The following is a 126,549-nucleotide window of genomic DNA, read 5'->3' as shown; positions in this document are numbered from 1 at the left end:
CATTAGAATAGAATGAGTATTCTTGGTTCTGGGGTGTAGTGTTCTATATATATCTAAGAGGTCCAACTCACGAGTATGGCATTCAAAGCCTTTGATTCTTTGCTTAGTTTTTGCCAGGGTGTTCTGTCTATTTCTGAGAGTGGAGTGTTGAGGTCCCCTACTATTAATGTATTTTTATTTATATGTCTCTTTATTCTGGTTAAGAGTTGGCTTGTGTATCTTGTTGCTCCTGTTGGGCATATATATTTATAATTGTCATATCCACTTGTTGAAATACTTCCTTTAAGAATAATATAGTGCCCTTCTGTGTCTCTAACTATAGTCTGTAGTTTAAAATCCAGTTTATCTGATATGAGAATTGCTACCCCAGCTTTCTTTTGAGGTCCATTTGCGTGAAAGGTGGTACTCCATCCCCTTACTCTCAGTCTGAATGTATCTTTGGGTTCAAATGAGTCTCTTGTGTAACAGCAAATGGATGGGTCATTTCTTTTATCCAATCTGCAACCCTGTGGTTTAAGGAAGAATTTAAACCATTAATGTTAAGACTGAGTACTGAGAGATATGCTTTAATGCTGCCGTGTTGTCAGTAAAGTCTTTGTTTGTATTATTGGCTGTGACTTTCTGTTCTGTATCACTCTTGGGGCCTTTTTACTTTATAGAACCCCGTAATATCTCCTGAGGGCTGGTTTCTGGTTACAAAATTGGTTAGTGACTGTCGATTCTGAAATGTCTTTTATTTCTCCATCAATTCTGAATGACAGCCTTGCTGGATAAAGGATCCTTGGCTGCATGTTTTCTCTGAAAGAGCTTTAAAAATGCTCCCCCAACCCTTTCTCTCATTCCACGTCTGTGTAGACAGGTCCGACGTAATTTGATGCCTTTGCCTTGGTACGTGAGGAATTTCTTTGCCCTGGCCGCTTTCAATACTGTATCCTTGCATCTAATATTTGCGAAATGCACTATGACGTGGCGTAGGTTTGTCGTGGTTGAGCTAGGAGGTCCTCTCTGCCTCTTGACACGAATTTGTTTCCTTGCTAGATTAGGGAAGTTTTCAGCTGCAATTTGTTCAAATATCTCTTTCTAGACCTCTGTTTTTCTCCACCCCCTCGGGATGCCGATGATTCTAACATTGGATCTGCATTCAAGTCAGTAATCTCCCATAACCTACATTTGTGGCTTGGATTTTTTAAGAGCAGCTTCTATTTTCTTTTTTCCTCTATTAACCCATCCTCCAATTCACTAACCCGTTCCTCTGCTTCTGTGACCCTGGCCGCTGAGCCTCTAGTTTTGCCTGCATTTGGCTCATAGAATTTTTAATTTCTGTCAGATTCGCTCTCTCATTCTGTCCTTAGGGATTCTATATTCTCAGTAACCTTTTCGTTAATACTTTTTTCAATTCTACTCATCATTTTGACCATCGATTTCCTTGACCATTTCGTAATCTTGTTACATCCATCCATTATTTCTGTGGCAGAGGCCACAGACTCACTGTCTTTTCTTTGCTGGGGCTTCTCCTTCTTGTCATTTTGATGAGGAGAGGTCTGCGGGTTGTCCAGAGCCCAAATTATTGACTGGGTCCCAGGCGTGCTCCCTTGTTTTATAGGGATCTTAGGGATGTGGGCTTCTTTAAAGATTTTATTTATTTATTTATCTGAGAGAGAGAGACAGACAGTCAGCAAGAACGGAACAGAAGCAGGGAGTGGGAGAGGAAGAAGCAGGCTCCAGCGAGGAGCCCGATGAGGGACTCCTTTCTTCCGAACGCCGGATCACGCCCTGAAGCTGAAGACAGGCGCTCACGACTGCGCCACTCCAGGCGCCCGGGTGGGCTTGATTTTTCAGCCTGCCTTCTGTGTTCTGGGGGGAGGCCTGCGCGCAGATACTCAGGCAGCCCTGTTTGGGTAGAGTCTCCGTGTCCCCTCGAGGGGATGGGGATGGGCATGCTGTAGCCGGTATTTCCAGGCTTTTGTTCTCTTGGCGGCTATCCCTGGCGGTCTGCTGTGCCTCTTCTGAGCAGTCAGAGCAGCAGAGGCGAATTGTCACAGAACAGAGGGATTGCGGCCCGCTCTCACTGATGTTCTGGCCACTTTAACTCCGTTACTGTGGTGCTGCTCAACCCTGCAGCGGCTCGGGATGCGCCCCACACCCGCGGCGTCCCAGCCCTCACTTCTAGGGCCAACGAGTCTCTGTCCTTGTGCCTTTGCCGCCAGCGCTCGCGCCTCCCAGATCTCCAGGTCTCAGTCTATGCCCAGTGAGCACATCGGGATTCCGGAGTTCCGTGAGAAGCCTGGTGGTGCGCACACCCGGTTCAGGGTCTCAGTCCGCTCTCTGGCGGTCTCAGTCTGCTCTCTCCGGGTGCCGTCCATGAGTCCGCCTCTCCCGTGCAGGTGGCTGCCGCTCCCAGCGCTAGAAATCAGAAGTACAGTAGAGCAGATCAACAGGACTAGAAGCTGGTTCTTGGAGAGAATCAATAAAATTGACAGACCACTGGCAAGACTTATCCAAAAGAAAAGAGAAAGGACCCAGATTATTAAAATTATGAATGAAAAAGGAGAGGTCACGACGAACACCATTGAAATTGGAAGGATTATTAGAAATTTTTATCAACAGCTATATGCCAATAAACTAAGCAATCTGGAAGAGATGGAATCCTTCCTGGAAACCTATAAACTACCAAGATTGAAACAGGAAGAAATTGATTTCTTAAACAGGCCGATTAATTATGAAGAAATTGAGTCAGTGATAAACAACCTTCCAAATAACAAAACTCCAGGCCCGGACGGTTTTCCTGGGGAATTCTACCAAACATTCAAAGAAGAAATAATACCTATTCTCCTAAAGCTATTTCAAAAAATTGGACAGCTACATGCAAAAGAATGAAACTTGACCACTATCTCACACCATACACAAAAATAAACTCCAAATGGATGAAAGACCTCGATGTGAGACAGGAATCCATCAAAATCCTAGAGGAGAACATAGGCAGCAACCTCTACGACATCGGCCAAAGCAACCTTTTTCATGACACATCCCCAAAGGCAAAAGAAACAAAAGATAAAATGAATTTATGGGACTTCATCAAGATTAAAAGTTTCTGCACAGCCAAGGAAACAGTCAGAAAAACTAAGAGGCAGCCCACGGAATGGGAGAAGATATTTGCAAATGACACTACAGATAAAGGACTGGTATCCAAGATCTACAAAGAACTTCTCAAACTCAATACACGAGAAACAAATAAACAAATCAAAAAATGGGCAGAAGATATGAACAGACACTTTTCCAATGAAGACATACAAATGGCTAACAGACACATGAAAAAATGTTCAAAATCGATTTTATTTTTTTACTTCTTTCTGACACAGCTTAGAAATTTGATGGTGGTGGTGTGTTGGTGCCGTCTTGTGACAGAAACCTGAACTGCAGTTTGAACACCACAGAGCAGGAAAATGGGAGAGGCTCTGACCCAAACCCACCAGAGCCTCCTGGAAGTAAGGGTGGAAAGGAGACATCATGGAACACTACATCAAAGACTAATGATGTACTGTATGGTGACTAACATAACATAATAAAAAGGGAAAGGAGACATTCTCAGCCTAATGGGATACTAACAGCTTTCTCAAAGTCTTGGTGGAAAGGGAGAATTCCTTCGGTTCAGCTATACTGATTGGCCTCTTTCTGGACATTTCATATAAATGGAATCATACAATATGTGGTATTTTTGCATATTCAGCTTCTTTCATTTGGCATCATGTTTTCAAGTTTCATCCATATTGTACCTTGTATCAATACTTCATTCCTTTCTACTGACAAATAATATATCACATTTTATTCATTCATTCATTGGTGGACATTTGGACTGTTTCCGCTTTTGGCTATCATGAATAATAATGCTCCATACATTCATGTACAAGTTTTTATGTAGACACATGTTGTCATTTCTCCTAGGAATGGCTTTGCTGGGTCATTTGGTAACTCTCTCTTGAACCACTTGAGGAACTGTCAGACTGTTTTCATGCCTTTGACAGTGTTGAGGAGTGCAGGTATAGTCTGTTATTCTTCTCCTCATGAGACTATGGTTATTGGTTTTGAGAAAGAAAACCAGAGTTGAAGTACTTCTCATCACATATTTAGGAGGCTGTAACATTCATGTAACATCACTGGGTCATTGGAGATGTTGACCTTCATCACTGGGCTAAGATGATATTTGTCCAGTTTCCCCAGTGTACAGTAAGTATTTTCATTCCCCTACTCTGTTCCTTAGAAGCGAATCACTAAGTCTTCCCTGCCTTCAAGTGTGGGAGGCAGAATGTTTCAACTCATGGAGGGAAGGTATTTATACGTATTATTTTGAATTGTCTGATAAAGAAAATGCATCTCCAGCAGCAAAAGGGAGTAACAATCTGATTAAAAGTGGACAGACGACCTAAAAGACTATTTTTCCAAAGACGACAACCAGATGGCCAACAGACACATGAAAAGATGTTCAACATCATCAATCATCAGGGAAATGCAAATCGAAACCACAATGAGTGGTTGAACCACCAGAATAGCTGGTTCAAAAAGACAAGGAACAGTAAGTGTGGATAAGGATATGGAAAAAAAGAAAACTTTTGCACTTTTGGTGGGAATGTAAATTGGTGCAGCTACTGTGGAAGAGTATAGAGGTTCCTCAAAAAATTAAAGATAGAAATACCACACAATCCAGTTATTCCACTTCTCAGTAATTACCTGAAGAAAATGAAAACACTAATTTGAAAAGACACATGTACCCCTCTTTATTGCAGAATTATTTACAATAGCCAAGATTTGAAAGCAACCCAGGTGTCCATCAATAGATGGATGAATAAAGTTATGGTGTGTGTGCATATAATGGAATATTACTCAGCCATAAAAAAGGACTAAATCTTGCCATTTGCTACAACAGGAATGGACCAAGAGGGTATTATGCTAAGTGAAATAAGTCAGACAGAGAAAGACAAATATTATATGATTTCATGTGTATGTGGAATCTAAAAAATGAACAAACAAGCAAAAAAACAGTAATAGACACAAATACAGAAAACAAACAGGTGATTGCCCAGAGTGTGTGGTGGGGGAGAGGTATGGGCAAAATAGATGAAGGGGATAAAGAGGCACAAACTTCCAGTTGTAAAATAAATAAGGCCCAGGGTTGAAAAGTACAGTACAGGAAAATAGTCAATATCATAATAACTTTGTATGGGAACAGATGGTAACTACACTTCCTGTGGGGAGCATTTCATAATGTACAGAATTGTCAAATCACTGCTGTACACCTGAAACTAATATGTCAACTATACTTCAATAAAAAAGAAAATTTTTTACATCTCTCCCACTTATTAATTCATTTATATTAATATGGATTCATGTACATTTTTATTATAAAGGTGTTATTTTACTGAAAGGATATATGCCAAAAAAGTGATCTCTGTGGTGAAGTGAAGTGTAAGTATTTTAGAGTCAGGAACCTACAAAAGTGTTGTCACCACTATTATATTTCAGAACCATTATATTGTCTAATTGTGGTATATTAGACAATGTTTTTATTTTTTTATTTTCTTTTAAAGATTTTATTTATTTATTTATTTGACAGAGAGAGAGACAGCCAGCGAGAGAGGGAACACAAGCAGGGGGAGTGGGAAAGGAAGAAGTAGGCTCATAGCGGAGGAGCCCGATGTGGGGCTTGATCCCATAACGCCGGGATCACGCCCTGAGCCGAAGGCAGATGCTTAACGACTGCGCCACCCAGGCGCCCCATAGACAATGTTTTTAGACAATACATTTAACCATGGCAGAGTCTGAGACATAATTTTAGATTATTTTATTGCATACTTGGAAATCAGTTGAGAAAGAAAGAATAGATAAGACAGTTTAATAAATGACCATAAAAATTATTGGGACATGTACTAAATTTATTAAAATCTATTTTAATGAAACAAAAATATGGGATGTGAGGAGTAGTTTGAAAAGCTTTTATTTAAAAGCCCACTGTCTAAAGCACAGCCTTCACATTATCTGACACTATGGAAGGTATTTTCCAACTTTTTTTGGTAACTGGTAGCCCTGCAATCCTGGTCTATACACAAGCAAATGAATTCTGTCCTTAGAACAGAAATACCTCCTGGAGAAGTACCTACTTGTCTCCTCTGAATCTTCATTTCAACAACCTTGATCTATAAATGTGACAAAGAGGTGGTTGTTGACCTTGCCAAGGTAATCTCTGTGGAAGCATGGTGGAACACAGCTCTGTTAGATGAGGGATAAAGATTGAATTGGAGGAGAAGTGTAGGGGCATGTAAATTGAGTATCAAGAATTCTTTGTAGAGGGGGCACCTGGGTAGCTCAATCCGTTAAGCATCCAACTCTTGATTTCAGCTCAGGACATTACCTCATGGGTTATAGGACCAAGCTCCGAGTCGGGTTCCGTGCTCAGCATGGAGTCTGCTTGAGATTCTCTCCATCTCCTTCTTCCCCTCCCCACCACGCCTGCACACGCACTCTCTCTCTTTCTCTAAAATCTTTAAAAAAAAAAAAGAATTCTCTACAGAACTTTGTGGAAAAGGGGAGAATATATGTAAAGAGGACAGTAACTAGAGATATAGAGAGGGGTTCAAGGCATTAATTTGCATTTTGAAATCATCAATTATAGGAGACTTGAGCAGATTGAAAGCTTACTGGGAAGGAGCCATCTTTTCTTAAATTTACCATCTGAAGGGGTTCCTGGGTGGCTCAGTTGGTTAAGCGTCTGCCTTCAGCTCAGGTCATGATCCCAGGGTCCTGGGATTGAGCCCCACATAGGGCTCCTTACTCAATGGGGAGCCTGCTTCTCCCTCTCCCTCTGCTGCTCCCCCTGCTTGTGCTTTCTCTCGCTCTCTAATAAATAAATTTTTTTTAAAAAAATTACCATCTGAATTTACCACTCAACGCTTTCCACATTTTACTTCCTTGTTTCTATTTTGGAGAAGCCTGAAACCAACCAAAGGAAAGATGTAGAGTTTAGTGTTAATGCCTGTTGACTGGATGCATGGATGGATGCAGGAGATGTTAAACATACGCTGGGAAGTTAGAGATTTTTGTCTCAGGATAGAACTCTTCATTCAACTGATGAACTGGTAGTGTTAGGTGCTGAGAGGATACAGCTTCTCATGACTCTACAAGTGATGGCTGCAAGATGGGAGCCCTCAGCTTCAGTGTTCTGGAGCAGATTTAGGCATACTGCCACACAAGTCCTGGAGGGATCCTATCCCAAGCAAGAAGACAGGCTTGCTTTCCATCAAGGGTATGGGATTACAGTCTGCTCAGAAACATGTTGTGGCTCAGCTCTTGTGCCATTCAGAAGGTCTCAAGGAAGAGCAGATCCAGCTCCTCCCCAAACTTGAACTCAATATGCACCACAGAGAGATTTTCTCGATCTCCTTCTAGGCACACATACTGTAATTAGGAGCCCCCAGAGGCTACACAAACACTCACACACACATCCTTGGGTCTACAAACCAGCAGTAGTACTAGGAGAACCTGCAGGCTTATGTGGCTGTCACTCGTTGTTAGGCTGCATATGTAATTGGACCTGTTTGCATTAAAAAATAATGACAATAATGGTTAAGAGTCTTTTGTATAGTAGGAAAGCTTTTTAAATAACCTTAATGTTTGGGTAAACATGATGATGATAGATTTTCCATTTATTATGTCAGCAAAGTATAACAAACCGTTGAGGACTCCCAGTGTGGGTACGCATGTGGGGAAGCCTACAGTCCTGGTACTGCTTTGGGGATGTCAATAACTACAACCTCTTTTTGATTGAGTTGTCAATGTCCACTAAAAGTCTGTGTACTCCCAGGCTGTATGTATTTGGGGCTTGCTCCTTCAAGTATTCATCCTCAGCATGACACCTGTCCCTCTATTAGAGAATGCATATTCCTTACCATATAGGTTGCCCGAGGACTCTACCTTCAAAAAATGTCTTAAACATATTCCCTTGGGGTTTTTTAGCTTTATTAAGGTATAAATGATACATAAAAAATTATACACATTCAATGTGTACATTTTCATGAGCTTGGACCTATGCATATACCCACAGCACAATCACCACAACCAAGGTCCTAAAAATATCTAGCACTTCCAAAAATTTCCTTATGTTCCTTTCACACTCCCTTGTTTTTACTGAACAGGAAATTGAGGTTGAAACAGCTTCGCTGACTTGCAGAAATACAGACAGGACTAGCATCTTGCAATCAGAAATAAAAATACAGGTTTCAGAAGTGAAACAGATTAACAGGAAACCAAGATTTTCTTGATTGTGTGATGTGCAGCTGGGCATCACGTAGTCTGCATTTGGGCATATAAGGTGGCAATCTCTGCTTTTAGTCTCAGTAGCAGTGTGACCTCCAACCAGGTTACTTAACCTCTGTACAGTGTCATTTTACTACATCCAAAATGGTGTGGAAATCATATCCTCTGCCTCCTCAGAGTGCTGTGGGGAATACATGAGACAAAATGGTAGCTTGCATTCAAGAACACTGAGTCCTCCATGGTTTCCTGAGGTCAGGAGTCCTGCTTTTTGTGAGAGTTTTAAGTTTCAACCACTCTGTGACCATGCACAAATGATCATTCAATTATAAAACACTACGAGAACTTTCTGAGTTCATCCAATACAGAGTATGATATTTAATAGCTGCTGTGAAGACTGGAAAGTACCTGGAAATCACTGTTCCTTCCTTCCCAACTAAGGTCTCAAAAGTGCTTTCCTTTTAAAAAAAAAAGATTGTATTTATTTGACAGAGAGAGAGAGAGAGAAAACGAGCACGGGTAGCGGCAGGCAGAGGGAGAAGCAGACTCCCCACTGAGCAGGGAGCCCAATGCAGGACTTGATCCCAGGACCCCAGGATCATGACCTCAGCTGAAGACAGGTGCTTAACCGACTGAGCCACCCAGGTGCCCCAAAAGGGCTTTCCTAAATGGAATTCCATTTACCTCTATTCCTATCTGGAAGGTTTTATCCAAAAAAACAGCCAGCACAGGGGAAACGATTTACCTAGAGCTCCCACTGTTCTACTACAGGGTCCCTTTGCAGAGCCTCTTCTTTCAGGGTTATGCTGTACATACTATCCTTGAGAAACTAACACAGAAGATAAAAAGTGGGATGGGAGGGGCACCTGGGTGGCTCAGTTGGTTAAGCACCCAACTCTTGATTTCCGTTCAGGTCATGATCTCAGGGTTGTGAGATCGAGCCCTACATTGGGCTCCGCACTGGGTGTGGAGTCTGCTTAAGATTCTCTTTCTCTCCCTCTGTCCTTCCCCCAGCTTCCCTCTCTAAAAAAAAAAAAAAAAAGTGGGATGGGAAAGTATATGAAATGAAGTGAAATGGGGTGATAGCTTTGATTTTGCTCTTCTGCTCCTCAACAATGATCTCATATCAGCTATAAAGGCTTTCCATTTTATAAGTAAGAAAAGGCAAACTCGGAAACATTACGTAATTTCTAAAAATCTTGCCATAAGTGTAAAGATCACAGAAATCCTAATCCTGAGGTGGTATTTTCCTCATATAACACAATGCATCCTTTTTACTTTGTAGCCATGCAAAGCTTAGAGATAAGCGTTTCTGGATTGTCTGCAGGTGCTCTCCTTGACAAGTTGTGCATGTATGGATGGGCACGAATACTTTCTCCAACTGGACATTTTTCAGTAAATATATACATTTAGATTTCAGATGAGGGATCTGGGACAAGGATTTTCACTTGAATTTCTGGCAAACAGTATTCACCCAATAAAAATTTATTGAAATCGTAAATCCATGAATCAGTACAGTAGTACCCTTAATGTATGGAGAGCTACTATAGCAAAATAGAAAATGGACAAAATGTATAAATAGTTCACAGATGAAATGCAAATGGTCAAAAATCACAAGAAAATATGTTCTAAATCACTAATAATTTAAAGAATGCAAATGAAATCATCTAAATATCCTTTTATTACCTACCATCTGAAATATATTAAATACAGGAAAAAAAAATTGTACCTCTTAATCCCCTTCATCTATTTTGCCCATCTCCCCATTCAGTTATAAAACTTCCAGTTATAAAATAACCTAAATGTGAGACAGGAACTCATTAAAAATTCTAGAGGAGAACACAGGCAGTAACCTCTTTGACACTGGCTGTAGCAACTTCTTGCAAGACACATCTCTAAAAGCAAGGGAAACAAAAGCAAAAATAAACTATTGGGACTTCATCAAGATAAAAAGCTTCTGGGGCACCTGGGTGGCACAGCGGTTGGGCGTCTGCCTTCGGCTCAGGGCGTGATCCCGGGGATCCGGGATCGAGCCCCACATCGGGCTCCTCCGCTGTGAGCCTGCTTCTTCCTCTCCCACTCCCTGTGCTTGTGTTCCCTCTCTCGCTGGCTGTCTCTATCTCTGTCGAATAAATAAATAAATAAAAAAATCTAAAAAAAAAAAAAAAAAAGATAAAAAGCTTCTGCATAGTGAAGGAAACAACTAACAAAACTAAAAGGCAGTCTACTGACTGGGAGAAGACATTTGCAAATGACATATCTGATAAGGGTTAGTATCCAAAATATATAAAGAATTTATAATACTCAACAACCAAAAAACAAATAATCCAGTTTAAAAAAATGGGCAGAAGACATGAACAGACATTTCTCCAAAGAAAACTTACAAATGGCCAAAAGACACATGAAAAGATGCTCAATATCACTCATCATCAGGGAAACACAAATCAAAACTACAATGACATATCACCTTATACCAGTCAGAATGGCTGAAATTAACAACACAGGAAATAACAGGTGTTGGCGAGGATGTGGAGAAAGGGGAGCCCTCCTACACTGTTGGTGACAGTACAAACTGGTGTAGCCACTCTGGAAAACAGTATGGCGTTTCCTTAAAAAGTTAAAAATAGAACTACCCTACAATCCAGCAATTGCACTAGTAGGTATTTACCCAAAGGACATAAAAATACAGATTGGAAGGGACACATGCACCCTGATGTTTATATCAGCATTATCAACACTAGCCTAACTTTGGAAAGAGCCCAGATGTTCGCTGACTGATGAATTGATAAAGAAGGTGAGGTGTATATATATACAATGGAATATTAATCAGCCATCAAAAAGAACAAAATCTTGCCATTTACAATAATGTGGACGGAGCTAAAGGCTATTTTGCTAAGTGAAATAAGTCAGTCAGAGAAAGACAAATACCATATGATTTCACTCATATGTGGAATTTAAGAAACAAAACAAATGAACATGGGGGAAAGAGAGGCAAACCAAGAAACAGACTTTTAACACAGAGGACAAACATGGTTGCTGGATGGGGGGATGAGTTAAATAGGTGATGGGGATTAAGGAGTGCATTTGCAATAAGCACTGGGTGTTGTATGTAAGTGATGAATCACTAAATTCTATACCTGAAACTAATATTATAGTGCATTGGAACTTAAATAAAAATTTGGAGAAAAAAACATAAAAACATTAAATAAAAGTCACAGAGATGAAAAGTACAGTATAGGGAATATAATCAATAATATTGCAATAATATTGTATGGTGACAGATGGTGACCACATTTAATGTAGTGAGCACTGCGTAATGTATAGAATTGTGGAATCAATGTGTTGTATACCTGAAACTAATATAACATTGTGTGTCAATTATACTTCAATAATAAATAAAAAATAAAAGTAAAAATATATAGAGAAAAAAATGAACAAAAATTTAAAATTCACAAGTAAAATTTTGAAAACTGGCTGTGTGTGTGCGTGTGTATGCCTCTGACTCTTGGTTTCAGCTCAGGTTGTGATCTCAGGGTAGTGAGATGGAGTTCTGCCTCGGGCTCCGTGCAGGTCTGTTTGAGATTCTCTCTCCCTCTCCCTCTGCCCCTTCACCCTGAATGTGCTCTCTCTCTTAAATAAGTCTTCTAAAAAAAATAAGAAATGAGAACACTCAGACACTTTTTGAAGGAGTTTAAACTACTGAAATCAAATCCCAGGGAAGATCATTAAGCATGTAATGCAGAGAAATTTTTTCATATGGCAAAAGTAAGCAGGTAAGAGATTATTTGCTACAGCATTACATGAAATAGAAAAGAAAAAAAACTATAAGCAATCCAACTGTCCACCAATACAGAAAACCTATGCGAGTAAAGTTAACAAACCATTTATACTTCCCTATGGGCTAGGCAAAATGGAAAACTATTTTAATTCCAGAGTGAGCTGCTGATCAAGAGATAACAAAGTTATCTCCCTGACTAATGAGACTCCCCAAAATCAGTACCCTGATCTGAATAGTGGTCATAATGATAAGTAACTCGAATAGCTGTTAGGATTAAAGGAAATGAACTATAACGTGTATTTGCTTAATGCAGTTCCACACATATCACTTTCCTTCCCTCTAGATCGCCTGTCCCATCTATGCTTCTGCCCCAGCCTGATTCAGCACTTCACGGATTAGCCAATGTATGTAGCCTGACACCCAGATCTGTGGGCACAAGGGATGGGATTTCAACTCCTCCGTCATCTTCATTACCCAAAGGGGATGCTAATTGGGTTCCCCAGGGGTCACAATAGCAGGAAATTGTGACCAACCATTTCTCCAGCCCTAAAAGCCCATCTCCTAAGAGGGAGGCTGCTGTGTGTCCTTTAGGGAGGGTGAGGGATGGAACTTCATTCCCACCCTGCCACTGATCTGGGGTGATGACTTAGGCTCTGTCAGCCCGAGCTTGGTCATCTGTGAAATAAACTCATGATACCTGATTCCTTTGTCACAGAGCAGTCCCAAGGGGTGAGAAAATCTGCCCAGAGAATACAACATGTAGTGGGATTTCTCAACCCTTTAAATGTTGTGATTTGGCAACAGGAGTTGGCTGAGCCTCAGGGCTAAGGCAGGCTTCATGAAAAGTTGTTTCTCATGTTTCCCCTAATGAGGTTACAGACATGCAGAGGAGAGGAGCAAGTATGTCTCTGACATGGCTTGAGTTCAAAGGTTTGGGGACAGAAGGTGCTCTACTTTCCTGGATGTTTCTGAAGCTCATACCAGCTGCTCACCATCATGCTTGCGAGCAGACCCTACTGCAGCAGTTCCCCATGCTGGGAAGACAGGCTTGTCTGACTCACCTGGTGAGCTCAGTGGGCGATGGCACCAGCACAGCACGCTGCAGTGTTTGCCTAACTGCTGCTCCTGGACCACTCCATATCCTGATACATTGTGCAAAAATTCTGGACCCATCTTGAAGTCACCAGTGCATTATGCAGCCACACTACACCAAGATATCAGCCATTTACTGTTTTCCTAGGAGACAAAAATCCAAGAATTATTAGCATTTCTTTGACACACAGTTATCCTTTCCTCCATTCACTAATAACTAATAAATATATATTGAGCTTATGAGTATATGGGCAAACTCAAGGGTTAAATCTGAGATGAGATAGCTCCTTCACATTAACTTGCTCAAATTTCAGGGAATTGAAGATTTTTAAAAATCCCTCTTTGGACTCCTCATCAAATTTCCAGAAAGAGTTTCCTACATTTCTTGTTAACATCCTTTATTTCCCACTAACGCCTCCTTCCACGGCACTATGGCTCTGTCCCCATGATTGCAATGAACATGGTCTCACCGAGGTCGCAAGCCACTTTTGTCACTAGATCCACTAATTTTGTATAAAAATATAAATACATGCATATCACTTTTAATGACCACCTAAAACTCATGCTTGTGCAAACTGCTTCTGTCACTTCATAACAAATCTGACAGTTTCCAGGCTCTAGATAATGAGGTACTGTACGAATCCAAGCTGTACTACTCCCTAACTGTGCAGTCCTGGGCCGAATCCTTACTCTCTCTGTACCTCAGCTTTTCAACTGTAAAATGGGGATTAACACCGTATCTAACTCACAATAGTTCTGTGAGCACAAGTGACTCAATACATATAAAGTACTTGCTACATAATACCTTTCAGTCATTTTAATGTCTTTTGTCTCTATCTTTATTGGCCATTAGTATCTCTACTATCCCTATGATATACACTAATGTTTATTCACAATCAATGACCTTGGGGGTACATTGTTAGAAGATAAGCAGGTCACAAAACTAAATGCAGGATGCGACCTTATCTTTTGCACATAAATACATGCATATGTGCATAAATGTGTAAGTACCAGCATAAGAAAATTTCAGAAAGGATACAATACAGATTAAAACCTTAGCAGGGCTTTTCTTCTGGTGGTTATGTTTGAGGGTAAAATTATTCCCTTTTTATGCTAATTAATTTTTAGTATTTTTTATGTTATTTTTTACTATACTAAACACCTTGCAATAAATACTCTTGCAACAATGAAACAGCAGTAAAATTTAAGCATTCCCAGGCCACCTACAGGAAAGCCATCAGCTTTACAACAGGGACATCCCCAAGGCACAGGGCAGGAAAGAAGATACTGGGGGAGCCCCTTCCACAGTAAAACAGGACACAGTTCCCCAAATTCCAAACTACGATAATTATTATCAATACTTTAGATCTCTGCTTAGTTAACTGGGGAAAAACACGGTGCCCTAATTTGTTTCATTTTTCTTTACCCTGATTAAAGGGTTGATCAGCTTATCATCAGAGGCAGTATCATACACTGGTTAGATGAAGTGACTCAGGAGCCACAAGCCTGTGTTCTAATATAAGCCTAATGACTTACTAGCCCTGTCCCTGCTGTGCCTCAGTTCCCTGATTTCAAAGTCCAGCAAAAATAGCTCCTCTTCACAGGCTGTGGTGAGGATGAAATAAGTGAAAGCTTAGCACTGACACCAGGGTGGGGCACTGAGGGAGTCAGAAATATTAACCTTTCTTATCATTATTATCATACCAGAATGTATTAGAGATTCTACTGCCATTTTTATTACTATATGGATGTACACTGATTGACATGGATTGATCTTCATAATATATTTGTTGTAAAAAAGCAGTTTATAAAACTGTTAAGTAGGATATTATTTCATTTCTGTTCTTAAATATACAGTGACATATAAAATTTCTGAAAAAAAACATATATTCAAATGATAACAGTGGTTATTCATGAGTAGGAGACATTTAAGGTTTCTCAGCAATCTTTATCTCCTGCATTTTGCATTTTAATCTACAACAAAAATGTCTTGAAGGGCGCCTGGGTGACTCAGTCGGTTAAGCATCCAACTCTTGATTTCGGCTCAGGTCATGATCTCAGGGTCGTGAAATCAAGCCCCAGGTTGGGCTCCACGCTCAGCAAGGAGTCTGCTTCTTTCTCTCTCTCTCTTTCTCTCCCTCCCTCCCTCTCCCTCTGCCCTGCCCCCCACTCACACTCTCCGTCTCTGTCTTTCTTTCTAAAATAAATAAATAAATCTTTTTTTTAAGTCTTGATTTTGGAAGTAAAAGAAATATATATCCTTAGCTCTTCCCATAAGAAAGTGGTTCAGGATCAGAATGGGTAATATCAGGGTGCCTGGGTGGCTCAGATGGTTAAGTGTCTGCCTTTGGCTCAGGTCATGATCCCAGGGTCCTGGGATTGAGCCCTGCATCGGGCTCCCTGCTCAGCGGGGAGCCTGCCTCTCCCTCTCCCTCTCCCTCTCCCTCTACTGTTCCCCCTGCTGTGCTCTCCCGCTCTCTCTGTCAAATAAATAAAAATCTTTAATAAAAAAAAAAGAATGGGTAATATCACTAAGCCAAGGGAATTAGGTAATAGGATGGTCTTAGAACTAATTTAGTAATCTACCACATGACAGTTCCAATTGGCTGTCTTTGGGAAAATTACAGATGCCTAGGGGAAGAGCAAACACGTTGCTCATATAAACCTTACATTTTACAGACAGACAATGTTCCTACTTCCCAGGATTTAGCAAAGGTCATGAGACAAAACTATTTTCAAAACATGCTTCTCTTATCTCCCAAATAAAGCCCCCTGAATGGAAAGCAGGCTCATGGGTTTAACCTCCCAGTTAGCCAAGCGTTAAAATAGTAAAAGGAAAGGAAAATATGCAGGTGGCCAGCACCTGTAATAGAAATCAGCTCAAGTTTGAAATGGGATGCATCCCTAAACCAACCTAGGGACTTGGTCATTAGCCTGTACACAGGACAACAAACACCCTACTATCACTGTCTTCTTTCAGCAGAGTGGCCCAGATTAGATTCCGGATCTACAGGCCTAGATAAGTAACTGTGAATGAAAGAGAAAATTAGGCCTGGATAAACAGGAAGATGCTTTGCCTTCAGGATGCTTTCAAGTATTGTTTCACAGTAGGTGGCACCTAACAAACTCTAAGACTTTGAACATAACACACGAAAATGTAACTGAAAATAGTATGTCCAAAATCTGTTTGTGCTCCTTATAACATACAAACTGAGAAAACTGGTGTGTCTATTTTAGAAGCTTGGAAAGAAAATACATATAGCAAGGAGGCTTATATGGCAGGTCACACTGTTGAAATGTGAATGTGGGTTTGTTTTTCTCATATTTCTTCCTTTTTACTTTCCATGAAATAGCCAAGCATCTATGGATAAACATATGCAACAAAATAATACCATATTTTTGTAAAGAATATGTACATATATAATAAAACTATAGAGAAATGTATTAAGAATGAAAAATCCAATGTTTTGTTAGTAGTTACCCCTAGGTAAGAAGGAGATTAATGCAATCAGAAAAGAATTCGAATGAGATATATAATGTTTTATTTCTTAATATGAGTATACTAAACTCCATTATATAATTTCTATAACTTTTTATATGTGTGAAATACCATAACAATCACTGTTCGATGAGTTTATGTATGCTGTAAGCAATGATCCATACTAATGTGAAAATTTTGGAAAGCACGGTTAATTCCAGTGATACATACATAATTACTCAGCAAACCAAATACCCATTAATATAAAAAATATTGTCAGAGGAGCCTGGGTGACTCAGTGGGTTAAGTGTCTGACTCTTGATTTTGGCTCAGGTCATGAACTCAGGGTTGTGAGATCGAGCCCCACATCAGGCTCCATCCTGGACATGGAGCCTGCTTAAGATTCCCTCTCTGCCCTTCCCCCACCCTCTCTCTCTCCTCCATCTCTAAAAAAAGATACTGTCACATTTGTTCATTTCCTCCCATTATATTCTCTATGCATTCATATATAATGTATATACATCACATGTGGGGTTCATATATCTGAAGATTCATAATTTGCTTTATGAAGGTGATGAAACCAGCAATTAAACATGCCCAATCTTACATCACACTCCACAAAGCCCAGGTCCCTATCCATTAGGGTATATAATCTTTTTCTGTGTCAGGGCTGAGGTCAGCAAAGAGGAAGTGACTACCCATGGTCCTGTAGGCAAGAATTTATCTGATATTTTGGATGCAGGGCTCCTGTTCCCAGTCTGTTGCATAGCAGACCCATCTTCATACTCTGTTATTCTGTACTGTTTCCTTTCTGGAGATCAATGGGGCCGGCTATTCCAACGTCAAAATAGACAATAAAAAAGAAGATCAGAAAGTAAAGATCAAATAAAAACTAGATGCGAAGATGAAGTAAAAAGTAAAGAGTAGATGATCTGCTTCCTCTTTCACATCATCCCCAGGTACTTATCCTACAAGAAGTGGTACCAAATCCTACACATAACATAAAGAAAATAAAAAATATTTCATTACTTCAAAAACCATGAAAATTTCAACTTGAATGAGAAATGACAGTCAACATATAAAAACAACAAGATGCCACAGATGTTGGAATTATCCGATAAGGATTTTAAGTAGTCATTCTCAAAATGCTTCAAAGAGTAATTACAATTACACTTGAAATAAATTAGGGAACAGAAATTCTCAGGAAAGGAACAGAAGATATATAGAAGAACAATATCAATATTTAGACCTGAAACACCCAATAACAGAAAAATTTAAAACTCAGTAGATGGACTCAACAACTGAATGGAGAGGAAAAAGAAAAGAATCAATGAACTTGAAAACAGAACAATAGAAAGTACCCAATTTGAGCAATGGAGAGAAAATAGACTACAAAAAAAAAAAAAAAGAAACAACAACAATGACAACTCAGGGACCTGTGGGACTATACCAAAAATCTGAAATTAGTGACACGGTTACCTTAGAAAGAAAGGAGAAAAGGTGCATGGATAAAAAGTATTTGAAGAAATAAAGGCTAATAACCATGTAAAATATTACAATTCATATTAAGGGGATTTGATACTATCTAGTAAAATTACTAAAATACTTACTCTTGGAACCAGAAATTTCTCTTCTAAGAATCTATCCCAAAGATACAATGCAAAAAGACAAAAAAGCTTAAGTACAAGGCCATTACTAGCAAAACAATCATAATAGGAGAAGATAAGAAGCAAGACAAATGTCTACCAATAGGGGACTGGTTGAATAACCTATAGTACATCTACATCCTAGAGTACTATGCAAGTATAAAAAACATGAGGGAAAGATGTGGTATATAAATATGTATATATATACACATGTATATATATGTATATATAATGGAATATTATTCAGCCATAGAAAAGAATGAAATCTTGGGGTTCTGGGGTGGCACAGTCGGTTAAGCATCCGACTCTTGGTTTCAGCTCAGGTCACAATCCCATGGTCATGAGTTTGAGCTTCTCGTCAGGCTCATGCTCAGCGCAGAGTCTGGTCCAGATTCTCTCTCCATCTCCCTCTGCCTCTCCCATTTGTGCTCTCTCTCTAAAATAAATAAACCTTTTTAAAAAAAGAATGAAATCTTGCTATTTGCAATAATGTGGATAGTGCTAGAGAGTATTATACTAAGCAAAATAGTCAGGGGAAGACAAATACCATATGATTTCACTCATACATGGAGTTGAAGAAACAAAACAAACAAGGAAAGGAAAAGAGAGAGAGAAAGAAAAACCAAGAAACAGACTCGACTATAAAGAACAAATTGATGGTTACCAGAGGGGATGTGGGGTGGGTGGATGAAATAGGTGATGGGGATTAAGAAGGGCACTTGTCATGATGAGTACTGGGTGATATATGGAATGGTTGAATCACTATACTGTACTACTGAAACTAATATAACGCTATATGTTAACTAACTGGAATTAAAATTAAAACTACATAAAAAATTTAAATAAAAAATAAAAAGCATGAGGGATTCCTCCTGGCGAAAGGTAACAGAAACAAAGCCCCAGACCTTGTTTCCCCACAGAGACAATAATGTAATAATATACAGTCCAAAAGGCCTTTATGAGAACCCCAGAAACCAGTTAAAAAGTTGTCATACCATAGGAAGCACAAAACCAAGAAGAGCTACATCAATCCAGTTAAGAAAGGCCACTGCATTTCACCCACATTAGACCCTCATCCAAGCCAGCACAGCCCAGAGCAACTGGGGGAAAGCACCCAATTTGCAGTTTCTCCTTCAAGAGCAAAAGAGAAGAGTGATATGTACATCCAAGGTTCTGGCTTTTGGGGGCTTCCCAAGGGATTGATTTCTGTATCATCTGACCCAAAATGCTGACAGGGGCCAATGAGAGCAAATGAGAGCTCTACAGCTTATTGAAGAACCAGAGAACCTACAGTACCACAGACCAGAAAGAACAAGAGATTCCGAGCTCAGTGAAAAAAAGCCAACAAATCATTCCGATTGGGAAATTATACGAACAAGCCCGGAGAATATGCATCCCCCAAAAAGATTTGAGAGATTCCCCACAATCTCTAGCCAGGCTGACTGGTAAAGATCTTCCTCTGTAAAAAAAACCAGTCCATAAAGACCGGGAAAGGACGCTGCTTTTTCAAAAGTATAAATCTCAACAAAAAGTAATAAGGCATACAGAGAAACAGAGAAATATGACCCAATCATATTTACAAAATAAATCTTGGAAACCAATCATAAATATATAAATATCTATGAATTATTTGACAAAAAATCCAAATACTCATCCTAAGGAAGTTCAATGAGTTACAAGAGAACATAGACAACTAAATAAAATTAGAAAAAGAAACATGATCAAAATGAGAATATCAACAGAGAAACTATGCAAAAGAACCAAACCGAAATTCTGCAGCTGAAAAACACATTAATTGAATTGAATTGATTACGGTATTGCATAAATCTCCTTTAATTCTAGTATAGTATTTAAAAGATAAAAGCATAAAAATAATTATAACTATAACACTACATTAATGGATACAAAATATAAAAAGATGTAATTTGTGACATCAATAACAATGCGGGGGGATGTAAAGGAGTAGAGTTGTTATATGCAATTAAAGTTAAGTTTTTATCAGTTTAAAATAGACTGTTATAACTATAAAGTGTTTTATATAATCACCATAGTAAACACAAAGAAAAATACCTATAGAACATATACAAAAGGACAACAGAAAGCATATCACAATAAGAAAATAAACAAAACACAAAGAAAGCCTGGAAGACAGAAAAAGAGGAACAGGGGTGCCTGGGTGGCACAGCGGTTAAGCGTCTGCCTTTGGCTCAGGGCATGATCCTGGCGTTATGGGATCGAGCCCCACATCAGGCTGTTCCGCTATGAGCCTGCTTCTTCCTCTCCCACTCCCCCTGCTTGTGTTCCCCCTCTTGCTGGCTGTCTCTATCTCTATCAGATAAATAAATAAAATCTTTAAAAAAAAAAAGAAAAGAAAAAGAGGAACAGAATAAATGTAAGACACAAACAGAAAACAATTAACAAAATGGCAATAGTAAGTCCTTCCCTATCAGTGATTATTTTTTTAAGATTTTATTTTTAAGTAATCTCTACACCCAATGTGGGGCTCAAACTTACAACCCTGAGCTCAAAATTCACACTCTCTACTAATGGAGCCAGCCAGGTGCCCCAGTGATTACTTTAAATGTAAATGGACTAAACCCCAAAAGATATAGAGCACCTGAACAGATTAAAAAAATAACACCCAACTGTATGCTGTCTTTAGATATAAGGATACACATAGGCAGAAAGTAAAAGGATGGAAAAAGATATTCTGTGCTAATTGTAACAAAAAGGGAGTAGGGATGACCACAGTTATGTAAGAAAAAATAGACCTTAAATCAAAAGTCACAAGAAATAAAGGATATTATATAAAGATAAAAGGGTCAATTCAACAGGATGTTATAACAATTATAAATATTTGTACCAAACATCAGAACACTCAAATATATGAAGCAAATGTTGACAAAATTAGAGGAAGAAATACACAGAAGCACAATAATAATAAGAGATTTCAATAGACCACTTTCAATAACGAATAGGAAAACCACAAAGATCAATACGGAAAGAGGATTTGAACACTATAGATTAACTGCACCTAACAGACATATAAAGAATACTCTAATCAACAACAGCAGAATACATATTCTTCTCAAGCACATATGAAATATTTTTCAAGACAGATTATGTGCTAGGGCACAAAACAATTTTTTAACAAGTTTAAGAAGATTGAAATCATACCAAATATCTTTTCTGATCACAATGGAATGAAACTACAAATCAATAGCAAAAGGAAAACTGGAAAATTCCCATTATGTGGAAATTAAACAATACACTCCCGAACAGCCAATATGCCAAAGAAGAAATCACAAAGGGAAGGAAATTAGGAGATATCTTGAGACAAATGACAATGAAAACAAAATACACCAAAATTTATGGGATGCAACAAAAGCAATACTAAGAGGGAGGTTTATGGGAATAAAGGTCTACTTCAAAAAAGAAGAAAGATCTCTAATCAACCACCTACTTTTACACTTCCAGGAAATAGAAAAAAAGGAACAAACTAAACCCAAAGTTAGCAGAAGGAAAGAAATAAAGATTAGAGCAGAGATCACTGAAACAGAAAATAGAAAAACAGTAAATCAGTAAACAGTAAAAAGACAATGAAACTAAGAGTTGGTGTTTTGAAAAAATTAGCAAAGTTGACAAACCCTTAGCTAAATCAACTAAGAAAAAAATAGAGAAGACTCAAATAAAAATCAGATATGAGAGACATTACAATCTATGCCACAGAAATAAAAACGATCACAAGAGACTTTTTTGAGAGAAAGTACGAGTAGGGGTGGAGGGGCAAAGGGAGAGAGAGAATCTTGCTGCAGAGCTTGATCTCACGACCCTGAGATCATGACTTGAGCTGAAATCAAGAGTCGGACACTTAACTGACTGAGCCACACAGGCACCCTGATCACAGAGACTTCTATGAACAATTATACAACAACAAATTGGATAACCTAGAAGAAACGGGTAAATTCCTAGAAATATACAAACTACCAAGACTGAATCATGAAGAAATAAAAAATTTAAACAGATCTATAAATAGTAAAGAGATTAAATCAGTAATCAAAAAACTCCCAACAGGGGCACCTGGGTGGCTTTGTTAAGTGTCTGCCTTTGGCTCAGGTCATGATCTCAGGGTTCTGAGACTGAGTCCCACATCCGGCTCTCTGCTTCTCCATTTCCCTCTGCTTCCCACTCCTTCTGCTTGTGCGCTCTCTCTCTTGCTCTCTGTCAATTAAATAAATAAAATCTAAAAAAAAAATTTCCCAACAACAACAAAAAGCTAGGACCAGATGGCTTTGCAGGATAATTCTACCAAATATTTAAAGAAAAATTAATACCAATCCTCCTCAAACTTTTCCAAAAAGTTGAAGAGGAGAGAATATTTCCGAAGTCATTGTATGAGTCCAGCATAACCCTGATACCAAAACAAGATACAGACACAAGAAAACTACAGAACAATATCTCTGATGAATATTGATGTAAAAATCCTCAACAAAATACTAACAAATGAAATTCAATAGCACATTAGAAAGAATATACACCATAGAGGAAATTATATATATATATATAAAACCAACTGGGATTTATTCCCAGAACACAAAGATGTTTCAACATATGATAATCAGTGTAATACACCACACATTAACAGAATAAAGGGGAAAAAAACCTCATGTGATCATCTCAATTGATGCACAAATAACATGAGAAAATCCAACCCTTTCGTGATAAACTCTCAACAAACTAGTAATAGAAAGAAATCACCTCAACATAAGAAAGGCTATAAATAAAAACCATACAGCTAACATTGAACTCAGCATTGAAAAACTGAAAGCTTTTCCTTCAATTATCAGGAAAAGGCATGGATGCCACCTATTACCACTTCTATTCAACACAGTATTAGAAGTAGTAGCCAGAGTAATTAGGCAAAAAGAAGAAGAAATAAAAGCCATCCAAATTGGAAAGAAAAATAAAATTATCTCTCCTCAGAGATGACATAATCTTACATGTAGAAAATCCTAAAGATTTCACCAAAAAAAAAAACCAACTGTGAGAATAAACAAATTCAGCAAGTTACAGGATATAAAATCAACACACGAAAGTCACTTGCATTTTTTATACATTTACAATAAACAATTAGAAGAAGAAATCAAGAAAACAACTTCATTTTAGATGGTATCAAAAAAGAATAAAATACTTAAGAATAAATTTAACCAAGGAGGTGGAAGACTTATACAATGAAAACTATAGGACATGGATGAAAGAAACTAAAGAGACAAATAAATGGAAAGACATCTCAGGTTCATGGAGAGGAAGACTTAAAATTGTTAAAATGTCCATACTTCCCAAAGTGACCTAAAGAATCAATGCAATCACTACCAAAATCTCAATGCCATCTTTTGCAGAAATAGAAAAAATAATCCTAAAATTCATTTGGAGTTTCAAAGGACCTGCTAATAGCCAAAACTTGGGAAAGCCTAGCTTGAGAAAGAAAAACAAAGCTGAAGGCCTCACACTTCCAGATTTTAAAACATATTACAAAGTTACAGTTCTCAAAATAGTATGGCGCTGGCCTAAATGCAGGCATATAGACCAAACAGACTAGAGAGCCCAGAAGTAAACCCTTGCATATATGGTTAAATGATCTTTGACAAGGATGTCAAGGTGACACAATGAGTAGAGGAGAGTCAATTCAACAAATGATGCTGGGAAAACAACATATACACATGCAAAAAAAATGATGCTGGACCCTTAGCTTACACCATATAGAAAAATTAACTCAAAATGTATTAAAGACCTAAACTTAAGGCCTGAAACTATAAAGCTCCTAGAAGAAAATATAGGGGAATATCTTCATGACAATGGATTTGGCAATGATCTCTTAGACATGACACTGAAAGTACAGGCAATAAGCAAAAATAGACAAATGAGACTACATCAAATTTTAAAACTTCTGGGATACCCAGTTGGCTCAATTGGTGGAACATGACTCTTGATCTCGAGGTTGTAGTTTCAAGCCCCACATTGGGTGTAGAGATTACTTAAAAATAAAATCTTAAAAAATTTTAAAAACTTCTGTGCAACAAAGGAAATAACAGACTGAAAAGGTAACCTACTGAATGAGAGAAAATATTTTCAAATCATATATCTGATAATGAGTTAATATCCAGAATATATAAAGAGTTCCTACAAGTCAACAACAACAAAACAAATAACTAGATTTTTAAAATGGCCAAAGGACTTGAGTAGACATTTCTTCAAAGAAGATATACAAATGGCCAAGAAGTCTATGAAAAGATGTTCAACATCACTGATGATCAAGGTAATGCAAATCAAAGCCACAATGAGATATCACTTCACACTCATTAGGATGACCACTATTTTAAAAAAGCAGCAAATAACAAGTATCAATGCAGATGTAAAGAAATTAGAACCCTTGTGCACTGTTGGTGTGAATGTAAAATGGTGTAGTCCCTATTGTAAGCAGTACGGAGGTTCCTCAAAAATTAAAACATAAAATTAATATATGATCCATCAATTCTACTTCTGGGTATATACACAAAAGAATTCAAAACGAGGTCTTGAAGAGGTATTTGTACTCTTGTTCACTGAAGCAGTATTCACAATAACCATGAGGTAGAAGTAAACTATATGTCCATCTATGATGAATGGATAAACAAAATGTGACATATCCATACAACAGAATATTACTCAGCCTTAAAAAAGAAGGAAATCCTGTCATATGCTACTACAACATTGATGAACCTTAAAGACATTATGCTAAGTGAAATAAGCCAGTCACGAAAAGATAAAAATACTACATGATACCACAGGTATGAAGTGTCTAAAGTAGTCAAGTTCATAGAAACAGAACGTAGAATGGTGGTTGCTAGGGTCTTGGGAGAAGGAGAAAGCATTGTTCAATAGGAAGAGTTTCAGTTTTGTAAGATGAGGAAGTTCTACAGATCTGTTGCACAACAACATGCATATTAACACTACTATACACTTAAAAATGGTTAAGGTGGTAAATATTATGTGTGTTTTAACTTAATTCAAAAAAAATTTTTTTAAATAAAGCAATGAAGACTCCCTCTCTGTAGAGCTATAGCATGATAGCCAAGATATATCATTAAGTGAAAAAAGTAAGGTGCATTTAGAGAGTTAAGATGGCAGAGGAATACAGGACCCTAAGTTCACCTGGTCCCTGGAATTTTGCTAGTTATCAAATCTTCTTGAAGACCTGTGAAATCAGAGATCTGAGAGAAGAAATGCTGCAATTCTACAAATAGAAAAGCGACCACTTTTTGCAAGGTAGGAGGTGTGGAGACGTGAATCCGGGGCAATATGTGGGAGGATACTGCAAGGAGTGGGAACCTTCTTAAGGAGGCTACCCCAAAGCAGTAGAGCGTAAAATCGGAACTTTTAGGTCTGCTACAGTGGAGGACGTCCCTGGCTTAAAGGTGCTCAGGTGGTGAGGCAGGGCAGAATACCAGGTGGGAAAGTGAGGTCTCAGGATCCCTGGGGTCACAAGAACGGGGCGGTGTGGGGGTTGCTGAGTGTGGCAGAGATCGAGGCATCAGAGTGGGGAAGCTGGCTGAAAACAGCAAGTCTAGGCACCAGCTTTCTGCTTCGTGTTGCCATAAACTGCGAACCAATGCATGGTCGTGGGACCGCTCTCAGAGCAGGGCCCTGGCAAAAGGCAGAAGCACAGTGAGATCCCTGTAGATCCCCCGGGAGGAATAGTGTGGGGCCATGCCACAGGAGTTGTAAAGTTTAGAGACTTGAAACTCAGTCATGTGCCTGAGATAAAAATGCTCGGTCACAGGCTGGGGAACACAGAGTTCGGACGGAAACCAGGGAGACAAGAGTGACTGACTGCTTTTCTGTGAGGGCTCACCGAAGAGTAGGGGGCACGAACTTTCAGCTTGAGGGCTAGAGACCAGGTCACCGCCATTTTCATTTCCCACATCAGCACTGAAAGCCTTCAGGCACCAAAACAGCACCACATACTGCAATCCGGACCACTTACACTGAGCCCAGCCCCCCGGCAAGGGGGATACAATTCCACCAGCGCAAGGACACTGAGAATCAGCACCCAGGCACCTCACCAGAAGGCCAGCAGGAACAACCAGCTAGCACCAAGTTTACCAACCACAGAAAACTGCAAAACTTCAGCTCTTGGGGAAAACAGCATATAGCATTCATGGTTTTTGTTGGGTTTGGCCATCAAACCCTGAGACAGCAATGAAAAGATTACTCCAGACACCTAAGTAGGAGAAAGGAGAGGGCAAGGGGACCAGACGCTCTAGTGGCGAAAGGTCCCAAGCCAGACTCTGCCTCCACTTTTATTGTGAACATTATCAATACACTAAGGGAATAAGAGAAACAAAAAGGAGTGCGGAGCTTTAATAATCAGGACGGTGATATAGGGAGTATCGTGTGATTAGAAGGAGCTGTGCTCGTGATGCGCATGCAGGCTGGGAGTCCGTGGCCACCAAAGGGAAATGTTTCTCCTAAGCATTTACTCCCTGGATGAGTGCATTGAGCTGCAACAAGGATCCGGCAGTTTTCAACCCAGAAATCTTAAAGGAGGCCCAGTTTTCTGAAGACTCCTTCTTTGTTTTTCAACTAGTCTCACCGAGGGAGGTATATGTTTAATAAATCTTATCTAGCCAGGCATTACAAATTCCCACAGGTTTTATTATTCTTTAGTCTTTCAGTTTTATTTTTTCACCTTTATACTCATTTTACCAATTCTATTTCTTATTCTTTTTTAATTTTTATTTTTACATATATACTATATATATATTCTTTTATTTTTGGTTTCCTTTCATTGTATTTTTATTTTATTTTTGTGTATATATAAGTTTTACTTTCTTTCCTATTTTGAGATCAAGTTTCTTTTAACAAACAGACCAAAATACACCCAAGAATTAGTTTATTGTTTTGTTCTGTTTTACTTCACATTTGATTTTTTTCCTATTTTGTTTTGTTTCTGTTTTCTTCTAGTTAGTTTTGTTTGTTTTCTTCTGGTCTTGTTGTTGTTGTTTTTGTCTTTTATCTTTCTTCTATTATTTTCTGGACATAATAATGAGATAGAGAAACTCAACCCAAAAGAAAGAAAAGGAGGAAGTACTCACTGCCAGGGATTTGATCAATATGGATATAAGTAAGATGTCAGAACTAGAATTCAAAAAAATTCAAAACAACAATTAAAAAGATACTAGCTGGGCTGGGAAAAAAGCATAGAAGACACTAGAAAATCCCTTACTATAGAAATAAAAGAACTAATATCTAATCAGGCTGAAATTTAAAATGTTATTACTGAGATATAGTAAAAAATGGAAGCTCTAACAGCAAGGATACATGAGGCAGAAGAGTGAGTCAGTGATCTAGAAGGCAAAATGATGGCAAATAAGGAAGCTGAGAATAAAGGAGAAAAACAACTACTGGATCATGAAGGGTGACTGCAAGAAATCAGCGATACCATAAAGTGAAATAATATCCAGATAATAGGGGTCCCAGAAGATGAAGAGAGAGAGAGAGGAGCAGAAGGTTTATTTGAACAAATTATAGCTGAGAACTTCCCTAATATGGGGAAGAATACCGGTATTCAAGTCCAGGAGACACAGAGAACCCCCTCAAAATCAATAAAAACAGGTCAAACAAAGACTAAAGGAATTCATGAGCACTAATCCATCCCTGGAAGAAATATTAAAGGGGATCCTTTGAACAAAGAGAGAGCCCAAAAGTTACAAAGACCAGAAAAGAACAGAGACAATCTACAGAAACAGCAATTTTATAGGTAATACAATGGCACTAAATTCATCTTTCAATAATCACTCTGAATGTAAGTGGACTAAATGCTCCAATCAGAAGACACAGGGTATCAGAATGGAAAAAAAAACAAGACCTATCTATATGCTGTCTACAAGAGACTCATTTTAGAGCCAAAGACACCTCCAGATTGCAAGTGAGGGGGTGGAGAGCCATATATCATGCCAATGGACATCAAAAGAAAGCTGAAACAGCAATCCTTATATCAGACAAACTAGATTTTACACCAAAGACTGTATTAAGAGATGAAGGACACTATATCATAATAAAAGGGTCTATCTAACAACAAGATCTAACAATTGTAAATATTTATGCCCCCAACTTGGGAGCAGCCAAATATATGAATCAATTAATAACAAACTTAAAGAAATTCATTGATAATAATACAGTAATAGTAGGGAACATTAACACCCCACTCACAGCAATAGACAGATCATCTAAGCAAAAGATCAACAAGGAAACAATGACTTTGAATGACACACTGGACCAGATGGACTTCACAGTTATATTCAGAGCATTTCATCCTAAAGCATCAGAATACACATTCTTTTTTTTTAAGATTTTATTTATTTATTTGACAGAGAGAGAGAGACAGCCAGTGAGAGAGGGAACAGAAGCAGGGGGAGTGGGAGAGGAAGAAGCAGGCTCCCAGTGGAGGAGCCCGATGTGGGGCTCGATCCCAGGACTCCGGGATCACACCCTGAACCAAAGGCAGACGCTTAATGACGGAGCCACCCAAGCACCCCCAGAATACACATTCTTTTTGAACGCAAACGGAACATTCTTCAGAACAGATCACATACTGGGTCATAAATCAGGTCTTCACCAGCCAAAAGACTGAGATTATACCAGGCACATTTTCAGACCACAGTGCTTTAAAACATGAACTCAATCACAAGAAAAAGTATGGAAGGAACACAAATACATGGAGGTTAACGAGCATCCTACTAAAGAATGAATGGGTCAACCAGGAAATTAAAGACTTTTAAAAATACATGGAAATATATGAAAGTGAAAACTCCACAGTTTAGAACCTTTGGGATGCAGCAAAGGCGGTCCTAAGAGGGAAATATATAGCATACAGGCCTTTCTCAAGAAAGAAAAAAGTCTCAAATACAAAACCTAAACTTATACCTAAAGGAGCTGGAGAAAGAATAGAAATTAAGCCTAAATCCAGCAGGAGAAGAGAAATAATAAAGATTAGAACAGAAATCAATGATACAGGGGTGCCTGGGTGGCTCAGTTGGTTGGCTGTCATGATCCCAGGGTTCTGGGATCAGCCCTGTGTTGGGCTCCCTGCTCAGCAGGGAATCTGCTTCTCCCTCTCCTTTTGCTCTTTCCCCCGTTCATGGTCTCTCACTCTCTCTCACTCTATCTGAAATAAATAAATAAAATCTTTTAAAAAAAGAAATCAATGATACAGAAATAAAAAAAAACAGTAGAACAGATTAACGAAACTAGGAGATGGTTGTTTGAAAGAATTAATAAGATTGATAAACCCTTAGCCAGATTTCTCAAAAAGAAAAGAGGAAGGGGGGCGCCTGGGTGGCTCAGTCGTTAAGCGTCAGCCTTCGGCTCAGGGCGTGATCCCAGTGTTCTGGGATCGAGCCCCACATCAGGCTCCTCCAATAGGAGCCTGCTTCTTCCTCTCCCACTCCCCCAGCTTGTGTTCCCTCTCTCTCTGGCTGTCTCTATCTCTGTCAAATAAATAAATAAAATCTTAAAAAAAAAAAGAAAAGAGGAAGGACCCAGATAAATAAAATCATAAATGAAAAAAGAGGAGGGATCACAACCAACACCAAAGAAACACAAGCAATTATAAGAGAATATTAAGAGCAATTATATGCCAACAAATTAAGCAACCTAGAAGAAAGGGATGCTTTCCTAGAAACATATAACCTACTAAAATTGAAACAGGAAGAAATAGAAAACCTGAATAGACCAGTAACCAGCAAAGAAATTGAACCAGTAATCAAAAATCTCCCAATAAACAAGAGTTCAGTACCAGATGGCCTCCCAGTGGAATTCTACCAAACATTTAAAGAAGAATTAATACCTATTTATTCTTCTGAAGCTGTTTCAAAAATAGAAATGGAAGGAAAACTTCCAAATGCTTTCCATGAGGCCAGTATTACCTTGATCCCAAAATCAGACAAAGACCCCACCAAAAAGGAGAATTACAGATCAATATCTTTGATGAACATGGATGCAAAAATTCTCACCAAGACACTAGCTAATACGATCTAACAGTACATTAAAAGGATTATTCACCATGACCAAGTGGGATTTATTCCTGGGCCGCAAGGGTAGTTCGACATCTGAAAATCAATCCATGTGATACACTACATAAATAAAAGAAAGGATGAGATCCTCTCAATAGATGCGGAAAAAGCATTTGACAAAGTACAGCATTCTTTCTTGATTAAAATTCTTCACAGTGTTGGAATAGAGGGCACATACCTCAATATCATAATGCCACATATGAAAAGACCCACAGTGAATATCATCCTCAATGGGGAAAAACTGAGAGCTTTTCTCCTAAGGTCTGGAACACAGCAGGGATATCCACTCTTACCACTGTTTCTCAACACAGTACTAGAAGTCATAGCCTCAGCAATCCAAAAACAAAAATAAAGGGGCGCCTGGGTAGCGCAGTCGTTAAAGCGTCTGGGCATCCAAATCAGCGAAGTAGAAGTCGAACTTTCACTCTTTGCAGATGACATGATGCTCTATGTAGAAAACCTGAAAGACTCCACCAAAAAATTGCTAAAAGTGATACAGGAATTCAGCAAAGTCGAAGGATATAAAATCGATGCACAGAAGTCAGTTGCATTTCTACACACTAACAATGAGGCAGAAGAAAGAGAAATTAAGGAATCTGTCCCATTTACAATTGCACAAAAAACCATAAGATACCTAGGAATAAACCTAACCCAAGAGGCAAAGGATCTGTACTCAGAAAACTACAGAACACTCAGGAAAGAAATTGAGGAAGATGCAAAGAAATGAAAAAACATTCCATGCTCATTGATCAGAAGGACAAATATTGTTAAAATATCTATGCTACCCAAAGCAATCTATACATTCAGTGCAATCCCTATCGACATACCATCAACATTTTTCACAGAGCTGGAACAAACAATCCTAAAATTTGTATGGAACCAGAAAAGACCCCAAATAGTCAAAGGAATGTTCAAAAAGAAAACTAGAGCTAGAGGCATCACAATTCCAGACTTTAAGCTGTACTACAAAACTGTAATCATCAAGACAGTATGTTACTGGCACAAAAACAGACACATAGATTAATGGAACAGAATAGAGAACCCAAAAATGGACCCTCAACTCTATGGTCAACTAATCTTCAACAAAGCAGAAAAAAATGCCCAATGGAGGGGTGCCTGGGTGCCTCAGTCAGTTAAAGCGTCTGCCTTTGGCTCAGGTCATAATCCCAGGGTCCTGGGATTGAGCCCTATGTTGGGTTCCCTGCTCAGGGAGAGTCTGCTTCTTCCTCTGCCCCTCCCCCTGCTCGTGATCTCTCTCTCTCTCTAGTAAATAAATAAAATCTTTAAAAAAAAAGAAAACCCAATGGAAAAAAGACAATCTCTTCAACAAATGGTGCTGGGAAAATTGGACAGCCACATGTAGAAGAATGAAACTGGACCACTTTCTCACACTATAAAAAAAAATATACTCAAAATGGATGAAAGACCTAAATGTGATACAGGAATCCATCAAAATCCTAGAGGAGAACGCAGGCAGCAACCTCTTTGACCTTGGCCACAACAACTTCTTGCTAGACATGTCTTCAACGCCAAGGGAAACAAAAGCAAAAATGAACTACTGGAACTTCATCAAGATAAAAAGCTTTTGCACAGCAAAGGAAACAGTCGACAAAACTAAAAGGCAACCTACAGAATGGGAGATGATATTTGCAAATGTCTTATCAGATAAAGGGCTAGTATCCAAAATGTATAAAGAATTTATCAAACTCAACACCCCAACATAAGAAATCCAATTAAGAAATGAGCAGACAGCATGAACAGACATTTCTCCAAAGAAGACATACAAATGGCCAACAGACACACTTGGCATCATGGAAATACAAATCAAAACCACAATGAGATACCACCTCTCACACCAGTCAGAATGGCTAAAATTAACAACAGCAGAAACAACAGATGTTGGTGAGGATATGGAGAAAGGGGACCCTCTTACACTGTTGGTGGGAATGCAGGCTGGTGCAGCCACTCTGGAAAACGATAGGGAGGTTCCTCACAAAGTTAAAAACAGAACTACCCTATGACCCAGCAACTGCACTAGTAGGTATTTAACCTAAGGATACCAACATAGTGATTCAAAGGTGTACATGCACCCCAATGTTTATAGCAGCAATGTCCACAATAGCTAAGAATGGATAGAGTCCAGATGTCTATGGACTGATGAATGGATAAAGAAGAAGTGGTATATATATACAATGGAATATTACTCAGCCACCAAAAAGAATGAAATTTTGCCATTTGCAACATCATGGATGCAACTAGAGAGTTGCTAAGTGAAATAAGTCAGTGAGAGAAAGACAAATATCATATAATGCCACTCTTATGTGGAATTTAAGAAACAAAACAGATGAACATAGGGGAAGGGGAGGAAAAATAAATTAAGATAAAAACAGAGAAGGAGGGGGGGCACCTGGGTGGCGCAGTCGTTAAAGCGTCTGCCTTCAGCTCAGGGCGTGATCCTGGCGTTCCGGGATCGAGTCCCACATCGGGCTCCTCTGCTGGGAGCCTGCTTCTTCCTCTCTCACTCGCCTGCTCTGTTCCCTCTCTCGCTGGCTGTCTCTCTGTCACATAAATAAAAATAAAATCTTTAAAAAAAAAAAACAGAGAAGGAGGCAAACCATAAGAGATTCTTAACTATAGTAACAAATTGAGATTGCTGGAGGGGAGGTAAGTGGGAGGATGGGGTAACTGGGTGATGGACATTAAGGAGGGCACTTGATGTAACGAGCACTGGGTGTTATATGCAACTGATAAATCACTAAATTCTACCTCTAAAACTAATAATACACTGTATGTTAATTAAATTGAATTTAAATTAAAATTAAAAAAAAAATAAAGGTCAGAAAAATGTGTAGAGTCACTGTTGTCCTATACAGTAGGCACCAGCCACACATGGCTATTCAAATTTAATTTAAATCAAATTAAATTGGAGTTCCTCATTCACACTCACCAGGTTTCAGGAGTTCAACAGGTATCTAATGGCTACTTTATTGGAAAATGTAGATACAGAATATTTTTTCATTTCCGCAGAAATTTTTATTGGACTTTACTTGTGTAGAACATGCCACATATTACCTATGAAGTGGGAGAAAAAAATACATGTTATATTTGCTTGTATTTTAAAAACTGAAAAGTTAGAAAGTGATAAAAATCTAAATGGAAATGGTTAGCAGCCCAGGATGGAAGCTAATGAGGTACATCCTCTTAAAAATATTGTATTTACTGACTTCATATAAAAATGACAAGAAACAATGACCAAATAACAATACATGATTCTAGCACCCAGACTGAATACTCTAAACACATTTCCCACTAAAAAGATCCAGACTCCTCTAGAGAAATGACTGATTCTAGCTCCACAGAAGAAATTGTACCACGTGTCTGGACCAAACTCTCCTATGAGAAAACATGTCAAAATGACTCAGAAGCCAATTTGAAGTGTCTCACATAGGCCAGATAGAACAATTTGATGCTAAGTAAAATAATGACTACAATGGACTAGTTAGTATACATCAAATATATAAACATCTATGAGTCATGATGACATTCTAAAAGGAAAGCAACTGAAATCTAAAAGGTTAAGCAGCTGACTCTTGATTTCAGCTCAGGTCATATCTCAGGGTCCTGGGATGGAGCCCTGCATCGGGTTCTGTACTCAGCGGGAAGTCTGCTTGAGATTCTCTCTCTCCCTCTCCTTTTGCCCCTCCCATCGCTCTCTCTCTAAAATAAATAAATAAATCTTAAAAAAATAAAAGGAACGCAAAACACAAACAAAACCAACTCATTCTCACCTTTGAATAATCCTAGGGAAACTCATTATTTTGAAAGGTGGAAATACTGCAAAGGAATTAAACATTCCTCCTTCCCTTACTGTGCAAACCATACCTCAGCATAGTGTAATTGTTGATGAGGGGGAGTTCCTCTTATAGAAGAATTCCAGCTAATAAATGCAGAAGAAATTATAGAATTAGAACATCACCCCTTTAGAATCTTTAATGAAATGCAGATCTAGGCAATGATCTTCAAGGCTGGAAAAAATATGAGGTAAAAAGCAGATGAGGGACGCCTGGGTGGCTCAGTCAGTTAAGCACCTGCCTTTGGCTCAGATCGTGATCCCAGGGTCCTGGGATCAAGCCCCATGTTGCACTCCCTGCTCAGCTTGGCGGGGGGGGGGCTGCTTCTCCCTCTCAGGCTCCTCCTGTTTGTGCTCTCTCTCTCTGTCAAATAAATAAATAAAATCTTAAAAAAAAAGCAGATGAAAAATTTTGTCATGGATAGATCAGGCTAATACCACCTGAACTCAGTGATCAATCTTATTATCGTAAGAGAGACAATTAGACACAATGAGTCTCTTGGTGTAATGCTATGAGAAGTATAATACCACATCTGAGGTACTGTTGCCAAAAAATATTAATTAGATCAAGCCCCTAAATCTACTCAATTTAAAGGAAATAGGGAAGAGGGAGCAAAAATACATAAACAACACAATAGGGATACAATCAACACAATCTAGAATGAAAACTTCACAAAACGAAAGATGCAATTTCTTTTTTTTTAAGATTTTGTTTATTTATTTGACAATGAGAGAGACAGCCAGTGAGAGAGGGAACACAAGCAGGGGAGTGGGAGAGGGAGAATCAGGCTTCCCACCAAGCTGGGAGCCCAATGCGGGGCTCAATCCCAGGACCCTGGGATCACACCCTGAGCCGAAGGCAGATGCTTTTTTTTTTTTAAAGATTTTATTAATTTATTTAACAGAGATAGAGACAGCCAGCGAGAGAGGGAACACAAGCAGGGGGAGTGGGAGAGGAAGAAGCAGGCTCATAGCGGAGGAGCCTGATGTGGGGCTCGATCCCATAACGCTGGGATCACGCCCTGAGCTGAAGGCAGACGCTTAACGACTGCGCCACCCAGGCACCCCCCAAAGGCAGATGCTTAACAACTGAGCCACCCAGGCACCCCAAAAGATGCAATTTCTTAAGCAGATAAAAAGGAAGAAGAAGAAGAAGGCGACCTTCTTTACATTAAAAGCCACCAAAGACTTCAGAGAATTAAGATTAAAACCACAATGAGATACTACCACATGCTTACCTAAACAACAAAAATGAAAAAGATGGAAGATACCAAGTGTTGGTGAGATTGGGAATATAACCTGAAACAACCACTTTGAAAAAGTGTTTGGCAGTATCTACTGAGCTCAGCATACACACACACACTATGACTCAGAAATGTCTGTCTTAGGTACGTGCCCAAGAGAAATGAAAATAAGTATCCATCCAAAAGGTAGGTACAAGTATGAACATTCACAGCAACAGTAGTAAGTAAAAAACTAGAAAATACCCAAATCCCCATAACAGATATATATTAAGATATCTATAATGTAATACTATACACCAATGAGAATGACCTGCAACTATAGACAATGATGATGTAAATCTCACACACACACACACACACACACACACACACGTACACTCACACACACATAATATGTTGATTTGAGGAAGCCAGACACAAAAGAGTACATGCTGCATGATTCCAGAAATTTTTTCTTCTAATCTCCCAACTGAGTTTAAGAAAGAAGAGGAAAATCAACATCTCATTTCCTTTCATTTGAAGGTATTTAGTGTCCCTTTATATTACCTTCAGAAAAACCTCAGAGAAGCACATATCCTCCGAGCTCTTGAAAGGTGGTTCACTATATATAGTACCATATTTGATGGACAGAAAACTGAGTATAAGACAGGAGAGATACCTGGCCCTGCCCCACACCTAACCCACTAACTCCAGGTGACCTTGAGTAAGTCACCACACCTCTGCTCGCCTCACCTGTCAAAAGAGGTCAGATCATACCTGCCACCCAACAGCGAGGCCTCAAACACACAATAATGTCATTCTCATCTGAAGAGCACTCTGAGTTCATAAAAAGAATTCATAGTGGAAGTCCAAGGAATTATTTTAAGAGACAAGTTGTCTAATGCATAGTAACTGTGATAATTATTTTTTTGTCTTTTATAATTACCTTCTCATTTTTCTTAAATAAATACCCTCTGTATATTTAAAAAAAATGCATACTGAAGCATAGCTTTCACCCAAAAAGATATGGCCCTGGGGGCACCTGGCTGGCTCAGTCAGTAGAGCATGTGATTCTTGATCTCGGGGTCATGATTTTGAGTCCCACGCCAGGCATAGAGATTACTAAAAATATAAATAAATAAATAAATAAATAAATAAATAAATAAATAAATAAATAAAGTTTAAAAAATATGGCCTCAGCCTAACATCACCCACTGTGGGCTGACATAGTTCAACACATGTTTTTTTGTTGTTTTTTTTAAAGATTTTATTTATTCATTTGAGAGAGAGAGCACAAGCGGTGGTTGGGTGGGGGGGCAGAGGAGCAGAGGGAGAAACAGACTCCCCACTGAGCAGGGAGCCCAACGCGGGGCTCAATCCCAGGCCCCAGAGAACATGACCTGAGCCAAAGGCAGACGCTTAACCATCTGAGCCACCCAGGCACCCTCAACACATGCTTTTTAATTCTTTCTAAATGTACTGGTTAGGAATGTGGCCTCTGGAGACAGACTAGGGCCAAACCCTAGTTCTGCCACTTTCAAAGTGTGTGAGTGTGAATATTTCACTTCTTCTTAGAGTCACTGGATTGGCTTCCATCTGCCCTTTTGACCTCATTTCCTACCATCTGTACTCTGTCTGCCAGGCTCCAGCCACTCACACTCATCATCTGCTCCTCAAACAACTGATGCCACACACATCACAAATCAAAAGGCCAGCCCAGGCCTAGTTGCCTCTTGTCCTTCAGGACTCAGCTCAAATGTCACTTCCTGAGAAAGAACTTTACGGACAGCCCAATCTAAGTAATCTCTGACCCATCATTTTCTATTCTATTTATGTGTTTATTTTCCTAAAGCCCACATGGAATTGATCCACTTATGATTTAACTGCTTATTGCCAGTTTTCCCAAACCTGAATGAAAGCTCCAGGGTTTCTGCCTGTCTTGTTCTCTGTTCCCAATACCTAGTTCAGGGCCTCACATATAAATCACTAAAAATGTCTGACCTAAATGAAGGAATTATTACCTATTTGACACACAGGAGCAGACACAGATATTTGACAAAGAAATTAGATGCCAAAGACTCAAAATTTTAAGAACACTATGTTGCCAATCTAGAGTTCTTTTCAAATTGGAATGAGCCAGAACCAACTATTTGAACCAAATTATTCAAAATGTAAACCCTTCCCACCTACCTCCCTGTTTGGGATACAGCAGACCTAGGGTAAGCCCAGGAGTCTGCAGTTTCCACAAATACTCCTTGATGAAATATTTTGATGAAGTGGTCCATGAACCACACTTGGCAAAATCCTGACCTAAACATCTGACATCTGTGTGACATTAACTTAATGCCTACCATGCAGACTTATGTGATACAAGGGGTATCTCCATTAATATAATTACTCAAAGGGAGCACTGGTCCTCCCCTACCACCTGTGACCACAGATTGCTTTCCCACATGGAATCACACTTAAACTCAACAATATTCCTGTGTAGTGGAAGGAACTGTTTATCACTTTACTACTGTATAGATGAGGCCGGTGGAAGGGTAGTGACTTAGCTAATGTTTCCCAATGATGGGAACCTAATGTCTTCATCATTGCTCCAGGAAACTGTCTAGCACACTGGACATTATACTTGGTTCTTCCCTATCAGCTCCTGTTTGGAGGGCTCACAGTCCATGCCCTTCTCTGATGTTCTACTAGAAGGGAAAGTCAGGGGATCAGAGAGCAGTTGGAATAGAGAGGAAAGTGAGAGGAAGGGAAAGCACATGAAACACAGGGGAAATGGGTGAGCATGTGCTTGCCTGTCCCCACTCAGGTAACAGAAAGCTGTGCAGTGACACCGTGCTCCTTCCCAGCTCCATCCCACAGCTCCCTCCCACACACAGCAGTGACACCGAAGCTCTCACATCATGGAAATGTGCGCTCATGCCTGCTTGCTGCTCCATATCTAAGTATTCTCTCTGGTCGTCATGATGGAATATTCATGTCAGAAGCAGCACAGTGACAGAATGAAGGAGGAAAAGTTGGAACAGGCAACTAGCATTTTGAGGGCCTACTAAATGCCACACAGTATAAGTTGTTATTTTCAGACTTTTTTTTCTTTAAATCCTCAAAGTATTGCTCTGATGTGGGCAAGATTACTTACAGACTGGCTCAGAAAGTAAAAGGTCCACACCCAAAGAACTCTAGGGAAGTGACAAATGGACAGAGAAGCCAACCTGAAGGAGCTTCCGCTAGCGGGACCTCAGCTTCAGCAACTTGCAAGCAGACCACTGCACAACATGCTGCCCAAAATAAGCAAAGAGAGCCTCTGCTGACAACTGGACTGATGGAAAAAGAGGCCAAGACTCAATAGCAGAACACATGCAACACACATAGGAGACACTCCCTGAAGCGACAGGCCCTGGGGAACAGGGGACACTGCACTGCAGGGCACTGCAGGACCTCTTCTTTTTAAGGCTATTTATCGTTCAGAGCAAGAGAATTAGTGGACTTTCCTAACACACAGACACAGATACAGAAAGTCAGACAAAATGAGGAGATAAACACCTCCCCCCAAATGAAAGTACAGGACCAAACCACAGCAAGAGACCAAACGGAAACAAGATACACATAATATGCCTGATAGAGAATTTCAAGTAATGATCATAAAGATACTCACCAGAATGGAGAAAAGAGTAGAGGACATCAGTAAGACCCTTAACTCAGAGATAAAAAAGAATCAATCAGAGATCAAGTGCACAATAAATGAAATTAAAATTAAAAATACACTTGATGGAATAAATAGCAAGCAAGGTGAAGCACAGGAACAAATGAATTAATGACCTGGGAGACAGAGTAACAGAAAATAACCAAACTGAGCAAAGGAGAGGAAAGAAAATTACGCAAATTGAGAATGGTCTTAGGGAACTCAGTGGCTCCGTCGAGCGTAATAACATCCTCATTTTTAGGATCTCAGAAGAAGGAGAGAGAGACAAGGGGGCAGAAATTTTATTTAAAGAAATAATAGCTGAAACGTTCACTAATCTGGGGAAGGAAGCACATATCTAGATCCAGGAGGCACAGAGATCGGCCCCATCCCAAATTCAACCCAAGGAGGTCCACACCAAGACATATAGTAATTAAAAGGTCAAAAAGGAGCAATAAAGAAAAAATGTTAAAAGCAGCAAGAGAAGACAGTTACATAAAAGGGAATCCCCATAAGGTTATCAGTGGATTTTTTCAACGGAAACTTTCCAGGCTAGAAGGGAGTGTTATGATATATTCAAAGTGCTGAATGGGAAAAATCTGCCGAATGCAGCAAGGCTGTCATTCGGAATAGTAGAGATAAAGAGTTTCTCAGACAAACAAAAACTAAAGGAGTTCATGACTACTAAACCAGCCCTTCAGCAAATACTAAAGGGGACTCTGAGTAGAAAGGAAAGCCCTAAGTGAGAGTATGAAAAGTAAAAAACACCAAAGCAATAAAAATAAATATTTCTGTAAAAATCAGTCAAGGAATTCATAAAAGGAAGTAAAATGTGACACCACATACCTAGAACATGGGAGGAAGAGGAGTAAAGAATGAGTTTAAACTTAAGCAATCATCAACTTAATATAGACTGCTATATGCAGAAGATCTCATATACAAACCTAATTGCAAACACAAATCAAAAACCAGTAATAGATACATGAAAAATGCAGAGAAAGGAATCCAGTTATATCACTAAAGAAAGCCAACAAAGCATGAAAGAGAGCAAGAGAAGAATCAGAGAAAATCTACAGAAAAAATCCACAAAACACGTAATAAAATGGCAATAGGTACATACCTATAGACAATTACTTTGAATGAAAATGGACTAAACACTCCAGTCAAAAGACATAGGGTGACAGAGTGGATAAATAAAACAAGACCTGGGGTGTCTGGGTGGCTCAGTCGGTTGAGTGTCTGACTCTCTTTTTTTTTTTAATGATTTTTTATTATATTATGTTAGTCACCATACAGTACATCCCCGGTTTCCGATGTAAGGCTCGATGATTCATTAGTTGTGTATAACACCCAGTGCACCATGCAATACGTGCCCTCCTTACTACCCATCACCGGTCTATCCCATTCCCCCACCCCCCTCCCCTCTGAGGCCTTCAGTTTGTTTCTCATAGTCCATAGTCTCTCATGTTTCATTCCATTTTAAAAAAGAGAGAGGACTCAAACAAAATTACTAATGAAAGAGGAGAAATAACAACCAATAATACAAAAATACAAACAACTGTAATATGAAATTATGAAAACCTATATGCCAACAAATTGGACAACTATGAAAAAATGGATAAATTCCTAGAAACATATAAACTACCAAGACTAAAGCAGGAAGAAATAGAAAATTAGAACAGAAAAATTGAATTACTAATCAGAAAACTCCCAAAAAATAAAAATCCAGGACCAGACAGCTTCACAGGCAAATTCTACCAAACATTTAAAGAAGAGTTAATACCCATTCTTCTCAAACTATCCCAAAACACAAAAAAGGAAGGAAAACTTCCAAACTCATTCTATGAGGCAAGCATTACCAAAAACCAGATAAAGACACCACCAAAAAAAAGAGACTACAGGCCAATATCTCTGACAAACATAGATGCAAAAATCCTTAACAACATACTAGCAAACCAAATCCAACAACATATTTCAAAAAATCATTCACCACGATCAAGTGGGATTTATTCCTGGGTTGCAAGGCTGTTTCAATATTCATAAATCAATCAACGTGATACATCACATCAATAAGAGAAAGGATAAGACCATATGATCATTTTAATAGATGCAGAAAAAGCATTTGACAAAATACAATATCATTCATGATACAAACCCTCAACAAAGTCAGTTTACAGGGAACATACCTCAACATAATAAAGGCCATCTATGAAAAACCTAAAGCAAACATCATACTTAATGGGGGAAAACTGAGAACTTTTCCCCTAAGGTCAGGAACAAGACAAGGATGTCCACTCTGACCACTGTTATTTAACAATAGTACTGGAAGTCTCAGCCGCAGCAATCAGACAACGAAAAGAAATAAAAGGCATCCAAAGGTAAGAAGGAAGTAAAACTTTCACCATTTGCAGATGACATGATATTATATATAGAAAACCCTAAAGACGTCACCAAAAAACTGCTAGAACTGATAAATGAATTAAGTAAAGTCACAGAACACAAAATCGGTGTACAGAAATCGGTTTCATTTCTATACACCAAAAACAAAGCAGCAGAAAGAGAAATTAAGAAAACAATCCCATCTACAATTGTACCCAAAATAATAAGATACCTAGAAATAAACCTAACCAAAGAGGTAGAGGATCTGTACTCTGAAAACTATAAAACACTGATGAAAGAATTGAAGATGACACAAAGAAATGGAAAGACATCCTTATGCTCATGGATTGGAAGAATATTGTTAAAATGTCTACATTATCCCAAGCAATGTACACATTTCATGCAATCCCTATTAAAATACCAACAGCATTTTTCACAGAACAAGAACAAATAATCCTAAAATTTGTATCGAACCACAAAAGATCCCAAAGAGCCAAAACAACCTGGAAAAAGAAAAGCAAAGCTGGAGGCATCACAATTCCAGACCTCAAGCTATATTACAAAGCTATACTAATCAAGACAGTATGGTACTGGGGAGCACCTAGCTGACTCCATCAGGAGAGTGTGGGACTCTTGATCTCAAGGTCATGAGTTCAAGCCCCATGTTGGGCATGGAGCCTACATAAAAAAAAAAAAAAGATATGGTACTGGCACAAAAATAGATACACAGATCAAAGGAACAGAATAGAAAACCCAGAAATAAACCCACAATTCCATGGTCAATTAGTCTTCAACAAAGCAGGAAAGAATATCCAGTGGAAAAAGACAGTCTCTTCAACAAATGGTGTTGGGAAAACTGGACAGCAACATCCAAAACAATGAAACTGGACCACTTTCTTATACCGTACACAAAAATAAATTTAAAGTGGATTAAAGACCTAAATGTGAGACTTGAAACCATAAAAATTCTAGAAGAGAACACAGGCAGTAACTTCTTTGACACGGGCTATAGCAGTTTCTTTCTAGATATGTCTCCTGAGGCAAGGAAACAAAAGTAAAAATAAACTATCGGGACTACATCAAAATAAAAAGCTTCTGCACAGTGAAGGAAAAAAATCAACAAAACTAAAAGGCAACCAATGGAATGGGAGAAGATATTTGCAAATGACATATCTGATAAAGGGTTAGTGTCCAAAATATATAAAAAACATATAAAACTTGAGACCAGAAAAACAAATACTCCAATTAAAAAATGAGCAGAAGACATGAAAAGACATTTCTCCAAAGAAGACATACAGATGGCCAACAGACACATGAAAAGATGCTCAACGTCACTCATCATCAGGGAAATGCAAATCAAAACTACAATGAGATATCACCACACACCTGTCACAATGCCTAAAATCAAAAACAGAAGAAACAAGTATTGGTGAGGATATGGAGAAAAGGGAACCCTCCTGCACTATTGGTGGGAGTGCAAACTGGTATAGCCACTGTGGAAAACAGTATGAAGGTTCCTCAAAAAATTAAAAATAGAACTAACCTACAATCTAGGGATCACACTACTGGGTATTTCCCCCAAAAAATACAAAAACAGGGGTGTCTGGCTGGCTCAGTCAGTAGATCATCCGACTCTTGATCTCAGTGTTGTGAGTTCAAGCCCCACGTTGGGCATGGAGCCTACTTAAAAAGTAAAAACAAAACAAAAAAAACCCACTCTAATTCAAAGGAATACATGCACCCCCTACGTTTATTGCTGCACTATTTACAAAACCAAACCATGGAAGTGGCCCAAGCATCCCTCAATATATGAATGGATAAAGAAGATGTGATATATACATACATATACCAATGGATATTATTCAGCCATAAAAAGGAATGAAATTTGCCATTTGATACAGCTAAAGAGTATAACGCTGAGCAACGTAAGTCAGAGAAAGACAAATACCATATGATCTCAATAATATGTGCAGTTTAAGAAACAAAACAAAAGAGGGGCATCTGGGTGGCTCAGATGGTTAAGCGTCTGCCTTTGGCTCAGGTCATGATCTCCAGGTCCTGGGATTAAGTCCCACGTCGGGCTCCCAGCTCAGCAGGGAGTCTGCTTCTCCCTCTCCCTCTGCCTCTCCCTCTGCTTGTGCTCTGTCTCTCTCTCACTCTCTCTCTCTCAAATGAATAAATAAAATCTTAAAAAAAAAGAAACAAATGAGCAAAGGAAGAAAAAAGTGAGAGAAACAAACCAAGAAATAAACTTGTAAGTATAAAGAACAATTTGATGGTTACTAGAGGGGAGGTGGATGGGGGGTGGGGGAAATAGGGGATGGAGATTAAAAAGTACACTTATCAGATGAAAAAAAATGAAATGATAAAAAAGATAAGGTTTATATAATGTATGAAATGAATAAAATTTAGTTTGTAAAAACAAGGAAAACAACACTTAATACCTATCATAGTAACAAATGATTCACCCAACAGATCTGAGTGCATCAGTCTGCACCAAACCCCACAGCAGTCACTGAGTCACCATGGTAAACATACTGGCCAAGGAAAGCTTGGAAAAAACAAGTAGCAACCACCCTGATTTGGTCTGAACATGTGGTAGGAACTGAGCAGGACTGACATAACACACAGTAATTCACCCCTCCAGTATTCCTGACAATATATTCCTAGCAGCTTTAGCAATATATATATATATATGTGCATACATACGTACTCACATTCATATATGCTTCTTCCTCTTCTCTCCCCACTCAAGATCCCAGGAATTCATTATAGTGGAATAGCTGGGGAGTAAAAAAGAAAAACACTACAATTCAATGGATTCAATTCTAAACACACATATAAACTTGAAAACTACTAAACTATTTTAGTGATGGAATTTTGTTTTTGAGATGAACTGTAGACTTGCCTCTGGGACATTTTTCTCCCTAGTTTCAATACATTGCCAATAACCTCCAAAAGCTGATACAGAAATATAAACAAATGCATGTTATGCACCAAGTACTTTTTCCATTGTAGAGTAAGTAGTCTGAGCTTTCAACCAAAAAGATTCCTCAATGGCTATTTTTTGACATTTTGGCTGCTGACAGTTTAGTGAAAATATATGTGCAAATTGCAATTAAAAAATACCATCATTCATGATAGCACCAAAAAGTATAAAATACTTAGGAATAATCTCTCCACATATGTGTAAGGTAGGTACATTGAACACTACAAAACACTGCTGACAGAAATTAAAGATCTAACTAAATGGAGGGACATACCATCTTCATGTGTCAGAGCACTCGTATTGTTAAGATGTCTGTTCTCCTCAAACTGATCTATAGATTCAGTGTCATCCTAATAAAAATCCTAGCACACATCTTGTTTGTTAAGAAACTAAGAGGCTGGGGCGCCTGGGTGGCACAGCGGTTAAGCGTCTGCCTTCGGCTCAGGGCGTGATCCCAGCGATATGGGATCGAGCCCCACGTGAGGCTCTTCTGCTAAGAGCCTGCTTCTTCCTCTCCCACTCCCCCTGCTTGTGTTCCTTCTCTCGCTGGCTGTCTCTATCTCTGTCGAATAAATAAATAAAATCTTTAAAAAAAAAGAAACTAAGAGGCTGATTCTAAAATTCATGTTGAAATGCAAAGGATCTAGATGATAAAAACAACTTTGAAAAAGAACAAATCTGATTGTGCTATTCAGAGCGTGGATGGACCCAGAGGGTATTATGGTAAGTGAAATAAGTCAGACTAAGACAGACAAATACCATATGATTTTACTCATATGTGGAATCTAAAAAAGCAAATGAATAAACAAAAAGCAGAATCAGACCTATATATACAGAGAACAAACTGATGGTTGCCAGAGGGGAAGGGGATGTGGGATGGGCAAAATGGGGGAAGGGGAGTGGGAGATACAGGCTTCCAACTATGGAATGAATAAGTCTTAGGAATAAAAAGCACAGCGTAGGAAATATAGTCAATGGCTTTGTAATAGTGTCGTATGGTGACAGATGGTAGCTAAGCTTGTGATGAACACAGCATAACGTAAAAACTTCTCGAACCACTATGTTGTACACCTGAAACTAATGTAACATTGTGTGTCAACTACTCAAAAATTTTTTTTAAAAAAAGAACAAAGTTGGAGGATCAAAACTACCTGATTTCAAGAGTTATGATAAACCTTCAGTAATTAAAACAGTGTGGTATTGGCATCAAGGCAGACGGTAAGTAGATCAAAGGAACAGAATAAAGAGTCCAGAAATTTCACACCTATAAGAACAACTGATTTTTGACAAAAATGCAAAGGCAATTCAGTGGAGAAAGAACAGTCTTTTCAACAAATGGTGCAGAAACAGGTGAGTAACCATATGCACAAACATAAACTGTGATCCATGTATCATACCATATACAAAAGTCAACTCAAAATGGATTGTAGACCTAAATATAAAACCTAAAACTTCTAAAAGAAAACAAAGGAGAAAATCTTGTGACCTTGGATTAGGTAAAGATTTCATAGATGCAAAATCAAAACTATAATTGCTAAGTGAACAAATCAATAAACTGGACTTCCTCAAAGTTAAAAATGTCTGCTCTTCCAAAGACACTGTTGAGAGAATTCAAAGACAAGCCACTGACGGGGATAAAATATTTGCAAATCAGAACTCTGATAAAGGACTTACATGCAGAATACAGAACATCTCACAAAGGCCAATAACAAGAAAACAGTTACTCCAATAAATAAATGGGCAAAAAATTTGAATAAACACTCCATTAGAAAGGATATATAAATGTTAAATAAGCACATGAAAAGATGCTAAACACCTTTTCTCAAATATTCAAAGTCGTTAGGGAAATGTAAATAAAAACTACAAGATACCACCATACCCCTTTAAGAATAGCCAACACTAAAGAATGACCATAGCAAGTCCTGGCAGGGCTGTGGAGGATGGAACTCTCATACACTGTTAGTGGCAATGAAAAATGATGCCAACACTTTGGAAAACAGTTTGGCAGTTTCTTAAAATGTCAACCTTACAACTACTATATGTCCCAGCCATTGCACTCCTAAGTATTTACCCTAGAGAAAGAGAACATATGTCCAAATGAAGACTCATGTACAAATATTCATAGCAGCTTTATTTATAAGAGCCCCAAACTGGAAACAACCCAAATATCCATGACCAGGTAAATAGATAGAACAAATTGTGATATGTCCATATAATGGAATATTAGTCAATGATAAAAAAGAAGGAACTATTCATACATGCAACAAATGGATAAATCTAGAAATAATTAGGTTGCAGGAAACAAGACACAAAAACTACACACTGTATATTCCATTCACATAAAATTATAAGAAAAGAAAACCAACCCATACTGACAGAAGATCAGTAGTTGCCTGGGAATGAGGCAGGGTGATGTGGAAAGAGGCTAGAGAGAGGTAGATGGGGGCATTACCACGGAGCACAATGTTTTTAAGGTGATGAGTATGTTCATTATCTTAACTGTAGTATTAGATTCACAGGTGCATACAAATATCAAAACTTATCAAGGGTGCCTGGGTGGCTCAGTCATTTAGCGTCTGCCTTCGGCTCAGGTCATGATCCCAGGGTCCTGAGATCGAGCCCCGCATTGGGCTCCCTGCTCAGCAGGAAGTCTGCTTCTCCTTCTTCCACTCCCTCTCCTTGTGTTCCCTCTCTTGCTGTGTCTCTCTCTGTCAAATAAATAAAATCTTTAAAAAAAACTTATCAAAGTATATACTTTATGCAGCGTATTGTATGTTAATCATACATCAATAAAGTATTTTATATATTTTTATATATTCATAATTCTCTGATGCAATTAAATAAATCAGGTGAAAGATTCCCACAATTGTGTGTTCTTGTAGCATTAGCAGATCCATGCTATGTCTTATCATATTGGTCTATGCTACATATAACCAAAACAGAAATAATCATTTCCAATGAAATATATCCAAATATTTAGGGAAAGGTAATGTCCATTTCCTTCTAAAGTATGGAAATAAAAATATTCTATTCTAGGAAAATAATCATGATGATATTTAAGAGTAACCAGTTATTTTAGGGAACATAGCTGAGTATCATTATAAGAGGACAAATGCTAGGGTAATAATTATTTTTTTATGTTAAGTTCTAGGGGCACCTGAGTGACTCAGTCAGCTGGGCATCTGACTCTTGGTTTCACCTGGGGTCCGAGTCTCGGGGTCCTGGGATCAAGCCCCACGTTGGGCTCCGTGCTAGGTGAGGAGTCTGCTTGTCCCTCTCCCTCTGCTACTCTCCATGCTCTTCTCTCTCTGGAATAAATGGATAAAAATCTTAAAAATAATAATAATAATTGTTATTATTATTATCATTATTATTTCTAGTCACTGATATCTTTTTTTTAAGATTTTTTATTTATTTATTTGACAGAGAGAGAGAGACAGCCAGCGAGAGAGGGAACACAAGCAGGGGGAGTGGGAGAGGAAGAAGCAGGCTCCCAGCGGAGCAAGAAGCCCGATGCAGGGCTCGATCCCAGAACCCTGGGATCACGCCCTGAGCCAAAGGCAGACACTTAACAACTGAGCCACCCAGGTGCCCCTAGTCACTGATATCTTTAACACTTGGAAATTTTCTGGCTCTTTTAAAAAATTTCATTATATAATGGGAAAAAATCATGGGTACCAGAGAAGAATCTGTTACAATGTCAAATTACTAGGAAGATCTAACAACTGCACAGTTCCACACCCATCTGAAAGACATGGGAATTTCTGATTATTATTTATATGGTGAGAACAATTTAGGTATATTTATTGCAAATGTATGTTAAAGACCAAGTAAGTTCCTTCCTAAACTGGATGATTCATTACTTTTCAGGGAAAAAAAAGTATCTCTAAGATGGGCCTCAGGGGCTACTACACAGGCTATAGTTGCTGATGAAATAAAATTCCACCTGCTAAACCTCTTCTCCCATGATGACATCAAAGCAGCTTCTCTACTTTTAGGCTAGTTTGTGAACCTCACAGGAGCTATTCCACAATATGCTTTTGTTCAGATCTATGCACTCACTTCAGCCAGGTACCAGATTCCACCAAGGATGTAAGGTGACGGGCTCTCCTGAGGACTGCTGCCCTTGAATCTGGAGTAGAAGCTTCAGCAGCCATCTGGACACAGATCCTCAGAATCTGCCTCCTTCAGGCACCTGATATGAACTCGGCCACCACCATGAAGAGCTGTACAGGGAGAGACAGATCCAGCAATCACTGTGTTTTACTGGAGCAACTATGTGCCTCATAGAACACGAGGTCCCCTTTTGCCAAAAGCAAAACACCTTCACTCTTCAGACCACCACCACTAGCCTCTGATCACCCTTCCAATGGAGCAAGTCTGGGGAAATGAGCAATCATATTAACAATAAAGACATAAGATGGTAATACCTGGTGTTGGAGGAACGAAGGTGAAATAGACACTCACATACAGTGTTATGTCAAATGGGCATATCTGTTTTCTAATGCCCATGTTATTACAGCTGAGTAACTGGAATGGCCTTTGATACAGAAGTTCCATTTCCCCTAAGCAGAGAGTTTCAGGTGAGAGTTTAGAAAAGGATTCCAAGGTGATTCTGACCTGTGTCCAGGTTCAGGGGCCCTATCTGAGGGCACAGATAAAGGAGCTACATGAGTTATCTGATCTAGGGGATACAGACAGCTAATATTTATGTAGCATTTAGTTAAACAGGGCCTAGGAATAGGTTCTTCATGTTGTTGACTAGATTTAGTTCTTCACCAAAAACTTGCTATGAGGTGTTGCTATCCTCTCTTCATGGATGTTTGCAACTCCAAGCATGTGTTCCCAACCAGATGAAAGTCCAGGTTCCCCACTCAGCCTCCACTGACATGGGGGAAGTGGGTGCACATGGGAGTGGAAGGGAAGAGGTGCCTTGTTACTGCTTGGTAGAAGCAGGACTTCACACCCCACCAGGCCTCCACTGATACCACCCTGGCAGGTGGGGAAGATACCTCCTTACTGTCTTCCATGTGGTCCCCCCTGACACTGTGGAGGGGAGGAGGTCTCCTCCTCATTGGATGGTCATGAAACTTCCAAGAGAAGAGAAGAAGGGGCCTAATTACCACTGAGTGTGGGCGGAAGGTAGGCTCCCACATGGTCTCCACTAACACCATGTGAAGCGGTGCTCATTTCCCACAGGTTGGGATAAAGTCATTGTTCTACATGCAGTCTTCTCATATCCCCCAAGGGTAAGGATGGGTGCCTAATTACAATCATGTGGGCACGGAATTCATGCTCCCCACTCAGCCTTTGCTGGCATGGTGGAGGTTATGCTTCATTCTGTGGTGTTAGAGAAGTTATTGTCTAAACACTTCCTTTCTTGCTAGGTTTCCTTTCTCTGGTTCTTTGTCCAGAGAAAAGATTTTTTAGGGGTTCTTCTTGTTTTTTCTTGTTGGCATTATTATTATTATTATTATTTTTTGGTTCCCTACTCCTCCAGCACCCGGTCTGGCATATATGAGGCAAAATACAACCAAGAGAATTCACTGTGTGTCATTACTTGGGTCCCAAAGTCCCGAGTCAGTCTGCCTTTTTCCTCTCCACCTTTCAGAGTCTTGTATTTGTTGCCCATATAATATTCAAAGATTTCAGCTGCACCTAAAAGGAGTAACAGAGAGAAGTGTATCTACTCCTTCCGGTCCTGAAAAGAGAAGTCCTTTTACTTTTAATTGAAGTAAAACATTTTAATTTTGGCATTTCCCCTTTCCTAGATAAAAAGTACCATGCTATTTACATCTTTACACTGACTTTTTCACTTAACATTATATTCTGGAGATTCCTCCACAGCCCTATGTGGAGATTTTTCATCAGTCTTCTTTACACCATACTTAGTGTACACTTTGTGTGACTGTGTGATAGTTTATTCATCCATTACACAACTGATGAATATTTAATTTGTTCCCATTTTCTGCTATTCAAATAGCACCAGAGTGAATATCTGTATCTATATTTATTATTATATCTATATCAAAAATCGTTTTGTGTCATTACCAGTATATCTTTAGGATAGTTCTGGAAATAGGATTTTTGAGTCAAAAAGTAAGGCCACATATAAAATTGCAAGATATTTTCAAATTCCCCACCGTAATGATTATATTAGTTCCCCATGGTTACTGCAAAAAATTACCACATACTCAGCATCATTAAACAGAAATATTCTCTCACAGTTTTGGAGGCTAAAAGTCCAAAATTTGTTTTATGGGGCCAAAATCAAGGTATTAGCAGTGCTTCACTCCTGGAGACTCCGGGGAAGCTTCCCTGCCTCTTACAGCTTTTGACATCTACCAACATTCTCCGGCTGTGTCTTCATGACTCCAACCTCCGCATCCTTCATCACACTGCCTTCCCTTCTTCTGTCTGTGTCAACTCTCCCTCTGTCTCTCTCTTATGAAGACACTTGGGTTTGCATCTAGGGCCGATTTTGATAATCCAGGATAACCCCCCCCCATTAGGTTGTTCCCATTCTTTTGCTATTCAAATAGTGCCAGTGTGAATAGCTGTATCTATATTTATTATTATACTAAAAGCATCAACTTAATCACATCTGCAAAGAACCTTTTCCATATAAGCAACATTTATAGGTTCCAGGGATTAGCGCCTAGTATCTTTGGGGACCACTATTAAGTCTACTCCAGTGATTATACCATTTTGCACCCCTGTGAGCAGGGAGTGAAAGGACAAGTTTTTCCACATTCTCACCAACTGAGTACACTGACAAACATTTGGATCTTTGTCAATCTAATAGTTAAGAAACAATATCTTAGTATAGTTTTAATTGCACCTCTCTTAAAGCAAGCTGCAGACTTTTCATACGCTTAAAGACAATTTTTTTTTCTGTTAACTGTTAATTTCTTACATGTCTTTGACAGGGCTGTTGTCTTTTCATGCCTCCATATTGATAAGCATTTATACAGGAGGGATATCAATGCTTTGCTGTTAGCTGCAAAGTTTTCTTCCAGTGTCTTTACTTGGCTAGCATATTTTTGCCACGCAGAGTTGTCATTGTTATTTTTATGTTGTCAAATATATCGATCTTTTTCCTTAATGCTCCTGGATATTGATTTATATTGAGGAAACTTTCCTCCACTCAGGCTATAGAATAATTCACCTATGTTTTCTTCTAATACTCATACGGATTTTTTTTACATTTCATTCAGAATCATTTGGAATTTATCCTGCTATTTCAAGATAGAGAAATGGGCCCCTATTTATTTTTTAACCTTATGAAGTTATCTAGCTATCTCGGTATCACTTCTTAATCGTCCTGTATCTCCACAGATTTGAAATGCTGCTTTAGTCATATTCTAATTTTTTAAATGTAACTGGGCCTATGTCACTATTTTCTATTGTTACATTAATCTTTCTGTCAATTCATGGGCCAATAAAATAAAAATTAAAAGGATCTTTTACCTCCACTCATATAGAGCTTTTTCTTTAACACAGGAGGCTACACTTTCTGTCCAAAGGTCCTCAGTACCCCCATACCTTGGAAATGTCCCCTTTCCACCCAGATTTCCAGAAGGCTCTGTCTGGTTGGTTTGGGCCACAGCCCCTCCTTCTACCTTCCTGCTCCGCGAAGTTCAAGCTGCAGTGCAGGTTTTGTCACAAGATGGCACCAACTCACCACCATCATTAAACTTCTCTACAAAGAAAGGTCAGCTAGGAGCAAAAAAACACAATACCCTCATTTAAAATACAGCCTTTGAATCCATGTTCGGAATGATTCTAATTCTGAGAAACTGATGGATGTAAAAGATTCTAAAAACATATACTTCGGGGCCTGCAGACGATGAAACCTAGGTGGCAGTAGCGTGCCTTGGCAGGGGGCAGTGCGCGAAGTGGCGGCTGGGGAAGGAGGGAGGAAACTGTGAGGATGGGGCCTCTGGGCAGGGTCTGCACAGCTGTGTACTGTGTCACGGACAGACAACAGGGGGTGGGAGAAGGCCTGGCAGCCTGTACAATGATAGGCTAATGGAGGGTGAATGCCTGCCCTGCTCTCTGGAAAAGACCCTCTACAGAATGGACATGTCAAGCCACACTGAGGAGGGAAGAAATAGATCAATGAACACAAAGTAGATTTAGGGTAAACTGTGGATGGAATTGCTTTAGTATTCATATGAATTTTCCAAACAGAATTGGTATGTCTTAGTAAACAAACCATCTTATATTTCTTCCCCTTTGCTAAATGCACTCCTTTCCTTAAAAAAGAAAAATGGAGATGGATGCCACCAGGTAGCCAGGTCCAGATGTCAGCTCTGAGAGTCTCAAACCTGGGGGCTCGGCAAGGGGAAGGAAGGGATGGAAGTCTGGATCTCGGTGTAATGGTTTCAGCCAGAGTTTAATGGAATTTTTTTAACCCTCTAGCGGCCACCCAGCTGTATCACCATCATTTTCTGGGCTGTCTAAACCTGAGATTGGCTGTCCAGCCTTGGTTTGAACTGAAGATAAAGATGCACTTGTGAATGTGAGTATTTGGGGTGATAGAGCTAGAGAGACATATAAACACACACACATATTGGGAGAAACACTTTCAATTCTACCTTTTCCTACCTTGTTTTTCTAAATAATTTAATAAAATGAATGTTTTTCCAAAATAACGAATACATGTGTACAATACTTTTCTGAATCTGTTTATAAGTATATTTGCTTTCAAATTGTCATCAAAATACTTTTTTCCTGAACACAATATTTCAAACGTATGAAAGTACATTTATAAATTGAAATTGTCCTGCATTTCTCACCAGCTGCCTGACTCAAAGGGGTCTGTTGTCATAGAATGGTGCCTCCTCTCCAGATGCGTCCCTGTAGGTGAAGGGTACATGAAAATAGATGCTTACACACACACACACACACACACACACACACACACACACACGTGTGCAGTCTTTTCCAAAAAAGGAATCACATTTCTCATCTTTTGCTTATTATATTTTCCATTCAATATGAATCTAAGCTTTTATACTTGCATATTATTAATGCTTGTGGTTTGGGCATATTTTGACATGTTTATTAATCATTTATAATTTTATATGAATTTGCTGTTTAAATTATAAGCCAGTTTTTGTTTGTTACTATGTGTGTTTCCCAAACTATGGATACTAATCCAGCAGATGAGTTGTACTTTGCAAATGATTTCTCCCTTGTTTTCACACAATTCTCAGTACATTCTCCATTTATCATGTTTTAAATTTCAATAATATTGTGACAAAAACTATGTAGCTCACAATTCTGAAAATTAAGTAACACATGTAAGGCAGCCCCTGGGGTTTAAGGCATTCAAAGCCCAGGAGGATTCAAGACAAAAAGTGAAAAACTTTAAAATAATACCACAGTTAGCTGTTGATCCTAAGAAAATAAATTGTTTCCCTAGTTCATTTAAATTCCCTTAAAGTCAGTACCCTGATTTGAATAATGTATATTTTGGATAGCTGTTACGATTAAAGGAAATTAAATATAAAATGCATTTGCTTAAAATAGCTCTGTACATATTGCTTTCCTTCCCTTTAGATCACCTGTCTGATCTGTGCTTCTGCCCCAAGCCTAAGTCAGCACTTCAAGGATCAGCCAACACATGTGGCCCGATACCCAGGTCTCTTAGCACAAAGGGTGAGATTTCATCTCCTCTGTTACCTTCATCAACCAGAGGGGTTGCTTAGTGAGTACCTGCCACAATTGTACGGGAGCTGATCCAATCAGTTCTCCAGCCCTGGAAGCCCATCTTCTGAAAGCGAGGCTGCTCTGTGTCCTCTAGGGAGGGCAGAGAATGGAACCTCATTCCCATCCTGCCACTTATCTAGAGAGATGACTTAGGTAGGCTCTGTCAGTCTAAGCTTGGTCACCTATGAAATGGGACTCACCAGACCTTTGTCACAGAGCTGTCCCAATGAGTAAATAAGAAAACTTGCCTAATTAAGGAGGGCACGTGATCTGATGAGCACTGGGTATTATGCAACTAATGAATCGTTGAACACTACATCAAAAACTAATGATGTACTACATGTTGGCTAATTGAACTTAATAAAAAAAAAAAAGAAAAAGAAAACCTGCCTAGAGTATATGGCATGTAGTGTGACTTCAATGGCCCTTTAAATGTAATCAACAGTGAGATTGAGGGTCAATGCACACTGGTTAAATGTAGGGCCTCAGCAGCCACACAGAATCTGTTCAAATCTTGGTCTGACTTGCTAGCCCTGCCCTCACTTCGCCTCAGTTTCCTGATATTTAAAGTCAAGCAACAGTGGCTCTTCCTCATAGGCTGTGGTGATGATCGAGTAAGTATAGGTTTATCACGTGCAACAGTATGGGGCACAAAGGGAGTCAGTAATAATACTGACCTTTTTTATCATTATTATCATGCCAGAATAGATCATTAGAGATTTTAGGGTCACTTTTATTATTATGTGGGCTTATACTGATTGGCTCGAACTGACTTTAATAATATGGTATTCATCATAAAAAAGTAATTCACAAAGCTTTAAGTAGATGGTCATGTCATTGCTAATCTTAAAAATGCATGATTATACATGTATAGTAAAATTTCTGAAAAAAATATACAAATGATCACAGTGCTTATCCATGGGAAATAGACTTTCAAGGGTATTTAATGATTTTTTTTCCTTTTGAGCAGTATCCATTTTTAAACTCCCATAAAAGTGTCCTGGTTTTGAAAGTCAAAAAATAAAAAGAATGAATAAATATCCCTAGACCTCCCCACAGAAAGTGGCTCAGCATCAGAATGGTAACATCACTAAACCAAGGGAATTATGTACTAGGTGGTCTCAGAACTAATTTTTGAATCTACATGACAGTGTCATGGACGCTACAGATGCCTAGGGGAAGGGCAAGCATGGTGCTCAAATAAATCTTACACTGGAGAAGTCCTCTGATGTCTCCACTTCCCAGGACTTAGTAAAGGTCATGGGAGGAAAGTAGTTTCACAACATGCTTCTTTCTCTTCCCTCCAAATAAAGCCTGTTGAACTGAAAGCAGGCTCATGGGCCTAACCTCCCAGTTAGCCAAGCAGGGAACCTGCAGTGGAGGGAATGTGGGAGGGAACATGAGATGGCCCACTGCTCTCAGCCCACAGGGAGAAGGGAGATGCTTCAAAGCAGGATTCAGGGGGAAGTTTGGTCACAGGCTCTTTCAGCCCAGGGCCCAGGGCAACCAGCACACGTGGATTAAAAAAAACTCTAAAGCACCTTCCTTGTGCAATGAAAATAGTAAAAGGAAAGGAAAATATATACAGCCCAGGATGTGTAATACAAATCAGCTCAAGTTCAAAATGGGATGGATCCCTCAATAAACATAGGGATGCAGATGTTAGTCTGGACACAAGAAAATGAACTCCCTGCAGTCATTGTCATCTCTCACCAGGATGGCCCAGATCAGGTTCCAGATGTACAGGTCTAGATGAGTAACAGTGTGAATAAAAGCCAGAAAATTAGGCCTGGGAAAAGGGAAGATGTTTCAGGTTCAGAAGACACCTGACAATATTCTGGGCTAGCTGGAGCCTGGGAACTCTAAGACTAAACATAGCTGATAAAAAAAAAATGACTGAAAATAGTATTCTGTCTGCTGATTCTGTTAGACATCCTACAGCTTGTAAAGTGAGGAAATGGGTGTGTCTATTTTAGAAACTCTGAGAAAGAATACATACCGGATATATACTCATAACATATATATTTGCTTTCCTGTTCCTTCAAATCCCAGTGGTCTCTATGAGTTGTTCATGGTAAAGTCATCTCCTCTGTTGGGGAGAGAACACAGGAGACATTACACACATATGTGCCAAAGTTTTACAGTATTACATGTCAGATACTTGCTGTTGGTTTGTTCATTTCTCCTCACAGCAGCTCTGCGAGGTAAGTACCAACTTGCCCATTTTACAGATGACATGCTACAGGGTCACACGCATCTATTGAGAGGCATCTTTCTTCATTTTCTACAGGTTTTTCTTTCCCAATGAAAAGTCATAATTTTTAGAAACAGAAACAAAATGTTTTCTTCACAGCAGATTACAAAATCAGTCACTGTGGTGTGCTCCCAATGCTCCTTGAAAAACATTTATATAAAAACAATGAAAGGACATATCCATCATTTAATATCCTACTTATGCCTCTATATCTACATCTCCTGTTTATCAAATGTGAAGCAGATGTCTGCTATGTGATAGGCACTGTCCAGCCAATACACATCTGCATCCACATCTTCCTTCTCTTGATATCTAGACTGGAGATCTAGAAATATCCACAGGCTACAAGATGAATATTAGTGTCTGATCCAGGGATGGTGAGGTATGACCTTAAAAAGACTCCATTCCAAGCAACTTTACTCAACCGTGACCCTGAGTCAAAATGGAAACCCAGCATCTAAGCAGGAAATAAGGAGGTTGAGCAGGGAGAGGCTATACCCTGGGAAACTGAGGCAGCTTGTGACACACACATCCATCGTCTTGAATAGCACTAAGAGGCAATGACCTTCTCCTGAGGAGCCCTCATTCCTAGAAAGAGAGTGAAAGACAAGGTAACAATTGTATGGTTTCAGTCTTAGTTCTCTCATGGTTGCCAACTAAAGGTTTTACTTTCTCTTTAGTCTGTGGCCAAGTTATGTGGAAGATTTTGAAAATGATTTTGTGTTTCTCCTTATCACTAGGAGGGTGGTCCTCTCATTTAGACCTGTGAGGGATCCATCCAAGGTGGCATGGAATTTCCGCTTCATTAAAGACTTCGTCTCCCAGTTGTGTGGGTCTGGACTCACACCTACAGAAGAAAGAAGGGAGACTGAGTTCTCAAACACAAGCCCAAGACCAGGATCTTGACCTCACCATCTAATTCTCCTGACTTAGTGACATGGTTTTCACAGATTTCTTACAATATGGTCACCTCCCCAACTGTTCCTCCTATGCCTGACTGATACCCCAATATGATCCACTTCTCTCATCTCTCTCCTGTCCACAGAAGCACACCCACTCAAATTCCTCTATAACCTAGAGGTGGAGGAAACTTTTCCAGCTATGCCTAAAAATCTAGAAGCAATTAGGGAAAGAGTGATGTATTTGATTTCATTTAAAAATTACATGGCAGAAACAAAAATAAATAAATAAGCAAAGCAAAATGAAAAACTCCAAATTGGGAAAAGTATTTACAACTTACATCACAAATGGTTATATCCATAATATACAGAGTAATGAAAAAAATGAAGGCAAAAATGCCCCCAAAAAACACCAGGAAAGAAAAAGGGGCAATACATACAAACAAGTATTTCACACACACACACAAAAAAGTGCCTTAAACATGTAAAAATTGGGGCTCCTGGGTGGCTCATTCAGTTAAGTGTCTGCCTTGGATTGGGGTCATGATCCTGGGATCCTGGGATCGTGCCCCACCCCACCTCCGGCTCCCTGCTCGGCGGGAGGCCTGCTCCTCCCTCTCCCTTTGCCAGCCGCTCCCCCTGCTTGTGTTCTCTCTCTGTGTCAAATAAATGGATAGAATCTTTAAAAAAAAAACATGTAAAAATTGCTCAGCCTAACTCATGATAAGACATTCAAAGGAAAAAAAAAACTACTTCTCACCAATTAGACAGTCTGTGAGGAAATCAGCATTCCCATGCATCACTGAAAGTAATATGAAATGGTTCAAACCCTGTGGATGGGATTTGATGCTATCTAGTAAAATTACATTTGTATTTCCTCTTGGAACCAGTAATCTCTCTTTTAAGAATCTATCCTAAAGAAATAATACAAAAAATGAAAAGGTACAAGTACAAGGTCATTCCTTAAAGAAAAATTCATAGCAATAGAAAACTAGAAACAAGACAGCTGTCCACCAATAGGGGGCTGGATGAAGAAGCTATGGCACATCTACATCCTGGCATCCTAGGCAGCTTGAAAAGCAATGAGAAAAAAAAGAAAAGCAATGAGGACTCCCTCTCTGCACTGCTTTGACTACATTGTTTCGTGAAAAAAGCGAGGTACAGAAAAATGTATAGAGCTGTTTCTGTCCAAAACGATAGTCACAGACACATGGGACGATTTAAGTTTTTTTTTTTTTGATTTATTTATTTTAGAGAGAAAGAGCAAGAGCAGGGGGTGGGGCAGAGGGAAAGAGAGAAGGGAAACAGACTCCCCACTGGACCTGGGGTTTGATCCCAGGACCCTGAGATCATGACCAGAGCCAAAACCAAGAGTCAGACATTTAACCAACGGAGCTACCCAGCAGCCCCTAAATTTAAAGTAGTTATATTAAATGAAATAAAAAATTCAGGGGCGCCTGGGTGGCTCAGTCGTTAAGCGTCTGCCTTCGGCTCAGGGCGTGACCCCAGCCTTCTGGGATCGAGCCCCACATCAGGCTCCTCCGCTGGGAGCCTGCTTCTTCCTCTCCCACTCCCCCTGCTTGTGTTCCCTCTCTCTGGCTGTCTCTCTCTTTGTCAAATAAATAAATGAAATCTTTAAAAAAAAATTCAGTCCCTCAGTTGCAGTAGCCACATTTTAGATGCCGAACACCCACATGTAGCTACTGACTCCCAAGCTGGATAGCACAGATACATTTTCACTTCTGCAGACATTTTCATTACAGAGCACTGGTGTAGAATATGCCACCTTTTACAAATGAGCAGGGGAGAAAACTAATATACATATATTGTAAATTAGTATATGTTTTAAAATTGGAAGGTTAAAACCCAACTGATAAAAATGATTACCTGTAAGGCGACAGAGGAACCTATAAGCCCCGGATGGAAGAAAATGATGTACATTCCCACAAAAAATATAATACATATTTACAGGCTCCAGGTAGTAAATAGGACAATCAGCAGTGACAGACCCAGTAGCAACGACCGTCTCTAGTTTCCAGACTGAATCCTCTAAAAAAATATTTCCCCCTAAAAGAACCAGGCTTCCCTGAAGAAACAGCTGATGCCGGGGCTGAGTAGGGATTGTACCAGATGACCCTGGACCAAACAGCTCATACCAGAAAGCATATCAAAGACACAAAAGCCAACCCAAAGGGACTCCCACAGGCCTAAGATAGACCAACTGAACATCAAATACATTAATAGCTGCAGATTACAGCCTCAAGTATATAAACATCTAGAGCTCATGATGACACTCTTAAAGAAAAACAAAAAACACACAAAACAAACCCACACTTCATCTTTGGAGGATCCAAGGGAAACAACTCATTATTTTAAAAAGCGGAAATAGTGCAAAAGAAGTAAACATTCATTCTTGCCTTCTGGGTGGACCATACCTCAGTGTAACCATGTAGTTGTTGAGAGGAAGTTTGTTTTATAGAAGGATTCTAACTAATAAATGCAGAAGAAATTAGAATTAAAACATCACTCCTTACATCTGTTAAAGAAAGGTAGGGTGCCTGGGTGGCTCGGTCATTAAGCGTCTGCCTCTGGCTCAGGTCATGATCCCAGGGTCCTGGGATGGAGCACCGCAGGGCTCCCTGCTTGGCGAGACTGCTTCTCCCTCTCCCTCTGCCTGCTGTTCCCCATGCTGTGCTCTCGCTCTCTCTCTCCCTCCCCCTCTCTCTCTCAAATAAACAAATAAAATCTTTTTAAAAAAATGTAAATCTAGGCAATTATCCTTAAGAAGCAACAAAAACCTGAGTTAAAAGATGGATTGGAAATTTAATAATGGGTGGATCAGGCTGACAACACCTGACAGACAGCACATGGAACAGAGAGGAAAGTGAGAGGAAGGGAAAGCACAGGAAACACAGGGGAAATGGATGAGCATGTGCTTGCCTGTCCCCACTCAGGTCACTGGAACCTGTGCAGTTGACGCTGTGCTCTTCCCCAGCTCCATCCCACAGCCCCCTTCTGCACACAGCAGTGACACTGAAACTCTCACATCATGGAAATGTGGGCTCATGCCTGCTTGCTGTTCCATGTCCAAGTATTCTCTCTCTGGTAGTCATGATAGAATGTTCATGTCAGAGGCATTACGTTGACAGAATAAAGGAGGCAAAAATTAGAATGGGAAACTAACATTTTGAGGGCCTACTAGATGTCCCATGCTATACGCTGTTATTTTCAGACTTTTTTTCTTTAAATCCTCAAAGCAATGCTCTGAGGGACACCATTACTTCTTTTCTACAGACTGGGAGGTATTCAAGCTCACAGAACAAAGTCCATGCTCAAAGAATTCTAGGAAGGTGACAAATGGACACAGAAGCCAACCTGAAGGGGCAAACACTGGCCAATTTTGTGACAATGTGACCAACAAAATAAATAATTATAATTAGGTGGTAACCCTTTCAGCAAAATAGGAATCTATGAGTCATAGTAGTTAAATAAATGGATGAATAAATAAATAAACCATAGGGGAGAGTGGGAAGCTCTAGCCAACATTTGAATATCAATTAATAATTCTAAAAGGAATAACAATTATAAAAGCAACACTTCATAGCTATCATAGTAATGAGTGATTCAGACAAGAATCATAAATGGATTTTCAGGCTATACCAAGTCCCACAGCAGTCACTGAGTCACCATGGTAACCATGCTGGCCAAGGAAACCTGGGAAAAAACATATAGCAGCCATCCTGATTTGTCTCCTAACATGTGCTAGGAACTGAGGAGGACTGGCACAGCTCACAATAACTCACCACACATATTCCTCACAAGAAATTTTCCTTCCAGCTTCAACAACACACACACACACACACACACACACACACACACACACACACGGTGTTATACATACTCTCTCCCTCTTCTCACTACCCAAGAACCCAGGAATTCATCGAGGTGGATTTATTTGGGGATTAAGAAGGAAAACTCCACAATTCAATTTTAACCACATATATAAGGTTGAACGCTACTAATCTATTTCATTTTAGTGACTATTTTTCTGGAAATGACCTATAGAATTTTCTCTGGAACATTATTCTCCCTAGTTTAAGTACTTTGTCAATAATATCTAAAAGCTAATATGGAAATCTAGGCAAATAAATATTGTGGCGATAAATTTTATGCATCAACTTCACAAGGTCCCAATGACCAAATATTTGATCAAACATTATTCTGGTTGGTTCTGTAAGACTACTTTTGAATGAGATACACATTTAAATGGGTAGTCTTTCAGTAAAGCAGCCAGCCATAAAGGTGGGTGGTCCTCATTCAATCACGTGAAGGCCTGAATAGCATAAAGGGCTGATCTCCCATGAGCCAGAGGGAATTCTGCCAGGAGACTTGCCTTTGGAATTTATCCACAACATCAGCATCTCATGTTTCTCTAGCAGACAGCCTTCAGACTCCAACTGTAACTCATTCCGGAGTCTACAGCCTGCCAGCCTCCCCTATCAGATTTTGAACCCGCCAAGCCTCCACAATCTCATGAGTCAATTCATTAAAATAAATCTCTGTCTATATATAAATATGCTATTGGTTCCGTTCCTCTGGAGAACCCTGACTAATACATGTGTTAAGCACCAAGTATCTTTTCCATCCCAGAGTAACTTGTGCTTTCAACTGAAAAGATTCCTGGCAACACTTGGCTACTGACGGTGTAGTGAAAATATAATACTTAAAAAGTATAATAAAAATATTACCATTGGGGTCCCTGGGTGGCTCAGTCGGTTAAGCATCCGCCTTCGGCTCAGGTCATGAACCCAGTCCAGGGATCAAGTCCTGCATTGGGCTCCTCGCTCAGCGGGGAGCCTGCCTCTCCCTCTGCCTGCTGCTCCCCCCTGCTTGTGCTCTCTCTCTCTGACAAATAAATAAATAAAATCTTTAAAAAAATATTACCATTGGGGGCACCTGGGTGGCACAGCGGTTAAGCGTCTGCCTTCGGCTCAGGGCGTGATCCTGGCGTTATGGGATCGAGCTCCACCTCAGGCTCCTCTGCTATGAGCCTGCTTCTTCCTCTCCCACTCCTCCTGCTTGTGTTCCCTCTCTCGCTGGCTGTCTCTATCTCTGTCGAATAAATAAATAAANNNCCATTGAGGAGCGCCTAGGTGGCTCAGTCCGTTAAGCATCTGCCTTCAGCTCAGGTCATGATCCTGGGGTCCTGGCAGCAAGACACCCATGTTTGGCTCCCTGCTCAGCAGGGAGTCTGCTTCTTCTTCTCCCTCTGCTCCTCCCCCTGGCTTGTGCTTTTCTTGCGCTCTCTCTCACTCTCTTTCTCAAATAAACAAAATCTTTAAAAAAAAATTACCATTGAGACAATCAACTGAATGGAAGGAGATATTTGCAAATGATATATCTGATAAGGGGTTAATATCCAAAATATATAAAGAACTTATATAACTCAACAGCAAAAACAAAAACAAATAATTCAATTAAAAAACAGGCAGAGGACCTGAAAAGACATTTTTCCAAAGAAGACATACCGACGACCAACAGACACATCAAAAGATACTTAAAATCATTAAACATCAGGTGCGCCTGGGTGGCTCAGTCGGTTAAGCGTCTGCCTTCGGCTCAGGTCATGATCCCAGGGTCCTGGGATCAAGCCCTACGTCGGGCTCCCTGCTCGTGGGGAGCCTGCTTCTCCCTCTCCTCCCCACTCGTGCTCTCTCTTATTCTCTCTCTCTCCCAAATAAATAAAATCTTTAAGAAAAAAAATTATTAATCATCAGGAAAATGCAAATCAAAACCACAATGCGGTATCACCTCACATCCATCAGAATGCCTAGTATCAAAAAGACAAGAAATAACAAGTGTTGACAAGGATATGGAGAAAAACGAACCTTTGTGCACTGTTGGTCGGAATGTAAATTAGCGCAGCCACTGTGGAAAATTGTATGAAGGCTCCTCAAAAAATTAAAAACAGATCTGCCATAAAATCCAGTAATTCCACTACTGGGTATTTATACTCCTGAATGAAAATCCTAATTCGAAAAGATATATATCCCTATGTTTACTGCAGCATTACTTACAATAGCCAAGGTATGAAAGCAACCTAAGTGTCCATTGATAGATGAATGGATAAAGAATATGTGGTATACAGAAACACACATACACACACACACACACAAACACACACTCAATGGAATATTACTTGGCCATAAAAAAGAATGAGATCTTGCCGTTTGTCAAAACATGGATGGACCTACAGAGTACTATGCTAAGCGAAATAAGTCAGAGAAAGACAAATACTATATGATTGCACTTATATGTGGAATATAAAAAACAAATGAACAAACAAACAAAAGAAGCAGAAACAGACCCATAAATCCAAAGAAAAAAACTGGTGGTTGCCAGAGGGGAGATGGATGAGGGCATAGGCAAAATTGGTTTAAAAAATACTGCCACTGTGCCTGGGTAGCGCAGTGGTTAAGTGTCTGCCTTCGGCTCAGGGCGTGATCCTGGCGTTCCGGGATCGAGCCCCACATCAGGCTCCTCCACTGGGAGCCTGCTTCTTCCTCTCCCACTCCCCCTGCTTGTGTTCCCTCTCTCGCTGGCTGTCTCTCTCTGTCAAATAAATGAATAAAATCTTTAAAAAAAAATACTGCCACTGACAACAGTATCAGAAAGCATGAACTACACAGACATAATCTATGTAGCACAGCTATGTCCATAGATGTGTAAGGACTACACCCTGAACAGTGTAAAACATTGCTGAGACAAATTTAAAAAAGTCTAAATAAAGAAGGAACACATCATCTTCAGGGGTCAGAAGACTCAGTATTGTTAAAATGTCTATTCTCCCCATGGTGATCTATAGATTCAATGCAATTCTAAAAAATCCTAGCATATATTTTTTTTGAAGAAATTGACAGGCTTTTCCTAAAAGTCATGTGGAAATGCAAAGGGCCTAGACTATGAAAATTATGTTGAAAAAGAAGAAAATTGGAAAATAAGCACTACCTTATTTCAAGACTCATTATGAATCTACAGTCATCAATATAGTGTGATATTGGGACAAAGGTAGAAATGTATATCAAAGGAACAAAGGAACAAAATACCCACACTTATATATATAACCTGTTTTCGACAAAACTACAAAGGCAATTCTAGAAGAAAGGATAGTCTTTTCAACAAATAGTTCTGGGACAAGTATGTATCCATATATACAAACATAAACTGTGATCCATATATTATACCATATGCAAAAGTCAACTCAAAATGAATCACTAACAAAAGTACAAGAGCTAAAACTATAAAACTATAAAAATTCTTGTGGCCTTAGGTTAGGTGAAGATTTCCTACATATGACATCAAAAGCACAATCAAAACCATAAATGAAAAATTAAAAACTAGACATCTTCAAAATCTTCAAAAAAGAACTCCTGTTCTTTCAAAGACACTATTGAGAGAATTATAAGACAAGCTTCTGACTGCAAGAAAATATTTGCAAATCTAATATCTGATAAAGGACTTGTACCCATAATAAAAAACCTTGCAAAGTCAATAAGAAAACAGACATTCCAATAAATAAGTGGGCAAAAGATTTGAAAAGATGTTCCACCAAAGAAGGAATACAAAAGTCAAATAATAAATAAGCAATGAAATAAATTGCTTTAAAAAAAAAAGTCAAATAATAAATAAGCAAATGAAAAGATGTTGAACATCATTAGTCATTAGGGAACTGTAATCTCACTACACCCCTCTGAAAATGGCTAAAATAAAAACAGAAACCATACCAAGTCCTGACAGAGTTGTGGAGGATGAACTCTCATACACTACTGGTGACGATGTAACACTGGGCAACCACGCTGGGAAAAGTTTAGCACTCTTACGAAGTTAATTTTACAAATTCTTTAAGTAAATACACCTCAGTATTAGAGAAAGAAAACATATGTCCAAGCAAAGACTTACTATACCCAAATATTCATAGCAGCTTTATTTATAAGATTGAAAATACCAAATATCCATTACCAGGTGAACAGACAGAACAAATTGTGGTATATCCATAAAGCAGAATATTAGGCAACAAAAAAGAAGGAAATATTAACACATGTAACAAATGGATAAATCTAGAAATAATTAGGTTGAAGGAAAGAAGATTGGCAAAAAAGAATACACAATATATGATTCCATAAAATTATAGGGGAAAAAAAACTAATCCATAGTGACAGAAGATCAGTGGTTGCCTGGGAATGGGGTAGAGTAACAAGGACAGAAATACTGGAGAGAGGTGGATGGGGCACTACAAAGGGGTATGAAGAAGCTTTTTAAGGTGATGGATATGCTCATTATCTTGATGGAAGTATTAGATTTACAGGTGCATACATATTGAAACTTATTAAAGCAAAAACTTTAAATATGTATGTATATTGCATGTTAATCATACCTGAATTAAGTATTTGTAGAATATTTATATATTCATAATTCTGTGATTCAATTAATTAGATGAAAGATTCCCGCCATTATGTTCTTACAGTATTAACAGATCTACACTATGTCTTTTCAAATTGGTCCATGGTACATAGAACCAAAGCAGAAAAAATCATTTTCAATGAAATATATCCAAATATTTAGGGAAAGTTGATGTCCATTTCCTCCCAAAATACGGAAAAAAATATATATTAAGAAAATGATCATAATAATATCTAAAAGTAACTGGTTATTTTAGGGAACATTGCATGGCTGTGTATCATTATAATAGGGCAAACTCTACGGTAACAAATAATTTTTAAAATATTAAGTTCTAGGGGCTCCCGGCTGGCTCAGTTGGTGGAGCATGCAATTCTTGATCTTAGGGTGGTGAATTCAAGCCCCACATTGGGTTTGGAGCCTACTTAAAAAACAAAACAGGGGCACCTGGGTGGCTCAGTCTGTTAAGCATACAACTCTTTTTTTTTTAAAGGAATTTATTTTTAATACCAATCTCTTACAATCACTTGAATTTATTCTGAATTGGATACCAAAGACAACAGCAATATGTTATCAAAATTACTTTCAATAATCTGTAATCATTATAGGTTCTTTTTCAATTTTGTTGAGACAGGGAATTGTGAAAGAATTTATAAAATCATCTTTTATACTTAGTTTCTGAATTCCTAGTGAGCATAACAAAAGCATTTCAGGGAGACTCATCAAGTAACTGTTAACTGTACTTGTTTCTCTTTCATTTAGAGGCACTTTAAAAAAAATCTGATATATTCAGAAACAAGCATACAACTCTTGATTTCAGCTCAGGTCATGATCTCAGGGTTGTGAGATCAAGCCACCCTAGAAGTATAGCCTGCTTAAGATTCTTTCTCTCCTTCACTGCCCCTCCCCCTGTTCACACTCTCTCTCTCAAAAACAAAACAAAACACAAAAAAATAAAATATTACATTCTAGTCACTGACATTTTATTTTTTTTTAAAGATTTTTTTTATTTATTTGACAGAGAGAGACATAGCGAGGGAGGGAACACAAGCAGGGGGAGTGAGAGAGGGAGAAGCAGGCTTCCACCCAGCAGGGAGCCCAATGCGGGGCTCGATCCCAAGACCCCAAGATCATGACCCGAGCTGAAGGCAGATGCTTAACGACTGAGCCACCCAGGCGCCCCGTAGTCCCTGCCATTTTAAAATAACACTTGGAAAATTTCTGGTTTCTGGTCCCTTAAAAAATGTCATTATATAATGGGAAAAAAAACTATAGTCACCAGGGGGGAAAAATCTATATTACGATGTCAAATTGCTATAAAGATCTAACAACTGCACATTTCCACACCCATCTATGAGGTACATGGGAATTACCAATTATTTATATGATGAGAAAAATATGTGTATATTTATTGCAAATGCATGTTAAAGACCAACTTCCACCTACAATTATATGGTCAATCTTCGACAAAGCAGAAAAGAATATCCAATGGAAAAAAGTCTCTTCAACAAATGGTGTTGGGAAAACTAGACAGCTGCATGCAGAAGAATCAAAATGGACCACTTTCTTACACCATACACAAAAATACGTTCAAAATGGATGAAAGACCTAAATGTGAGACAGGGAACTATCAAAATCCTAGAGGAGAACACAGGCAGCAACCTCTTTGACCTTGGCTATAGCAACTTCTTACTAGACAGCCTCAGGAGGCAAGGGAAACAAGAGCAAAAATGAACTATTAGGACTTTATCAAGATAAAAAGCTAAAGTGAAGGAAACAATCAACAAAACTAAAAGGCAGCCTGGTGAATGGAAGAAGATATTTGCAAATGACAAATCAGATAAAGGGTTAGTATCCAAAATTGATAAAGAACTTATCAAATGCGATACCCCAAAAATAAATAATCCAGTTAAGAAATGGGCAGAAGACATGAATAGACATTTTTCCAAAGAAGACATCCAGATGGCCAACACACATATGAAAAGATGCTCAACATCACTCATCATCAGAAAAATGCAAATCAAAACTACAATGAGCTATCACTTCACCCCAGCCAGAATGGCTAAAATTAACAACACAGGAAACAACAAATGTTGGCAAGGATGCAGAGAAAGGGAAACCCTCTTACACTGTTGGTGGGAATGCAAACTGGTGCAGCCACTCTGGAAAACAGTATGGAGGTTCCTCAAAAAGTTAAAAATCGAACTACCCTGCTGAGATCCAGCAATTGCCCTACTAAGTAATTATCCAACAGATAAAAAAATATGGATTCAAAGGTGTACATGCACCCCAGTGTTTAGAGCAGCATTATCAACAATAGCCAAACTATGGAAATAACCCAAGTGTCCATCAACTGATGAATGGATAAAGAAGATGTGGCATATATACACAATGGGATATTACACAGCCATCAAAAAGAATGAAATCTTGCCATTTGCAATGACACGGATGGAGCTACAGTGTATTATGCTAAGTGAAATAAGTCAGTGAGAAAAAGACATATACCATATGATTTCACTCACATGTGGAATTTAAGAAACAAAACAGATGAGCATAAAGGAAGGGGAAAAAAAAGAGAGGGAAGCAAACCATAAGAGACTCTTAATGGTAGAGAACAAACTGAGGGTTGCTGGAGGGAGGTGGGTGAGGGATGAGCTATATGGGTGAAGGATATTAAGGAGGGCACTTGTTGTGATGAGCACTGGGTGTTGTTTCTAAGTGATGAATCACTAAATTCTACTCCTGAAATCAATACTACATGTTAACAACTAGAATTTAAGTAAAAATTTGAAAAAAAAAAAAAAAAGACCAACTTCCTTCACCAACTAGACAATTATTTTTCAGCAAAAACTTCTCTAAAATGAACCTCAAGAGTTACTACACAGCATGTAGACACAGAAGGAATAAAATTCCACCTGCTAAACCTCTTCTGCCATGATGAGATCAAAATAGCTTTCTATTTTTAGACTAGTTTGTGAACCTCACAAGAGCTATTCCACATCATGCTTTTGTTCAGATCTATGCACTCACTTGAGCCAGGCATCAATTTCCACCAGGAGAGTGAAGTGTTGCAGTCTCCTGAGGACTGCTGCCCTTGAATCTGGAGTAGAAGCTTCAGCAGCCATCAGGACACAGATCCTCAGAATCTGCCTTCTTCAAGCACCTGCTATGAGCTGGATGAAGAGCTGCACAGGGAGAGACAGATCCAGCAATCTCTATGATTTACTGGCCTAAGTATGTGCCCAGCACCATGCCAGGCACTGGGTTAGTGGCAATGACACTGATAAAAACTGCATCATGTTCATAACAACCACGTTTCAATGGGCTTCTCACAGAGTCTTTTTCTCCTCCTTTCCTAGTTTATCCTCCTTTCCTAGTTTATCCTCCAACAACAAAGCTTAAAAGCAATAAGAAGTGGCCTGAATTCATAAAGACATTCATGATCCCACAGTAACCACGGGGCCATGGGCTTGCTCCTGTTTATCACTGTTCTCAGCAATCCTGTGGGTGAATCATTCTCATCCCCATTTTACAAACGGGAAAGCTGGGGCTCAGGGTCGTTATTTGTCTTGCCTCCCGCGCCCCTGTCTTTAAAGGAAAGCATCTCCAGGATCCCCTCGAGCAGGACCCACGCTAACTGGGGCTGGGCGAGATCCCAATGGTTTTACCTACGAGACAGCCGTGGCACCGACTCCCAACGCGGGGAAGAATCAGCTTGGATCTGGATCCCTTTGTCTCCTCACACCGCACGGCGGTTCAGCCCCCACCGCGGGGACCCACACCTTCAACAGAGTCCCAAACACCTGAAGGTGGAACCCTGCTCTTCTATCGAGGGCCCTTCTGTCTCTATTAAAAAGTCGTCACGGTCGCCATATTGACGTCAGGTTTCTATGGCAACCGCGAAGCGTGGGCTGGTCTTCCACACCTGCGTTGCTTCTACACACTCTTCCACCGCCTCGCGCATAGTTGCAAGCTAGCACCTGACTCTTCAGGCCACAACGTGAGAAAAAATAGTAATTAGAGGCACCAGACTGGGACTCGAGCAATTCATGGACCTCTTCCGTTGTTGATGGAACAAAACATATTCCTCTCTTCAAGAATTTTGCTTCTTTTGAAGAAACACTGGGGGAGTATTATCAGTACACAGAGCCCCCAGGGAGATATCCTAGGGTTCTTGAAGATAAGCTAGACCTTGGAGGGTGAACGTGAAAATCAGGGCCATGTTAAGCGGTTAGCCATCTGTGGCAGAAAACTGAAAGATTGTCTATGATAATGTGACTGAATGATCTGGATACAAATGCGAATAATGGCATTTCAGAAATCACAGTAATTTCAGGGAGGCAGGCCTAAACTATTAGAGTCAGTTAGTAGGCAGACACCTAGTCAGTTGTACCATGCATTGTTTTTTCCTGGAGAATTCTTATCCTCCATTTCCCATATTTTCTTCCAGGTGTAGGGACATCTATAACCAAACACGCTCGCTTCCGTCTCAAGAGAATCACTTACCTGATTAATGAGGTTGGAGGGACAAATGGGTTGCACAGCCCAAGCCCACTCCCTTCAAAACTCTTGTAGCAAGCTGCCCTTATGGAGCACATGTTTTCCTCTGCCCCCAGGGATGGATCTAAAAATAGACTCCTAGCACTTCTCCCCTTTTCTGTGTCTTGTTGTCTCCCCAAGTGTTCTTATGGTATTGTTCCAAAATGTTTGGGCCTTTAAGGGATCCCCAAAACACACCCCCTTCTCCACATCTGGGTTCTAAACCACCCTAAAAAATATGAAAAAAAAAAGAATAAGGAGAAAAGTATATCTACTTTATTTTTTATAAAAATGATATTGGAGAATTTGGCTTAGATTTGCCATAAGGGAATTATGCTTCCTATTAATGAACCGCAGAATTGGGCAAACATTACTATCCAGCAGTGCTGCACAGGGACAGTCAAAAAGGTCAAGGGCTGCAAGGCATATGTATCTGCTGTCTGAAGAAGGAGTTCTATTTGTATTCAAGAAGAGTGGCTTCCTTGCAAGGCTATCTCTATAGCAGGAAAAAGTATTTCAGGACAGTTTCTTTGAGAAAACTCCTTGAAATGACTAAATAGTCCTTGTTCTAATTACGTACTCACCAAGTCACCTTCTGAGGTAGGGTTTTCCATGTGTCTCAGGGAGCAGCTTGAAGCACTACCCTATCATTTCCTTGACAAACATGATTGCAGGGGAGTCTGTTCTTGTAGAAGGGGATTGGAATGAATTCTAAATTCCAAGAATAGGATGAAAATCATATATCATGAAAATTTTTGTTGGAAATCCTTTCAAGAAGGAATTGAGGAAATGTTCAAAATCTATACCCACACTTAAACTCACACACTAGCCATAGCCAAAATTATAACTAAGTCCTACCAAACTTTCAAGAATAAGCAAATCCCTGTCTTATCCAATGATTACAGACCACAAAAAAGAGAGTTCACCAAAAATACGTGTTTTGGATATCCATTTATGTTTAACAAACACCGCCAATAGCGAATTTTTGTCCCTCAGGATTCTGTGGGCTGACTGGGCTCAGCTAGGTTGTTTTCTGCTCCGTGTGATATTTGTCACCTGGGGCTGCAGTCATCTGGAGGCTGCACTCAGCTAGGACATCCAATCACTCACGTGGTGTTCATTGTTGCTGGGGATTCAGCTGGAGCTGTTCACTGGGACACCTTGGTTCTCCCCCACAGAGTCATACTTGTGTACGGTTGCCAGATAAAATCAGGACACCAAGTTAAATTTGAATTATAGATAACTAACAAATAATTTTTAGTGTAAGTATTTCACATGCAATGTCACTTTGTTTATCTGAAATTCAAGTTCAACTGGGCATCCTGTACATTATTTGCTAAATTTGGCAACCCTAGGAGAGGAGCCTATGAATCTATCAAATAAGCATGTTCATTTTCTGAGGTCCTTATTACTATGGCTTAATGATTTGAATGGCCTTAATACGGAAGTTTTATTTTTACCAACAAGGGAAATTTGTATGAGGGTTTAGAAAAGGATCCCCAAAGTGATTCTGAGGTACAATCTGGTTAAGGGGCCTTGGTTGACAGGGAAGTTCAGGACCACATGAATTCCCTGATTCAAAGAGGAAAGATAGCTACTATTTATGGGACAGATTATTTAGAGGGTTCCAGATCCAGGTTCTTCATGCTAGTGGTAGGATTTAATTTCACAACAGCCCTGCTATTGAGGTATCACTATTCTCTCATCATAGATGTATGTTACTCCAAAGCACATGCTCCTAAGCAATCTCTGACAAAGAGATTGCTCCCCATGCCCACTGCCAGAGTCAGGGATGGGAACTGGCAGTCTGGGCACTGTTAGCTGCTGGTGGCAAGTTTCAGCAAAGGTATCAGGACATGTTCTGTTGAGGTGGTTAATCTCTGTTCTCCTGGTGTTTACCCTCGCTGCTGCAGGGAGCCAGGATTGGTGCCTCTTCCCCTACTTCAGGGGAGGTTGGAGAGGAGATTGGAAGCAGAAGCTGTCTGAAGCCTGTGTTTCTTTCATCCTTTGTGAAAACTTCAATTTTTAGAAATGATTGGGCTGCTTGTACCTTGTAGGGAGGAAAGGGCCTTTTAGGACACAGAGAAGGAAGTATTCTCTCAGAGAGGGATGAGGTCGGAGGTCTACAGGTCTTCTCAGGAGTACGTACAGAAGCAGTGCTCCATAAACACTGGGTGTGACTCCGTGGGTGGCCTGTCAAGGCTAGGAATCTAGATGTGATTGATTTTCTAGTACGGATCCAGAGATGGATGAAGAAAGAATGGGATTCCAGCTTTTGCCCTAATTACATCATGCATTCTCAAAGAGGTGACATCACCCCCAAGGAGCTGAAGATTGGTTCTTGGGGGTAGAGTTTTCATAGATATTACGATGGTCTGTGAACTTTCAAAGGACCACAGTATACAAGCAGATAAACTACATTTGTGGTCTTAAAAATGTCATATTGCACTGGGGAGTAGGGTTGGAGGTGATTCAGCAAAAAAAATGTCTGAAAAGGCTCCTTGAAGGGGGCGATAATGAAAGAAACTTGACAAACATTTTGTATACAGTGACCTTTTATGTATCTGGTGGGCCACCAGGTGTTAGGGACAGGTCACTTAAATTTCCCCATGGGTACTCACTCAATAATCACTCTTGGTGGTGACAGTGATGGTGATGGTGATGATGATGATGATTATTATAGAAATGCAATCCTGCACCTGAAGTCAAGAGAACTGGGTACGTGAATTGTTGGTTTTTAAGATGATAAATAGAAAAGGATCAGTAAGAATAGGTGTTTTCTCTGGGGAAGAGGATATGGAGGGTAGGAAATTAATGTTTATAAAATTAATGTAAACAAGTGATATTCTAAGTTGTAATCTCCTTTCATCTTTTTTTAAGGGGGCTCTACACCCAATATGGAGCTTGAACTCAAGATCCCAGGATCAAGACGGAGCCTGCCAGGCACCCTGTAGTCTCTCCTTTTATCTTAACACATATTCAAGTTATGTATTTAATCCTATAATTCAGATCATGATAGGAAGTCAGGGGAGGTTAAGTAAATCAGGGAAACTGCCCCGAAAGCCTGCTCAGTAGTGGAAACTGGAATTACTCTAAAATTTTTCCCATTGTGTCCTGAAGCTGCCAAGGCTCTGAATGCCCTAATCTCTCTGGGCATTGACATTTGATGCTGCCCAAAGTGTTGTTTAGCTTATTAATAATGACCTCTGTTATTTTCAATTATACTATTATTGTGAATTTTATTTATTTTTTAATTTTTTGAAAGATTTTATTTATGGGGCGCCTGAGTGGCTCAGTCATTAAGCGTCTGCCTTTGGCTCAGGGCGTGATCCCGGCCTTCTGGGATTGAGCCCCGCATCAGGCTCCTCCGCTGGAGCCTGCTTCTTCCTCTCCCACTCACCCTGCTTGTATTCCCTCTCTCACTGGCTGTCTCTCTCTCTCTCTCTCTCTGTCTCTTTTTTTAAAAGATTTTGTTTATTTATTTGACAGAGAGAGAAAGAGAGAGATCACAAGTAGGCAGACTGGCAGGCAGAGAGAGAGGGAGAAGCAGGTGATAGGGTGCCTGAGCAGGGAGCCCGACACGGGACTCAATCCCAGGACCCTGGGATCATGACCTGAGCCCAAGGCAGACGCCACCCAGGAGCCCCAGATATTATTGTGAATTTTAAACCACGGTGAAAGGCAATTCATTTCCACTTTTTTCTATCCCAGTTGGGGTCTCCTGGAGATCTAGGGAGGAAGTGAATGTGAAGATACTGCACCACGGGCTTCAAAAAGTGTGGTAAATATTAGAAAACCGCAGCAAACTATAACACTGAGGAGTTTTCAATAATGTAGGTATAATTGATAACTGTAGATTTCAGTGCAGATATAATAAATAAAGCTAATATAGCATAAAAGGGGGAGGGTAAGGGGACCTATTAAGGTGAGGTTTCTACATATCAATTGAAGTGGTAAAGTATTGATTCTAAATAGATTGTGAGAAATTAAGTAGGTAGTTTGTAATCCATAGAACAGCCACAAAAAAGTTATATGAAAATATGTTCAACATCACAATGGAAAAATTAAAGTGAAGTACTAAAAAGCATTCAAATAAGCCAAAGGAAGGCAAGAAAGCAGAAACAGGTTAATGAAAAACAGAGGGGACAAACAAAAAAAATAATGTAGTAGATCTAAATTGAAACATCAATAATTACATTATTTGTCAGGGTGCCTGGGTCGCTTGGTCAGTTGGGCATCTGCCTTCGGCTCAGGTCATGATCTTGGGGTCCTGGGATCGGCCGCTCATCGGGCTCCATGCTCAGCCACCTCCTTCTGCCTACTGCTCCCTTGACTTGTGCTCTCTCTCTCTTTCTCTCCAAATAAACAAATAATTTTTTTAATTACATTATTTGTCAGTGGTCTAAATATATAACCAAGTAACTGAGATTGTCAGAATGGATTTAAACAACAGCATAAACAAAAAAGGCCCGACTATATGTTGTCTACAAGAAACTTGAAATATAATGATACAGGTAACTTAAAAGTAAGAGGATGAATGAAAATGTACCATGCAAACACTGATCAAAAGGAAGTAGGAGCATCTACATTATCAGACAATTTAGACTTGAAAGCATAGACAATTACCAGACATAAAGAGGGTCAGTCAATTCACCAAGGAGATATAATAATTTTAAATGTGTACTGTATTATATCTAACAACAATCTCAAAATCTTTGCAGCAAAAGTGATGGAATAAACACATCCACAGTTATAATTGGGGTCTTCAACACTCCTCTCTCAGAATTAGTAGGCAAACATCAGCAAGGTTATAAATGAACTGAACACCACCATCAACCAACTGGATCTAATTGATATTTATAGAACAGTTCACCCCAAAACAGCAGAATACACACTCTTTTCAAATGCACATGGAACAGGCAGCAAGATTGACTATATCCTGGATCACAAAACAAACCTTAACAAATTTAAAGAACTGAAACCAAACAGAATGTGTTATCTGACAATAATGAAATAAAACTCTAGAAATTAATAACAGAAAGATCACAGGAAAATCTTTAAGAACTTGGAAACTATGCAGCACATATCTAATTAATTCATGGGTCAAACAGGAAGTCTCAAGAAAAATCAAAAATATATAGAACAAAATTTAAATGAAAAGACAAAATGAAAACCTACGGCTATCAAAATTTCAGGGTCTGAAAACAAATTGTCAGGGTTGGGATGGGGAGAATGGGTGACTACAAAGGGAACAGGGGAATTTTTTGACAAGATGGAACTCTTGTATATCTTGATTGTGATGGCGGTTACACAACTGTATGAATTTTTCAAGACTCACAGAATTGTATACTAAAAGGAGCAAATTTTTCTTCTAAATCATAACTTAATGAAAATAACTTTAAAAACATTCATTTATTAAATGAAGAACATAACTAGATCAGTGTTATTCTGTGATTACAATTTCATATCTGAAAAACAAATCAGTTGATGAAAAGAGCAATGTGGGGTGCCTGGGTGGCTCAGTCGTTAAGCCTCTGCCTTTGGCTCAGGGCATGATCCCAGGGTCCTGGGATCGAGCCCTGCATCGGGCTCCCTGTTCTGCTGGGAGCCTGCTTCTTCCTCTCCCACTCCCCCTGCTTGTGTTCCCTCTCTCACTGTGTCTCTCTCTGTCAAATAAATAAATAAAATCTTAAAAAAATATATTAAAAGAAAAAGAAAAGAGCAATGTAACTATTCATGTATGTATATTTCAGTGTGCATAGAGAAATGAATGCCAAGTAAAACCAAATGATAGCAGTAGTTATCTTTGGGGAACAGAATGGAGGAATATTTGTCAGGGAAAAGACTTTCACTGTGGCTGTGAGGCATTTTAAACTGCACATAAATTATTTCAATTTATAATCCATTATGAAATAGCATATATGGAAGATATTCTGATAGGCACTAAAGGTACTGAGGAGAAGTATAAAAATGACATTCAATATACTCTTAAAACATTTGTCTAACTCTTTGTTCCACTAAAATTAATGTAGGAATGATAACTAGCTTCATATGGTGTATGATAGAAAAAAACGCAAAAAATAAAATGTTCAGTGGATACAGCTAAAATTTAAATAAATGTGATCTATATTCCTTCTGAATTATAGTTCATTAAGGGAAAATGTTATGCCCCGAGTGAATAATAATAGTATCTCTTAAAGAACATCAAATGATCAGGAACTGTGCCTGAGTAGTATTATAATAGAAAAGAAGTCATAGAGGAATATGGGTCTCTTGTCATGAACATAACAATTTCTAGGTGTTTCAGGGGCACCTCGATGGCTCAGACGGTTGAGAGTCCAACTCTTGATTTCGGTTCAGGTCATAATCTCAGGGTCATGGGACTGAGCCCCACTTGGGGCTCCACACTCAGCAGAGAGTTGCCTTGGGAATTCTTTCTCTCCCTCTGCGCCTCCCCACCTCCCCCCCCCCTCAAATAAATAATCTTTTTTTGAAAAAAGAACTTCTAGGTGTTTCAGACCCAGACAAGGAAAGTGGGCTGGGTGTCTCAGTGACCTCTGTTCTCCCTTAGCAAGGCTTATAGACTGATGAAGGATTAGCTGCCCCCCAGCCCTCTTTACCTTATGCAATACATTTCAGCTGCCTCCCAGCCCTCTTTATTTTGTGCAATACTTTCACAGAGGTGGGAGAATCAGGAGTCTCACTTGCCAGCCCACGGCCTGTCACATATCATCACCAGCCACTAGCCATACATCAGATTTCCATAGTAACAAGGACACAGTCCTGTCACCTCAGCAACAGAGGCTCTATCTACAAGGCTGCTCTTCATGGCTGTTCTGCTCTGTTTGCAAGGAAGGGTGATATTTCTACTCTCAGAGTCCAACACCTTCCTGGCTACCAAAAGCAAGTGGACTCTCACCTGTTTACAAACTCTCTAGTGCTTTGCCAGAGTTCTGTAGGTAAAATGCAAACTCCTGACCATGGCCTAGAGGGCCCTGTGTGCTCTGGCCCCTGCCTTCCTTACTAGTCCTATCTGCGGCCACTCCCTCTCTCACATTCACTCGGCTACACTGGCCTCACTCCATTCCCAAAGGGCCAAACTACTTCCCACCCCAGGGTCTTTGCCCATGCTACCCCTCCCCCGCCTGGGATTCTCTCCCACCCTACCTCTCTCCTGCTCACACTTCAGGTTACTCTTTAAATGTAATTTCTCAGAGAAAATTTCTTTACCTCCTTGCCATCTAAATTAGATCCCCAATATTGTCCCTTCACAGGATGCTGGATTTTGCACCTCGAAGGCCACTTGAGCAAAAGTGCGTGACAAAAAGGGAAAAATGCAAGTAAAGCAGATGGCATAGTGCCTGGAATATGGTTGTTACTCAATCCAAGTACCATAACTTCTTTGACCTGGCTCCCTGGTACAATTTGCTTTGGTAGCTGAGGAGAGAAGAGAGGAGATGACTCACCCACAGTCCTGTCAACAGTGAAGGCTCAGGCACTGAGACTCAGGCAGTACTTCTGACTCTTGCTCCAGTGTCCCTCCCTGTAGATGCATAGCCACCAAATGCCTCATCTTTCTGGAGCTCCAAGAAGGTCCCAGCCTCTCAGCTCATGAATACACCTGAATTGAACCTACTGGACCCAAAAAGGCATAATCATTCAGTAGAAAATACGAAGTCTTTTTCTCCAACCCCACTCTAACAGACAACTCATTCTATAGCATTCTTTAAACAGAAATGACTCTGAATCTGTTACATAATGTAACTGAGGGTGCCTGTTTTCCTTCTTCTTTTAACATTCTCAAAATTTTCTCTAAGACATAATGACAATCTGAGGAAAATGAAATCTCTCTTAAAGAGGGGAAAAGACAGAATGAGAAGGAAACAAACATTTGCTGCCAGTCTTTTCTACACATTCTAGATATTCTGCTTGGTATCAGGATATCGTCTTACGGATTATAAGAGTGAGGCTCAGAGAGGTTAAATATGTGCCAGGGTCACAAACCTACTAAGATAAAGAAATGCTATCATAATCCCCATGTGCTTGATTCAAAGTCCTGTGTTTGTTGCCAAGGAACTGTTGAAATGGAAAAACAAAGCTGGGGGCGGCATCACAATGCCGGATTTCGAGCTGTACTACAAAGCTGTGATCACAAAGACAGCATGGTACTGGCACAAAAACAGACACATAGACCAATGGAACAGAATAGAGACTCCAGAAATGGACCCTCAGCTCTTTGGGCAACCAATCGTTGATAAAGCAGGAAAAAACATCCGGTGGAAAAAAGACAGTCTCTTCAATAAATGGTGCTGGGAAAATTGGACAGCTACATGCAAAAGAATGAAACTTGACCACTCTCTCAGACCATACACAAAGATAAACTCCAAATGGTTGAAAGACCTCGATGTGAGACAGGAATCCATCAAAATCCTACAGGAGAACATAGGCAGCAACCTCTACGACATCAGCCAAAGCAACCTTTTTCATGACACATCTTCAAAGGCAAGAGAAACAAAAGATAAAATGAACTTGTGGGACTTCCTCAAGATAAAAAGCTTCTGCACAGCCAAGGAAACAGTCAAAAAAACTAAGAGGCAGCCCACGGAATGGGAGAATATATTTGCAAATGATGCTACAGATAAAAGACTGGTATCCAAGATCTACAAAGAACTTCTCAAACTCAGTACGCGAGAAACAAATAATCAAAGAAAAAAATGGGCAGAAGATATGAATGGACACTTTTCCAATGATGACATACAAATGGCTAACAGGCACATGAAAAAATGTTCAAAATCATTAGCCATCAGGGAAATTCAAATCAAAACCACACTGAGATACCACCTTACGCCAGTTAGAATGGCAAAAATAGACAAGGCAAGAAACAACAATTGTTGGAGAGGATGTGGAGAAAGGGGATCCCTCCTACATTGTTGGTGGGAATGTGAGTTGGTACAGCCACTCTGGAAAACAGTGTGGAGGTCCCTTAAAAAGTTAAAAATTGAGCTACCCTATGATCCAGCCATTGCACTACTGGGTATTTACCCCAAAGATACAGACGTAGTGAAGAGAAGGGCCATATGCACCCCAATGTTCATAGCAGCAATGTCCACAATAGCTAAATCGTGGAAGGAGCCGAGATGCCCTTCAACAGATGACTGGATTAAGAAGTTGTGGTCCATATATACAATGGAATATTACTCAGCTATCAGAAAGAACGAGTTCTCAACATTTGCTACAACATGGACGGCACTGGAGGAGATAATGCTAAGTGAAATAAGTCAAGCAGAGAAAGACAACTATCATATGATTTCTCTCATCTATGGAACATAAGAACTAGAATGATCAGTAGGGGAAGAAAGGGATAAAGAAAGGGGGGTAATCAGAAGGGGGAATGAAACATGAGAGACTATGGACTATGAGAAACAAACTGAGGACTTCAGAGGGGAGGAGGGTGGGGGAATGGGATATAATTAAACAAATGATCACTCTCTAGAATGGAAAATTTTAAAAAGGATTGCTAATCATGAATAATAAAACAGGAATATTTAATACATAAAATTTTAAAGTATGTATAACTCAGGTCAACTAGATTATATAATGATAAAAATCTTCTGTACACCTACATTTATCATACAAATTATGAAAGACCACTGGATGAAGAAATAAAGAAGTCAGAATTTGTAAGTGTAAAAGAACAAAAAACAAAGTCCTGTGTTTGGAACCAGGCATTCCTCCTCCTCTTTAGATGGGCTACGCAGAGCAATGGGCACTCTCATAAAAGTTTGTTGGATTTTAACCTTGCATCCACTTACAGAGCAACTTGATCATATCGAGCAGATTGTGCCTACCTGATGACACTTCAAATGGACCCACAGGTATATACCCAGAACCACTGTCAGGTGTGCCCTAGGAGGCCTGTACAGGAAAGGCCTTTGCACCACTCTTTTTAAAAATGCAAATCTGAAAATAACTCACACATCCATCAACAGATTATTCTGGATAAATAAATCATGGTACAATCATACAGTGAAATACAATATACCAGTCAAAAATAGAGTGTAGATGAATCTCAGAAACAAAACATGTGGTAGAAACTGCAAGTTATGCAATGATACCTAGGTAAACCCACATACGTATGTTACCAAAACTCAAACTTGTCTGTATACCCGATGTGCGTTATGCCAATGTTTGAGGCACTGGTTTTGAAGTAAAAAAAAAAACTTTATTATCAGAAGACAGCCCAATGAGAAGGCAGGGGATCATCCCCTAAGCTGCCTTGCCCTGAGCCTAGGGACAGCTTATATACATGAGAGGAGGGTAAGGGGTTTCTTGAAAATTTGAGGCGGAGGGGAGACCTTGAAACAATCTGGAGGTAAGCATTCTTCCAGACAATGGAGTGATATTTGGGACCTGGTACTATCAGATTTGTCAAGACAGATGTTACTGTCCAGTCGCCACTAGGTTTCTACGATCAGCAGATAAACAGGGACTAGAGGTAAAAAAGGCAAAAGTAATGATGGGTTGTGCATGAGGTTAAGAGGTGCATAAAGCATACGGAGGGAGCAAAACAAAATGTGGAGCTAGGTTAATGATGCAACTAATACAGCTATAGCTCTGCTTATGCTTTCAAAACAGATTCAGGAACTAAGCGTCAGGTCTCACATGTAGTGAGGAATGTAAAGACTTTCTTATGATGTTTTATTAAAATATAGATGTTTAAGACCTACTCTAGACTTACGGGTTCTCTTTCTCTATTTGACATCCCTTTGGTGTGTATTCTTACTGCATGCTTGGTATATTCATGGTATATTGTGTATGTATGTCCTGGGATTATTATATATCTTTTTTGAGAGAGAGAGAGAGAGATTGAGAACATTTGCTCTAGCGGGAGTGCAGGTATGGGGGAGGAGCAGAAGGAGAGAGAGAGAGAGAATCCCAAGCAGGCTCCACACCACCTAGTGTGGAGCCTGACAGAGGCTTGATCTCCCAACTCTGAGATCATGACCTGAGCTGAAATCAAAAGTCGGACACTTAACCTACTGAGTCAACCAGGTGCCCTGGATTATTATAAATCTTGAGATTTTTGTTCCTTTATAAAAACTATGTTCATCTATTTTTTGCAAATGAGATGTAGCATTCATTGTCTTCATTGAAAATATGCATAATAATATCCTTAAACACATTTTGTCTAAAACTTTGTAAATTGTCTTTGTTATCATTGTTTTGTATGCCACAGAAACAAAATTTCCTTGTCAATTTTATTATTCTTGTTATAAGCTCCTCAACTTTTTCACTTTAGAAAATTAACCACAGGGGCATTTAGGTGACTCAGTCGGTTGAGCGTCAGACTCTTAGTTTCAGCTCAGGTCCTAATCTCAGGGTCCTGGGATGGAGCCCCACATCAGGCTCCCCGCTCAGTGCAGAGTCTGCTTGGGATTCTCTCTCTCTCTCTCTCCCTCTGCCCCTTGTCCCACTCACACCTTCTCTAAAATAAATAAGTAAAAATCTTTTAAAAAAATAAATAAAAGGAGTTAACCACAGCCATTTTAAGCCTCTGTCATCTACTCCAATTCCGACTCCAATTCCTGTGTTTTTTTCCACACCATGAAACAATTCTCCAACACCAGCTGGGTGTCCCACATTTCAATTCAATTCTGACACTATCTACCTAGAATAGATAGCCCCCCCCCCCCACTTCAGACATCAACCTCAAGTCCAGGTTGTCACCTATGCCTCTGACTGATTAGTTATAGATTTGGAGGTTCCAACCACCCCCTCCTTGTGATGAGAGAACAGAAGGCAAGCTGAGGACAAAGCAGAAGCTGAAACCCTGCAAACCGCCCCCCCATGTATGCAACATTCCTCAGGCACTGCTGGCGGCCCTAAAGCTAAGGAAAGGAAAAAACAAATAGTTAACTAACAGAGATCACAATCCTGCAAGACCTGAGTCTCCCTCAGTTTACACATGTCCTAGTAATTTACAAGGAAGAAGCTTTCTTATCAATAGCCTAACTTCCAGAGACCCATAATTCAGTTTCCTGGAGCCCTAACATTACCATCCCCTCCATAAAATTGAGGGAGGCTGAGGCAGAAGGAAATGTAAATAAAATGGAATTTCTTTTAAACCTGAAGCCCATTGACAAGGACATGTGATAGGAGGAAAGTAACATTCTCCTGGGATCTCCCAACTATCTTACTATTAACACCTTCTAGAGGGGTCAACAACCTTAACTTGACAATGGCAAGGCCTCCAGTGTCCTGCGAGTCTTCTCTAACATATAAAAGTACTTTCTCTTGGGGTGCCTGGGTGGCACAGCGGTTAAGCATCTGCCTTTGGCTGAGGGTGTGATCCTGGCGTTGTGGGATCGAGCCCTGCATCAGGCTCCTCCGCTGTGAGCCTGCTTCTTCCTCTCCCACTCCCCCTGCCTGTGTTCCCTCTCTCGCTGGTTGTCTCTCTCTCCGTCAAATAAATAAATAAAATCTTAAAAAAAAAGAATAATTTTTGAGGTTATTGTTTATCAAAACTGGAGAGATGATAGGGAAAATTATTCTTCAAAGGAAAACTATGTGCACACCATTCTGTATGAATTGATTCTGATTCTATGAGAGCTATTTTATAACTGCAAGCATTAGGCAACTTAGAGCAGTGGAAATGCCTGTCTACAAATATGCAAATGAACTTTGTCTTACAGGGCAGGGAAGGGACAGCCATCCCCTCCTGCAGAAAAACCATTGAAAAAGAGGCCAGTTATTTTCAGGTGACATGATTACACTGCAAACAATACCTGGAGCAGTTTTGGTCTCAGAGCACTTTAAAATTTAAAAATTATGGAGTTTACATTTTTTTTATGTGGGTCGTATCTGTCAAAATTTACTGTATTAAATATTAAAATGGAGAATTCTAATAGCTATTTTATTTAATTTAAGGCATACCAATAAAATATCCATTACATCATATAAAGCTAAACTGTAAATTAATATGAAAAAATATATATCTCAAAAAAAAGTCATGAGGAGAGGGGCATTTTATTTATTTATTTTTACTTAAATATAGTTGACACACAGTGATACATTAGTTTCAGGTGTACAACACCGTGATTCAACAACTCTATACCTTATGCTATGCTCAACACAAGTGTACCTACCATCTGTTCACCATACAACACTATTATAAAACCATTAACTAAAAAAATAATAAACCATCAACTATATTCCCTATGTTGTACCTTTTATTCCCATGACTTATTCATCCCAAAACTGTAAGTCTCTGTCTCCCACTCTTCTTCACCCATTTTGCCATCCCCCACCTCCTCCCCTCTGACAACCATCAGTTTGTTCTCTGTATTTATAGGTCTGATTCTGCTGTTTGTTTGTTTGCTTATTCATTTGTTTTGCTTTTTAGGTTTCACAAATAAGTGAAATTATATGGTATTCATCTTTCTCAGTCTGACTTACTTCATGTATCATAATACCCTCTAGGTCCATCCATGTTGTTACAAATGACAAAAAAAAAATTTGCATCCTTTTTATGGCTAGGTAATATTCCACTGTATATATATACCAGATTTTCTTTATTCATTCATCTATCAAACCCACACTTATATGGTCAGTTAATCGATGACAAAAGAAGCAAAAATATACAATGGGGAAAAGACAGTCTCTTCAATAAATACTACTGGGAAAACTGAACAGCTACATGCAAAAGAATGAAACCAGACAACTTTCTTACACCACACAGAAAAATTAATTCAAAATGGATTACAGACCTAAATGTAAAACCCAAAACCATAAAACTCCTAGAAGAGAACATAGACAGTAATTTATTTGACATAAGCCAGAGTAATATTATTCTAGATATGTCTCCTAAGGCAAGGAAAACAAAAGCAAAAATAAACTATTAGCGCTATCTCAAAATAAAAAGCTTTTGCACAGTGAAGGAAACCATCAAGAAAACAAAGAGGCAACCAACTGAATGGGAGAAGATATCTTCAAACAATATATCCAAGAAGGGGTTAATATCCAAAATATATAAAGAACTTATAAAACTTAACAGCAAAAAAAAAAAGCCCAAATAATCCAATTTAAAATGGGCAGAGGACCTGAATAGCTATTTTTCCAAAGAAGACATACAGATGGCCAATAGACACATGAAAAGATGCTCAACATCACTCTTCATCAGGGAAATGAGATATCACCTTACTCCAGTCAGAATGGCCAGAATTAAAAAGACAAGAAATAGTAAGTGTTGGTGAGGATATAAAGAAAATGTTCACAAATATATGTGCATATATCTGATAAGGGACTTGTATCTACAATATATAAAGAACACTTACAACTCAGTAATAAAGTGACAAATAACCAAATGAAATAATGGTCAAAGGATCTGAATGCACATTTTCCCAAAGAAGATATACAAATGTCCACTAAGCACATGAAAAGATGTTCAGCATCATTAGTCATGGGGAATGCAAATCAAAAACACAGTGAGATAGCACTTTTTTTTGATGGTTGCAATCAAAAGCAGAGACAATAGCAAAGTGTTATTGAGGATGAGGAGAAAGTGAGACTCTTATTTGTTGCTGATGGTAATGTAAAATCATGCAGCCACTTTGTAAACCAGTCTGAGAGTTCCTCAAACATTAAACATAGAGATAACATAAAACCCAGCAATTTCACCCCAAAATATATACCTAAGAGAAATGAAAATCTATGTCCACATAAAATCTTATAAAAGAATGGTTATAACAGCATTGTTTATAATATCCAAAAAGTGGGGGAAACCCAAATGGCCAGCAACTGATGAATGGATAAACAGATGTGGCATGAATGGAATATTATTCAGCCATAAAAATGAATGGAGTATGGATCCGTGCTGCAACAGGGAAGAACCTGAAGGCGTTGTGCAAGTGAAAGGAGCCAGTCAGAAAACATGACATGTTGTATGATTCCATTCTTATGAAATGTCTGGAACGGCAAATCCATAGAGACAGAAAACAGAAGAGCGGTTGCCTATAGCTGGGGAGATGAGGAGACTGGGGAGTGATGTCTCCGTCGCTGTGTCTGAAGGAGTCCTGCCCACCTCAGGGACCTCCTTCTGTCCATGGCTACGGGGGAAGACAGACGTCAGGTGGGTGCTGTGGCAGGCTTGCAGGGGGAGCGAGTCCTTCTGCACCTGGAGTGAGAAGACCTGGCTTTGAGCCCCCCCCCCATGCCCACACCCAGCATCCTTCAGGCAAGTCGCTTCATCTGCCATCACACTGCTACTCAAAATGTGCCCCCTGGGCTGGTGCTGCTCCGCAAACCGTTATCCTCCCACGACAACGTAAACACAGACACTGGAAGAAGCATTTACAAACCTCAATAGCAATCTGACAGAGTGGTTTCATGTCTGTTGAATTTAATAATAAACAGGTCGAGCTCATTAAAGAAAAAGAATCGGAGGTGCTTCCCCCTCCATGTCCCAGGTGGAATAACCAAGGAAGACACATTTCGGCGCATCCACAGACACCGCCAAAGGCTGCGGCTCAGAGGCTGCAGGTCCGTCAGAGGCGCACTCAGAGGCGTGGCGCTGCGCTAATGTTCCGTAACACCGGAGTGCTGTTAAGAAAGTAAACTCTGGCTTTTTGAGAACAAAAGGTTATAGCCTGAAAAGAACAAAGTCTGATAAATCTGAATGAGTTAAGAGCAGCAGCCTCAGTTGGGAGGGGTCCTGAACAGGTGTTGTGTCTTGAACTTTGGGATTTAGACGTTTCTGTACTGAGTTTGGGTCCTTGCTTATGCTTTTCAAAGAATTTCACTGTATGAATAGCATTGAAAAAGTTTGATTTGTATGTGCCTGTCCTATTACAGCCCTTTTCCCCGTGTTGTTGCTTATAATTTGTTAGTGAAGCAGTAGCCATTCCCTTATTTCATCTCAGTAACCACAGCAATACATCCTGATTGCTCACTAGGTACCTTTTTCCTCAATCACCGGTGAAGGGAATAATCAGACGTATTCAATTCTCACTCCTGCCTTCAACATCAAACCCCATTTTCCTTTCGCCTTCCCAGATTTCCTGTGTGTCTCTCACATTCCACTCCAAGTGTCCCATCCCCAGTGCAATTATGGTGCATTTTAATGTTGTTCTCCTAATGCTCCCATTTGATATCTGAAATTACAAATGCAAAACATCCATAGCAGGCACACACACATAGATGCACCATGCACACACACACACACACACACACACACACACACACAAATATCCTAATGGATTCAAATGCTTAAAATGACTTTTTACATAATACGGTATGTATGAGACCAATTGCACAGATAACTTTGAAAAACATCTGTATGTCATATTGACAAACATGGGCATTTTAAAGCAGCAGTAATTAGTATGATAGAAATTAAGTGACTTAGTAAAATACAGTTCTATTTTCTTTTTTTTTTAAAGATTTTTAGTTATTTGAGAGAGAGAGAGAGACAGAGATAATGAGAGAGAGCAGGGGGAGGAGAGAGAGAAGCAGGCTCCCCGCTGAGCAGGGAGCCGGATGCGGGACTCCATCCCAGGACTCTGGGATCATGACCTGAGCCCAAGGCAGATGCTTAACCAACTGAGCCACCCAGGCACCCCTAGTTATATTTTTCTATGGTCTACAGTTCTTTCTCTGAAAAGGCTATCTTTACTTATGTGTGTGTCTATGTGTGTGTGTGTGAATTCATTGGAACAATGTTAATAGTGAAAGTATGGAACATTTTTAATGTTAATCAATGGGGATTTGATTAAATAAAATGTGGTAAATCTAAAGAGTAGAATCATATGCAACAATTGAAATGCGTAGGTAGTTCTATGTATACTGAGATGGGAATGTGCTGAAGGTATACTTTTAAGTGGAAGAATCAAGTAGCCAAACAGTATATATGGTATGATTCCATTAAATACAGAAATTGCATGTAGGAAATAAGCATAGACAAAAATTTAATACATAGCATACAGATCTACTTTCTACATTATATGTGTTTATGTTTTTGTGCATTTTTTTTAAAAAAGATTTATTTATTTATTTTAGAGAAAGAGTGCATGAACAGGGGGAGGAGCATAGGGAGAGGGGAAGCAGACTCCCCACTGAGCTCTGAGCCCCACACAGGGCTCAATCCTGCTATCATGACCTGACCCTGCAATCATGACCTGAGCTGAAATCAAGAGTCAAATGCTTAACTGACTGAGCCACCCAGGTGCCCCCTGGAATTTTTACAATTAACAACATAGTTAGATTTTAGCTATGTGTTTCAAGAAACCTTAAAATTTTCATAACTTTTGATCTGTCAATTCAATTCTTAGAGTAAATCCAAAGATGGGGTGCCTGGTTGGCTGAGTTGGTAGAGCATGCAACTCTTGATCTCGGGGTAATGAGTTAAAGCCCCATATTGGGGGTAGAGTTTATTTTATTTTATTTTATTTTATTTTATTTTTTAGAGTTTACTTTTTTTAAAAAAAGAACAAATCCAAAGAAAATGACCAGAGAAATACAGCAACATATAAATACAAAAACATCCCTAATAGAGAAAAAAATTATGTGAGCTTAATTCAATCTGTTGAATAAAATAAAATCTGTAAAATAAAATACTTTGAAATCATCAAAATTTTGACAGATTTTTAAAACAGCTTTGATTCTCATAGCATATAATTCATCCATTTAGAGAGCATGATTCAATGGTTTTTAGTTATTCACTGAGTTGTGCCACCATCACCACAATCTATCTTAGAACATTTTCATTACCCCAAGAAGAAACTATATTCATTAGCAGTCACTACTCATTTCCCCACAACTTTCCCCAACCAAGCCCTAAGCAACTATTAATCTTTCTGTCTCTAAGAATATGCCTAGTCTAGATGTTTCATATTAATGGAATCATACCATATGTCCTCTTTTTATTTTTTTTAGTATGGAGTGTCTGGGAGATTATAATTATCGCTCTCTCTCTCTCTCTCTCCAGTATCAATGTTATATTAGTTTCAGGTGTACAATATAGTGATTAAACAATTCTATATATTACTCAGTGCTCATCATGATAAGGTACTCTTAATCTCCTTCATCTGTCCCCCCACCTATCTCCCTTCTGGTAACCACAAGTTTATTCTATATATTTAAGAATCTAGGGGTGCCTGGGTGGCTCAGTTGGTTAAGCATCTTGCCTTCAGCTCAGGTCATGATCCCAGGGTCCTGGGATCAAGCCCAGCGTCAAGTTCCCTGCTTAGCAGGGAAGTCTGCTTTTCCCTCTCCCTTTGTCCCTGTTCAAGTGCACTCTCTCTCTCTCTTGCATAAATAAATAAAAAATCTTTAAAAAGAGTCTGGGTTTTTTGTTTGTTTGTTTGTCTCTTTTATTTTCTTTGTTTGCTTTGTTTCTTAAACTCCACATATGCATGAAATCACCATATGTAGTCTTTTTTTAATAATAATTTTTTATTATGTTAGTCACCATACAGTACATCCCAAGTTTTTGATGTAAAGTTCCATGATTCATTACCTGCGTATAACACCCAGTGCACAATGCAATACGTGCCCTCCTTAATACCCATCACCGGCCTATCCCGATCCCCCACCTCCCTCCCCTCTGAAGCCCTCAGTTTGTTTCCCAGAGTCCATAGTCTCTCATGGTTCATTCCCCCTTCTGTTTACCCCCCTTCCTTCTTCCCTTTCTTCTCCTACCAATCTTCCTACTTCTTATGTTCCATAAATGAGTGAAACCATATGATAATTGTCTTTCTCTGCTTGACTTATTTTGCTTAGCATTATCTCTCAACAGATGACTGGATTAAGAAGATATGGTCCATATATACAATGGAATATTACTCAGCCATCAAAAAGAATGATTTCACAACATTTGCAGCAACATGGACAGGACTGGAGGAGATAACCATATGTAGTCTTTTGTGACTGGGTTCTTTCACCATTTTCTACAGTGCCTGCACCATTTGACATTTCCACTATCAGTGTGTGATGGTTCCAATTTTTCTACATATTTGTCAACACCCGCTATTATCTTTTTGTGAGTATGAAGTGTTATCTCATTGTGGTTTTGATTTGCATTTCCCTGTTGGCTAATGACATTGAACACATTGTGCTTATTGGCCATTTGTATATTTTCTTTGCATAAATATCTATTCAGATCCTTTGCTCATTTTAAAATTGAATTGATGGGTTACTTAGGATGTTTCCTTATCTTGGCTATTGTGAATAATGCTGTGATAAACAAGTGAGTGCAGATATCTCTTTAATATCCTGTTTTCATTTTCTTCAGTTATACACCCAGACGTGGAATTGCTGGATCATATACTAGATCTATTTTTAATTTTTTAGAAAATATTTGGGGAACTACAACATTGTTTTCCATAGTGGCTGAACTGATTTACATTTCCATCAACAGTGCGCAAGTCTTTTCTTTACTCCACATCCTCACCAACACTTATCTCTTGTCTTCCGGATGATAGCCATTCTAACACGTGTGAGGTGATTTCTCACTGTGGTTTTGATTTGCATTTCCCTGATGGTTAGTGATGCTGAGCATCTTTTCATGTATCTGTTGGCCATTTGAACATTTTCCTTGGGAAAATGTCTACGTAGTTCCTCTGTCCATTTTTAAATAGGATTGTTTGAGCTTCTTTGTTTTTGAATTGTATGAGTTCTATATATATTTTGGATATTAACCCCTTATCTGATGGATGGCTTGTGAATATTTTTTCTCATTCTGTAGGCTGCTTTTTTCTTTTTGATGGTTGTTTCCTTGTCTGTGCCACAAATGAATGGGATAAAGAAGATGTGGTATATTTATACAATGGGATATTATTCAGCCATGAGAAAAAAGGACATCCTGCCATTTGTGACAACATGGATAGATCTTGAGGACATTACGCCAAGTGAGACAAGTCAGGCAGAGAAAGACAAATACTGTACAACATCACTTATATGTGGAATCTAAAACAGCCAAACGTGTAAAAATAAAGTAAAATGGTGCTTACTAGGGGCCGGTGGGTGAGGGGATTGGACAGATGTTGTCTAAGTTTACAAACTTACAATGAATAATAATTAAGTCCTAGGGATCTAATGCACAGTACAGTGAATATAGACAACAGTATTAGATTATAATCATTAAACTTGCTAAGAGACTGGATTGTAATTATTCCAACCACTAATAAGAAATGATAATTCTGTTACATGATAGAGGTGCTAATTATCGCCACAGTGGCAAACATGTTATAATACATACTTTATTAAATCAACGTGTTATACACCTTAAATTTTAATGATGTTATATGTCAAATATATTTCAATTTTAAAAAGCCTCAAAATCCCCGAAGTAAAATTGGGTTATCTGTTTTCTTATCAAGTTGCAACAGTTCCTTATATATTTTAGATGTAAGTCCCTTATCAGATATATTACTTTCAAAAATTGTCTCCCATTCTGTGAGTTGTCTTTTCACTTTCTTGATGTTGTCCTTTGAATTACAAAAATTTTACGTTTTGATGGAGTCCCATTTATCTATATTTCTTTTGTTGTTTGAGAGTTTGGTGTCATATCTAAGAGCCATTGCCTAATCCAAGGTCATGAAGAATTACATCTATATTTTCTTCTAAGAGTTTAATAGTTTCAGCTTTTACATGTAGGACTTTGATTTATTTTTGTTTTATTTTATTTTTTTAAGTAAGCTGTACACCCAAAGTGGGGCTTAAACTCAGGAACCTGAGATCAAGAGTTGCATGCTCTACTGAGACAGCCAGATGCCCCCAGGACTTTGATTTATTTTTGAGTTAAGTTTTGTATATGGTGTGAGGTGGAGGTCCAAATTCATTTCTGCATGTAGATATCTAGTTGTCTCAGCACCATTTGTTGAAAACACCATTCTTTCACCATCGAATTTTCTTTGGATTCTGGTTGACAATCCATAACTATAAATGTGAAGGTTTATTTCTGGATTCTAAATTCTATTTCATTGGTTTATATGTCATTATGCCAGTACCAGTACCACATTGTCTCGATTCCTGTAGTTTCATGGTGAGTTTTGAAAATCTGGAAGTGTGAGGCCTCCAACTTTGCCCTTCTTTTTCTTTTTCGTTTTCTTTTTAAGATTTTATTTATTTATTTGACAGAGAGAGAGAGCACAAGCAGGGGTAACAGCAGAGGGAGAGGGAGAAGCAGGCTCCCTGCCAACCAGGGACCCCGAAGTGGGGCTCAATGCCAGAACCCTGGGATCATGACCTGATCGGAAGGCAGATGCTTAACCGTCTGAGCCACCCGGGCGCCCCTGCCCTTCTTTTTCAAGATTGTTTTGTCTATTCTGGGTTTGTTGCATTTCCATGTGAATTTTGGGATCAGCTTGTAAATTTCTGTAAACAAGGCAGCTGAGATCTTGACAGAGATTGTGTTGAATCTGTAGATCAATTTGGAAAATGTTACCCATCTTAACAATATTAGGTCTTCCAATCTATGAACATGTCTTTCCATTTATTAAAGTATTCTTTAAGTTCTTTGAACAGTATTTTATAGTTTTCAGTATACAAGTCTTAGACTTTTCAAAAAATTTATTTCTAAGTGTTTTATTCTTTTTTTAAAAAGATTTTATTTATTTGGCAGAGAGAGACACAGCGAGAGAGGCAACACAAGCGGAGGGAGTGGGAGAGGGAGAAGCAGGCTCCCCGCCGAGCAGGGAGCCTGATGCGGGGCTCAATCCCAGGACCCTGGGATCATGACCTGAGCTGAAGGCAGAGGCTTAATGACTGAGCCACCCAGGTGCCCCTAAGTGTTTTATTCTTTTTGATGCTATTTTAAATGGAAATGTTTTCTTACTTTCCATTCAAATTGTTCACTGCTAGCATATAGAAATACAAGAGATTTTTATATGTTGATCTGAACTCATTTTTTAGTTCTCCGAGTTCTTTAGTGGATTTTTTGGGATTTTCTATATACAAGGTCATGCCATCTGCAAATAAAGGAAGTTTTATTTCTTTCTTTACAATCTGGATGCCTTTTACTTCATTGTACTTGCCTATAAGAACTTGATTGTATGTCAGAAAATAAGGATCTTCATTTTTCTTTAACTATTTAATTATACAAATGTAATTTCCATAATAACCTATTTTTCACTACTGACCAGAGATGGATTCTTATCACATACTAAAAACCTTTATACTTGGGTATGTTAGTGGAATCTCTGTTTTATTCCTCCTGCTATGCTTATTCCAATATCACACTGAGTTAAGCTTATAGCCTTATAAATCATTCTGCTTCCTTGAAGTGTGAGTCCCTTTACCAGGTATAAATGAATTCCACACCAGATAAGATAAAGTAGCTAACACAGTTCCTGGCACATAGGTGGCATTCTCTGGAGGGCATCCTGTGGTTATCCTTTGTGTGCCACCACCATAGTAATTGGGGATTATAAATAGTTAATAATTTCTAGTGTGTATTGAGAACCCAACATTTTAATTATTTTTCTTAACCAAACATCTGAGGATAACCAGGGAATACAAATGTATTAAGAAGATTATGTAACTAAGTCTGTACTGATGGACAATGTGATATTCCATTTTTTCCATTATAAACAAAACCTACATAACTAATACTGTAGCCCCAGTTTCAGCAAAGAATAAATGCATAATAAAGTTACTATGGGAATTTTTTAAATACAATGTGTTTTTAAAAACATAAGATTATATTTTAGCATGTTATTAATTCTCTCCATGGGTAAATATTAGAAGTGGAATTACTGAACCAAAATATCAATCATTTTTATTTTAAAACAATTTACCAGCTTACTTTTCAGAACATTTTTCACCATTCCACTCAACAAGAGCAGAGAAGAGTGCATGTGTCCCCAGCCCCTTAAGAAATTGGTACACATTTTCAGGTAGTCAAATCTATCAACGTTTTCCTTAGTTGTTCATGTCTTTGTTATTATATTTTTAAAGACCTTCCACACAAAAGACTTAAACAGAGACTACTTACTCAGAACTTGTTATAACAAGTGAGTCCGCCACCATCACCTGTGTTTGGCAGAGACTGAAAGTCTGGGGAGTGGAAAAGCTTTAGCTCCAACAAAAGACAAGACTTTATGCTCTGATTGGAGGTTGCTGGCATGGGGAAGCTGGAATCAGGCTAACTAAAAGCAGGACATCTTATATGATTGGTTTGGGGAGCATATTTGGATTTTCCTGGCGGGGGGCAAAAATAGAGAGGCTGTCAGTCATTGATCAAGTCCTGAAGATTGCTTCAGAAGCTATGGTTTAGCTTCCTGGGCTGTTTGCTGCAGAGGTTGTGGGTCCTAGTTCTACTGTCATGTATGGTCAGGTCATTGTCCATTTTATATTTAGTCCCACTTATTAAAAAATTAATCGTTCCTTTTTTCTGCTTCAAATATAATTTTATTTTTATATTTAAATAATTAAATATTTATGTTTGCGCATGTCAGGAAAAAGGAACAATTTTATCTTGCGGGGAACGTTTTTCCTAATTTTTTCCAAAGTGCAATATTCTGGGGCGCCTGGGTGGCTCAGTCCGTTAAGTCTCAGACTCTCAGATTTTTGCTCAGCTCATGAGCTCTGGGTGGTGGGATGGAGCCCTGCATGGGCTCCGGGCTCAACCGGGAGTCTGCTGGAGATTCTCTTCCCTCTGCCCCTCCCCCCTAAAATAAATACAGACATCTTTAAAAAATTAAAATAAAAAATAAAGTGCAATATTCTATGTACCACATTAAAGTTCACATTCATGCGATTTCATTGGCTGGCTCTAGTTCTTTCAAAGGAAAGAGCAACATGGTCAAGACTCCTCCCCCGACCGCCCAACCCATTAAAAAAAAAGCCTCTGTGGTTTTTATTAAAATTATTCCTTCGACCACCTCAAGAATAGAAAAAGGACAAAAGGGCCCAGAGAGGTGAGAAGGGAAGCGCTCCAGAAAGCGGTGGGGTGACTGGCGGACGCCGGCTGGTGGGCGGGGCGGCGGGGGGAGGGGGGCGAGCTCGGGTGACGCGGCGCTCACGTGACCGCGGGGCGCAGATGTGGGCACCAGTCCGGGAGCCCGCCCTCTTCCCCTGCGGTCGGATCCGGAGCGGTCTGTGAGCTCGTAATTGTTGCTTCAGGTTCTTTCAGGTCAGTGTGAGGGCCTTCGTCGCCGCCTGCGGAACCCTGGAATGGGGGGTGAGGCACGAACACGGAGAGGAAAAAGGGTGGGGATGGGGTCCGGGTTGAGGGAAGCTGGCCGGACTAGATAGAGATGGCGGTGGGAAAATGGCTAAGGGGGAGCTAGCGACCAGTCGGCGGAGGGTGGGAAGAGCGGACACCCTTGTACCCGTGTCCCCTTTCACCGCACCTCCTTCTCGCTGCCCTCCGTCCATTTTGGAGCCGGAGCTGGTGAGCTGGGGGGCTCCCCGCCAGTGAGACTGTGGAAATAACCCCCCTCTACCAGTCCGTGCGTAGAGAAAAAAAGTTGACCTCGAGGGTGGGGAGGCGAGTTGCCTCCAGGGGAGAAGGACACAGAGATCCAAAATTAGTTTGGAAAACATCCTGGTCTGGCGCCCGAGGCGTGAAAAGAAATGGCGGCTGGGGTGCGGGGGGCGGAGGAGGTGGGGGAGGGAGACGTTGGATGAGGAGGGCCGGGATTCAGGAAAGGGGCTGAGTCCTTGTGCATCCATCCAAACGCGCAGCCCATGTCTCCTGTCTGTCCGCAGGTCTGCGTGTCTGTTCTCAGCACTCTGCAAGGCTAGAAAAGGAGGAGGAATCTGTTCAGAATCCCTGCAGGTCAGTGAAGGAAGGGAGTCTTTGGACAGGGACCCAGAGGGGTGGGGAGTGTGGAGGGTACAACACCAGCAGAATATGGGGCGCCACTGCCCACCTCCTAACGCATTTATACACGCTCTGCCGTTCTGAGCAAACGGAGAGAAAATGGCAGGGCCTGCCAGAGAAATGGTGGGTTCACGTGTGTGAGGGGAGAGGGTGGACAGAAAGCACACTTAAAGGCCGGGCCAGGTCAGGGGAACCCTGACAAGGGGAGAGATGCCTGTACTATCCGGACCTGCATTCCACCCCCAAGCCCTCAGTTTCCCTTGTCTCCTCTTTGTCTCCTCTTCCTCCCTACCTCAGGACAGGAAAAGGAGGGGAAATCTCAACATGGAAAAACTCTGCAGTGAAAATGAAGGAATGACTGAGAACGAAGAAAAGATGGAATACAGAGAACAGTCACAGGATGCGGGAGAACCCGAAGTAGCTTGTACTTTGGAAGACAAGGAAAAGTTAGAAAACGAGAGAATGACAGAAGATGAGGAAATACTAAAGGATAAAGAAAAGCCAGAGAATATGACAAAGCCAACAGATGGAAAGCCAGAGAGCAAGGAAAAGCCAGCGATCGAGGGAAAGCCAGAGAGCGAAGGAAAACCAGAGAGCGAGGGAAAGCCAGAGAGCGAGGGAAAGCCAGTGATGGAGGGAAAGCCAGTGATCGAGGGAAACCCAGAGAGCGAGGGAAACCCAGAGAGCGAGGGAAACCCAGAGAGCGAGGGAAAGCCAGTGATGGAGGGAAAGCCAGAGAGTGAGGTAAAGCCAGTGAGCGACGGGAACCCAGAGAGCGAGGGATGCCCAGCGATGGAGGGAAGCCCAGCGATGGAGGGAAGCCCAGCGATGGAGGAAAACCCAGCGATGGAGGGAAACCCAGCGATGGAGGGAAACCCAGTGATGGAGGGAAACCCAGTGATCGAAGGAGAGCCAGTGATGGAAGGAGAGCCAGTGATCGAAGAAAAGCCAGAGAGTGAGGGAAAGCCAGTGATTGAGGGAAAGCCAAAAGAAGAAGAAAAACCAGTAAGTGAGGGAAAGCCAAAAGAAGAAGAAAAACCAGTAAGTGAGGGAAAGCCAAAAGAAGGAAAACCAGTAAGTGAGGGAAAGCCAAAAGAAGAAGAAAAACCAGTAAGTGAGGGAAAGCCAAAAGAAGAAGGAAAACCAGTAAGTGAGGGAAAGCCAAAAGAAGAAGGAAAATCAGTGAGTGAGGGAAAGCCAAAAGAAGAAAAATCAGAGAATGAGGGAAAGCCAGTGAATGAGGAAAAGCCAAAAGAAGAAAAGCCAGCCATCGAACCAAGGGTTGCAGGAAAGCGCCCAGCTGGGGATGATGTACCCAGGAAGGCCAAAAGAAAAACCAACAAGGGGCTGGCTCAGTGCCTCAAGGAATATAAGGAGGCCATACATGATATGCATTTGAGCAATGAGGAGATGATAAGAGAATTTGACGAGATGGCCAGGGTAGAGGATGAGGTGAAGAAAACCAGACAGAAATTGGGGGGGTTTATGTGGATGCAAAAAAGTTTACAGGACCCCTTCCACCCAAGGGGCCCAAGGGAACTCAGGGGTGGGTGCAGGGCCCCGCAGAGGGGCTTTGAAGACATTCCTTTTGTGTAGTGCCCCTGGCAGGCATTTGCCCAGGCCCTGTGCTTTAACCTTATGCTAATACTTGCTTTAGCTATTACTCTGTTATCCAACTATAGCCTTCGATGTTTGAGTAGCAGATTTTTGTCCATTGCATGGAAAAATGTTTATGGCATATTGTAAAATTAAAAAGAAAAAAGTTTGGTGAACGGTATATATGGCATCAGTCCATTTTTGTAAAACTACAAAGGTATTTACCTAGTGATCTGTGTACAGAGAAAACTCTGAAAGCTATGTCCTGGTTATCTGTGGGTGATTTTTTTTTCCTGTTCTTTTTTTGTTCATTGTATATTTTCTCCTAAAAACCATAGATTACTTTCATCATGAAAACAATATATACCAAGCAATCAAAATAACTGTTCAGTTAGCTCATGAATGCAGCGGAGACACCAAAAATTTTTGGTCAGGATATAAAATGTTTCATAAAACTAGGAGCTGGAAGACTCAACCTGGCCCATACTAGAGATCCATTGCTGTAACAGTCTTGTCATCTGTTGAATGGGGTAAAACTTGCCTTCCAGGTTTGTGGAGAAGATCAGATGAGGTAATGAGTGTGAGCTGTGTTGGGCTGGCTCCTACCCTTTGCCCTGCAGTAGCAGAACCAAAATTCTGTCAGGTGTTTGGGGGAGGTATAAGAGGTCTCACTTGTGTCCAGGGATAAGTCAGATAAAAGGTGGGTGCCACTCTCCCCTGGGTAATGCCATGTCTCTTGGGCACTGTGCCCCTTCTCAGGGGCTCTGTACCCTCCTGAAGCCCCCATTGCTACTGGTGGGCATAGACTATGATGGACTAAAGCAACACTGTCTCAACAGAAAGGTGGAGAATTCTCTACCTACAACAGAGTTACCCTAATTCAGGTGGGTAGTACCCAATTGTGTTTGGGCCTTGATGTTTTATAAAGTTTTTAGAAAACACTCCAAAATTTTTGTCAGGTTGTGTGTGTTTTTGCATACAGCCATCTCCAATGGATTTAGATAATGGAGATTGAGCCAGAAAAATCTGAGTAACCAGATGCTGTGCTATTCTCACCTGTTAATCTCTTGTCTGCTGACACTTTTTTCTTAGGAGGAATTGTCTCTCAGGAAGTTCCTGTTAAGCCCTGCCTTACCATTTCAACAGATCCATCAACCTATGTGTTTCCCCTTCCCCCCCACCCCACCCCAGCTCTTCATTAGCCTTTTATTTGCTTTTAGTGGTCTTTGAATAAACTTTTATATTAGGAGTTAATGACTTACAGAATTATTGCAAAAACAGTACAGAGTTTCTGTATAACCCATACACAGTATCTTCTTTTAACATCTTATATTAGTATTGTGCATTTGTCACAATGAACCAATATTGATACATTACTATTTACCAAAGTACATATTAAATTCCCTCAGTTTTTCCCTAATGTCCTTTTTCTGTTCCAGGATCCTATCCAGGTTACCACCATACATTTAGTCATCTTGTCTCCATAAGCTCCTCTTGGCTGTGACAGTTTCTCACTTTCCCTGTTTTTGATGCCCTTGACACTTTTGAGAAGTACTGGTCAGGTATTTTGTATAATGTCCCACAATTTTGGTTTGCTTGATCTTTTTTCTTGTGGTTATGCAGGCATTAAGTGCTTTTGGGAAGAGGACCGGAGAGGTAAGTGCTATACTCACCACATCATATAAAGGGTACATGTTATCAGGGTGCCTGGCTTGTTCAGGCCATAGAACATGTGATTCTTGATCTTGGGGTCATGAGTTCAAGCCCCACATTGGGTGTCTACGTTTTTTAAAAAAAAGGGTACATACTATCAGTATTACCACTGTTGTTAACTTTCATGACCTGGCTGAGGTAGTGTTTGTCAGGATTCTCCATGGTAAAATTAACTCTCGTTTCTCCCTTTCCATGCTGTACTCTTTGGAAGAAAGTCTCTATGCATAGTCCACATTTAAGAAGGGCCGAGTGGGATGTTAGTTTCCACATACTTGAGGGTATCAGTATGGACTCTATTTTTTTTAAGTTTTAATTTTAATTCCAGTTAGTTGCCATACAGTGTTACATTAGTTCAGGTATACAATATAGTAAGTTAGCAGTTCCATACATCCCCCACCCAGTGCTCACCATGGCAAATGCACTCCTTGGTCCCTATCACCTGTTTAACCCATCCCTACACCACCCTCCCCTCTGGTAACCATTGGATTGTTCTCTAATTAAGAGTCTGTTTTTTTGCTGTGCGTCTCTCTCATTTTTTCCCCTTTGTTTGGTCTCTTAAGTTGCAAATATGAGTGAAAGCATATGGTATTTGTCTGATCTATTTCACTTAGCATTATACTCTTGGTGCAAATGGCAAGATTTCATTCTTTTTTATGGCTGACTAGTACTCCATTGTTCCTCAAAAAGTTAAAATATAACTACCTTACAATCCAGTAATCAATATTTTATACTTTCAATTATAATCTAATACTACTTCACATATTTTCATTGCTTTAATTGTTCCAACTTTGGCCATTGTGAGCTCTTTCACTTGGCTCTTGTATTTATTTAACATACCTCCTCCCATCACTGTGTGTATATGTGCACACCTGCACGTGTATGTGTGTGTTTAACACCTTCTGGCACTACAAGATGGTGTAGTCTTTTATATTTCCTGTCCAAGTCCTAGAATTTGCCATTTCTCCAGGGGGTCCTGATACCTTTGGTTAGAGAATGGTATCAAAACCAAGATCTGGGTGTTAAGAGTACTCATTACTATTGGGGTATCATTGCTTCTAGGCCCTCACAGTTGATAAAGCAAGGAGATCTATTGATATATAGTAACGCATGTGAATATATGCATGTTTATATATATATATATATATTCATCTTTAATTTTTATATATTTATATAGAGAAATTTTTGCCTTTAGTTTTATAGACTTCACTACTTCACCCTATGTCAACACCTTATTCCTCTATCCCTTTCAGTGGGGTTGTTTCATATATTTGTAATACACATATTCTTTAGGTGGATTCTGCATTTGGGAAGTACTATTATTTATGGTATTTTTAAATTTCAAATTCCAGTTCATTGCTGGTACATAGAAAAGCAATTGACTTTTGTATATTAGCTTTACAGCCTTACAGACCTTGTAGCCAGGAGACTGTCAATGCTGTGGCATTTCTACACAGTCATGTCATCTGCAAAGAGACAGTGTTATTTCCTCCATTCCAATTTGTATATGTTTTCTTTCCTTTTTTGTGTGTTAATCCACTAGCTAGGACTTCCAGGATGATGTTTAATAGGAGCAATGAGAAAAGAATACCTTGCCTTGTTCCTGATATTAGGGTGAAGCGGCCTCCTCACTGTTAAGTATGTTGTTGCAGTTTTCTTGTAGATATTCTTTATCAAATTTAGGTGTTCCCCTCTAATTCTATTTTGAGAACCTTTATCATAAATGGGCATTGGATTCTGTCATTCCGTCTTTTTCTGTATCAAGTGATAAGATTATATGATATATCTTATTTAGTCTGTATGGTGGATTATACTGATTGCTTTTCAAATGTTAAATCAGTTTTGCATGCCTACAATAAATTCCACTTGTTAGGTGCATAATTTTTATATATTGTTGGATTCAATTTTCTGATACTTTGTTGAGGATTTTGTGTCTGTGTTCATGAGAGATACTGGTCTGTAGTTTTCCTTTCTTGTAGTGCCTTCTATCTGGTTTTGGAATTAGGGTAATATTTGCCGTAGAGAATAAATCAAACATTCTCTCTACCTCTGTTTTATGGAAGGCATTGTGGAGAATTGGTATTTCTTACTCAGATGTGTGGTAGAATTCCCTGATGATCTCTAAATGTTCGCTGGTGATGCTTAAATGTTTGGTAGAATTTGGTTTTGGTGATTTCTGTCTTTGGAAGGTTATGGATTATTGATTCAATTTCTTTAATAGATACAGGGCTATTTAGGTTATTGTTTTCTCCTTGTGTGAGTTTTAGTAGTTTGTATCATTAAAGGGGATTGGTTCGTTGTATCTAAGTTACCAGATTTATAGGCATAGGGCTAATAGAATTCCTTCATTATTTCTTCTTAATGTCTGTGGAATCACTAGTGATAATCTCACTTTCATTTCTGATTTTGTTTATTTGAATCTTCTTTCTTTTTTCTTGATTATCCTGGCAAGAGATTTATCAATTTTTTTTTTACCTTTTCAAAGAATCAGCTTTTGGTTTTGCTGATTTTTTTCTATTTTTTTCCTGTTTTACTTGTATTGATTTCTACTTGTTAATTTCTTTTCTTCTGCTTGCACTGGGCTTAAAATTACTCTTTCTTTAGTTTCCTGAGGAGAAAACTTAGGTTATAGATGTTAGGGGCACCTGGGTGGCTCAGTCGTTAAGCGTCTGCCTTTGGCTCAGGGCATGATCCTGGAGTCCTGGGATCGAGCCCCGCATCAGGCTCTTCTGCTGGGAGTCTGCTTCTTCCTCTCCCATTCCCCCTGCTTGTGTTCCCTCTCTCGCTGGCTGTCTCTCTCTCAGTCAAATAAATAAATAAAATCTTTAAAAAAAAAAGGTTATAGATGTTAGATCTTTTTCATTTTCTCACATACACATTTAAGCTAGAAATTTCCTTCTAAGCACAAAATTTTTATAGGTTAATTTTATTTTCATTTAGTTCAAAATATTTTTGCCTTTCTCTTGAATTTTTCCTTGACTTGTGTTTAGAATTGTGTTAATTTCCAATTTCCAAATATTTGCATTTTTCCATCTTTCTGTTGTTGATTTCTACTTTAATTCCATCGAGAGCATACTTGTATGATTTCTGTTCTTTTAATTTTGTTAAGGTATATTTAATGGCCTAAAATATGGACTCTTAGTGAATGTTCTATGTGAACTTGAAAAAAAATGTGTTCTGATAATTGGATGGAATGTTCTATAAATGCCATTTAGATCAAGTTGATTAATAGTGCTATTTAGGTCAACTCTATCCTTATAGATATTTTGCCTGCTTAATCTGTGAGTTACTGACTGGGGGGTGTTGAAGTCTGCAACCCTAATAATAGATTTGTCTGTTTCTCCTTTCTGTTTTATAAGTTTTTGCCTCATGTATTTTGACACTTTTGTTCGGTACATACATATTTAGGATTATTATGTGTTTGTTTTTTTCCATAATTGATCCCTTTTGATTGATCATTATGTAGTGCCTCTTTTTTATCTCTGATACTTTAATTGCTCTCAAGTCTGCTTTATCTGAAATTAGATAGCTATTCCAGCATTTTTTTATAGGCTGTATGCCCACTGTGGGGCTTGAACTCATGCCCCCAAGATTAAGAGTCAAATGCTGTACCCACTGAGCCAGCCAGGGACCCCTCCAGCATCCTTTTTTGTCCATATTTCTTTTGATTAGTATATATGGTGGTGTATATCTTTCTCCATTGCTTTACTTGTAACCTTCCAAAGTCTTTGTTTATTTGTTTTAAGGATTTTATTTATTTATCTGTCAGCACAAGCAGGGGGATTGGCAGGCAGAGGGAGAAGCAGGCTCCCCGCTGAGCAAGGAGACTGATGCAAGACTTGATCCCAGGACCCTGGGATCATGACCTGAGCCAAAGGCAGATGCTTAACCAACTGAGCCACCCAGGCGCCCAGAGTCTTTTATTTTTAAAATGGGCCTCTTGTCCAAAACATTTAGTTGGATCTTATTTGTCCATTCTGACAATTTCTGTCTTTAATGGATGTATTTGGAGCATTCATATTTAAAATGATTCTTGAGGGGTACCTGGGTAGCGCAGTCATTAAGCATCTGCCTTCGGCTCAGGGCGTGATCCCGGTGTTCCGGGATTGGGTCCCACATTGAGCTCCTCCGCTGGGAGCCTGCTTCTTCCTCTCCCACTCCCCTGCTGTGTTCCCTCTCTCGCTGGCTGTCTCTCTGTCACATAAATAAATAAAATCTTTAAAAAAAAATAAAATGATTCTTGATATATATTTGGGTTAATATCAACCACGTGTAACTGTTTTCCATTTGTTTCCAAGGCTGCTTTTTTTGCCTTCTTTAGTTTTGAGTATTTTACACGATTCCATTTGTCTTTTCTTAGTGTATCAATTATATTTCTTTTAAAAAAATTTTTTAGTGATTTTCCTCAAGTTTGCAATATATATTTTTAACTAGGTTTACTTTCAAAGAACATTCTTCTGCTTCACTTACATGTAGTGTAGGTACCTTATTACAGAGTATTCATCATTCATTTCACTTATCCGTATGCTATAATCACTAAATATATTGTTAATATTAATACTTTAGACATTTATCCTTTGTATTACTTAAAAATAAGAAAAAGAAACAATTTCATTATACTTTCATGTATTCCACTTCCACTGCTCTTTATGAAGATTTGAGTTACCTATTTTTAGTTGCTGATCAATTTTCTTTTGCCTAGAGAAAATCTTTTAACATTTCTTTAAGGGAATTTTTTCTGGTCATCATTTTTGTTTGAGAAAAATCTTTATTTCTCCTTCACTTTTGCTGGATATAAAATTTTAATTTGGTGGTTTTTTTCCTTTCAACACTTGAAATATTTCCACAGTTTACAGAGGTAGGAGTGTTAATGCTGAAATGGAAGATTTGTTTATTTCTCCTTGTAGTTCTGTCAAATTTTGATTTATCTATTTTGAGGTCAATCTAATAAGTACATACAAATTTTAAAATACCATAAAGTGACACTCGTTAGGTTTTGTAATGCTTTTTGCTTTGAAGTCTATTTTGTTATTTAATTACAGTGGCTTCCTTCTGGTTACTGTTCTCATGTTACCATTTTCTTCTATACTTTTACTTTCAGTCTTCATGTATTTTTATATTTTTATATTTCAGATGTCTTTTGTAAACAGTATAACATTGTGTTTTTTCCAGTCCGAAAATCTTTATTTTAATTGCTTCGTGTAAATCATTTACATTTAATGTACTCACTGATATTAATAGATACAAGTTAACCATTGTATCAAATTGCTTCTCTATGTCCCTTCTGATGTAGGTTAGTTTTCTCTCTTTTAGGATTATTTTCTTATTTCTGCCCCTTTATTAGCTTAGAAGTTTTACCTTAATGGTTTTCTGGCAATTAGAGCATACAATCTTGACTTATCAAAGGCTAATATTTATTTTGTAGTTTTACTTCAGCCCTCTTGATTCATATGTCATTTGTCGATATGAATTAAAAAGATATTACTAGTTTTATGTAGTATTGATTTAAGTTTACATACATATTTGTCTTTTTAATTGTTGTTTTTCCCTTTCTTATCTCCAGTATTCCATCTGGGATCATTTTCCTATCGTGAAAAATGCCCTGTAGCATTCAGTATTTCCTTTAGTTCATGCCTGCTGATGGCAAACTCTCTGTTTTTGTTTATTTACAAAAGGTGTTTATTTCACCTTTAATTTTGAAGGGTATTTTTGCTGGTTCTCAAATTTTTTGGCTGGCAATTACTTTCTTTGAAGTTATTAAAGATATCATTCTACTATCTTCATACTTCCATTGTTGCTATTGAGAAGCCATCAATCAGCCTAACTTTTGTTCCTTTCAAGGCGTACTCTATCTTTCTGGCTACTTTTATGATTTTCTCTTTGTCTTTGATTTTCTACAAGGTTACTATTATGCATCTCTCTGTGAGTTTCTTTTTATCCTGTTTGGGATATCTTGGACTTCTTAGATCTATGGATCAGTGTCTTTCATCAGTTCTGAAAAACTGTCAATTGTTTCTTCAGAGGTTGCCTCTGAACACTTTCATTTCTCTTTTCCTTCTGGAACTCCAAGTAAACATTTGTTAGATCTTATCATGCCCTCCCATCTGAATTTTCCATCTTTTTGACTACCTTTGCAGCCTTATGGATAGTTTCTTCTTAACATAATTTCTAGTTCTTTAATTCTCTTTTGAGATGCACCTAATCTGCAGTTAAAGCCATCCATTGAGTTTCTAATTTCAGCTGCGTTTTTTTTTTTGTAGTTTTAGAATTCCCTCTTTTTCATTTTTTCTGATTTCTAGTGCCCTGTTGAAATTTTCAAGATTGGATTTTATTTATCTGAATACACTAAGCATTGTGGCTTAATAGTCTGTATCTGATGATTCAGATAATTCAAAACTAATGGATCTGTTTGTGTCGGCTGTTGTCTCTACTGCTTCTTACTTATGATAGCTTTATTTATTTGTATTCCTAGTTGTCTTTCTGTGTGGACATTGTACATGAACAATTATTTGTTGAAATAATTTGGGGCCTAGGATGATGGACACTTACTCCAGAGAAGATTTTGTTTGCATTGGTCAGGGCTTATAAGGGTTCTTCTGTCTGGACCCACCATAATTTATGTTCAAAGCTTAAAGTTTACTAGTCCAATTAGATGTTGCAAGGCCAAACTAAAAGACTTTGTGAGAGTTAGTTTATTTCCAGTTTATAATTACCCTTAAACTGAAACATTTGAGGTTCCCTGCATTACATGGGTGATGGTTTGTTAGGAAGCCCCTCCCCTTGTAATGAGCCTTGGGGCTTTGATTTGCTGCCTTGAGTCAGCAGTAGATTCAGCTGTTTGGCACTGGTGTATTACTTAACCTCTATTCCTAACCACAGATGACCTTGGGACAAAAACAGTTAACCATATGAGTACTAAAAGAAAACATGGGTGAATTCCTCTTCGACCTCATGTAGGAAAAGAATTCTTAATTATGAATCAAAGTCTAGATGCAATAGAAGAAAAGTCTGATAAATTTGACTACTTTTTTTTTAAAGATTTTATTTATTTATTTGGCAGAGATAGAGACAGCCAGCGAGAGAGGGAACACAAGCAGGGGGAGTGGGAGAGGAAGAAGCAGGCTCATAGCGGAGGAGCCTGATGTGGGGCTTGATCCCAGAACGCTGGGATCACGCCCTGAGCCGAAGGCAGATGCTTAACCGCTGTGCCACCCAGGCGCCCCTGACTACTTTTTTTAATGCATGGCAGAAATAACACCATATACAAAGTAGAAAAGCAACTAACTGGAAGTAAATACTTGCAACATATATAACATAAAGGCCTAATATTGTTAATGTATAAAGGATACTACAGAAAATGAGCGGAGAAGGACCAACAACCCAACAAAAATGTGGGAAGACATGAATGATTTACAATGATACTTAAATTGTCAAAGAAAATGCAAGATAAAGTGTCATTGAGATACTACTATTCACCTATCATGTTAGTGAAAATGAAAAAGTATTCCAACACATGTTGGAAAAGATGTGAAGAACCAAGCACTCTCCTGTACTGCTGGTGGGAAAGCAAAAAGCGGATCTAAGGCTCAGGGCGAGGGGACAGTCTGGAGATGGAGATTTGAGAATCATCTGTGCTTAGAGGGAAATGAACAGAAATCACTCTGGGAGAGAGAACATGTGGACTGAGGAAAGAGGAGGCCCAGGAACACAGCTACTCAAGGTGGCAGCGCCGCTTCCTGGCGGGCACTACTACCTGGGCTCGGGAGTCCGGCAGAGCCGGTCTTGAAAGCAGCCTGTGGGCCTCAGTTGATGAGCGCTCCGGGCAAAGCGGGTACGGTCCCTGTGATCAGCGCTCACACCTGGCAATGACGTACATCTCAGAGGGATGCTGTCCGAGGATCTGAGATGCGCCAGGTAAAGCACCTGCGGTCGGGAATCCTCCCGGCTCCTGCTCGCTCCTTGATTCCCCCTTTGCCCCCCCCGCCCCCCATGGTGTGTGGTTGCTTGGTCCTTTGGGGATGGGGATGAGGGGGCGGGGTGGGGGACCGAGCTCGGGTGACGCGGCGCTCACGTGACCGGCTGGGCGCCGACGTGGGCAGCAGCCCCCGCGCCCGCCCGCTCGCCCGCCCTGCAGTCCCGTCCCTGCGCTGTCCGCTCGCATAGCCTGCGGGGAACCAGCTCCCTGAGCTGCCCGGGCGGCGGGCGAGGGGCGAGCGGGCTTCGGCGAGCCCGAGGAGGCGCAGGCCTGCCCCGGGCCCCGCAGGTCAGTGTGAAGGTGGGCGCTGCTGGCGGCCCCGGGCAGGGGTGGAGGTGGCTGGGAGTAGGATCCGGGAGCAGCACCGGGTGGGATGGGGTCCGGGAGGCTGGTGAGGAGGGGGATGCCGCTCGGACGTGGGCAGGTGGGGAGGGAGCACCCCGCCGCCTCCTCGACGCCCCTCCTCTATGCCCTCCATTCATTTTTGGACCTGAAATGGGGGGGCACCCCTGCAGTGCGACAGTGAAATGTAGACATATTCTAGAAATAACCCCCCTCACGCTCTGCACCTGAAAGGAAATACTGACCTCCTCGGAAAGGGGGTGGGGGTGGGCGGCTTGCCTGCAAGGGAGGGGGACAGAGACCCAAACAGTTTGGAAAGCATCCTGGTTTAGAGCCTGAGGCCTGAAAATTAATGGCGGCTGGGATGCGGGGGAGGTAGGCGAGGGAAATGTTGCATGAGGAGGGCCCAGGTTCAGGAAAGAAACTTCAGTCAGCTGAGCACACAGGCCCTGCCCCTGTCTCCTGTCTGTCTGCAGGTCTGTGTGTCTGTCCCCAGCACTCTGCAAGGCTAGAAAAGGAGGAACAACCTGTTCAGAATCCCTGCAGGTGAGTGAAAGGGGGAGACCACTGGACAGAAACGGTGGGGGGAGGGTGTGGAGGGCACAGTGTGGGCAGAATTTGAGGTCCCCACTGCCCATCTCACCACCATGTGTATTGCACCCACCCCGCCACACTGAGGGATGGTACAGAAAGTGGTAGGGCCTGCCAGGGAAATGGTTGGCTCTCACGTGTGGGGTGAATTGTGGGGTAAAGGGTAGGGGAAGACACACTTGAGGGCTTCCCACACGGGGAAGGATGCCGGTACTATCAGCACCTGCATTCCACCTCAAGTCCTCAGTTTCCCTTGTCTCCTTTGACTTCTCTTACCCCCCATCCCACCCTACCCCCAGGACAAGGAAAAGAAGGGAAAATCTCAACATGGAAAATTCTACAACGAAAATGAAGGCAAGCTGGAAATCGAGGGAAGGCCAGAAGATGAAGTAGAGCCTGAAGATGAAGAAAAATCAGATGAGGAAGAAAAGCTGGAAATGGAGGGGAAGCCAGGGTATGAGGGAAAGCTCCAGAGTAAGGGGCAGCCAGATGATGAGGGACAACTGGAAGATGAGGGAAAGCAAGAAAAGCAGGGCAAGTCTGAAAATGAGGGAAAACCACACAGTGAGGGCAAGCCAGAATCCCTGGCAAAGCCCGAGGGTGAGCCACGGGCTGCCGAAAAGCGCCCGGCTGAAGATTACGTGCCGAGGAAAGCAAAAAGAAAAACGGACAGGGGGACAGATGATTCCCCCAAGGACTATTAAGAGAAGGAGATGATGAGAGAATGTGGAGATATGTCAAGGGCTCAGGAAGAGCTAAGGAAAAAACAGAAAATGGGTGGTTTTCACTGGATGCAAAGAGATGTACCGGATCCGTTTGCCCCAAGGGGGCAGCGGGGTGTCAGAGGAATGAGGGGCGGAGGTAGGGGCCAAAGGGGTTTACATGATATCCCATATCTTTAATGCCTTTGGCCTTCAGTTCTAACTTCTCTGATGAGAATATTGCTGACGCTGCTTTCCCTGGCAGGCATTTGCCAGGCTATGTGCTTTAACCTTAAGCCGATACTTTGCTTTAGGTGTCACTCTTGTTACCAGCAGCATTTTGACCCAACTACAGTGTTCTCTGTCTTTCAGGAGGGGATTTTCACCCATGTGCATGGAAGAAATGTTCATGGCACACTGTAAAATAACAATAAAGAAAAAACAGGTTTCAGAACCACATATACAGTATCAGACCATTTTTGTAAAACTATAAATGTTCGCATAATGCATTTGTGCACAGAGAAAGTTCTGAAAACGTGTACACTAAAAAGTAGATGAAGGTTTTTCCTGTATGGTAGCCAACAAAAGGTCTTTTGTATTCAGACATGAGTCCAATCATCTGATAGTTAGGTACCTCCATGCCACTCCTCTGTGGGCATTACCCGTCCCCATACCTTCCTCTAGTTGTAACCATGTCAGTGGGCACTGCTGCTCCTTCTTCTGAGTCCTCTACTGTCCTATGGCTCCCACCATGTGTGATTCTTTTTATTTGCTTTGCTCACTAACCACTTCTTCCTAAAGGATGGATTATGTTTGTCATAAAAAAAACTCTAGAAATCAGTACGTGATAAACAACTGAAATGTTCAGTGAGTTTATGAGGGCAATGAAGACACTTAAAAGTCCTGTTGTCAGAATGTAAAATGATGAGTAAAATTTACATTATCTCTGGGACTCACAGCTAGGGAAATCAACCTGGTGGTTAGAGCAACAGATCCGGTGCTGTAAGGGTCAGTCTTGTCATCTGTGAAATGGGAATAAAACAACCTCACATTCTGCTGAGGGGATCAGATGAGATACTGAGTACGTGAGCTATGTTGGGCCAGCACCTTGGCAGTAGTAGGACCCTGGACTGTCAAACACTCAGGGGAAAGGCTGAAGGTAGGTCCCATCTGTGTCTAGGAACAAGGCCAAGCAGCTGAGAAGGGGGTGCCACCTTTCTCTGGATACTCCCCTGTCTGCTGGGCACTCATGTTCTGCTCTGTCCTGTATCCTCTGCTAACAGCTATTGATATGGAGTCGTGGTGACAAAGCCCCTCTGATTCCCTATTGTCCCCAAAGGGCCGAAGCCCCTACTTGACTGCTGTGTGAGTGTGGATAAAGCCTCTCTCCCAACTTCAGAGTTATGCCTACTCAGGTGGTACTGCTCCACAGCTGCTTGGGCTGCCCTGTATTCCGTAGTTCTTAGCATAGTCATTACCATTTTTAGTACATTTTATATTTGCTTATAGTTTCTTTTCTATTCAGAGGACTCGGATATTTGGGGTCCACTGGGGGCTGTGTCCTGAGGCTAATCTATGGACCAGAAAATGGATGGTGATTTGAATTGAACACTACGCCACAGTACCCCAAGGAAATCATATCTAAATTTACATACCTTTCTTAGTGTGAGTTTTCTAAAGTCTCCTGGCTGGCTTGCTATATAAAATCAAGGGACCTGTCCACATATAATCAGAGAGGGTTACACAACTGAGTTTCAAGCTGAAAATATCCCTTTCCATTTCAAACCAATTCCAACTGAAAAGGATAACAGTGCTCTTAAAAATATTAAAAATTCAATGTTAGGCATTTTATTTAACCCACCAGTATTTTCCTTTATCAAAAACACTTTCTTATTCATCCTGATATCCCTTACACTGTCCTTGACACATATACTTAGTAAATTATGATTGAATCAGGAGCTCTGAGTTTCTAGAGAGGTAACTGTTCATGGATTAGAAGACCCATTAGTGTTAATAACGGTAATTCTCTCTAAAATTGATTTATAAACTCAATGCCATCCCAATAGAAATCCCAGCAAACTGGGATTCTAAACGTTATATGGAAAAGCAAAGGACATAAGATAGCCAGAATGTAATGAAAATGAAGAACAAAGTTGGAGGACTCAATGCCTGACTTCAAGACTAAGCTAAAGCTACAGTAATCAATACTGTGTGGTATTGGCATAAGGATAGACCTATTGATCAGTGGAATAAAATAGACATTCCAGAAATAGGTCCATAGGTATATAGATAATTCATTTTTTAAAAAGATCCCAAAGTAATTCAAGGGAGAAAAATAGACTTTTCAACAAATGATTCCAGAACAATTAGATGTTGTCTTAGTTCTGGCTGCTGTAACAAAAATACCATGGACTGTGTGGCTTAACAACAAACATTTATTTCTCACAGTTCTGGAATCTGGGAAGTCTCAGATGTAGGCACTGACGAATTTGGTGTCTGGTGAGGCCTGATTCCTGGTTCATAAATAGATGTATTCACATGACAGAAGGGGCAAAGGGCCTTTCTGGGGTCTCTTTTATAATGGAACTAATCCCATTTGTGACACTTCCATCACATGGCCTAATCACTTCCCAAAGATCCCACTTCCAAATACCGTCACATTGGATGTTAGGATTTAACATATGAATTTTGGGGTTACACATTCAGTCTATAGTAGATAACCACATACAAAAAAAGTACCTTTGCCTCACGCCATATACAAAATATGAACTCAAAATGGCTCATAGATCAAAATGCAAAAACTAAAATTATAAATACTTCATTTAAAAATAGGAAAAAGGGCACTGGGTGGCTCAGTCGGTCAGGAATCTGCCTTCAGCTCAGGTCATGGTCCTGGGGTGCTGGGATCCAGCCCTGCGTTGGGCTATCTGCTCAGCAGGGAGCCTGCTTCTCCTCTCCCTCCGCCTGCCCCTCTGTCTGCCACTCTGCCTACTTGTGCTCTCTCTATATATCAAATAGATAAATTTAAAAAATCTTTAAATAAAAATAAAAATGGGAAAAAATAAGGAATAATCTGTAGTTGCAGAGCCAAATATTGCTTATTTAATGTTGTACTGGTTTAAAGACATTTGAAATTATTTTTCTGCCACTATCTACTTAACAAGTTCTAGTTTTTCCTACTAAGAAATGGAAAAAGGCAAATGCTAATGATAAAACATTTAAATGCAGACAATAAAATTTAAAATATTTTTAGAGGGGTGCCTGGCTGGCTCAGTCAGTGGAGCTTGCGACTCTTGATCTTGGGGTCCAGAGCCCAAGAGGTTGTGAGTTCAAACCCCACATTGAGTGCAGAGATTACCTAGAAAACATATAAAATAAAATATTGTTAGAAAAAATAGGAATAAAGGAGTAATCCTGGGTTAGACAAGCCTTTCATAGAAGGACGTAAGTGCTAATAAAAAAATTTATAAATTGGACCACATAAATATTAAAATATTTTAAAACAACTCTTCAAAAGCCATTATCATGTTAGGAAAATGAAAAGACAATTTCCACCTAGAAGAAGATAACTGATAAAGCATCTGTCTCCAGAATATACAAAGAAATCTTACAATTCAGTAATAATAAGACAAATAACAAGAAAATAAAATTTAAAAATAAGCAAAAGATTTAAATAGACACTTCACCAAAGAAAAGATGAAGATGGCAAATGATCAGATGAAAACATGTTCAACATCATTAATTTTCAGGGAAATGAAAATTAATACCATAATGAAATACCACTACACACCTACTGGAGTGGCTAAACTAAAAAAACAAAAGCAAAGAGGTGTTATTAAAAAGTCCTAGCAAGGATATGGCACAACTGGAATTCTCACTGTTGGTGGGAATACAAAATGGCATGGCCTGGGGCTCCCGGCTGGCTTGTCAGTAGAGTGTGTCACTCTTGATCATAGTTTGAGCCCCATGTTGGATGTAGAGTTTACTTTAAAAAATTGGGCAAAAATGGCATGGCCACTCTAGAAAAGTTTGGCAGCCATACATTTACCATATGACCCAATAATCGCACTCCTAGGTATTTACCCAAGAGTAATGAAAACCTTAGTAGCTTTATTCATAACAGCTCACAACTGGAACAACAATCCAAATACCCCCCAAATGGTGAATGGATAAATAAGAAAAAACTACTGGTTCATGCAAAAACATGAATGACTCAAACTCATTAGGCTAAGTAGCCAGACAAAAAAAAAAGCTATACTCTAGTTTGCTTCCATTTATAAAACATTCTGGAAAAAGCAAAACTATAGAGACAGAAATCAGGTTGATTCTCAACTGTAATTTTGGATGTTGTTCCTAACTGTAGGAACTTTAGCCTTATAATCTGCCTCTTCTAGCCCCATCCCCAACCCAAGGCCACCCAATACCCTTTAATACATTCTCTTTCTGCTCAAATTAGCCAGAGTTGGTTTCTGTGGCTTGTAACTAAGTAACTGAACATCTAATGCCTTGTATTCCCTCCATTCAATTTTTCTAAAATTTGTCAGAAATTCAAAGTTCTTTTTCTGTGATCAACTCACAAAATGATTAAGCCAGCCTGTGCCCTCATTAAAAAAAATGGGGGGGGGGCGCCTGGGTGGCTTAATTGGTTAAGCGTCCGACTCTTGGTTTCAGCTCAGGTCAGGATCTCATGGGTTGTGGGATCGAGCACTAAGTTGGGATCCTTGCTCAGCAAGGAATCTGTGTGAAAGAGTCTCTCCCTTTACCCCTCCCCCAGTCTCTCTCTCTTTCTCACTCTCTCAAAATAAATAAGAGCTTCATTTCTAAAAAAAATTTTTTTTTGCTTTGTGGTTTTATTTTCTGGACTATTTATGTTTAGTGACTGTTCTTCAATGTTACAGCATCCTAATTGTTAATGGCACAGGGTCAAAATTGTTCAAAGCTTGACTCTCTGAACCCCTCGCTGTCTGTGCAAAAGTCTGGTTATCTCAATTACTTTTTCAAAGAGGGACTTGCCCATCTAACCCCAAAGAAATTTAGGGTTCAGGACCCAGGAGAGAGAGAGCCCTATGCCAACCAGTTTTCACAGGCTCTTGGGAAAATATTATTTGTCAGAGGCAGCATAGAAAAGATCAGGCTCTGGGTGCTTGGATGGCTCAGTTGGCTAAGCATCCAACTCTTGGTTTCAGCTTAGGTCATGCTCTTGGGGTCTTGAGATCAAGCCCCACATGGGGCTCCATGCTCCTCAGCATGGGGTCTGCTTGAGATTCTCTCTCCCTCTGCCCCTACCCCCCCCCCTCTCTCTCTCAAATAAATAAATAAATTTTTTAAAAAAGAGAAAAGACCAGTCTCAGCTGGTCTGAAGGTTTCTACTGAGTTACCTCAATTGAAAAAAAAGATGGGGCACCTGGGTGTCTCAGTAGGTTAAGCGCCTGCCTTCGGCTCGGGTCATGATCCCGGGGTCCTAGGATTGAGCCCCGCGTCAGGCTCTCTGCTCAGTGGTGAGTGTGATTCTCCTTCTCACTCTCCCTCTGTGCTCTCTCTCTCTCAAATAAATAAATAAAATCTTTAAAAAAAGAAAAAAGAAAGAAAATATCAAGCAGTGTTCAGGCACCAGCTAACGAAAGGTATCTGGATGGTCATGAAGACACAGGGGCACAGGGTTCCTTCATGATGGATGTCCTGAACAAGTTTCTGCCTGTTTTTAACCACTGGGAGGATCTTGACATCTAGGCCACATTCCCTTCTAAATAGTACATATCTATATATTCGGATAGTGAGTGTACCCACTGGGGGCATCCACTGCAGAGAAAGCTCTCAATAATTAGGAGGAAAAAAATGACCATCTCTGTAGATATCACTCAGTTTTTCCTCTCAGCAAACCCTGTGTTTGCTCAATGAGTCCATGTAAAGTGGCCATGGAAGCAAGAATAGAGCTACGCAACGATGCAGGAATATCGACTCCCCTTACCAACCTGATCCAACTACTGTCACAGCTGAGTACAGAACCTGCCAACAGTAGAGGCCAAAGCTAAGCCGCTAATATGACACCATTTCCAGGGGGTAACAGACATCCACTTGGAGAAGGTTGATTACAGTGGACCTTTTCCACCACAGAAAGACAGTGCTTTGTCTTTAAATGGAAATAATTACACTTTCTTAGATACCAGTTTTATTATGTGGAAATAATTACACTTTCTTAGATACCAGTTTTATTATGATATAATTCACATACCACAAAATTTACCCCCTTTTAAAGTACACAATTCAGTTATATTAGTATATTCACAAAGTTGTGCAACCATCACCACTATCTAATTTTAGAGTATCCTCATCATCCCCAAAAGAAATCCTATACATTAGCAAACACTATATATTCTCCTCCACTTCCATCCTCACCCTACCCAGTAAGTGGTAACCACTAATCTACCTTCTCTGTCGCTATGGATTTGGCAATTGTGGACATTTCATACAAATGGAATCATACAACATGTGGTCTTTTGTGACTAGCTTCTTTCAATCAACATGATGTTTTGAAAGTTCATCTATATCATCCATTCCTTTTTACTGCCTAATAGTATTCCATTAGATGGTACATCACATTTATTTACCCATTCATCAATCGATGAACATTTGGGTTGTTTTCAGTTTTGGCTACGATGAATAATGTTACTATGAACATTTGCATAACAGCTATTGTTTGAACATGTGTTTTAATTCTTTGGAGTATACACCTAGGAGTAGAATTGCTGGGTTGTATGGTAATTCTATGTTTAACATTTTGCGGAACTACCAAATGGTTCAAAGTGGCTGCACCGTTGTACATTCTCACCAACAATGTATGAGGTTCCAATTTCTTCACATTCTCAGCAGGGCTTGTTATTGAGTGTCTTTTTATTTTACCTATCCTTGTTGATATGAAGTGGTATCTCACTGTAGTGTGATTTGCTTTTCCCTAACAGGTAATTATATTGAACAGTTTTCATGGGCATAGTCACCATCTGTATATCTTCTTTAGGGAAAGGTATGTTCAAAACATTTGCCCATTTAAAAAATAAATTTGATTATTTGTCCTTTAATTGTTGACTTGTAATAGATCTTTATATATTCTGGATAGAAGTCCCCCCGCCAAATATTTGATTTGCCAGTATTTTCTCTCATTCTGTAGGTTGATTTTTAACTTCCTGGATGGTGTCCTTTGAAGCATAAAAGTTTTTGTTTTGACTAAGCCCCCAATTCATCTATTTTATCTTTTGTTGCCTATGCTTTGGGTGTCATGTCTAAGAAAATATTGCCTAACGTGTGATCATGAATGTTTACTCATGTTTTCTTCTAAGAGTTTTATAGGCTCAGCTTTTACACTTAGAACTATGATTCATTTTGAGTTCTCATAGGATGTGACGTACGGGTTCAAATTAATTCTTTTGCATGTAGAGATCCAGCTGTCCTAGCACCATTTCCTTAAAAAACCTATTCTTTCCCCCATTGAATTATCTTGGCATATTTGTCAAAAATCCATTGACCACAAATATGACGGTTTAGTTCTAGGCTCTGAATTATATTTTATTTTTCTATACACCTATCCTTATGTAAGTACCACACTGCCATGATTATTGTAGCTTTGTAATAAACTTGGAAATTCAAAACTATGAGGCCTCCAATTTTCTCCTTTTTCAATATTGTTTTGACTATTCTGGGTATTTTGGATGTCCAAAAGAATTTTGGGATCAGCTTGTCAAGTTCTGAAAAGATGTCAGCGGGAACTCTGATAGGGATTGCAGTAAATCTGCAGGTCAATTTAGGAAGTATTGCTAAATTAACAGTATTAACACAGAATATCTTTACATTTATTTAGGTCTTAATTTCTTTAAACAGCATTTAAAAAATTTTTCAGTGTGCAGTGCTTACATTTCTTCGGTTAAATTTATTCTCAAGTATTTTATTTTTTTTATCCTATTGTAAATAGAATCATTTTCTTAATTTTCTTTTTTTAAGATTTTATTTATTTATTTATTTGAGAGACAGAAAGCACAAGTGGGGAGGGGGGGCAGAGGGAGAGGGAGAAGCAGACTTCATGCTGTGCCGGGAGCCCAGACATGGGACTCCATCCCAGAACCCTGAGATCATGACCTGAGCCAAAGGCAGACACTTAACCGAGTGAGCCACCCAGGCGCTCCATTTTCTTAATTTTCATCTTCAGATAGTTCAATGCTAGTGTACAGAAATATAACTCATTTTGTATATCATTATGGTATTCTGTAACCTTTCTGAATACACTTACTAGTTTTAAAAGCTTTCTTGTGTGTGCACACCTTTGGAATATTATTTACAAAATTATGCTGTCTATGAATATGGATTTACTTTTTCCTTCAAATCTGGATGCCTTTTATTTCTCTTTCTTGACTAATTGCCCTGGCTAGAGCCTCCAGTATAATACTGAATAAAAGTATGGGGATAAAAAATTCTTGTCTTGTTCCTGGTCCTAAGGAAAAAGCATTAAATCTCTCACTACGAAGTACAATGTGAGGTGTAGTTACATTATATCCTTACTGGGTTGAGGAAGTTCCCATTTTGTCAAATGCTTTTTCTGTGTCTAGTGAGATGATCTTGTGATTTTTTTTCTTTATTGTATCAATATGGCATTTTATGTTGGTTGATTTTCACATGTCAAATAAGCTTGCATTCCTGGGGTGGATTCCACTTGGTCATGGTATCCTTTATATATGATGCTGGATTATTTTGTTAGTGTCTACTATGTATATCCATAAGGCATACTATACTGTAGTTGTCTTTTATGATATTTTTATATGGTTTGGCATCAGGGTAATGCCCACATTACAGAACGTGTTGAAAAGTGTCCTCCCTCCTATTTTTGGAAGAATATTACAGGTTTATTATTAATTTGTCTTTAAAAGTTTAATAGAATAAACCAGTGAAGCTGTCTGGGCCTGGGCTATTCTTTGTGAGGTTTTTTGGATTACTAATTCAATCTCTTTACTTGATATAGGTCTATTCAGATTTTCTAATTCTTCTTGAATCAGCTTCAGTACAGTATATCTTTTTAGAGAAATGTCCATTTCTTATAGATTATTTAATTTGTTGACTTGTAATTATTCATAGATTTCCCTTAAAAAATATTCATTTTTTTAGGTCAGCAATGATGTCCCCACTTTTGTTCCTGATTTTAGTAATGAGAATCTTCTTGCTTTTTCTTAGTGTAGCTAACAGTTTGTTAATTTTGTTGACCTTTTTAAAGAAGCAATTTTTGTTTCATTGTCTCTATTTTCCTGTACTCTATTACATTTATTTCCACACTAATCTTTATTATTTACTTCCTACTGTTTGCTTTGGTTTAGTTTGTTCTACCCTTTTTTCCAGTAACTATGTTAAACCGTAGAGTAAGTCTCAAAATATTTAAAAAGTATTGAAATCATACAAATATGTTCTATGACCAAAATGGCATGAAATTAGAAATCAATAACATGTGCACATGTGGGGAATTCACAAATATTCGGGAAATAAAAAACACACTCCTAAAAAACCAACAGATCAAAAAGGAAGTGGATTACACTATAATTTGAGATGAAAGAAATTGAAAACACTACATACCAAAACTTGCAGGATGCAGTTAAAGCAGAACCTAGGGAAAAATTGTAGCTGTAAACACCCATATTTTATTTTATTTTTAAAGATTTTATTTATTTATTTATTTATTTATTTATTTATTTATTTGAGAGAGAGAGAGGGAGCAGCAGAGGGAGAAGGAGAAGCAGGCCTTCCACAAGCAGGGAGCCTGACGCAGGGCTCGATCTCAGGACCCTGAGATCATGACCCCAGCCGAAGGCAGACACCTCACTGCTGAGCCACCCAGGCCCCCCTGTAAACACCCATCGTTTAAAAAGATCTCAATAACCTAATCTTCCACCTCAAGAAACTGTGAAAAGAAAACCAAACTGAACACAAAGCAAGTTGAAGGCAGGAAATAAAGACTAGAGTAGAAATTAATGAGAGAGGAAACAGAAAAACCGTAAAGAAAATCAATGAAACCAAAATTTAGTTCTTTGAAAAGAACAACAAAGGCAACAAATCATTAACTGCACTGAACAACAAAAAGAGAGAAAAAAGTGATAAGGTTCACATTACTAAAATCAGGAATGAAAGAAGGGACACCACTATCAACCTTACACAAATAAAAAGAATTGTAAGACAATACTATAAATAATTGTATGACAATGAATTACATAACCTAGATGAAATGGACATTCCTAGAAGGAGTTAAACTACCAAAACCAAGTCAAGAAGAAATACAAAGTCTGAATAGACCTATAACAAGTAGAGAGATGAAATTTGTTATTAAAAAAAAAACACCAAAAACTTTCTGTGAAGAAAAGCCCAGGATTAGATAGCTGCACTGGTGAATTCTATTGTGATATTGTGGTTTATAATAAGAAATATATATTTGGTCTCTGTCCTGTTACTGGCGCAGAGCTCCTAAAATCCTTGGAACTTTTTTTTTTTTAAAGATTTTATTTATTCATTTGACAGAGATAGAGGCAGCCAGCGAGAGAGGGAACACAAGCAGGGGGAGTGGGAGAGGAAGAAGTAGGCTCCCAGCGGAGGAGACCAATGTGGGGCTCAATCCCAGAACCCCAGGATCATGCCCTGAGCTGAAGGCAGATGCTTAACGACTGAGCCACCCAGGCGCCCCAACCCTTGGAATATCTTAAGTGAAAAGAGCAATAAAAGTGTCTTATTATTCATAACAAGCCCTTTTCAACCATACCAGTTTATATTAATGAGATGACCTTTGAACAGTCCCTAGGTAACCTAAGGATGGAGGCTCATTGCCAAGGGAACTGACCATAATTAGAGGGGTGGAACTTTCAGCTCATCCTTCCCTCCCCATCCCACCTCAGGGGAGGGAAAGGGAGCTAGAGGTTGAGTTAATTGCCAAAGGCCAATAATTTAATCAATCATGCCTATGTAATGAACCTCCATAAAAATCCCTGAATATGGGGTTCAAGAAGCTTCCCAGTTGGCAAACACATGGAGGTTCTGGTAGAGTAGCTCTCCCAGAGAAGCTCTACATCCTTTCTCACATACCTTGCCCTATGTATCTCTTCTATTTGGCCGATCCTGAGTTATAACCTTTTATAACAAACTGGTAATCTAGTAAGTAAAATGGTTTCCTGAGTTCTATGAGCCGCTCTAGCAAATTAGTTAAATCTGAGGTGGGGGTCATGGGAGCCTCCAATTACAGCCAGTCAGTCAGAAGCACAGGTATCCTGGACTTGCAATTGGCATCTGAAGTGGCAATGGGTGCGGGGCTGCAGAACTACTCTGTGGGCTATGAGGCTATCTCCTGGTAGACAGTGTCAGAATTGAGTAGTTAACACACAGGGCACTCAGCAGGTGTTGCAGAATTGCCTGATGTGTGGAAAACCCACACGTCTGCTGTCAGAGTAAAATAGTATTGTAGTAGAGTACTGAGAGTAGAGGAGACTCACAAGAGCATGTTTTTTCTTTATATCTACCAATGTTTAAAGAAGAGTAAACGCCAATACTTTACAAATCTCCCAAAGTATTGTTAAAAGATAAACTGAGGCATATTAACATTTTTAAGAGTTTGAGCAAACATCAACTCAAATTGAACAGTGCCAAATTGGAACGGGTTAGGAGTGCTCCACAGACAGGAGCCAGGGGCAGGATTTTTATAGAGAAGATGCAGAAGCAAAATGAGGAAATTATTTAATTGGGTATCTTAAGTGGTTGCATTATCTGGGAAGCCTAATTGGTTCTTTGTGATTGGTTGTTCTTCTTAACCTTGAAGTAGTTATAGGAATTGACTCTGGTTTAGGTTTTGGTTTGCTTAACTAGTCTACCAAGTCATTAGGGCCACTTCAGTCTAATGATCTCCTTGTTCAATTACTTTAATAATTCCCTCCTTTTGGTCATCCTCTCATTCGTGAGAGATAAACCAAAATTTTGGTATTAGGGTCACTCTCCATCACCAACAGGTTTAAACTATTCTTGTCTCGTGAAACTCATTAAGTTATGATGCCAGTTTTGTGGAAGAATTGTTTTTGCTATTCCATTTTGTTGTTCATCTTGTTTGTTTGTCCAAGTACAGTGAGACAATCTGCTGTATGCTGATGGCAGTGAATATGTATTTAAGACCCTTGAGAGAACACAGCACACCAGGGAGACTACAGTGATGACTACCAGGGGATAATGCCAAAACACTGAAGTATGCTCCTTAATCAGGCACCCCATGAACCAAATCAATCGATAGCAAATAAATTAAAGAATGTACCTGAAGAGACATGAACCTGTTTTAGCCAAGTGGCCTGTTTGTTAATTCCCTGTATTTGCTACAATACCAGAGGTGCTGATCCAGGTACCTCAGGAGGCGTTTGCTATAGCACAAACTCCTCCGTGTTCAGCCAACAAGTAATCTAAAGCAATTCTATTATCTAAAGCCTCCGAAGCAAGAAAGCCTAGGGACTTTTGTTGTGCACCTATAGACTTAGTGTTAGATTCAGTGATATTTACCAGAGTTAAAGAACATCATCTTCCTTTTTTAAAAAAGATTTTATTTATTTATCTGACAGAGAGAGAGAGAGCACAAGCAGGGGGAGTGGCAGAGGGAGAGGGAGAGGCAGGCTCCCAGCTGAGCAGAGAGCCCGATGTGGGACTCAATCCCAGGACCCTGGGATCATGACCTGAGCTGAAGGCAGACACTTAACTGACTGAGCCACTCAGGTATCCCAAGAACGTCACCCTCCTGTGCATTAACAGACAGAAAAAGGGAGTAGCTAAAAGGCAAAAATAAATACAAAGTTTTCATATTAAAGAAGATCTTGACCCATGATATTGGGAGAGTTGTCCACCTCAAGATGCCATCTGCTTCTGGGGAGGAACTTCCCTAGTTAATTTTAGATCTCCAGCTGGTGTGCAGTCCAAGAGTCTGGAGATGCCTTTATTTATTTATTTATTTATTTATTTATTTATTTATAAGATTTTATTTATTTATTTGAGAGAGAGAGAGAGAGAGAGCGGGTGGAGGGAGAGGAAGAGGGAAAGAATCCCAAGCAGACTCTGTGCACTGAGCACAAAGCCCTATGCAGGGGTCTATCTCATGACCCTGAGATCACAACCTGAGCCGAAACCAATAGTTGGACACTTAACTGACTGAGACACCCAGCTCCTGAAAGAGCCCTTTTCAATTGGGAGATGTGGACCTAAGGTTCAAGGCCCTGAAGTTTGGTGCCACGTGGCTAGTGAAGAGAACCTCTTATGATCCCTTTCAACACGGATCCAGGGCACTCTGTTCTTAGTGATTCCAGGTCAGAAAGGCGGGAGAAAGTTGTAAACGTTAGTTTGGAGAACTGTAGCCAATATTTAGAAAAATTGGAAAAATTAATAATCTAGCCCAGTTTACAGATAGATAACAAAACCTCAAAAAAAGATAAGCAGAACTAGAATCTAATATTCACAAAAGTGGGTTATAGTTTTCTATGAAACATAACTTTTCTCTCTACAGTTACCCATATGTCTAGCAAAGATAATCACAGTAAGACTAATTTGTTAGCAAAATAAGTCTAGTCTTATTAAACTTGGCCTGGTTATTTATAGAAGTACAGCGAGAATAGTCATTGACCATATAGACTATTTTTAAGTCTCCTTGCTAAAACTATTCATAAGGAAACTCAGATAGGACTTTTTAAAAAGTTTTTATTTAAATTCTAGTTTAGTTAACACACAGTGTAATATTAGTTTCAGATGTATAATATAGTGATTCAGCACTTGCATACATCACCCAGTGCTCATCAAAACTGCACTCTTTAATCCCCATCACCTATTTCACCCATCCCCCCACCCACCTCCCCCCTGGCAACCATCAGTTCTCTATAGTTAAGAGTCTGTTGATTGGCTTGCCTCTCCTTTTTTCCCCTTTGCTCATTTGTTTTGTTTCTTAAGTTCCACATATGAGTGAAATCATATGGTATTTGTGTTTCTCTGACTGACTTATTTCGCTTAGTATAATCTCTCTAGTTCCATCCAGGACATTGCAAATGGCAAAATTTCATTCTTTTTATAGGTAATATTCCATTGTATGTGTATTACCACATCTTCTTTATCCATTCATCAGCCGATGGACACTTGGGCTGTTTCCATAATTTGGCTGTTGTAGATAATGCTACATAAACATCAGGGTGCATATACCCTTTGAATTAGTATTTTTGTATTCTTTGGGTAAATACCTAGTAGTGCAATTGCTGGATCAGATTAGAGTTTTAAAAGCCTCTCAAGCTCCTTTACGTGTAAAGTTAGCTTGTGCATTTGGGATTTTCCTAATTTTCTGAGAGAGGCTTGGACGGCTATGTATTTCCCTCTTAGGACCGCCTTTGCAGTATCCCATAAGTTTTGGACTGAAATGTTTTTGTTCTCATTAGTTTCCATGAATTGTTTAAGTTCTTCTTTAATTTCCTGGTTGACCCAATCACTCTTCAGCAGGATGCTCTTTAACTTCCAAGTGTTTGAATTCCTTCTAAATTTTTTTTTAATAGCCAAACTGTGGAAGGATCCGAGATGCCCTTCAACAGATGAATTGATAAAGAAGATGTGGTCCATATATACAATGGATTATTCAGCCATCAGAAAGGCAGGCAGAGCAGCAGGCAGAGGGAGAGGGAGAAGCAGGCTCCCCGCTGAGCAGCAAGGCCATGTGGGACTTGATCCCACCCAGGACCCTGGGATCATGACCTGAGCTGAAGGCAGACACTTAACTGACTGTGCCACCCAGGGGTACCCACCATTTGCATCGACATGGATGGAACTGGAGGGGATTATGCTAAGTGAAGTAAGTCAAGCAGAGAAAGACAATTACCATATGGTTTCACTCATATGTGGAACATAAGCAATAGCACAGAGGCCCGTAGGGGAAGAGAGGGAAATCTGAAGGCGGAGAAATCAGAGAGGGAGATGAACCATGAGAGACTATGGACCTCAGGAAACAAACTGAGGGTTTTGGGGGGGGTGAGGGGATGGGGTAACAGGGTGATGGGTATTAAGGAGGGCACGTGTTGTGATGAGCACTGGGTGTTATACACAACTAATGAATCATTGAACACTATGTCAAAAATTCATGATGTGCTATACAGTGGTTAACTGAACATAATTTAAAATATATATATATAAAAGCCTCTCAAGGCTAGAAAGCCAAGCCAAGGACTTGCCAGATGTCACCTGAGATAACCTATAGATTTGGATGAATTCCTCTCTTCCCTGAAGGTTCCTAAAATACACTGGTATTGCTGGGGCCTCAGGATGTGGCCTTTCTTACTTGATAAATCTGGGAACCCTGTAAGGGAGATATTAGGCAGTCTTTCCACGGGGCTTTATTGGCTCCATAAAGTCAACCTTAGTTCCTTAAAGCTGTCTGGTCATATCTGATTTTATGCAGATCATTCTCAACTATGACATTCCAGTCAAAGTCTCAGTAATGAAACCAATGCTTTCAATTGTATCCTGTTACAAGAAAAACAGATTTTTATTGAATGTATGCAAATTATTTTATTGTCACAGAAGAAAAAAAAAAAAAACTGACTAAGAGTTTCCAAATGCTGGAAGGATCAAGTAGGAAGAAAAGATAAATATTTTGATTCTGTTTATAAAAGAATAATTTACCAAATCACGGAGCTTAAAAGAAAAGAGAAAAAGATATCCTTAAATCTGGGAAACAAAACATCAAAGAACAAGAGTTTTTTTCAAACAAAAAGTCATAAAAATTATAATCATCCTCACCAGTTCATTAAATACCATGTTAATTCTTGTTCTACTTGAATCTAATTTTTCCATTAGAGTTCTAGAAATTCTTATCCAATTTAGTGGTATGATCTTAACAATTACCAGAACAATGTATTTTAGAATACTTGCCAGAGTCCTGTCCCGAATCTCTTTGAGGATGAAACACTTCTACAAAAGCATCAGAGTAAAATAATAATTGCCTGCAAATGACAAAATGACTTCAAAAATGGCTGTGGTTAAAGATCTGATGAGAGTTTATTTGAAAAGGAAATTTAGTTATCTCTGTGGCATACAGCAATTTCAGATAGTAATTGGACAATGAGCATATTGACAAATTTCTATGAACTTCAAACAACTGCAGAATATTTATAATAGTAATATATACCAATATGTATATAACCTAAGAAGGCTTATCGCCACTTCTTATTTGGCAATGCTTCCCATGTAATTTAACACACCAAATAAGCCTAATTAGTTTAACATCTCTCTTTTACAAGGTGAGAGAAAAATATTCTGAGATTTTCCATGGACTTCTAGGAAGTCTCAAAGTTAGCCTGAGGTAAAAAAAGACTCTATTTTGAAAAGCTGTCAAAAATGTCAAAAGATTTGAACATTTTATTAAATAGGATCACAAATCATTATGAAACAATACTTATTTATTTAACCAAAGTGACAATAAAAGATTTTAAAGGCAAATACAGAAGGTTACAATGTTGTAAACAAAACGTAACTCTTTTCATATCGAGAAGACTCTGTTCTCTCATGTAATCGAAGACCTTAATAAAGACAACAGGAAGCACAGGAAATTATTTTGGCAAGACACAAAATTTTTTCTTCCCAGGCAGATTACCCAAAAGGTAAGGAAAAACGTTTCGCAATCTCTTCTCAAGAGCCAACCAACAGTCCAAGAAAACTTTGTCTTTTTAACAGAGAGAAAAACAAATTCAAATTTTGCACCAGTGTACTTTTAATATCAAGGCTTATTCTTTAAAAACCTATGAATAAATCTATTCTAATCATAGCCAGCTTGACCACACATAAAATTCCTTTCCCAAGATTCCATTTGCACAAACCTTCCATCCATTCAGTTTTTGTCCTGTATTTTCCTCTTTCTCATTCTGGAACTACCAGTCATTCTACTTTAGGACAAAATTACTCTCTTTTTCCCTTAACAAAAACAAGTCCTTCATACTTTTCCTTATCCAAAAAACACATCCTATCTATGCTAAGCAAAATAAGTCAGAGAAAGAAATACCATATGATTTCACTCATATGTGGAATTTAAGAAATAAAACAGATGAACATAGGAGAAGGGAAGAAAAAAATAAGATAAAAACAGGGAGGCAAACCATAAGAGACTCTTAACTATTGGAAACAAAGAGGGTTGCTGGAGGGGAGGGGGATGGGGGGATCAGGGTGATGGGCATTAAGGAGGGCACTTGATGTAATGAACACTGGGTGTTATATGCAACTGATGAATCAGTAAATTCTACCCCTGAAATTAATAATACAGTATATGTTAACTAAATTGAATTCAAATAAAAATTTTTTAAAATACCCTATTTTCCTTACCTACTTTTTATACACAGCTGTTACCTTTCACCCTTATTATTTCTTTTTTTTTTCTTTTTTTTAATGATTTTTTATTATATTATGTTAGTCACCATACAGTACATCCCTGGTTTCCGATGTAAGGCTCGATGATTCATTAGTTGCATATAACACCCAGTGCACCATGCAATACGTGCCCTCCTTACTACCCATCACCGGTCTATCCCATTCCCCCACCCCCCCACCCTTATTATTTCTACCTGTTTTAATTTACATATATTGATTAGCATTCTTAATCTTTAGAAACCATACTTTTTAAAAAAATATCTTTGAAAGATTTTATTTATTTGAGAGAGAGAGAGAGAGAGAGAGAGCATGAGCGGGGGGAGGGGCAGAGGGAGAGGGAGAAGCACACTCCCCCCTGAGCAAGGAGAAATGGGCTTGATCCCAGGACACCTGGATCATGACCTAAGCCCAAGGCAGATGCTTAATCAACTGAGCCACCCAAGTACCCCAGAAACTGTAATTTCTAATGAAAACTAAGAAGTAAGCAATTGTGGATTGCCTATTACACTAATATTATATGGATTGGCAAATTTATAAATATATTTCATAACTTCTAGAAGTGTATTCTTCCTCACAGTAAATTTTTCAATATGATTATGATTACATTAACAACACAGAAGAGGGAGAAACACTTCCCAATTAATTCTATGAGACTAGTATCACCCTGATATCAAAACAAGACTAGGTATAATAAGGAAACTACAGACCAATACCTTTTATAAATTAGATGCAAAACCCTCAACAAATTACTAGCAAATTGAATCCAGCAATATATAAAAATTATTATAAGCAATAACCAAGTAGAATTTATCCCAGAAATGTAAATTTAGTATAATACACAAAAGTCAGTCAATATAAGCCATCATATTAACAGAATGAAAGCCAAAAACCACAAGATCATCTCAACAGATGCAGTAAAACATTTGACAAAATCCAGCACCCTGTCATGATAAAAATATTCAACAAACTAGAAATACTAAAGAACTT

General features: G+C 39.4%; 2 protein-coding genes and 2 long non-coding RNA genes across 13 annotated transcripts; 2 read left to right on the top strand and 2 right to left on the bottom strand.

Annotated features, from left to right (window-relative positions):
• Nucleotides 1–7,711: 7,711 nt before the first annotated feature.
• Nucleotides 7,712–32,858, bottom strand: LOC103675090. 2 transcript variants are annotated; one of them, XR_571779.2, is made up of 3 exons: nucleotides 32,816–32,858; nucleotides 13,141–13,315; nucleotides 7,712–8,485 (listed from the first exon to the last, which is right to left on the bottom strand). It is a non-coding gene; the product is annotated as an uncharacterized LOC103675090 (long non-coding RNA). The 2 variants fall into 2 exon arrangements; XR_005834681.1 differs by lacking the exon at nucleotides 7,712–8,485 and adding an exon at nucleotides 10,381–10,423.
• An 11,065-nt stretch (nucleotides 32,859–43,923) lies between these two features.
• Nucleotides 43,924–69,768, bottom strand: LOC103675106. Of its 6 annotated transcripts, none has more exons than XR_005834679.1 (9): nucleotides 69,533–69,768; nucleotides 68,895–69,049; nucleotides 57,007–57,355; nucleotides 56,254–56,343; nucleotides 53,339–53,399; nucleotides 52,083–52,256; nucleotides 50,098–50,195; nucleotides 48,600–48,763; nucleotides 43,924–44,331 (listed from the first exon to the last, which is right to left on the bottom strand). It is a non-coding gene; the product is annotated as an uncharacterized LOC103675106 (long non-coding RNA). The 6 variants fall into 6 exon arrangements; XR_005834678.1 differs by lacking the exon at nucleotides 53,339–53,399 and having other exon boundaries at nucleotides 57,007–57,096; nucleotides 57,272–57,355; XR_005834677.1 differs by having other exon boundaries at nucleotides 56,254–57,355.
• Nucleotides 69,769–94,402: 24,634 nt separating this feature from the next.
• TCEAL4 (transcription elongation factor A like 4) lies at nucleotides 94,403–97,000 on the top strand. Of its 4 annotated transcripts, none has more exons than XM_040629673.1 (3): nucleotides 94,403–94,530; nucleotides 95,109–95,178; nucleotides 95,526–97,000. In XM_040629673.1, the coding sequence occupies exon 3, from the start codon at nucleotides 95,548–95,550 to the stop codon at nucleotides 96,817–96,819; it is 1,272 nt and encodes a 423-aa protein (XP_040485607.1). In that variant the 5' UTR covers nucleotides 94,403–94,530; nucleotides 95,109–95,178; nucleotides 95,526–95,547; the 3' UTR covers nucleotides 96,820–97,000. The 4 variants fall into 4 exon arrangements, with proteins under 4 accessions (XP_040485607.1, XP_040485592.1, XP_040485617.1 ...); XM_040629658.1 differs by having other exon boundaries at nucleotides 94,409–94,530; nucleotides 95,521–97,000; XM_040629683.1 differs by lacking the exon at nucleotides 94,403–94,530 and adding an exon at nucleotides 94,668–94,791.
• Nucleotides 97,001–107,775: 10,775 nt separating this feature from the next.
• On the top strand, nucleotides 107,776–108,597 carry TCEAL3 (transcription elongation factor A like 3; the record flags this gene model as incomplete). Its single annotated transcript, XM_040645368.1, is given in 1 exon segment — nucleotides 107,776–108,597. A coding segment is annotated over 1 exon segment (564 nt), but the record flags the coding sequence as incomplete, so codon positions are not given.
• Nucleotides 108,598–126,549: the final 17,952 nt, after the last annotated feature.

This window comes from Ursus maritimus, assembly GCF_017311325.1.
Source record: "Ursus maritimus isolate PB19 chromosome X unlocalized genomic scaffold, ASM1731132v1 scaffold_X1, whole genome shotgun sequence".
Lineage (NCBI taxonomy): Eukaryota > Metazoa > Chordata > Mammalia > Carnivora > Ursidae > Ursus > Ursus maritimus.
The sequence above is the reverse complement of the archived record's forward strand: the minus strand, read 5'-3'. Positions and strand labels throughout refer to the sequence as shown.

What these genes read in the sequence shown, in the direction of transcription:
- TCEAL4 (XM_040629673.1), top strand. Translation starts at nt 95,548, where the DNA reads ATGGAAAAACTCTGCAGTGAAAATGAAGGAATGACTGAGAACGAAGAA.